General features: G+C 40.0%; 2 protein-coding genes and 1 long non-coding RNA gene across 7 annotated transcripts; all 3 read left to right on the plus strand.

The window, feature by feature from the left end:
- The first annotated feature begins 34661 nt into the window (after window positions 1-34661).
- Window positions 34662-88389, plus strand: PTPDC1 (protein tyrosine phosphatase domain containing 1). Of its 5 annotated transcripts, none has more exons than XM_087709080.1 (10): window positions 34662-34790; window positions 68999-69082; window positions 73943-74114; window positions 74889-74969; window positions 75171-75289; window positions 76097-76234; window positions 77745-78886; window positions 79949-80134; window positions 82424-82534; window positions 86973-88269. In XM_087709080.1, the coding sequence occupies exons 2-10, from the start codon at window positions 69007-69009 to the stop codon at window positions 87090-87092; spliced, it is 2145 nt and encodes a 714-aa protein (XP_087565206.1). In that variant the 5' UTR covers window positions 34662-34790; window positions 68999-69006; the 3' UTR covers window positions 87093-88269. The 5 variants fall into 5 exon arrangements, with proteins under 5 accessions (XP_087565206.1, XP_013912473.2, XP_087565207.1 ...); XM_014056998.2 differs by lacking the exon at window positions 34662-34790 and adding an exon at window positions 69334-69365 and having other exon boundaries at window positions 69017-69082; window positions 86973-88268; XM_014056994.2 differs by lacking the exons at window positions 34662-34790; window positions 68999-69082 and adding an exon at window positions 71941-73598 and having other exon boundaries at window positions 86973-88389.
- Window positions 88390-90089: 1700 nt separating this feature from the next.
- LOC106541268 (tripartite motif-containing protein 54) lies at window positions 90090-96881 on the plus strand. The gene is made up of 4 exons (XM_014056652.2): window positions 90090-90289; window positions 91729-91887; window positions 93646-93816; window positions 96201-96881. The coding sequence occupies exons 1-4, from the start codon at window positions 90116-90118 to the stop codon at window positions 96825-96827; spliced, it is 1131 nt and encodes a 376-aa protein (XP_013912127.2). The 5' UTR covers window positions 90090-90115; the 3' UTR covers window positions 96828-96881.
- A 9160-nt stretch (window positions 96882-106041) lies between these two features.
- Window positions 106042-111100, plus strand: LOC148047993 (uncharacterized). The gene is made up of 2 exons (XR_015695899.1): window positions 106042-106154; window positions 109449-111100. It is a non-coding gene; the product is annotated as an uncharacterized LOC148047993 (long non-coding RNA).
- Window positions 111101-113920: the final 2820 nt, after the last annotated feature.

Genomic DNA, 113920 nt, shown 5'->3' on the forward strand with positions numbered 1-113920 from the left:
CAGTGGTGGGATTCAAATTTTTTTACTACTGGTTCTGTGGGCATGGCTTGATGGACATGGCAGAGGAAGGATACTGCAAAATCCCCATTTCCTCCCAATCAGGGAAGTCGAGAGGCAGAGAATAGATGGGGGCGGGGCCAGTCAGAAGTGGTATTTACCAGTTCTCCAAACTACTCAAAATTTTCACTACCGGTTTTCCAGAACTGGTCAGAACCTGCTGAATACCACCTCTGACAGAGACATCTTCAGACAGTGCTGGCTCTTCGGCTTTCAAATGGAGATGAGCACTGCTCCCTAGAGTCGGGAATATGTGTAAGGGAAACCTTTATCTTTACCTTTTTATGAGCCACTAGGTAGGACAGTCAGGCAGAAGACTAGCAGAATACATCCACGAACACTAATAGGCAGTCAGAAGACATGACGAAAACTCTTAATCTCATCACACAGGAAACATGACCAGATGAGCTAATTCTACTTCATTGTAATTTTACATTAACAGATTCTTGCAAGTCTGAAAGTTTAAATCTCCTGCCCTCTCCCCTTATAGCCTTATCAATTAAGGGTGGGTTCTTCCCAAGTTTCTTTCTCTCTTAAGCAACAGAGTCTCCTGCCTCTCTTGTCTGATCATTCACTGGGTACATTTTTTCACTCATCCCTAAGTTCATTCCCACATACCATTACACACAGATGGCTGACGGCACTGATGATGTTACCTAGTCAGATGATGAAAATGTCTGCAAGCAAACCATCAAGCTCAGAAAGCACCAGGGACTCTACTCTTCTTCTTCTGCTATTGCTACATTGTACCGAGAAAGGGAAACTCAATCACTCATCTCCAGTTGACTCCCTGTTTATGGCTCTCATTTAGGGAAATCACCAAATGTCATGGAACATGTGATATTACCGTCTAGGTTGCACAAAGCATCTGCATTCCTGAAGGCATAATTCAGAGTTGAGTAATATGTTTTAACTTCACGGTTGAGCAAAATTTAATCAGCACTTGAACATGTATCACTTTTTCTCCCCTAAAATGATTTTTCTTCAAGCATCTGGCCCTAGCAGACATTTGGAATATGCTGTGATTTTTAAAAACGTGCTATGAGATCACATACTTGGCATCCACATAAGCTACATCATGCTGTTCTGAACATTTTCTCACCTTTACACCACCATCATTTTTCCAGAACCTTTAATGAGAGGTGTTTCCAAATATTTCCTTCTAAGTGGTATAAACAAAAGAGGTACAAAACTACCCATGTCTGCAAGATTTAATGCTGGATACTGATATGTATGTATGTATGTATGTATGTATGTATGTATGTATGTATGTATGTATGTATCCGGATATCTGGATACTGAAATATACATACATACATACATACATACATACATACATACATACATACATACATTTCAGTATCCAGAATTAAATATATACATACATATATATAATGAATGCCATCTAGCTGTGATGACTTTATATCATCTTTTATTATCATCTGCCTTCTGCTTTCACACCAGGCTCCTGCCTTAATAAAGCACTATGATCGCTCAAGAATTAAGAAGAAGACAAGGCAGGAAACAAGCCCTTGTTCTTGATTGTTGGAGTGGCCATATCTGTTGCTAAGGCTATATTGCTTGTGGATCCAAATTCAGTTCTAATAATCTGGTTACCGTCAGAGTTCCACATGAAATGTCCAGCTGAGGACAAATTAATGCCATAAAATTCACTATAAGGTTTCTTATATTGATATAAGATTCACCTGTTTTGATTTTAATTGGTGCAAGAAATTATTTGTTTTCTGAGTTTAAAAAGTATATGATATATGATATGTAAAAACTAACATAATAATCTAAACAAAGAAAATAATAACCATATAAGGAACATAAAACATATTATGTGACATTATAGCATTCGAGACCCACAAAGTAATGGTCTGAATATCTTTACCATTGACCAGAAGCAAATTGTTCATTGTACATGATCCATCAAGATTGTGGCATATCAATAAACGTTCTGGATTTGAAAACATTTCCGAATGCAATAAATTTCCAATGAGAAATTAGAATCCAAACATTCTGAAGGGAAGTCCTCCAAAAATCTTCGTAGCAAGACAGAGCCACCAACAAATTTGCCATAGTAGCAGATTTTCCAGACAGAATAATCACTTCATCTTCCAACCACGATTTGGTGGTGGTGGTGAATTTCTCCATTATAATCTCAGGATCATCAGATACCAGCATTTCAATGAAGGCATTCCCCACATTTGCAGTTTCTATCTCCTGCAATATAGCCCCATGTCTTTTTCATGCATCATGACACCCATTGTCAATGTATTCAAAGTTTTCTATGTTTCCTATGGGAGATGGTACCCAGGGATAGGTTCTTCCATAAAGAACTATTAACAGTAGTATGGAGAATGAAACACTCTGTTTTCTCTATCCTGCAATGGACTTTGATTCTAGAATTCCTGAACCAGCCTGGTCAAGAGTGAATCCCGACAGCTGAAATTCATGGATCTGAAAGGAAAGTTGTCTTTCTTCTAGTTAAAATCACTGTTACTGAGGTTATGGTTGAAGAAGTACAGGTAGTGCTCTAGTTACAACCACAATTGAGATCAACGTTTCTGGTGCTAAGTGAAACATTTGTTAAGTGAGTTTTATGACCTTTCTTGCTACAGTTATTAAGTGAATCACTGCAGTTATTAAGTTAGCAACATGGCTGTTAAGCGAATCTGGCTTCCCCATTGACTTGGCTTGTCAGAAATTCACAAAAGCCTATCACATGATTATGGGATACTGCAATTATCATAAATGTGAACCAGTTGCCATGCTAAATTTTAATCTTTTTAAAAAATATTTTAAATATACATTTATATTATCTTTGCAACACTTCTACATCTTTTAAATATCCATTATTTTTCTTTTATCTATACATATATACTTTATACATCTATATCCATATCTATATAAAATATAAAGATATTTTACATATCTAAATATAAAGATATTTTACATATCTTATCTCTATTGGTTCCATACAATGCATCTTATATACACATTTGATTCTCTTAAATTTCTCATTTCGTATTATTTTTATATACAATCTACCTTATATTTTCCTCCTCTTGTTATATATTTATTTTCTAGTCTCTTGATCTTTTTTCCTCCCTTTATTGCTTTCCTATATTTTTTACCTTTTTCCTCTAGCCATTTGTACCATAGATTCCACTCCAAGTAGTACTTGGATTCCTCTTTGTCTTTTAGTTCTTTTGTGAGTCTTTCCATTTCAGAACACTCCAGTATTTTTTAAATCATGTTTTCTTCTGTTGGTGTATATTTGTTTTTCCAGTTCTGTGCATATGTGATTCTTGCTGCTGTGATTATATGTAGTATTAGGTATTTGGTTTTTTCTCATAGTTCCCTATAATTACTCCAAATAAGAATAGTTCCAGTTTTAATTCTATTAGTTGTGTAAAATCCCTTCGAGCCAGTTTTTGTATTTTTGTCCAGTATTTTTTTTGCAGATGCAGACGTCCACCACTTGTGATAAAAAGTTCCGTGTGCTTGGTTACATTTCCAGCACACTGGTGAACATTCTGGAAACATTCTTGCTATTCTTGCTGGTGGTAGGTGCCATTTGTAGAACATTTTGTATAAGTTTTCCCTGTATGTCATTGCCATTTCCATGCTAAATTTTAATCATGTGACCATGGAGATGCTGTAAATGGGAAAAATGATCATGTCATTTTTTTTCAATGCTGTTGTAACTTTGGTCACTAAATGAACTATTGTGATTCGAGGACTACCTATTATTGTCAAATATCTCTTTCACCCATTTAACATGGCATATTGTATTCCAAAGATGTTATCCTTCAAAAGCCAGTGTATTCTGCCAACATCAATTCCTTAACATTGTTTCCATATACAAAATATATTTCCACTCCAATATGTTAATTTGCTATTGTTAATGTCTTGTGCCAATCAGAAGTCATGTGTGATGTTTATATCAATGTATGAATTTCTACTGGGAACTACGCAAAACCCTTCATGATATTAATATGTTATCCGCAAATGAATGAGACTCAAACTGAAAAACAAACATATGAGAAAATAATGAATTGATCAAGAGGAAAAAAATAAGTTTTGGTTGAAAGTAACTGATGACTTCCTCAGAAAAAGAGGGGCAAGAAATGTAAAGATCGAAATGCTCCGTATGAATAAACCTGGTGGGAGAAATGAAGGTTTCTAAGGAAAGGGTACTTGGCATATATTAGACTTACGGTAACTATACATTTTAATTGTCATATTTCATTTCTTTTACTTACCATTTCTTACTCCCTTTCTACACTTTGCATAATGACATTGTTTAAAACCAAAATGAATAGCCTGATGAGCAAGTAATATATGCCAACAGATCAATTAGTAAGATTGTCTCAAGATACACAGTATCTATTTATTTAATTTATCCCATTTACGTAGCTGCTCATCTCACACAAGCTAACACCGGGCAGTGTGTAATTTATTTATTGATTTGATTTTTACAGCTGTCTATCTCCACAAGTGACTATGAAACATACCGTCTCAAAACAGATTACTAACAAGATCTGTTAGGGACAGAAAGCACCAGGGAGGTAAAGAATATAAAATGTTCCTCTCCGTGATGGCTCTAATTACAAATGACAGGAGAGACCTTTCTCCTGAACTCAGAGAGTCATTTGTAATCCAGAAGCAGCAACCACATTGGCTTTGAGTGACTGATTGAACTGGAATACAGGGGAGTTCCTGTGTTTTGTCACTATTATTTTATTTATTATTGTTGGTTTCTTCAATGGTCTCTTGTTTTCCTTATTGACATCATTTCTGAACTTGTTTTAGGACAATGAAACATTTCTCTTTACGATCCTGTAATCCCTTAATTTGGGATAAAATTGGGGTGACTGGATGAACCTGAGTGTTTACTTAACTCATTTATTTAATAACAGTTTAAACCAGACTAGAAAATGATAACAATAATAACATGGAAGTATTATATATGTTCTAATCAGCCTAAAGGCCTTGGTAATCTAGTATTCAGCTGCTGCTAAGGCTAAAAGTATTGTTATTTCGTCCTACAACTAGTATTTTAAATCTGGATTTGAATCTCTCTTTGTAGTAGTGATGTTTGCTAATGAGGATCATTAGACATGCACACAATCTGGAAACTAAAATATCAAGGTGCTAAATGAGCACTTTCTACTTAGTTTAACACCATAGAACCAAACCTAGCTGGCATCAGGAAAGTACAATATTACATTTCTGTTCAGTTGAGAGATTTTGCTAGGCTCTATCCAAACTAATCTTCATAGCTTTTATAATGTACAGATCACGAACGATAACAAGATGGAGGATTTCTAAATATCTAATAATCACATAATTATTTGTATACATTGAAAATGCATACACAACCATGAAGGGGCTAATGGGATGGTGAAGCAAAGAAAAGCATTGCAGAACAAATAAAATAAAATAAGAAAATTGCTTTTCTGTTCTGTTGTTTGCAAGCAGACTTCTAGGGAAAACTTTTACAGGACTCCAAACTATGAGCACTCCTACAAAACTACAGACATATAGCCTGCCTGATTTCTCTTCATAGACAAGATCACCCTCTGCTGGGTTTGGGACGTAACTACGCCAGAGTCATTGAAGGAATGCTACTTACACCACGAAATTTGTGAATAGCATTTTGCAGATTTTCTCCAGAACATTTACTTTTTTTACGCAGCATTAAAGATGCCCAAGTATACTGATTTATATTTAAAATACACTGTTAAATTTCACTTCTGAAATGGCTTAAACAGAACACAATCCAGCCAATGGAGCAAATGGAGATTGGACAATAACTTGTCTGAAATGCCATAGGGTTTGTGCTTGAGCAGGAGGTTGGACTAGAAGACCTCTAAGAGCCCTTACAACTTCTTAGTCTGCTAAATGTCTTAAATATATTCCCTGTGGTAAATGTATGAGCTTAACTCTGGCAGCGTTTTTGTATTCTATTGTTATTTATAGTGGTTGTATGAAGTCTAGAGTATGTGCATGTGCTACTCCATCTCTGCTTCCAGAGCAGTTTTATTTACAATGTCATTCTTTATAAAGTATGATTTACCTTAATTCATGAAATAAAAGCACCAGAGGAAAAGCAAGTGAGGGGGAAACTAAGGAGATGTAACTTCAAGAGGTGTAACATAAAATTCTTTGAAAATTAGTGAAAGGATAGAACGGTATATGAAAAACTGTCTTAGACTACAGTCTCCTAGGAAATTTTGTCGCCATTAAAATTTCATTAAACCTCTTTAAATAAATGATACTCCAAGGAAATGGTGCAGAGACATCTATTGGAAGCAGCAGGAATTTTACCTCAGTAACATGAAAATAATGTTTTAAAACTTTAAAACAAAACAAAATTATGCTAAAGATTCTCAATTTTATATATAATCCAAATATTCTTGCAAATAAGTTATATTCACATTAACAGCACTTTTTAATTATCTGTACCAAATAATGTTTAGCTGGAATTGTTCAAAACATATTTCCAGAATGATCGTAGTTTAGGAATTTTAAATGCTGCTTTTGCACTTGGACCAAACTTTGAAATCAAGAGGTATTTAAACTGAATATAGTGCCAATCTGCAATTTTAGGCAATGCACACTCCTCTTTCAATAATTTATAATTTAATTTTTTAATAAGCTGATTTAATACATTAACACTGTACTAACTTATGACTTCCAACCCCACTCCTGCAATTTTTAATTTGAGTTATCCTGAAGTGTAAGAATATCATAAAAATAAAAGTCAAAATTATAGTTCAGCTCCAGCATTTCAAGGTATCTCTTGCAGCCATTAATAATGACAGTATTTTAATAAAAATGGAACCAACATCTTGACATCATATCAATGAGAATAATGGGGTGTGAAAATAACCTTGGGAGCAGGAGGGAGGAGGAGCCACAGCCCAGACAATGGCCCCAGACAAGGGATAGCTCAGCCCACTGAAGCCTGGGTAAAGTACCTACTAGTTCCTGGGAAGTAAAGACAGATAAGGAGTGATGCACTTTCAAGAGTTTAAATACCTCTTGATTTCAAAGTTTGGTCCAGGTGCATAAGCAGCATTTTCAATTACTATACCTTATAATAAAGTTAATGTTAACATTCATACCTTGGGTTTTCTTATCTGGACTACCTCAAAGGAATGGTATTGGGGACCACTGTTCCCTCTAAGGTGCGCGCTTGCGCGGCCACGCACATGGCTGCAATATGCCACGCAGTAGTTTCTAATTGCCGCGCAGAGTCACGTTACATATCTGGACACGAACTACAGAGCGGCTACAGAATCGCAATCAAAACCTCCTCCAGCTAAACCTTTCCTACTGTAGTACATTGCTGCCCGACTTCAGGATTCTCTAATCAGTGTGGGTCGAAAAGAAAAAAGGGAAAGGGGAGCTTAAAGGTTCAAAACAGTGGAGCAAATGCTTCAGAGGCAACAGTTTTCATGGGGAATTAGAACAGAGAGCCCTGGAGTTTTGCTGCCCCCCCCCGTCAAACTTCGCTTTTCGCGCGTACTGTGTGATCGGCTAATTTGCTACTGCCTGGGCTGGCTCCCCGGTTAGATTTTTGCTGGGAGGGGAAGCTCCTTGGTCTCCATCTCTTTTTCTCCCTCCTCAGCCCCGCCCGACTTCAGGATTCTCCCTAATCAGTGTGGGTGAAGATGGCAGGCAAGAGCAGAGTTGAAATCCTCTGTGAAACAGCTGGAAAAGGTGTGGGTCGGAGGGAGGGGGAGGAATTCAAACTTCATCCTCTTGTATGTGTGTGTGTGTGTGTGTGTGTGTGTGTGTGTGTTTGAGAGAGGCGGGAGGGAGCATATTGAGACAGTTCTTTAGTTTATGCACTATGTAACATTCTAATACTATGCCTTTGGGTCTTCTGAAATTTTAATTATCCAATGATAAGCAAAAACAATGTTCTCAATAGAATGAATTTCCACTTCTACTTACACCTGCCAGCCAAAATGCTGCTAGTGGTATTGCTAACATGGGCTGAGGAGGAAAACCTAAACTTTCTGAATCCTGGTGCAACTTTGTGTGTGTGTGTGTTTGTGTGTGTGTGTGTTTGAGAGAGGGGGGAGGGAGGGAGAGAGGGAGGAAGGAGGGGAAGGGAGAAGAAAAAGAAAGAAAGAAGGAAACTTATTTAGCAAATAAGTTTAGAAAAACAAATGCTGTTGCTTTAAATTGGAACTGAGCATGCCTGGCTGTGGAATTCTGGGAGTTGAAGTCCACAAGTCTAAAAAAAATGCTGCCTCACCAGCCATAAACCTCACCGCATGTCACTGAGGTGGTTGGAATCCAGTCTGGCACCCAGCTTTGAACAATTGCCAAATTTAACAACAAAAGGTTTCACTCACCCACACAAAAGAATTTCATGGGTACTCGCCAACCACGGAATGACTTGCAACTGTTTTGCTCAAGAACTAAATTCCTCTTACTACCTTCCAGGTCAAGTCACCCAAAAGTCCTGACCTTCTGGGCAAATGGCCCAATGCATGGCTCTTTTGGGACTAAGCCCTCCCGGCATGTTCTCATGACTCCTGGCTGCCTCACCAAATTTTTGGAGAATTGATACCTTACCCAGTTTGCCCTCAGCCGTGTTGATAAAAAAACCACCAGACTCAGAACCAATGGAGCTTCTGGAACAGAAAGCCTCTCAAATAGCCTCCCAAAACTCCAAAAGCTCCATTTGCAAAGGAGCTTCTCTTTGCAAAGGCACCCTCTCAAGTGGAGCTTTTGGAGGTTATCTGGGAGGCTTTCGGCTTGAGAGGCTGCCTCCAAAAGCTCCGTTGAGAGGACATGAGGAGGCCGAAGGGTGGGGCCAGTGGGTGGGCAGGGGTTGAAATCAACAACACTGATATCGTTGTTGTCTTGGGTGACATCTGTGAAAACAATTCAGGTGCTCAGGCATGAAAATGTGCCGCTCAAACACTATACTTTTCCGCCCACACTGAAAAAAAGATAGAGGGAACATTGTTGGGGACGGGTGTCACATAAACATTTTCTAATTCAAATAGGGGCTTTTGGATTTGATAACTTACATTCCACAGAGAATCTGAAGATACTGAAGTATATCCAGCAATAAAGCTCAAAGTCAGAAGAATTAATCCCCTCCCCCTCGATTTCACATGTTGGTCATAATTTGAATAAAGAAAATCCCATTGTTTAACCTTAATTGATTAAAATATCTGTAAGGTATTTGCATGGAAATGTCTCTAAATATATACATTTCGGTCCTGACGTAAATAATATCTTTTCCTCAAATTAATTAGAATTTCTAACTGCCAGAAGTGAAGACTGACTCAAAGGCTCAAAAACTAAAATAACAGCCCTTCGCCTCCCCCCTCCAAAAATAAACTCCACAAAGAAATCCCGAGATACAGTTTGATTAACATCCATAAAGAATGTTTCTTCGGAATAATTCTGAGACATTAAAGGAACCTGAACAAATAAAGGCCCAAGGCTCCAAGTGTTACATATTTCTAAAGATTAATTATAGCCTATAGGAATTATATGAGATTTATCCAATTAATATAGTAATCTGTTCTACTATAATAATAATTTTGACATAAAAGAGCATTAATAACCATCACCAAGATGTTAAGATATCATCATAGAATAACTATTGGTGTTTGATTGCAGCTACCTTTACACCCATAATATCTTTGGTTGCCTAATGAGGTAGGCCAACAGTTCCTGTATCAAATTAAACATAAGAAGAGATATTCATTTTTATATAACAAAAGTATATGATATCATCAAGAGTAAAATCAAGAGCCTTGAAGAACTGGCTCGCCCGTCAGGCCTGGGGATAAGGATTGCTACCCCGCCCGAATGTTGTATGCATGTTGCTCATTATTTTATTATGTGTTGTTGTCTCAACGTTGTATCCCCCCTTCCCTGGTTTTCTGTGCGCCGCCCTGAGTCCCCTCAGGGAAAAGGGCGGCCTACAAATGCAAATAAACCTCTATAAACCAACCTCTAAAAAAAAAAAGAAATAAAAATGGGCCGGTCTCATAGCAAGAAGAACTGATGGCAGGTGGACCAAGGCAGCCATAGAATGGATCCCACTTGATAAAAAGCATCCACGAAAGAGACCTAAGAGAAGGTGTATCAACATCGGCAAGCATTGCAGGCCCAATTGGCAAAAGAAAGCTCAGGACCATATTGGTTGGAAACATGCAGAAGAGGCCTTCATCTAGCAGTCGATAGACAATGACTGGAATGATAATGATGATGATGATGATGATTATTATTATTATTATTATTTACATTATAATGTATGTATGTATGCATGCATAATCTGTCTTCAGGATAGACTACTTCAATTTTTATCCACAACAACTCTGTCATGTTAGAACAACTAATTTCATTTCTAATAAACTTGGCAGAAGGATTAGAATACAACATGTTATTTCAATTAATTAAAAAATGGTATACATATTTGACTAAAACTTATTCCCAAAATTTCCACTGTATCATATCAAAGGCTTTTTGCATCCAGTGAGACCGTCACTGCCAATTTCAGTTAATGTAATTTAATTTAATTATGTGGATACTAGTTATGTATGAAATTAATACTTACTGCGTACATGCATCTTTTAAAGATAAAATGGTTATTTGCAAGCATGATATTTTATACTCTTCCTGCCTTTTAATATTATCTGAATTAAATGAAAAGAGCATAGCTGATTTACAGCAATTATTAAATATAAACTGCAGGGGATATGTTGTTCAGAAATATTACCAAGAGATAAGATGGTATTCATCGTAAAACTCTATATGTACATTGCACTTGATGAGATGCTTTCATGTATAAAAGAAATGCCCAAAATATTATTTTTCTATTTACATTGCTTTTCGCAAATACAATAAAACTTTTTATGATTTCTGACATTATGACTGCTCTTCATTATTTCAGAAAAAACAAGGCATGTTACATAAAGATGTCTATGTTATTTCAAACAGTAATACATAAGGAGAAATTTTCTGACAGTGAGATCAACCAATGGAACAGCTTGCCTTCAGAAGTTTTAGGCGCTTCATCACTGGAAGCTTTCAAGAAGAGACTTGCCTGCCATTTGTCAGAAATGGGTAGGGTCTCCTGCTTGAACAGGGGTTGACTAGATGACCTATAAGGCCCCTTCCAACTCTGTTATTCTATTATATTCATTTGTTTTTCAAGCTATCAGAAAAATAAAAATTGTGACCAGGAGAGGGCTATAGAATCTATAGAATAGCAATGCAAATGGTGTTTCTCCTGCTATACTGTTGAAATGATAAAACATTACTGTACATTTAAACTACTTCTACAACAGATACAAATGTTACTTTATTGCATGTTTATACCTCATATCTCTCCATGAAGCTCAGGAAATATACAGACACTAGTAAACAACAACAGCAACAACTCCTCTTGAAAATATTCCAGTCGTCTTGTGATAAGGAGAACTGGAATTTAAATGTATACATCACTAAGTCAGTGTTTTTCAACCACTGTGCCGCGGCACACTAGTGTGCCGTGACATAGTGTAAGGTGTGCCGTGGGAAAATTACTTTATATATAGTCAATATAGGCACAGAGTTAAAAATTTTTAACATTTTCTAATGGTGGTGTGCTTCGTGATTTTTTTCATGAAAAAAGTGTGCCTTTGCACAAAAAAGGTTGAAAAACACTGCACTAAGTATCCAGGTCTACAATCTACAACATCAATCATGATATGTTTGCTATACCAATATTAATAATGAAACACTAGAAATACCAGCTATCTCCGTCCAAAAATTCCTAAGCGTTTCCTGAATAAGATCTAGTCATTTTTATCAGCTGGTCAGTCAGTCAATGATTCTATTTGTGGGCTTCCCAAACAAAACTACTTACTTATTATGAAAGAAAATGCTAGATAAGGCTAATCTGATCTAGAATGACTCTTCCTGAGTTAGCTGGATTGGCCAGAAGTAATAGGGATTGTAATTCAATAATACCTGTGCAGCCATAATCTCCCTATTCCTGAACTTCAAGCACTATTAATCTGGCTCCGATATCTCTCTACACCTTTACTCAGGGCAATCAATAGATTACAGGTAGTTTTTGACTTAAAAACACTACCTGGACAAGAATTTCTGTTGTTAAGCAAGACAGATGCTAAGTGGGATCAATACTGAATCCACTTTCCCTTACTGACATTGCTTGCAAGAATCTGACTGGGGAAGTTACAAATGGAAATCCCGTGACCCCAGAATGCTGCAACTGTCATAAATATATGCCAAGTCCCCAAATCTTGACCATGTAAGTGTGGATGATGATTACTACTGCTTTGATTTTGGCTTTGACTTTTCCATAAACTAGAGAAGATATCGGTTATGTTTCCAGCTTCACTTTCACTCATGCGACATATAGCACTACCTACTATTGATAAGGATGGCACTAGACAATTCTCCATGCATTTGGCAATACAGGTAGTCCTCGACTTACAACAGTTCATTTGGTGACCGTTCAAACTAACAACTGCACTGAAAAGGCGACTTATGACCATTTTTCACACTTATGACCTTGGCAACATCCCCATGGTCATGTGATTTATATTTGGATTTTTGAAAACCGACTCACTTTTATGATGGTTGCAGTGTCATGCGACCCCCTTTTGCGACCTTCTGACAAGCAAAGTCAATAAGGAAGGAACATTCACTTAACAATCATGTTCCTAATTTAACAACTGCAGTGATTCAGTTAACAAATGTATAAAGAAAAGCCATAAAATGGTGCAAAATTAACCCAACAAATTTCTCACTTAGCAATATCACTTTTGGACTCCATTGTGGTTTGGAAGTGAAAGACTACCTGTACACTACAAATGAAAGCAAATGGAAGCAAATATCAGTTTTATCTGAAGTATCATCATGCTAGTATTTGCAACCTAGGCTCTCTAACCTAAAGTTTAGTTTAGTTTATTAGATTTATATGCCACCCTTCTCCCAAGGACTCAGGGCAGCGTACAACATTAAAAGAAACACATAATACTAAAGTTTAAAAAAATTAAATAGAATATCCCAAACAAACCCAATTAGAATTGACAATAACATTTTTTAAAAAAAAATTCGAATTAAAATTAACAATGACCAATAATTTATTTTGTTTTGTTCAGGCCAGGGTGGCTTGCTGGAAAAGCCAACTTTTTAGGGCGCGTTGGAAGGACCGGAGATCGGGGATTATACGAAGCTCCAGGGGCAGCTCATTCCAGAGGGAAGGCGCTCCCACAGAGAAGGCTCTCCCCCTAGGGGTCGCTAGCTGACACTGTTTGGCCGACAGCACCCTGAGGAAGCCAACTCTGTGGGATCTCACTGGACGGTGGGAGGCTACTGGTGGCAGTAGGTGGTCTCGCAGGTACCCTGGGCCTAAGCCATGGAGCACTTTAAAGGTCATAATTAGTACCTTGAATTGCACCCGGAAGACAACCGGCAATCAGTGCAGGCCGCCTAAAAGGGGTGTAACATGGGAGCACCTAGGTGCCTCCATGATAACCCGCGCAGCCGCATTCTGGACCAGTTGAAACCTCCGGGTGCTCTTCAAGGGCAGCCCTGTGTAGAGAGCGTAATAGTAGTCCAGGCGAGAAAGGACGAGGGCATGAGTGACTGTGCATAGAGCATCCCGATCCAGGAAGGGGCGCAACTGATGTACCAGGCGAACCTGGTAAAAGGCCCCCCTGGTCACGGCTGTCAGATGTTCTTCTAGACTAAGCCACGTATCCAGAAGGATGCCCAGATTGCGGGCCCTCCCTGAGGGGGGTAAAATTTCTCCCCCTATCATCAAAGATGGAACATGATGCACAAATTGGGATGACGGAAACCACAGCCACTCAGTCTTGGAGGGATTGAGCTTGAGCCTGTTCCTCCCCATCCAGATCTGCACAGCCTCCAGGCATCGGGGCATCATGTTGAGGGCATCGTTTGGGTGGTTTGGGGTAGAGATGAAAAGTTGGGTATCACCAGCATTTTGATGATACCCAAAACCACGGATGATCTCACCCAGTGGTTTCATATATATGTTGAACAGGAGGGGTGAGAGAACTGACCCCTGGGGCACCCCACAAGTGATGCGCCACGGGGTCGATTCCTGCCCTCCAGTCAACACAAACTGTGACCAATTCGACAGGTAGGAGGAGAACCACCGTAAAACAGTGCCCCCCCACTCCCAACCCCCCAAGTCATCACAGTAGGATACCATGGTCAATGGTATCGAAAGCCGCTGAGAGGTCTAATAGGACGAGGACAGAGGAGCAGCCCCTGTCCTGGGCCCGCCAGAGATCATTGACCAACGCGACCAATGCCATCTCGTTGCTGTATCCGGGCCTGAAACCCGACTGAAACTGATCCAGGTAGACAGCTTCATCCAGGGACTGGGGAAGCTGACGTGCTACCGCACTATCAACAACCTTTGCTACAAAGCGAAGGTTGGAGACCGGACGATAGTTGGCTAAAGAAGCTGGGTCCAGGGAAGGCTTTTTAAGGAGAGGCCTCACCACCGCCTCCTTCAAGGTGGTGGGAAAGAACCCCTCTCTCAACAAAGCATTGGTAATCGCCTGGAGCCAGCCTCGTGTCACTTCCCGGGAAGCCGAGACTAACCAAGAGGGACACGGGTCCAGCACACAAGTGGCAGCACTGAGTCTCCCCATAATCCTGTCCATGCCCTCGGGGATCACAGGATCAAATTCATCCCAGATTGTCTTCACAAGATTCATCCCCGTCGACTCGCCCAAATCTACCCAGTCAGAGTCCAAGCCTGTCCGGATCTGAGCGATTTTATCCTGCAGATACTGAACAAATTCTTCAGCCCTACCCTGCTGGTGAAACGCCCGGAAGCCTGGTGGGCATAATTCACTAAGGGGAACACCCTCCTCACGGCCCAACCAGGTCTCCGTAATGCACACCAGGTCCGCTCTACTCTCTTGTATGAGGTCATAAATGAGGGGAGCCTTATGTATCACGGACCTGACATTAAGCGACAACAGCCGGAGATCAGGGTCCTGTAATCCTGAGCACCCAGGGGTGTGAGAAGGGTGATGAGGGTCGCAATGCGCGATTGCTCTTAAACAGTGGACCCGAGTCCCCCGAACATATTTTGGCCCTCAGCCCCCACCATATCTGCCTCTCCCACAAACAGTAGAGATGGTGAACCCCCCCAATGGAATGGCTTAATGTCTCCCCGGGAATCCCAACCCTTCCCAGCACTCCCGACCCGCGCCCATTAGTTAGCTCTGTCCTGTGTCCTGGCAGACTCCCCCACAAGCCTTTCTGAGCAATCCGTATCAACCCCCCCGTGCCCCCATTAATATTTGATTAAAAAAAACCTGTAATAAACCCCTAAGAATTTAGGATTTAGGATTTTATTGGGGATTTATATGCCGCCCTTTTCCCTGAGGGGACTCAGGGCGGCTTACAACAATGAAGGGAAGGGAGTGCAAGACAAGACTTAAAAAGAAAAGAATCGTGATTAAAAGAAAATTAACCATAAAAACACAACATTCACTCAACATTCGGGCGGGGTGAGAGTAATCCTATCCCCAGGCCTGACGGGATAGCCAGATCTTAAGGGCTGTGCGGAAGGCCTGGACTGTGGTGAGGGTACGGATCTCCACGGGGAGGTTGTTCCATAATGTCGGAGCTGCAACTGAGAAGGCTCTCCTCCGCGTAGTCGCCAGTCGGCACTGACTGGCGGATGGAATTCGGAGGAGGCCTACTCTGTGCGATCTGATGGGACGCAGGGAGGTAATTGGCAGGAGGCGGTCTCTCAAATAGTCAGATCCACTACCATGGAGCGCTTTATAGGTGGTAAGTAAGACCTTGAAGTGCACCCGACGATCAACAGGTAGCCAGCGCAGCTCACGGAGGATTGGTGTTATATGGGCGAACCGTGGTGCGCCCATGATCACTCGCGCGGCCGCGTTCTGGACTAGCTGAAGTCGCCGAATACTCTTCAAGGGCAGCCCCATGTAGAGCACATTGCAGTATTCCAGCCTAGAGATCACAAGGGCTCGAGTGACTGTTGTGAGAGCCTCCCGGTTCAGGTAGGGCCGCAACTGGCGCACCAGGCGAACCTGGGCAAATGCCCCCCTGGTCACAGCCGACAAGTGGTGGTCAAAACTCAGCTGTGGATCCAGGAGGACTCCCAAGTTGCGGACCCTATCTGAGGGGAATAAATTTTGCCCCCCCAGCCTGATTGATGGAACGTTAGCCAAATTTTTTTTTTTTTTTAAATATATTTTATTCAATTTTCACATTCCATTTGCAATCATTTATATACAGGGTATTCACTATAAGAAAAGAAAAAAAAGAAAAGAAAAAGGGAATAAAACGAACAGATAAAAAGGAAACACAACTCATCATTCACAACCCCACCTAACCCTTCCATCCTCCATACACCCCATCTACCCCCTCCAACTTTCCTTTCTCCCTCTAACACTCCCCTCCTACTTCCCTTTCCCCTCAAACCTTCCTTCTCCCCTTACTCCCCAGACACCCTCCTTACATTCCCCTTACTCCTTACATTCCCCTTACTCCTTCCTTACTCCTCCCTCTTCCTTCCCTCTACCTCCCTCCTTGGTGTATGCCTTTATTCGAGTGTTGTTTGATCTGATAAAGGTAAAATGAACCAAGGAAAAAAAAAGGAAAAAAAAAAAAAAAAGAACCACCGTATATAAATACATTCTTGTTCTTATTAAGGCTATGTTAACACCCCCCCACCCCACCCCCCCAGAAATCCCCATCCCTAATCCTCCCAACTTCCCAGGGCCCACACCTGGCGCGAACGTTAGCCAAATTTTTGGGAGGAAAACACAACAGCCATTCGGTCTTTTCCGGGTTGAGTACCAGTTTGTTAGCTCTCATCCAGTCTTTAACAGCCTCAAGGCCCCGGTTCATCACGTCCACCGCTTCATTGAGTTGGCACGGGGCGGACAGATACAACTGCGTATCGTCCGCATATTGATGGTACTTAATCCCGTGCCTCCGAATGATCTCGCCCAGCGGTTTCATGTATATGTTAAATAGCAGGGGGGACAGAACCGAACCCTGCGGCACCCCATAGGTTAGAGGCCTCGGGGACGATCTCTCCCTCCCCACCAACACCGACTGCGACCTGTCCGAGAGGTAGGAGGAGAACCACTGTAAAACAGTGCCGCCCACCCCCACCTCCCGCAGTCGTCGCAGAAGGATACCATGGTCGATGGTATCGAAAGCCGCTGAGAGGTCGAGGAGAACCAGGATGGACGCGTAGCCTCCATCTCTGGCTCTCCAGAGATCATCGGTCAATGCGACCAAAGCGGTTTCAGTGCTGTAACCGGGCCTGAAGCCAGACTGGAAGGGGTCAAGGTACTCAACATACCCGTTTAAAATTGCGCAACACAGAATTTAAAATTATGAGTTCCAGAAGAGCCAGAAGAGCCAGCCTCCCTTCCTCCAGTTCCAGAGAAATCCGAGGCCAAAGTCCAAGGTCCGTATTCTATAAATAGTTGTAGATGGAGGGGGGGCAAAGCACAGGCCCCAGGTATCAGCCAGCACCAGCTTTGCAGTCTTGCACCCTCCAAATCCAGATAAAGCGTGGAATAGTAAACAACTTTAATAGTAAAGAAGTCTCTTCTTCGCATGCCACCTCTCGGGATCCCAAGATCCATCATTAAGGAAGTGTCTTGATAGGCAAGAAGGCCATCCCCGGGAAAGGGGGAGTTCCCGAATAAAGTTCTGTCGCAGTATAGCATAGAGGAGAGTGTGGCATCAACCAAACGGGATGACATCACGGGGAGATCCCCTTTTGTTGCTTAAATCCCATCAGCTAGGAGATACATGCAATAAATTGACGCATACAGGGGAGTTATCCAAATAAATCCAAAAAAAGTTTATAATTATCCAATTAATTATATATTAATTTAATTACCTGTCATATTGCGTACAAATTGCATCCCCAGAAGGAAATCCAAACAATAAGTAAAATTAATAGTAGAAGTATAAATAGTAAAATTGACTAATCCCAAATCATTTGCCTGTAAACATGCAGCTGAAAGGTAGGGATGCTAGCTACCTGAGTCTCAGAGAGCTTTACTTGAGCTAGTTGTGTGTGGCTGAAACTAAACAGGGAATCATTAGTAGCATGTTTATGTCATTTTAGGATGAATATTCAGCACATGTTTTTTCTCCAAAGCTAATCTCTTCTCCCACGAGAAATTACTTATTGACAATGGATGCTGGTATAGTATTTTTCTAAGGTTCTGGAAGAATGGTGAAGTCTGGAGTATTCGTTGCAGGTGTTCAGCAATGTTATGAACTGTTGAGGGAAATGTCATGTACATATTAATAAATTAAAGGGTGACTATAATTGCTTTGTTTCAAAACACTTATGTGCATTCAGAACATTCAAATAGCAGTTCTGGGAAATATAAATTCTGCTTTAGAATGAGTATACTGGTATGGTAAGAACTACAAGATGAAGCTATTTAGAAGGTTCATATACTTAAAATGTAGAACATGAGTTTTACTGCATTTATAACACACCTCTGTATTTTCTTTGTTTAAGAATAATTTAGAATGACATTTAAGTGAATGTGCAAGTAAGTTATATAGAGACAATGGCTTCATGCAGCTACCCACGTCTGTAAAGCTGCTGAGTGAAAACATAATTAGCTGTTGACCATGTTGCCTTGCAACATGAAATAGAAATTAAATGTAGCAGCTTGAGTCTCACACTGGTAGATTGTTTGGCATTTACCTTTGATGGAGCAAATTAGAACAAATGATTTGTTTTTAGATAAAAGCAGCAGTTTTTCATTCCCCATGTTTGCAGATCAATATCTAAATTCAATGTTTTTAACCCAATCAGTTAAAAAACAACCCCCTCCAAGCTGGCACCTCCCAAATGCATTGGAGCACACTTCCCAATATAACCTTTGCCCTTGTTGGCTGAAAATCCCAGAAGTTACAATGGCGACACACCTGAAAGGCTGTTTTAGAGCTTTATTTATATCCTACCTTTATTATTTTTATAAATAACTCAAGGGGGCAAACATTATTAATACTCTTTCCTCCTCCTATTTTCCTCACAATAACCAGTCTGTGAGGTGAGTTAGGCTGACAGAGAGTGACTGGTCCAAAGTGGCCTAGTGGCTTTCATGCCTAAGGCCTGATTAGAACTCACGGTCTCCTGGTTTTTAGGCCAACACTTTAAACCAGGAGGCTAAACTGATTTCCAAAGCTAGTTATACATTTATAGGTTATGAAGATATGCTTACCTATCTGGTAGTTTATTCCAAAAAATGTTCCTATTTCAATATTAACATGCCAAGTATTTCCCATGTGTTGATTATATTATAAGATCCAGTCTGGTGTGTAGTGGTTAAGGTGTGGCCTAGTAACTACTAGGGGGCAGTAATTAGGGGGCAGTGATTTTAGGCCTTCCTCGGGCATGAAAGCCAGTTGACTGGTTTTGGGGCAGTTTTTCAGCCCAGCCCACCTCACAGGGTGGTTGTCGTGGGGGGGGGGGGAAGGAAGCAGGAATATTAGGCATTTTTGCCACCTACAATTACACATAAAAAAGTGGGATAAAAGAATCTAATAAATAATAAATATACACAACATTATATAGAAATCCTCTGCACAGGTTGCTTTTAGAACAGTGCTGTTTTGAGGAATGCTGGGAGTTGAAGTCCATACATCTCTTAATGTTGAGAAACACTGTCCCAATGTTATTTCCGTTATTTCCTCTACTTCCTTACTTTTTAGAATATGCACACTTTTTTTCAACCACTCTTCAAAAGAAAAATAATAGCATGCGCATGCACATGAGCTTGCTTACACACACAGAGCTTTCTCAGCATAGAAGAAGAGAACAAGTGCCGTATCTGCTGACGAGCCTCCTCTTTGTCCCATTGTCACAGTCAATTGTATAATGTGTTCTGTGTAAACAGGGCAAGAAACAAAGCTGCATCTGGGAATTTCCGACTGTGTTCCATTAGCCAAAGAACAAAGGTAAAACAACTTCCCATAATAGGCACAACTGAAAGAGGGAACGATGAAACATGTGACTTTTTTTCCTTACTAGAACTAGGATGAAGGAGTTTATGGTTCTGTAGAGAGAGACAGGTAGCCCTCACTTAACAAACAGTCACTTGGAGGAATCAAAAATAGGTTTTTATGACCCGGATTTGAAGTTCTCAGGGCCCACCAATGGAGACGGAATCCTCGAATCAGGTAGGGGGAATAGCTGCGCCGGATTGAGGAGGTGTTAGGCCAGGCTGCCAGGAGGTGATGGCCAGGCAGGAGAGGCCTGATTGGGAGAAGGCCTCAGTGGGTAGGCAGTGCCTTAGTTGATCCACGTGGCGCCGCCACTCGCTGCCATTGGGAAGGCCGACCCTGTAAGAACAGGGACCGGTTACTTTGGTGATGGTGGGAGGCACCCACCTTGGAACCCCTGAGAAACCCCTGGCAAAGACCAGGTCCCCCTCCCCAAAATTGTGTGGAGAAACCCCCAGGTTGTGAGGCTGCAAGGCGTTATAAAGTGGGTGCAGTTATAGAGTGGTTCGTAGGCAGCGGCCCATCAGCAGCTCTGCAGGGCTTTTGTTAGACGGGACACAGAGTGGAATGTTGGTCGAGGAGATAAGCCGCCACCTTGTCCGGTCAATCTCCACGGTCCATTTGCCCTAACGTCTCTTTGGCCGAGCGGACAGCACATTCAGCTCGGCCTTTGCTAGCAGGGTGGTAGGGGGCTGTTGGGGCGTGGTGGATCCCTTGCCCGGTCAGAAAGTCCTGGAAAGCCGTGGTGGTGAATCGAGGGCCGTTGTCGGTCACGACTGTGTCTGGCGACCCATGAATCGCGAACAGATGTCGCAACTCCCGAATGGTGGACTCCACAGTGGTAGATGCCATGAGCAGGAGTTCCACCCAATGGGAGTATGCGTCCACAACCACCAGAAAATTCTGACCCTGGAAGGGGCCCATGAAGTCCAAATGGACCCTTGACCAGGGTCCTCTAGGAAGCTCCCAGTCCCTAATGGGAACTGTTGGAGTTGCGGGGCGGGACTGTTGGCAGGGCCTGCAGTGGCTGACCCAATTAGCTATCCATTTTGGGCCACCAAACATAACTGTGAGCCAAAGCTTTCATGCGAGCTATGCCTGGGTGGCCCTGATGGAAGCAGTCTAGCACCTGGTGGCGCAAGGAGGGAGGAATAATTACCCTGTCACCCCAACGCAAGCACCCACTGTGAAGGGAGAGCTCCAGCTGGCAGGTCTTGAAAGGGCGGAAGTGGTTGGCAACCCTGCCCAAAGGCCACCCCTTCTGTACCCAAGTGAATAACTGGGGCAGTACAGGATCAGCAAGAGAGTGGGCCACCACGTCTGATGAAGACTGGGGTAGATCCAAAGCAGCAATGGACAGGATAGAGGAAGATGGAATGGTGCAGGGTTGGTGACATGAAACGGGCAGCAGCTGAGGGCATCAGCATGCCCCATATGCTTGCCCGGACAGTACTGCAGCATATATGAATACGCTGCAAGGAACTCCATCTAGCGAGACATGCAGGGAGAGAGGATGGGTGGGGTCAGACGGTCACCGGCCAGCAGCCCAAGGAGAGGCTTGTGGTCTGTGAACAAGGTGAAATGCCATCTGTAAAGATAGTTGTGGAACTTTTAAATCCCGGACACAGCAGCCAGAGCTTCCTTGTCGATCTGGCTGTAATTCCTCTCGGCAGTGGAGAGTATCAGGGAATAAAAATCTATGGGGGCTTCGGAACCATTTGGGAGGACATGGCTCAGAACCACCCCCACACCGAAAGGGGCACCATCACATGCTAACGTCAGCGGTACCTTGCCACTATATTGGACTAAGACAGCCACTGACGTAAGCATGGCTTTGACAGCTGCGAACATGTGCTTCGTGGCTGCCCCAGCACCAGACTACTGAGCGGTTGAGCAACTGATGAAGCAGCTTGGCTAGTGATGCCTTGTGAGGCAAAAATGGCACATAGAAATTCAGGAGATCGAGGAACACCTGCCGCTCTGCCTTGGAGGTAGGAATGGGGGCGTTCCTCATGGCTTCCAGTTTGGAGAGGGTGGGATGGATGCCCTGGGCGTCCAGAAGGAAGCCCAGGAATTCCACTTGTGGCAATAGCAAAGGAGCATTTGCTGTGCTTTAATTTTAAGCCCACACCCCTAAAACAGTTGAGGACCTTCCAAAGAACTTCGATGAGCGTTGATCGACTGCGGGCAGCGATCAGGATGTCATGGAGCAAACGCTCCATGAGGCTCTGGAACAACGGAGACGCCAAATTGTAAATGACAGCAGCGGAAAGCGCCCCGATGGGTGACGATGGTCTCGGCAGCGGCGACCTTATCTTCCACTGGGAGCTGCTGATAGGCTTGGCCCATATCCAGTTTCGCAAATATGCAGCCCTGCCCCAAAGAGTGGAGAGGTGCTGCACAACCAGAACTGGTTTGTAGGTTTGTAGGTTTTATTGACATTTGTAGGCCGCCCTTTTCCCTGAGGGGACTCAGGGCGGCTCACAGAAAACCAAGGGAGGGGGAATACAACATTAAGACGACAACATATAATAAAATCAACACCATGCATTCAATATTCGGGCGGGGTAACGGTCCTTATCCCCAGGCCTGACGGGCGAGCCAGTTCTTCAAGGCTGTGCGGAAGGCTTGGACGGTGGAGAGGGTACGAATCTCCACGGGGAGCTCGTTCCAAAGGGTCGGGGCGACTGCTGAAAAGGCCCTCCTCCTTGTAGTTGCCAGCCGACACTGGCTGGCCGATGGAATGCGGAGGAGGCCCAGTCTATGCGATCTTATAGGTCGTAGGGAGGTAATCGGCAGAAGGCGGTCTCTCAAGTATCCAGATCCACTGCCATGTAGGGCTTTATGGGTGAGTAAAAGCACCTTGAAGCGCATCCGGAGATCGACAGGTAGCCAGCGCAGCTCGCGGAGGATAGGTGTTATGCGGGTGAATCGGGGTGCACCCGCGATCACTCGCGCGGCCGCGTTCTGCACTAACTGAAGTCGCCGGATGCTCCTCAAGGGCAGCCCCATGTAGAGCACATTGCAGTATTCCAGCCTAGAGAGCACAAGGGCCCGAGTGACTGTTGTGAGTGCCTCCCGGTTCAGGTAGGGTCGCAACTGGCGCACCAGGCGTACCTGGGCGAATGCCCCCCTGGTCACAGCCGTTAAATGGTGGTCGAATGACAGCTGTGGATCCAGGAGGACTCCCAAGTTGCGGACCCTCTCTGAGGGGTGTAAAATTTGACCCCCCAGCCTGAGTGTTGGAATATTGGCCAAATCTTTGGGAGGGAAACACAACAGCCACTCGGTCTTTTCTGGGTTGAGCACAAGCTTGTTAACCCTCATCCAGTCCATAACGGCTTCAAGACCCCGGCCCATCACGTCAACCGCTTCATTGATTTGGCACGGGGCGGACAGATACAGTTGAGTATCGTCCGCATATTGATGGTATCTAATCCCGTGCCTGCGGATGATCTCTCCCAGCGGTTTCATGTAGATGTTAAATAGTAGGGGGGATAAGACCGAGCCCTGCGGCACCCCATAATTTAGGGGCCTTGGGGACGATCTCTCCCCACCCACTAACACCGACTGCGACCTGTCCGAGAGGTAGGAGGAGAACCACCGTAGCACGGTGCCTCCCACTCCCACCTCCCGCAGTCGTCGCAGAAGGATACCATGGTCGATGGTATCGAAAGCCGCTGAGAGGTCAAGAAGGACCAGGATGGAGGAATGTCCTTCATCTCTGGCTCTCCAAAGATCATCCATCAATGCGACCAAAGCGGTTTCTGTGCTGTAACCGGGTCTGAAGCCTGACTGGAAGGGGTCTAGATAGTTTGCTTCCTCCAAGGACCGTTGGAGCTGGAAGGCCACCACCTTCTCAACAACCTTCCCCAGAAAGGGAAGGTTGGAGACCGGACGATAACTGTTGAGGACAGCTGGATCCAAGGATGGTTTCTTCAGGAGGGGTCTCACCACCGCCGCTTTCAGTGCGGCGGGGAAGTTCCCCTCCCGAAGGGAGGCGGTTACAACCGCCTGGATCCAGCCTCGTGTCACCTCACTGCAGTTAACAACCAGCCATGAGGGACACGGATCCAGAACACAGGTGGAGGAGCTTACAGCTCTCATGGCCTTGTCCACATCCCTGGGGGTAACGTCCTGAAACTCAACCCAGAGCTGTTCTCCTTGATCCCCCTGTGCCTCGGCTGGAACTGCAGGTGTGGAGTCCAAGTCCGACCGAAACCGAGCAATTTTGTCCGCTAAGAATTGGGCATATTCTTCAGCTCTGCCCTGCAGGGGTTCCCCCGTCTCCCTTTTGTTCAGTAGGGAGCGGGTTATCCTGAACAGGGCGGCTGGGCGGGACTCAGCGGATGCGACCAGGGTGGCTATGTGCGATCTTTTTGCAGCCCTAAGTGCCCTAGTATATTCCCTGGTGCAGGTGGTTACCATTGCTCGGTTCGATTCGGACTTATCGGACCTCCAACGGTGCTCTAGGCATCTCCTCCGGCGCTTCATCTCCCGGAGCTCCTCGGTAAACCAAGGAGGTCTCCGGGATCCGCCGCCTCGGAGGAGCCGCAGTGGCGCAATCCGGTCGAGGGCCTCTGACGCTGCCAAGTGCCACGCAGCAGCCAGAGTCTCCACCGGACTGTGGGCGAAAGTGTCAGGAATAACCCCAAGCTCTGTCTGGAACCTTGATGGCTCCATAAGACGCCTGGGGCGGAACCACCTGGTCGGTTCCTCCTCCCTACAGTGGGGGTTTGGCCTCCGGAAGTCGAGCCTCAGTAGGCAATGGTCTGACCACGACAGGGGTATGATGTCGCTCCCCCTCAGACCAAGATCATAAATCCACTGCTCCGAGAGAAATACAAGGTCAAGCATGTGTCCCGCTGAGTGGGTTGGGCCTCGAATTACTTGGGTCAAGCCCATGGCTGTCATGGAAGCCATGAACTCCTGCGCCCCATCAGAGTTTTCACCGAGCGATGGCAAGTTAAAGTCCCCCAGGACCATCAGCCTAGGGAATTCAACTGCCAGCTCGGCTACCGACTCGAGGAGCGAGGGGAGGGCTGCTGCAACGCTGTTGGGAGGCAGGTACGTTAGCAGCAACCCCACTTGACCCTTGAGGTCCAACTTTAACAGCAAAGACTCACACCCGACAATCTCCGGAGCAGGGACCCTACGAGGAACTAGCGACTCCCGGATAACGGCGGCCACACCTCCACCCCTTCCCTGGGCTCTCGGCTGATGCAGCACCTGAAATCCTTCTGGGCACAGCTCTACAAGGGGGACTCCTCCCTCTGGGCCCAGCCAGGTTTCAGTAATACATGCCAGGTCTGCCCTCTCGTCTAAAATTAAGTCCCGGACGAGAGGAGCTTTATGGACAACAGACCTGGCATTTAGCAACAACAGCCTGAGACCAGGGTCCTGACTACTTACGCCATCTGGTCTCGGAGTGGGACTCCCAGGGCCGGAAGGAGGGATCTCTGTAATGTAGCGAACCCTCCTTCCCCGGTAATGGCCTGCCCTGAAGTCCCCGCCGTATCTGCCCCTCCCTGTTACGACTGCAATACCCCGACCCTCTCCCGTGTCTCTGGTCCCCTCAACCACCCCCATAGCCCCCGCAGCTCCCGGCAGGTCCTCCGAATCACACATACTCATACACTCCCCCGAACAAACCCCACGTAATAGTTAAAACACAAAAATTTACAACAATATAATCATAAAAGTGGGACATTCATTCATCTCATACGTACCACATGCATAGCCCATACAAAGAAAGAAGAAAAAGATGAGAGCAAAGAGAGAGTGGGAATTAAAATAGTTGCGCAATTGATTAAAAATTTTTTAAGTGCGAGTTCAGTTTGTTGCCATCGACTATCCATCCACAGCCCAGACCAAAGTTTCCTTCTGGGGATAGGCACCAGTAGTAATGATGGTAATAGTCAGGGCTAAGGCAGGCAGGCACATAGGGCCTAGGTCTATAGGTGAGGGAAATCTGGTAAGCAGAGTCCGAGGCGGCAGGGAACCAATGTTGGTAAAAAGGCAGCGTTGATGGAAAGAGCAGCGTCAAAAAGATAAGGCAGCGTTGGTAAAGGGAGCAATGCTGGAACAAGGGGTTATATTGCTGGAAAGAGTAGTAACAGTACCAGTAACAGCATTGGTAGAAGGGACAGTATTGGTAAGGGGAGCAATGTTGTTGAAAGCAATGGTGTCGCTGTAAGGCTGAGATCAGTATGGGGGAGAGGGGGAGGCATCCGGAAAAGGCTCCAGCTGCGGCACACCCAATCAGCCGCCCGCTTCGCCAAGGCCGGACCAGGCCTCCGTTTGAATTCCCCAACTCTAAACAACGATGATAAATAGTCAGCCCAGTCAAAATCACCATAAATTCCCCAAACTCTCCAAACTGTCCGCCAAGCTGTTCGTCAGGCTTCAGAGCTTGTAAAAAAGGGGCCGAAAAGCCCCACCGTTGCTGAAGCCGCCGCGAAACACCTTCAACTGTCTCCGCTCCCTGTGCCACCGTGAGACCGCTGTACTCGCCGCCAAGGGTGCCCAGCCGCTGCCGAGGCCGCCGAAGCCGCCGCGGGACGCCCTCCGTCGCCTCCGCTTCCACCATGTCCATGTGGCCGCTGCCGCTACGGCCGCTGCGCTCACCGGCAAGGTCTAAAGGATGGGGGGGGAGGAGGAGTGCCCAGGCCTCTTTTCTCTTCAGATCAAACGTAGAATAATAATAGAACCACTCAAGGCTCCGTTTTCCATCCTCCATTCAATCCCCAGCCGAACAAATAGCGTCCCAGAGGATCGCAGGACCACAGGATAAGCAGGCAGCTGGCAGTAGAACAACAGCGTAGGACGGACAGAGTAGGACGGGGGGGGGGAAGTCCGAAGGGGGGGGGGCTACAGCGGTGGCAAATACAGCCAGCCGCCCATCCCACAGCTCCCAACGATTTCCGGCAGTTCTAAAAACCCCCGCTGTTCAGATGACAGAGAACTGAGCCCCCCGAGCTCACCACACCACTCCGAGTCCGTCAAAGCCGGCGGAGAGAAAGAGAGAGCGGCGAGAAATTACAAAGTTGCAAAACGCTGAGATCGGCAGCGCGGCGCCGCCATCTTCTTCTCACGCCGTAAATCGCTGATCCGAGCCGCCGTGGTTCCGCTGCTCCAAGGGACAGCCACAGGCAGCTGCCGACGAAATGCTGGCCCTTACAGAATTCCTGGGACCAAGCCCTTCCAGGGGGCTTTGCTGATATTGTTGGTGGACTCCGGAGGCTCTGGAAATCTTTAAAATTTAGCACCGGCTTCTATGGAACGAGAAGCCAGGCAGCCATCCGGGTCTCGCACATGCGCATCATGTCTGGATATGGATTTGCCTGGAGGGCAAGGTTGATGGTCGACTTAAAGTTGGCGCAGATCCTGATAGAGCCATTGGCCTTAATGGGGACCACTATGGAGATCTCCCATTTGGAATGGTCGACTGGCAGGACCCCTTGCGCCAACAATTTGTCGAGCTTCGCATCAATCTTGTCCTTCAAGGCAAAGGGCACTCTGCAAGCATTTAGCCATATGGGGGCAACCTGGGGGTCTAAGTTCAGGGAGATTGGGGAACCCCTATATTCACCTAACTTCCCATCGAAGACGTCAGCGAACTCGGAGATGACATCCTAAACAGTAGGTGCCATGGCGGATGTTTGATACACCCCCAAGAGTGGCAGGCCAAGCGAAGAGGACCAGTCCAGACCCAACAGGGCCGGCAGGGGCTTCTCAACCATTAGGATGGGGAGTTTCTCATGAAGTCCTCATAGTCCACTCAAACCTCATAACTGTCCAGAGTTGGAATTTGAGTCCCCTGGTAGTCCTTAAGGGTTGTATCAGCAGGTGTCAGTTGGTTCCGAGAGCACAACTCCAGGAGAGGACGGAATGGGAGGACCCCGAGTCCACCTCCATGATGCAGGGAGTCCCATTGACCATCAAGGAGACGGTGATCTTTTTTGCATCAGCCAAAGCCTTGCTGACCGATGCGGCAGGGCCATCTGGCTGCTTCTTGTATAACAGTCATCTCTCTGGGACTGCTGCCCGCGTTGCTGGTGGGCAGGCAGTGGTAGGTAGTTGGGTTGAGGCGCCGGGGGCAAAACAGCACAGCAGACATGGGTGAGATGGCCCTTCTTATTGCAGCGGTGGCAGGTGGTCTCTTTAAAGGGACAAGCAGCTGTGTGGGCGTGATTGCCGCTGGAACCCATGCAGCCGGATGCCGGGGAACTGGCAGCAGCAGGTGGTTGTAGTCTTCTCGGTTGTGCCTGGAGGCGGTCGAACTGGTCCTCATCGAGATCATTTAAGGGAGCCAATTCATTAGTTAGAAAGGTTCTTTGAGGGGGTGTGATCAACTGCTGGCACTGTTTGATCTCGGCCGTAGAACTATCTGACAGTTTGGCGGCTCTGGCTTGATCCAATACCTGCTGTAAGGTAATATCGGCTCGGGCTAGCAATCTCCACTTGAGGCAGACATCGCGGACCCCACAAACAAATTGTTCAACCAGGGAGTCATCCAATTCGATGAACTCGCACTGGACGGCTGCCGTTCGGAGAGGATGTATATAGTCTCAGAGTCTTTTTTAACACACTGATGGAAAGCATAGCAGCGGGCTATGCAAGAGGGCGTTGGAGCATAGTGGTTTTTAAGCTTGGCAATCAATGTGTCCCAATTCAATTCGTGGACTGGCAGGGGTGAGGCTAGAGCCCTAGCAGTGTTAAACATCTCAGGTCCACACGAACTGAGGAAAAAACTGCATTTTCAGTCATCAGGTAGTTGATGGTTATTATTAGCAATAAGGAAACACTGGAATCGTTCGAGGAAACCGGCCCACGATTCATGTGGCGAGCCAAAAGACGAAATTGAGGAAGTGAAGCCATAGCAATCAGTAGTGCTGACGTAAAAAAAAAATTCCTTGAAGAGAAGAGGAATTAATTGTTTCCCTCCTCCTTTAGACATTCTAGTGGGGAACCTTCAGCATCCCACCTTCGTCGCCAGTATTGAAGACTGAGCTGATAGAAGAGACGTGGAACGGCTGAGGTAAGTAGAACAGCTTTTATTTAACAGAACCAGCTAACAGGTAACTATATAGAGAGTTCAGCACCTCACCCTGGTTGACAGCTATTTATACACAAGATGTCAAGCAGGGCGACTAATAGGAACGGTGGAAACAGCCTGCGCTTAGCGAGCCGCGCCTTAGCCTATCAGGTGTGGCTCAGCAGGATCCGGCTGTCATTCGTAAATCAAGGACTTGCGGCCGGTCGTAAGTCAAGGACTTAGGACCGATCGCAAGTTGAGGACTTACACTAGGACTTAACAGACATGAACACAGGAAATGGGTACGAATAAATGGAGACAAAAGGAAAGGGACGGTAGGCACACTGGTGCGCTTATGCACGCCCTTTACAGACCTCTTAGGAATGAAGTGAGGTTCACGGTATACAGTTTAAGGTTAAAGTTATGGGGGTTTGAGGATGTAACAACAGAGTCAGATAGTGCATTCCAGACATTGACTACTCTGTTGCTGAAGTCATATTTTCTGCAATCAGGTTTGGAACAGTTTACCTTGAGTTTGTATCTATTGTTTGCCTGTGTATTATTACTGAAGTAGTCATTGACAGGTAGGATGTTGTAGCAGATAATTTTGTGTACTACACTTAGGTCATACAACATACTCAATAGTTAGTATTGGAGTTTGTCCAAATAGCAGCAAAAATCCCTCTCCTGCATGAAGGAAACCATGTTTCCCAATCTGATGAAGTTACAACACCGAGATAATGATATGAGTCACATTCATAAAATGGCTGCCGTAGTTTAATCTTCAGCATCTTTGCAACCAAAAGTTTTCTATTATCCTACATCCAGGAGAACACTACTCAAATGACTGGAGCTTATATACTCTTTCCATAAAGGTTTATTCCTTAACTTGGGGCCTAAGTAAATTATAGACGTGATATATGTAAAACATGAAATAGTGGGATGTTTTGTTTTGTTGTTTTTTGAAAAAAACATTATCGTAAGGCAACATCAGTTTTGGAATTGATAAATAAAGGTTTGGAACCACCAATCCGCTCTTTTTGCTTATCTCACAATCCACAGCATTTCCTGAGTCATTCAAACCAGCATTTCCAAATAGTCATTCAATTTTAGATACTTTAGAGCCTTAGAGCCTTCAGGGCAAATTGTACCCTTAAGGAGAATTTATATTCAGGTGTCAACAAAGAATGAATTAAGCAGCCCCAGCTTCTATTGCAGTGGGTGCCCAGCCAAGCTCCCCTGGTCTCAAAAAGGACTTGCTTAGTGCTTGGTGTCAAGCTTCACACCAGGAGTCTGCAGTAAATCAGAATTCTCCAGGCTCTTAACCTTCTATTCAGATTTGGCCCAAGACTCTAAGAAAATAACTCAGCTTGATTATGATCTTAATTGTAGAATGAAACCTTAAACACAAGAGTTAATTGCCCATTTGCAGCACAAAGGAGCCAGAGCTTTACATATATCTAGGATATAGAGATTAAACCATAGGCTTTTTCGTTCTGGTGATGTGAGTCTCCTGTTGACCTAGGAAGGCAGTTTGTTTAGGTAGTGCTTTCCTCTCTAGTTTTGCCTCACCAACCTGAGCCCTTAGACATAGGGGAAACTATGAAGAAATCCCCAAATTGTAGATTAACTGTGAAGTTGAGAAAGCATAATGGAAGAAGGCAATGGCAAACTTCCATATTATTGCTAAGAGAACTATGTGGATATGTCCATATAATCACCTGATATTGATATCAGCCTAAAAAAACCCATTTCAATAGTTGTACATTTCAGCAATAGCTGAAGTGTTTTAATTCTTAGCTTAGGTTATTTTATGTTTTAAATTTTAAGTAATGCACACTAGATCTTTTCTACCAAACCTTTTTTGTTGGTGTTCAGTCTTATGGACATTTTTAAAATAAAACTTATCAATTATTTTGTAATTATGTGATCAGCCCTAATAAATTGTCTGATAATTTTTAAAAATATTGTAATAGATAAACCGAGTTACAAATATTAGATAAAATGCTAAACTTTATAAGGTAACAGTAGCCGAAACCACACATTTCATGATTTGTGAAGCCAGTTAAAGTAGCTAGATGACTTAAATTGTTCTGGTCCTACAACAATGTTCTTGCAGCATTTGATGAATGCTAGGATGCTGAAACTGTTCAGTTACTAATAATGTCTAAAAAAATATCTGCAGACCTTCCTGGGGAAGGATAACTATAAATTGATTTGCAGCTTTTAAACTTTTTAATTTCTTTTACAAAAATTCATTTCACAAAGATGTGTTTTTTTCAGAAATCAACACCTGCTCTGTTGACATAACTGTGTGGTGCATATGAAATAGATTTTTATCACCTGTATCTTTGGTGCCTGTAAATCCTACCTACAACATTTATTCTCATTTATTTAGTCTCCTAGATTAAAGGTTCTGTTTATAATGTTAACTTGACATCCATAATATAAAATCTCTGGGGTTTGAAGTTCTTGAATTATATAACAAACATCATGTCAAAGAATACGATGGCTAGACACCCTCTAAGCTGACACCATCATCATCAACAATGACAAAAGGTAACCAGGTATAGTTTATTTAAGTTTTTTAAAATATTTTTAATCAGCCTTTATTTACTATTTTTATAAATAACTCAAGGTAGCAAACATACTTAATACTTCTCCCTTCTATTTTTATTATATTATATAAAATCATATATTAGCTGTGCAATATATATCCTGTCCTATACTGAATTAATGTGCACTAAAATTGGTTTATATAGGTATTATCAAACACACTCTAGCCACAGATTTTCCTCTTTACAAATGGGCTGCAATTTGGGTCATCCTTCTCAACCTAGATTTTTCAATAAAATGCATTCTTCCTTATCATCCATGCTTGGGTCTTATTAGAATACTATATAATATTTTGTTAGTATATGTGGCTAGGCCCAGAATTGTTGGTATTCAGAAACACTTGCAAGTGATAAAGAAAGCACTGTTCTATTCTGATGTCTTCTGCAGATTAGCATTGCACTGCAACAATGGAGTAATTCAGAATTCTACATTTTCTGTTGAACTCAGAAATCCAGAAAGACTAGTATAATGATGAATGGATCATGCATCCACTCTTTTGTCCTAATTGTTTTTCTACCATGAACAAAAATAGAGGCCTCCTGGAATGGAAAACGGGGGAAAATGTTTCCCTTGCTTTAGTCTGTTGAAAATATTGAATGCTTTTCTGCGTGGTCTTAAATAGTGCTTTTATCAGTACAAAGAACTTGCAGAAAATGCAAGAAATTCATTGTTAAATGTTTTAACTTACATTTTTATTGAAATATTTTCCAAGGCAACTTAAAACAATCCAAAACTTTGATCTTGGGTTTATAATCCACGAAGAGAAAATAACAGATTAAAAGTGTCATAAAGAAAAGATGGACTGAACATAGTTTTAAGAGGCCTTTTCTTTGTTTTTGTTTTTATTTGGGTGGAAAGAATGCATCCAACCTCCAGTAGATGTTTGCTTCTGGCCATGGTGGGAAGAAACTGTTTATGCCTCATTCCTACGATCTGTGGAGCACCAGCAGTTCCTTTTCTGCTCTTGGCTGGACCCAGCTTATTTTCTTGTGCAATGCAAATGCAACTTACTAATGTTCTTAACCAGACTTGCTAGAGCAAACTGTTTCTCACAGTCTTCAACAATATGTTTTCAGCAAATTCAAATGACACTGAAGGATAGCAGCTCTTACCTGCACCCAACACTCAAAATACATCACTCATTGATTACTGGGATTTAATCTGTGTGAAAAGATTACCATCTCTCTCATGCAAATCTCTAGAGACCATGGTTTCTCAGTGTGTGAATTTCAACTTCCATGTTGCATGGTGGCAAGTCCACACATATCCAGATTGTCAAGTTTGAAAAACACTGGAGATATAGAACCCAGATGACACACTATTAAATGAAAAAGGGGGGGGGGAATAGAAAAAAATCAATATATAAGTATATGTTCAAGAATGAGACATAGATAAAAAACTAGGTAGGATATGATAGTGAAGAAAAGAGAACGGGATATGATTAGTATAAAATTATATCCGGGCTTGCGGGAGTATCATCCCGAAAATACACCAATTGAGAGATAAAAAGAGATACCACAACAACAGAAAAGGAAAAGAAGAGAGAAGAGAGGAAAGGAAAGAAAGAGGAAAGGAGAGGAAGACTGGAAGGGATAGAAAGAGGAGGGAGAGGAGGGAAGGGAAGAAGAGAGGAGTAGGGGAGAGGCAAGAGAAGAATGGAAGAGAAAGGAGAGGAGGAAGGAAGAAAATAGAGAAGGGAGGGACAGAGAAAAGAAAGGAAAAGCAGGGTGGTGATAACACAAAATAGGTGTATGGGATGGTAAACAAAGCAACCCAGAAAGTATATTTTAACTTTCTATATGGAAAAACAAATATGCAAAAGTGATAAACATAAATAAGAATTATAACTATGTGAATGTATACCTGTAACGGTATGTGAGATTAAAAATAAAAATAACTTTTCTAAAAGTTTGAGAAACACTGTTTCACCACTTTGAAAACCGCTTCACTCTTTCCACACGTTTCCCCAGGTCTGTCCTCTTGCTTCTATTATTGTACTGTTTGAAATCACTAGATTTCCTTCCATAGCAATGAAATCACTAGATTTCCTTCCATAGCAATAGGTGTCAAAGTCTAACTGGATTTATATCTTTGAGTGATATTGGAATAGGAATGAATTTATCTCCTTCATGGACTGGGAATGAAATGAAGACACCATTAGAGAGTCATGGCAGAGCAAAAAAAATGCTCCTATGGTACATTTATGATGTGCTAGAAAGGGGCAACTAGTAAAATAGCAATGCATGATCTGCATCTTCTGGTTGTGATGACATCTCTCAATCCTCTTAAGACAGTCAGCTTAGTACAGTGATTAAGGCACCAGGCTAGAAACCAGGAGATTGTGAGTTCAGGTTCCATTTTAGGCACAAGTTGCCTAAGGTGACCTTGGGCCAGCTATTCTTTCTCAACCTAGGAAGACCGTAAAAGCAAACTACTTCTGAAATTTTGCTAAGATAACTTCAGGGACTTGTCCAGGTGGTTGAAAGAAGTCAGCACTGACTGGAAGGCATCCTCCTTCCCCAAAGTCCTAGTAGCTGGTGGTCTTCAGAAGGGCTGGTTATCAGGTAATAAGGCAATGAGGGCAAAAGGGGCAGTGCGGATGAGGGAGGACAAATATTTAGATGCTAAGTCCTAGCCTTCAACTGGAAATTTTTCACTGCAAAGGTTGAATATAAAGGAGCGTTCAGTCTACTCTACACCCAAAACGGAAAGGCTAACAGCCGTGACTTCGTGCAGCATAAGACAGTCCAGGTCCTTGGAAGAGCATCTCAGTGAAGGTTTTCGCATTTCCCGCCACAAGACCAGGCCCGCAAAGGCGGCCTCCCGCGCCACGCAGGCGCGCTGGCAGCTCCTTCCCTTCCCCAGCCGCCGGTGCCTTTCCTTCGCCGCGGCTGCCCATCTCCTCCCCTCCTGCGGGCCTTCTCCAATGCCGGCCTGGGCCGGCGCCGGGAGGAGGTGCAGGAGCGCCGGATGGGGTTCTCCGGGCGCCGGCCCTGATCAGGTGGGTTCGCCGGTGAGTTCGGTATCGCGTGTCTGGCTTCCTCGGCGGCGGCTCGCATCTCGCAGCTGGTTTTCAACCGAGGCTCAGCCCCCTCGGTGCTGGGGTTTGCTAGGGCCCTGTGGCTTCTCTTCACCCCCCGCCCCCCGATATTCCATAGTAGGCCCTGCCTCTGGGCCAGCTCTCGAATTGGTCCTCCTCCTCCTCATTGTTTTTTTTTTTTTACAAGATGTCTTAAGTGCTCATCTTCTCAACACTTGAGCATTCTATATTGTCTTCTTCATTTCCTGCTACTCCAATAGAAGCAAACAGGTGTGTGTGTGTGTGTGTGTGTGTGTGTGTAAATATAAACATATTATATACATATAAATATATACATAATATATACATATAAATAAAGATACCCCTCAGTGCTTAATAGCTATTAGCTTCATTTGAACTGCTGGAAATCTGTGTTCAGATGTTTTTTACTCATTTCAAAGCATTTAATACTAAACATCCCAATTGTACAGTTTTTTTTTTTTTACAATTTGCTTTTGGCTGTTTCCAGACAGTAATATTATATTTCCTCTTGCAGAAATACCATAACTTTGGTATTTATTTTTCCAACATTAAGTATTCTAAAGTCCCATTATTGACTTTTATGTGAGATAAACATCCATTTTATATTCACATTGGTAAGTTAAAAAATAATGGTGCTGAACCAATCACATGTTATTTTTTGAAAATTTCATTTATATATTAATTTTTTTAAAAAAAATCTAAGAGGCCAGAACTGACCAGAATGTTCACGGAACTTTTTTCCAAATTTTTCCTGTGCAATATAAGATTTAATTTCTCCCTTTCATTTAGTGGCTCAGAAAATCTGACCGTGTAAGAAAATAAATAGTAATGAAACTATTCTTAAGTTTTTTACTGCCTAAAATAAAAAGATTGATCCATCCTTTTTTTAATACTACATTTTACTTCGAGTAATTTACTTCCTTATGCCCCTGTTCTACCTCATTAAAAAAAGCCTTGAGTGCAAATATCGAAATTCATCTAATTCATTTGGTACTTGCATAATCCCATTGGTGGAATTAAGCAGTATTAAAATATTGTAAAATTCAAGGAATTATATTTGTCTTGAGATAGGAGTGTATTTCTTCAATGATGTGGTTTGTCATTATTTCATAATAAAATGTTTCATCCTTACTTTGCACTTAAGTATCTGATCTATTTTATACATAAATATTTTTATTTGTGAGGTTTGGTGAATTTGGGATGGCATTATTGTTTATATTACCAATTTTTTGGAGTTTATTAAAACTGATTCAAATTACAGGGTGTATGTATACTACATTTATAAAAACTGCCCTTGAATTCTTCATTTTTAATATTATTTTACACATATTACCATTTTCTGCATTAACTAATAATAAAAGGTGATAGACTAGATAGCATACTGATGACAGAAAAAAATTTTTTTTCTTTTGTGCTGTTGATGCTTAGTTTATTAGAGAGAACATTTGTTTTAGCAGCTTTGCATTGTTGCCTATAAAAACTGGGTGCCAAACCTGTGGGGTAATTGGTCTCAGGATAGTATATACAATTAAACCAAGCATTTTCAATTGCTTTTGAAGCAATATTTTCATCTTATTTTTCTCAACGGTAACTCTCTTGTGGTAATTGTATGTGTTAGATAACAAGAGAATATATAAACAAATGAGGCAATATTTAAGTATTCCTGCTTTACTATTATCTGTAAAGAATGCACAACTTAATTCAGAAGCACATTATAAACAAAGTGGCCAGAATTGCAGCTTATTTCTCTATGTAGTTAATTTTCCCATGTTGGCATCTAGCCTGTGTTATTTAAAAATTATTACTGTTCTGTTCCGTTATGGTTAATACAAAACACATTGATTATTCAGGCAATATTATACATAAGCATCTTTTTTTCAGTTACCATAAGTTTCAGAGTTAGACATGTTAAAAATGATTAAAACAATACATTTCAGCATTAAAAGTAGCAGAAAAATGTAATGTGCAAAAGTAAATAGTGCAGTGCTTAATCTCCAAAAATCTAAAACTGATCTAAAATAAGCATAATAAGGTGCCGGTGGGGGAGACTAAATAGAATTTTAAAATCCTTATCGGATATCAGAATCCAGCAAATTAAGAACTGTCAAAAACTTTCTATGAATGACATTGCATTTTTCGAGGATGGTACTATGCCCACTTTGAGCAGTCATTTGCCAAATGTGAGTATGTAATAACACTGCAAAAATTGTAGTTCCATGAATGCTTTATTCTTAAAAATAGCACTTTCAATTGACGGCGGAAGCAAATCAGAAATTAGTAAAGATAGCAGAGTAGCAGCACCATATGCTTGGACATTTTCAGTTAATACCAAGTGTTGACTGCTTCTGATTCAAAAGAAGAAAGCTGCTTCAGAATACACAGAGACATTCATGCAACTTCAATCTGCTTCCTTTTAAAGCAAGTTCATTTTTTCTGATATTGTCCTGCTGTGGATGACCATGTGATCCTGTGAATAGATGCAGCTGCTTTAAGGAACTGCAGAAAGGTAGTATGTTTGCACACCTGTCTGTTCTGAAGCACTTCGTTATATTTGTGTCTGAAATGCTGAGCTCCAGTTAGTATTGCAGGTAACAACCACTTGTTCAGCATCTGGTTGAATTACAATGGTGCTCAGTGAGTTTTACTTATTTACTTATTATTATTGAAATAATGGCTGTCACAGCATTCCTCTAGTCATGTGATTGTTATTTGAACACTTTGTAACCGTGACCCGTCAAAAGCGCGGAGGACAAAATCGCGCTCGACGAAAGCGCGCATGTGACGTCATCACAGCGCGACGAAAAAAATTAAAAATTGAAATAAAATTAAAATTAAAGCAAGCCGATTCACATAAAGGTAAGGGTTAGGTTAAGGGTTAGGGTTAGGTTAAGGGTTAGGGTCAGGTTTAGAGCGCTAGCGTTAGGTTTAGCGTTAGGTTAAGGGTTAGCGTTAGGTTTTTCGTTACGTTAACGGTTAGGTTTAGGGTTAGATTTAGGGTTAGGTTAAGGGTTAGGGTTAGGTTTAGGGTTAGGTTTAGGGTTAGGTTTGGGGGGGTTAGGGGAAGGTTTTAGCTTTATTTTTACATTTTTCGATCACAGCGCGATGTTTTCGTCGCGCTGTGATGACGTCAAATGCGCGCTTTCGTCGAGCGCGATTTTGTCCTCCGCGATTTTGTGGTGGAACCTTTGTAACTGGTTTGCATTTATGACAATTGCATTGTTCCATAGTAGGTATTCACTGTTTGTGAACTTTCCTGCTAGCTTCCCACAACTCTGGTAAGTTTCCAACACTTGGCAGTGCCATCCCAAGCCCTATCACACTGATGCCACTGATCAATGGCTCCTTGTGCACCATTCACCACCTGGGAGCAGCCACTTACCTGCCCACTTACCAGTCATCTGGGACTTGCAATTTCCTGCTAACTTCTCCACTGACTTTTATTGTTGAAAACCAGAAGGAGTTGGGAGGACAGTCTCACTTAGCAACCCTTGTTTAAAAACAGCAATGGAAACTGCTGCTATTGTCACTAAGCAATGTACTCAGGTGATATCTGGCTTTGCAACCATATTGCTTTGCAATGGAAATGCTGGCCCCAGTTACCATAGTTAACCGAAGAGTATCTGTATTGTCCCGGCGTTTTGTACTAACAGAAGTATCTGGACTGTCTTCAAGAGCAACAACTCATAAGTCACTTTTTAAATAACTTATTTGCATGATATTGTTCCAAATCAGTAAAATGGGATGTTTTTGCAATACTTTGCATGCTTTGTGGCTGAATTCATGGATATTTTCTCCCTTGTGGTAGAGTACCTATTAATATTTACTTATTTCCAGAACAATAGAATCATAGGACTAGAAGCAACCTTGGATACCTTCTAATTTGTCAGGGATGGAATAAGGACTCCTGCTTTGCCCTAGGCATGAGTCCTTATTCCATCCCTGACAAATGGTTGTTCAATCTTTTCTTGAGAACCTCCACTGATGTCTTATGATATCTTTTAAACATGCCTATTCATACATTAAAAAGAAAGATACAGTGTTTGGATATCGGAATAGTAATTAAAGCCCATTTTTTAGTGTACATCAAGTAATAATGTGCTAATTGTTACTAATAATTATTTGATTTTGCCTTGTGTGAATGGCATTCCCCCCTTACTGGTCCTTGAATCCCTGAGAGACAAGCCATCTTCTGCTGCAGATCATGCAGTGATGATCTGAGATATCGATACACATTCAATCTACTTGAGAATGAATAAAAACCTGAATGAATAGAAACTGAATGAATAGAAAATGACATTTTATTTTAAGTGAAGATAAGATTGTACTGTATCTCTTCCTTACCCAATTCATACTTACATAGAGTGTCTGTGAATAGAACCAGCTATTGCATTCGTATTGTTCTTATGCAAAAATATCTATTGAAGAGGTAAAAAAGATAATCCCGCAATTCAAGCTCAGATCCTGAAATATAGAGAGAGTCATCCACGCTGTTTCCTTGGCAACAATATTGAAGTGGTTTGACATTACTGTACTACTATTACTACTACCTTTTATCCTGTTAATTATTCTGCTCTGGTATTAGTAACAAAGAAAATGACACTAAAATAAAAGCAAGGGTTGGAAACCTTTTAGTGGCCAAAGGCCACATTTAACTTTTTTTGACAGGTCAAAAGTAACAGTGAGAAAGATAATGAAGAATGGATGGAGAGATGTTCATATATGTGATCAGAGCCAAGATTTTATGCTTTTTCTGTTTTACATTTTTTAAATGTAGTTTAGGAAAAGTAGAAGGATGTTTTGCACTTTTAAATGTGCTCACTACAATGAGCCAAAGCCATACCTTTATTAGAAACTCAAGAGTTTTTGCCTAATAGTCAGAGACAAATTGTTAGTTGATAGAATATTTTTAGACTTAATTAGATTGCAGAATTAGGCCCCATACATGCAATAGCTGCCTCTAGAAACTTAATGTTTGCATAATTAGAATAGATACTTCTCTCTAAATTTTTGTGAATTTAAATTACCATACTCTAGTGGAATTATATCATAATGAATACAGTGACTCATACATTGTCAGTAATGTAAAAAGAACAATCATTAGAACAAGCACATTTGTTGCTAAAATATAATTTCATTTTAGCTTATAGACTGCTCTACATGCAATTTACAGGGGGAGGGGTTGAGTTATGATACAGTGTCCAAAATTACTGTATTTTTCATAGTTTAAAACGCATCTTCCCCCCCTCTCCAAAAGAAGGTGAAAATCTGGGTTATACACTGAATATAGCATTTTTAGCCTCCTGAAACCCTGCCCTGAGCATTCCGTTTTTCGCAAAAATGGATATGCAGAGGGTTTGGGTGGCCTGCAAAGTGCTCCTGGGGGCCAGGGAGGGAAAATGATTGAAAACAGGCCCATTTTTCACAAAAACGGGGGTGTTTTTGCCTTCCTCAGCCCCCAGGAGCACTCTGCTGGCCTTCCAAACTCTTTGCACACCCCGTTTTTTGCAAGAAATGGGACTGTTTTTGCAAAAAAAAAACAGGCCATTTTTTGCTTGTTTTTTCACTCCCCAGCCCCCAGGAATACTCTACAAGCCTCCCAAAGCCTCTGCACATCCCCCCCTTTTTTTTTTTTGCAAAAAACGGTCCTGTTTTTGCCCCCCCAGCCCCCAGGAGCACTTTGCAGGCCTCTCAAACTCTGTATGTCCCATTTTTCATAAAACAACTGGGCATGCAGAGGGTTTGGGAGATCTTCAGAGTGCTCCCTGGGGGCTGGGGAGGGCATACACCCCCCCCTTTAAAAAAAACCTGTTTAAAATGTTGGTGCATCTTATAGTCCGAAAAATATGGTATTTATCAGGTTTTGGCAGCTGCATTTATTTTATCCTTTTATTCATTTCAGTTACTATATTTACTATAACTAGATTAAGATATTTAGGTTATATTTTGTCAGACAAGAAAAGAGTATGTTGGAGTTACTACTTTCATGCTCCCTTACATTTGTTTTTTCTTTCTAAATAATGAACATTTCAGAAAGAATGTTAATATAGCAGAAATAAATTGAATGCACTTTCATTCAGTCTATTGAACTGAATAGAAACAGTGGATTGTATTGTAAATCTGGATCTAGATAGGCAGTCATAAAGTCATACAAAATATAAGTTAAAAATGAATGATATTTTTATAAATTATATTAGAAATGAATATATACGTACTTGAATAATATTTACATTATATAAATACAGACATACACATACACACACACACACACACACACACAGGATGGTAACTGTTAATGGCTATGACACTTTATATTTTTCTCCTTTTTGTTGCATTTTTTAAGTTTGAAAGCAGTTTTTATGCATAGTTTTATGTGTATTTGCATTATAGTTAACTTTGTGATTAATTTTTTCATTTTCTGTTGTTTAAAGCAATAAAATTATTTTTTTATAAAGGTATTCTTATTATATATTTATAATTAATATAATCTTATTAACCCCGACAATTTAAAATCAATTGGATTTCAAAATAGTAAAAATGTTGCATTATGACTTTTCTTTAAAAGTGATATTAATATAAGAATCTTGGGTTATTCTCTTTTTATTTGTTAGCTATGTTTTTCTTTTATCTCAAAACTTGACATTTTCAAGGTTTAATGTATAATGAACAGAATACATGCAAAATAACATGTAATACAATAAAATGAGAAGAAACAGAAGAACAGAAAATAAAATTGAATGCAGTTTCAATCTAGATAAATATTAGTATTGTATTTTTTACTTACTATGCAGCACAGCACAAGAAACTAAGCTGTTAATGACTCTTCCAAGATTACCTTTATAAATCCAATTAAGCACAGCAAAAACTGCACTGCTCCTTTAGTAACCTTATGGTGCAAGCAGATCCTCTATCATGGTTTAGTTTTTATGATTAAGCAGAACTGAGAGTAATGGAAGAGTCCACCATTACTAGTTCTTTTTCCTGGGTTACAGGTAAGTGAGGCAACGTGAAATTATTGTGCACTGCTTCTTAAAATTCATTTGAAGTAAGGATAGAGTGCAAAATTCTGTGTAAAATTAGGATTTATGAAAAGTTCAGATATAAAAGAACTACTCAATTTGTTGAAAAATAGGCAAGTTATAAAAGAAAATATAGGTGTAGTTATTGAATCCATATACAAACTGGTAATTCTAATAAAATTGAAAAAAGTGAAATTTTTATTTTGTGAAGCAATTTTTATGTACAATTCATTAATATTCCATTATGGTTTTTAATGTTCATTTTTAGATTAAAATGTGTTCAGCTTACTGCAAAATTTCTGAACATTGTTATGCTACGGCAGGGGTGTCCAAACTTTTTGCAAGGAGGGCCAGATTTGGTGAGGTGAAAATTTGTGGGGCCGACCATTCAGCCTGACATTCTTTGAATCATTAACATTAATGTGTGGTTAATCAGCCAGCGGGGATAAGTGACAGGCTGAGCTGGTAGGGAGAAGAGGCTGCGGGCCACTCGAAATTTGAAAACAGGCTGCAATTGGCCTTCGGGCCGGACATTAGACATGCCTGTGCTAGGATATGATAGTATTCTGGCAATTTGATTATATATTGCTAATTAATATTTTTGTTTTTAATTGTAAGCCATTTCCAAATGCTGAATAATACAACTTTATACTTTTTGATATATTGTAAGCCATGATGACAGTGTATCATAAAGTTTAATGAATAAGTAAAATCTATGATTAAAACAGATAAAGAATGCCTTTTAGTAAGGAAAGGGTCTTGGATGTTGGAATACTTTATACTTATGTTATTTTAAAATATTGTTCTGGGTTCATCTGGCATCTTAGAAGAAAGAATTGTTATTTTTCCAAAGATACGTACTTTCCATATACCAACATGCATAGTGTAAATCTGTGGACTTTAATGCATACATTAGAGTACTGGATGCTGTAGTTTTCTCTGCTACTTCTCTATATCAAAATTTCTGCCTGGAATACAGTGACTCAGGTTTGAAGTAATGGCGGTTACCAACACTTCAAGTTCAAATGCCACTTTATACCAGTGGGGGGTTTCAAATTTTTTGGGAACCTCTTCTGTAGGTGTGGCCTGCTTTGTGGGAGTGGCTTGCCATCCATGTGGCTGGGTGGGAGTGGCTTGCCGGCCATGTGACTGGGTGGGAGTGGCTTGCTGGCCATGTGACCAGATGGGTGTGGCTTGGCAGTCATGTGACTGGGTGGGAGTGACCAAGATGATGTCACTGAATTCTTTGCCCCAAGGGATGATTTACAAAAAGATATAAAAAAGGAAATGTATTATTTTGTGTACTTACTACTTAAATAAGATTAAAATAAATACACAAAACAATAAAAGAGCTACTTACAGAAGGAAGATGACTGTCCTTGCCAGTCTTCAATATCACTGACTCCAGTGAATGGCCTGCACAAAGAAGAGACACAGAAATGAATTCTTTCATTGCATGCACATTAGGATGAAACCAGCACACAAAATAATAGAAAAGGAAGATTACTGTCCTTTTGTGTGTTGAAGTCACCCACTGACCACCTTGCTCCAATGAATGGCTTGCACAAAGAGATACAGAAAGGAAGACTTTAATTGCTTGCACTACTATATTAAGGATGAAACAAGCACACAAAGCAATAAAACAGCTACTTACATAGGAAAGATGACAGTCATACTCTGTTGTCTCTTAAGCCTGTTAAATAATACGAACTACAGAAGAAATAAAACAATATTGGACTTGATTGTGGTTGTAAGCTGAGGACTACATTAAAGGTAACAGAAGGGACCTCTGTTTTCACCCAACAATGTACAGTCTTTTCAGGAAGGATGTTCCCCAACAAACAGGAAATATATAGTTTTTCATCTAAGAAGTTAGATCAAGAACTAATATCATAGGTAGATTCACAGAGCAATACAGATTTCTTTTTCTGAAATTTATTTCTCAGTTCAAAAAACAGGAATATATGAACTAGGTTAAGTATTTAGGACAGACCAAGTAGCTATTCAAGAGTTAGTGGTGTCGTGGTTAGAAGCAATAGTAAAGCAAGATATGGATTTAAAACCAGTAATATTTAGTTGGGCATTTCAAAGGGAATACAATACATATTTAATTTTACACATGTTAACAGCTGCTGGAATCATGTTTGCACAACAGCGGAATAACAAAGATATGAAAATGAATAAATATTACAATGTGCAGGAATGAATAAATTGACAATTAAAATCAAGAAGGCTTTGAATACTTTTTCACGTGAGATTTGTTTTATCAATTTTATCAACTAACAGAAACAGAAATTAGAAATCTAAAAGTATGAAAGAAAACACCAATTATGTAAGGGAAGGTCACTAAGATGTATAAGGAAATATTATTAGTACTTGATCATTATTAATGTGTAGATAACTGCGGGACATTACACACCCACACACACAAACTACGACAGTGCCAGGAAACACCAAAAAATAACAATTTTCCCCCAAAAGACTGCAGATGAAACCAGTTTTTTCCCTAACCCTAAGGACAGGAAAGACAAAGCCACTGGAATAAAAACTATCAAGGCATTGTGTGAAATTATAAAGGACAGTGCTAGGAAGCTCACAGAACCAGGAACCACAATTACCTAAACAACCAGGTATCACACAGAAACACACAAAATCTGGCAAAGCTGCCTTGCACCAACCTGGCCTGCCCATAGAAAAGCACCCACCTTGAGACACATAAACTATGCACCAAGTCGGTGTTGGTGGGGGGGGCAGAGATCGTCCCTGAGGCCCCTAACTTATGGGGTGCCGCAGGGGTCGGTCCTATCCCCCCTACTATTTAACATTTACATGAAACCGCTGGGCGAGATCATCCGAAGGCACGGGATAAAATATCACCAATATGCGGACGATACACAGTTGTATCTGTCCGCCCCGTGCCAACTCAATGAAGCGGTAGACGTGATGAACCGGGGTCTCGAGGCCGTTAAAGACTGGATGAGAGCAAACAAGCTGATACTCAACCCAGACAAGACCGAGTGGCTGTTGTGTTTTCCTCCCAAAAATTTGACCAACATACCATCACTCAGGCTGGGGGGACAAAACTTACACCCCTCAGGAAGGGCCCGCAACTTGGGAGTCCTTCTGGACCCACAGCTGACTTTTGACCACCATCTCTCAGCTGTGACCAGGGGGGCATTTGCCCAGGTTCGCCTGGTGCGCCAGTTGCGGCCCTACCTGAATCGGGAGGCCCTCACAACAGTCACTCGAGCCCTTGTGATCTCCAGGCTGGAATACTGTAATGTGCTCTACATGGGGCTGCCCTTGAAGAGCATCCGGAGACTTCAGCTAGTCCAGAATGCGGCCGCGCGAGTGATCGTGGGCGCACCACGGTTCGCCCACATAACACCGATCCTCCGCGAGCTGCACTGGCTACCTGTCGATCTCCGGGTGCACTTCAAGGTCCTACTCACCACCTATAAAGCGCTCCATGGTAGTGGATCTGGCTATTTGAGAGACCGCCTTCTGCCAATTACCTCCCTGCGTCCCATCAGATCACATAGAGTTGGCCTCCTCCGTATTCCATCCGCCAGTCAGTGCCGACTGGCGACTACCCGGAGGAGAGCCTTCTCTGTTGCGGCTCCGACACTATGGAACAATCTCCCCGTGGAGATTCGTACCCTCACCACCGTCCAGGCCTTCTGCACAGCCCTCAAGAACTGGCTAGCCCGTCAGGTCTGGGGCTAAGCCTATTTTCGCCCCTCCCGAATGTTGAGTGAATGTTGAGTTTTATTGTTTAATTTATTTTTGTTCACATTTCTTTTTGCACTGTCCTACACTCCCTTTCCTTTGTGATTGTAAGCCGCCCTGAGTCCCCTCAGGGAAAAGGGCGGCCTATAAATGTTCAATAAAAACCTGCACACTTAAAAGCAACATATTGCATCACAAATAAAACATTTGCAAAAAGGAATAACATTTCTTGTAATAAACATATTCTATCAACAATAGATAAATAAAAATTCCCTAAAAATATTTTTAAAGATATTCTATAAATAATAAAAAAATCCTTAAAAACCATTTAAAAATATTCCATACACAATAATTTAAAATAAATCCATTTTAAAGTATTCCACACGCAATAATTTAAAATAAATCCATTTTAAAATATTCCACACACAATAATTTAAAATAAAACCAGTTAAAAGTATTTCACACACAATAATTGAAGGCCTTCCTTCTCGAAAGCTGTGAACTGACATACGCCAGCCTCCCACCACCACCACTCCCCCTCGCACTTAGTTGCTTACCTGAGGGAAGCAGCAAGCTTCTGGAAGGCGAAGCAAAGGGAGAACCCGATCAGCAAGCGTGATGCGCCAGCTGCTTGGGATGTTGGCTGTTGGTGCAGCGCTATCAAACGGGTGTTAGAGGGGGTCAACTCCAGCCCGCTCTCTGATTGGCTGGACAGTGAGTGGAGGGCTGGGCTAGTTTAGTATGGACGGGTGGTGGAGCGAGCCAGCTGCAACGGAATGGGTGGGGCGAGTGAGCAACAGGGCCGGGCAGGCGTTACTTCTGGGTGGAATTTTTTCTAACCGGTACGGTAGATTGACAAACCTCTTCTACCGAACCAGTTAGAACCAGCAGGAACCCATCTCTGCTTTATACCATTATTTTTTTAATGAATATTTTTATTTCCATTTTCATTTTCGTAACACACACTCACATGTATACTATGCATAGCCCGTATCATATGGTATTAAATAATAATTACATCAGTTCCTCTTGTCAACAATGCTCAGAAAAATAGAAACCCATTATAGCTCTTCTGCTCTCCATATACCTCTTTCTTCTACCACCGTCCAACTTTCTATCTTCCCTCCATCATCCTTTTCTACTCTACTTCCCCTCCCTTTCTACTACTACTCTCTCTACAATCCACTCCTCCTTATCCTTCTCATCTTCCCCCCTTACCCTCTCTCCTATCCTTCTCTTCCTATCTTTCTTCTCCCTTCTGTTTCCCACTCCTCCTCTCCTTGGTGTATTTCCGCTACATGTCAATATGCTTAAGATATCCTAGTTTTGAAAAAGAAAAAGAAAAAAATAGTAATAATAATAGCAATGAAAATATAAGAAAAAAAAACAGTATACATGTGGGGTCAAATTACATTAAAATCTAACGCGTCTCATCAAACCTAATATATATCCCTCCCCCCCAACCTCCCCCCCAACCTCCCCACCCCCCTGGTTTCCCAGAACCCATACACGGTATAGATTTTTAACAAACAGTCTAAAATATATTGGAAAAAAGAATAAGAAATTAATAACATCTTTACATTGAACTTAGCTCCTCCTTGCTAAGCTAACTTTAAACAATTTAAATCATTCCTGATCTTAAGCATAAGCTATCTGGAATTTCTTAGTCCCGTATTTATTTTGTATATAATCAATACATTTTTTCCAGTCTCGTTTATATCTCTCATTTGAGTGGTCCTTAAGATATGCAGATATTTTAGCCATCTCGGCTAAATTTGTGACTTTCAATGTCCATTCTTGAATTGTAGGCAAGTCTTCCTTCTTCCAGTATTGCGCCACCAACAGTCTTGCTGCCATTATTAAGTGCAGAATCAAGTTAATCTCTACCGCTGTACAGTCAGTAATTATACCTAACAAAAATAACAGGAGGAGTAAACTTTATCCTTTTTTTAAGAACATTTTGCATAATCCACCATATTTTTATCCAAAATGCCTTAACCTTTTGGCAAGTCCACCATATGTGAAAATATGTAGCATCGAGAAAACCACATCTCCAACATTTGGGTTGTAAATTCGGATACATAGAAGCCAACTTTTTAGGATCTAAATGCCATCTATAGAACATCATGTAAAAATTTTCTCTCAGGTTTTGGGCTTGTGTAAATTTTACATTTCTTACCCAAATTCTTTCCCATGTATCCAACATTATTGGTTCTTCAATATTTTGAGCCCACTTTATCATACAATCTTTAACTAGTTCTGTTTCAGAATCCATCTGTACTAAAACATTGTATATCCTCTTTATATGCATTAAACTTTGATCTCTTATTTGTTTAAATAAATTATCCTCGACTTGCATGAAACCAGTTTTTTTGATCTGTTTTCCACCTGGCCTGTAGCTGTCCATACTGGAACCAAGTTTGAATTACCTTTTCCTCTTTTAATACATCTAAGGATTTTAGTTGTAATACACCCCTTTCTAGGATAAGAAGCTGTAAGTAATTATATCCTGTTTTTGTGCTATGTTCATATTTTCTATTGCATGTCTAGGAATTGCCCACATGGGTATCTTGTCATTTAATTTGTATTGATATTTTTTCCAAACCCGCAGCAAAGCATTCCTTAAAATATGACTTTTAAAGTTTTTATCCACTTTTTTGTTGTATAACAGATAAGCATGCCAGCCATATACCAAATCATGTCCCTCGATATTAAGTATCCTATCATTAGTTAAGTCAATCCAATCACTAATTACAGATAATACTACTGCATCATAATATAATTTTAGGTTGGGTAATTTCAAACCTCCCCTCTCATGCACATCTTGCATTATTTTTAGCTTTACTCTCGGCTTCTTTCCTGCCCATACAAATTTATTAATACCCTTCTGCCATTCTAGCAGGTTCGCATCTTTTTTAAGTAGAGGTAGCATTTGGAAAAGAAATAAAAATTTAGGTAAGATATTCATTTTCACTGTTGCTATTCTTCCCAACAAAGATAACTGCAACTTATCCCATTTTTTCATCTCTGTCTGTATACTATGCCAAAATGGTTCATAATTATACTTATATAATTTCCCATTTGAGGTTGAAATATTAACTCCCAAGTATTTGACCTTCTTAACTGTTTCACATCCTATCATTCCTCCTAGTTCTTCCTTTTGTTTAGTATTCATATTTATAGCTAGTATTTTTGTTTTCCCTAGATTTACTTTAAAGCCAGACACTTGACCATATTGGTTAATCGTATTCATTAAGATCATACTAGATTCCTGCAGTTGATCTAATATAACCAAGTCATCCGCAAAAGCACGTACCCTGTACTCTTGCTGCCTAATCCTAATTCCCTTTAGACCCTCCAAGCCTCGTATTTTGTTCAGCAGTATTTCCAAAGTTATAATAAACAGTAATGGAGACAAGGGACAACCCTGTCTTGTACCTTTTCCAATTTGAAAACAGTCTGTTAAACTTCCATTGACTATAATTTGAGCCGTTTGCTGTTGATATATTGCTTTGATTGATTGTAAGAAACTTTCTCCTATTTGCATTTTTTGCAGTGTTTTCAACAGGAATTGCCAATTAACTCGATCAAAGGCTTTCTCAGCATCCAGAAATATGAACGCGGCAGGAATTTGATTGTTCTTTCCCAAATATTCTAGTGCATTAATAATTAATCTTACGTTACTTCTCATTTGTCTCCCTTGAATAAAGCCTGTTTGATCACTGTGGATCAATTGTTGAATAACCAACATTAACCTATTTGCTAGTATTTTAGTAAAGATTTTATAATCTACATTAAGTAATGAGATAGGTCTATAATTTTTGGGTTGAGTAATATCTTGGTCTTCTTTAGGTATCAGGGATATAAAAACTGTCTTCCAAGATGGGGGTACCTTACCTTCCGTTTGAATCTTATTAAATAATTCCTTAAGAGGTTGCTTTATACCATTATTCAATGACCTTTGGTGCAGCATTAAGTAGTGACGGTTCTAAATTCATTTCAAGAACTAATTGGAGTACTGTATAATTTCCCACTTGTTATATATTAGATGCTACTATTGTAGATTTATCATCACCTGTTTTTTCTATGGATCACAACTTAAGGATTCATTCTGTGAATGTCCTTGGAAGTACTATATATTTTGTTAGACTGTGATGCTTTTCAAGTGACTGTCAGATACCTAAATGCAAAATATTTTCTGAAAAGGTCCATCCATAGAAAATCTTCCCAGAGCAACATAAAATCATCTATCCAAAAAGAAAAAACAGCTTTATTTATTTTAGGTATTTTATTAGATTTAGATACTTGTCATCTCTAAAGCAACTGAGTGGCACGCAATATAAAACAATATAAAAATACACAATAATGCACAAATAAAAAATACACCAATAATGTAAAATCTTGCTTCCTTTTTTTAATAATTATATGGCTATGAACTGCCGTAGTTCCTTTTATTTTCTTTGGTTGGGAAGTTGAAGTTGGCTATGTTTTCATTCCTTGATGAACTCAGATAAGATTGTGGAATAATTTTGCTGTATTATTGATTCATTTAATATGGTATACTGAGCAATATATTACTCTTTATGTAACATATTTTTACACTTTAAAATATTTATTCCATTTAAATCTGTATTGAATATCTAGTGCTTTTTTTCTTCTGATAACGTCCTTTCCCAAAATCAAGTTGGGAACAAAGTTGTGAGCATTCCTGAGAAGAGATATATCATTCCTGTTATAAAGTTAACATAGGTGACAGCTAATTCAATTCAGGATCAGATTTTAACTTGATTTCAGTAGGAGAAAGCACAAGCATTTATTTAAAAGTTAAAATTGAAAGCTTTTGAGTTTTACCATGGATGTAAAAAATGTCTTGAGAGTTGAACTAGCAAAATCAAAGCATTTCTGAATGGCTAATCTTCCCTCTCTAATTGACTATTGTTAATTATCCCCCATTACCATTGACAAAAATTCATGACAACCCCATTGATTATTCACTGTTTTTAATCTGCACCCTCAGTTATTACTTGTATTCAGTATGTAACTGAATCATGTTCCTTTTCTCTTTGTTCCTTTAAAATTCAAGCCTTGACATTAGGTGGCATGCAGAATTTAAAGAGAGAAAAAAAACCTGTCATAGAACTACCTCTGTAATTCCTTTGTAGTTTCTTAATTATCCATTCTTCATTTTGTGGGTGCATGCAGAAAGAGAGAGAGAGAGAGAGAGAGAGAGAGAGAGAGAGAGGGAGGGAGAGAGAGAGATTCAAAACCAATATACTGCTTAAAAATATATTGTTAAAAAAGCACAGTAATTTTTTCCCTATACTTAACATTCCTTATGTCCTATTTTGAATGTTACAATTATTTGTAAGTACTTTTTTTAATGTTAGCCACATGTCAAGCTTCAGTATTAAAACCATAAGGGTTTATATGTTGACACCATAATAAAATGTAATGTAATCCTCTTTTATAAGTATCATATAAGCTCTTAATAAGCACCTGTTAATCCTGAAATCTTTTTTTTCTTTCTTGTATTATTTTGGATTTTTAGTATACATATACACACTGACTCTCTTTCCTTATGCCAGAGAAGTAATACCATTGATTATTAAAAGGAAGCTTCAGCTACTGCATCCTACTGAATTGATCTGCAGTAAAACTTTCTTGATTATATCTTTGTTTTTGCAATCTGGACTAAGCCAGTCTGGAAAAGTGTGAGATCTTTCATGACCGGTTCAGTATCAGGTATCAATGGGTATCTGCCAAGAGCCACTTATTATAGTGAAGCAGGAGTGTTCTGTACTTGTTCTTTGTTGTTACTATTTGGTTACCTGCCCTTATTGACCTTGTAAACAATGATAAACAATGAAAAATACACACACTCTTCATTTGCATAGGTCAGTGGTGGGTTGCAGGCAATACGCCCTGGTACAAGAGTAGCGGAGCCAGCCCGGAGCACTGGATACCATTCTGGTACAGTGCTCCGGAGGGCCCACCCCCCCGTCCGAGGTCCTTACTGGTGTTTTAAGGCTTCTGCGCTTCCGTGCATGGCGCATACAGCACCTGTGCAATGCTCCACTGGGCAACGAGCGTTGCGGAGGCGCTAAGACACATGCGCGTGCTGCGCGCATCCATGTGGATGGCACCGGGCCCGTTTCAACTGTACCGGTTGGAATGGGATCCTGAACCCACCACTGGGATATCTTGCAATATTCTAAGTCTAGGAAAGGGATGAAGAGAACGCGGCCTGTTTATTCTATGTGGTCCACCAACATCTTTGAACATTTGAACTAGGTTTTTACACTAAGTTCTGTTGAATTAGGATATGTAAGCCTATTTCAGTTAATGCATAATTCTGATTCATAGTGGACCCAGTATTTTATCTTGATTTTTAAAAAGCTTGTCAATTGCTTATGACTGGAGCAATTCATAAACAGCTACTGAACCATTCTGAGTTATGTCATATTTGTAATTCACTTTGTTAAAAAGAATAGAACTGATTTTTCTTAAATAGATGAGGATAAAAAAGGAAGTATGTTTAACAAAGAACTGAAATTAAAATTCTTGATGATTTAGGCTCTGCAAGAATCCCCCCCCCCCAAACCTCCTAAATACTATTGGAGAACTGTACATTTACTTAGGTATGTTAAATCTGTTAATGATTGTCTGGCCAATAAAGCCAAACCTAGTGTTTAGAAAAATCAAAATAACAAATGAAAGAATAATGCAAGGAATATAGTACTGGATACTGAAAATAAGTAAAAAAAAATCTGTTAAAGTGATGCCCATAATATTAACATCATAGGTTTTTTTGAGACAAAACAAAACAGTTATTACAAACAAATTATACCACTGAATATATCCCATTATTCAGTCTTACTAAAGATAGAAGCATTATAATAAAATATCTATAGAATAGTACAGTAGGTGGATAGCAAGCTATAATTTGCAAATCTTTTTATACATTAATACTATGATTCTAAATATAATCCTTTACAGGAGAAGAATTCATATAAGTCTATAGAATAGGTACTGGGATTAACTGGGATTAAATTAATTAAATGATGGAGTAACAATATTCCTGTACTTTTTTCATAATACTATGTTTATTATTAATTAATAATATTTGATGTATGGTGAAATCTTTAATGGACTACTGGGGTTGTTGATTTCTTCCAACTGCCCATTAAAGTACATCATTGCAGAGAATTACCTCAAATTTTGGTGACATCATTTATCACCACTTCTGTTTTAAAATGAGCTTAAATTTGACAGCATGGACTACTTTGATTGTGTGAGATGTATTCATTATGTTGGTGAGATGTCCACCAGAAATCTGCTCCGGAATATAAAAGTTTATTAAGTGTTAACCTGTCAAATCAAGGTTTTGTTGTTCTGCCTTCGCAGAAATATATAGTCAAAGCAATATACAACAAATTAAATACATGTAAAACAATAACTATTAAAGATATTAAAGCTGTGAAACACTTGAAATAGTTAGTTAGAATACTTTAAACTACTTTATTGGCCAAATGGGATTGTACACACAAGGAATTTGTCTCCAGTGCATAAACAACAGAGTAATATAATCAGTGTGCATACAAACTATGTACATAGAAACAAGTGTTCATACAAACAAGGTAATATAACATATCAATAGGGGAAGGAAGTAGAAAAGATGAGAAGAATAATGGTTATACATCCATACCAGTGGTGGGTTCCAGATCCCGTTGCTACCGGTATGCTGCGATGGGGCCGCGATGCTCCAGCTGCTCGGCGTGGCATGCCACAGGCACCGTACGCTGCATGCGCAAATGGCCCGGTTGGGTCAAATACAGATAAGGAACACAGGCTGGCGGTGCTCCCAGCAGGCATTGGTACGCCCGTACCGGGACGTACTGGTCAGAACCCAACACTGATCCATACTACATAGATAACTATTCTTAGACATGAGACAATACTAAGATGTTCATCAGAGTGATGGCATGAGGGAAAAAACTATCTTTGTGTCTAGTTGTTCTGGCATGCTATGCCATATAGCAGTGTCCCCGGGTGAGAGGTTGAAACAGTTTATATCCAAGATGTGAGGGGCCTGTAGATATTTTCTCAGCCTTCTTTTGGCTCATTCAATATAAAACTACTCAATGGAAGGCAGGCTGGTTACACTTTTTTTTCTGCAGTCCTAACTATCCATTGAAAGACTTAGTTGTGCTGAAACAGTGGACAATATTCTGTTACAGTATAAAAGTCTATATGTATTGCAATTCCTTTTAAAAATGTTGACAGGAGCACTCTGTCTCTGAAGGAGTGTTTCATACTAACAAGAGGTACAAGGAAAAAAAACCTTCCCTGCTTGTCTGAGAGGTAGGCTTCTGTGAATGGGAATGCCTTAAAAACAGATGTCTTCTGCTGGCCTTAATGATCACATTTAACACAAGATAGATGATCTCCTTAGATGGGAAGACTTTAAACTACTAAACTAGGGTTGAAAGTAGAGATCAGCATCTTGAACATAGCTAGAGAAACTACTTGTCAAAAAAAACCCCAACAACAATGAGGAAAGTTCAGATAGTTCTCAAATTATAGCCATAATTGAGCATGGTGGTCACAAGTCATGATGGTCTCAATCTTAAAATATTTTCCATGGCAGTCATTAAGTGAATAACTTAGCAACAACAAACCATACATTGTTTGTTATGGACTAATTTTGGTTGGAAACCGAAAGTAAACCATCATAATTCATGGTGACTGTGGGGCACTGCAAACCCTAATTGAGTGATAAGTTGAAGACTGTATTCTTGATCAGCTTTTTTGTATTTTTAAAGTCAGATGAAGCTTCTGCAGATTCTTTATGGTTAGTCTCATGTCTAATGTGGTGTAGCTAGTATTGTGCTCTAAATACATTGAAATGATACACATTTAAATAATAAAGGCATGCATACGTACGTATATTTAAATCATGAAAGCAAAGTTAATTTTCTAGATCAGAATGACTCGGGAAGTATCATAATTGGAACAGTGAAGTATCATAGTTGGGCATATCCTTCCTGCTGCTAGAACATTGAGTAATAAAGTTGGATCTTTCAGCTCAAAACTGGCTCTTTTAGGTGGTCATGATTCCTTCTAGAGTATATCAAATCCTCCTCTAAAAGATAAGTCCTTTTACTGGCTTAAAGAACTTAAATAGCAACAGCCTTTCTGGATTCATTTTGTCATATTCACTTTTATCCACAAAGTTGACTCCAGTGTTAAAGATTCTGTTTCTTGAAATTAGGTGAAGATATCATTATTGCTGAACTTAATCTGCATATTAGAAGCATTGCTGTCCCAAATAGATTATCTTACTGAGCATCTCCTTTCATCCTTTAAGTAACAGGGAATAAAATTATGAACTAGCAACCCTGGAGCTGAACACTTGTTGCCCAGATTCACCTTCTGGACGAGACCTGACAGAAAGAACAGAACCAGATGCGCTATCCTGACCACAAAGCCCTATATTGTAAGGGGTTTTAGAAGGAAACAATGATTCACAACAAGTAATTTCTCCATAGTGAGGGGGGAGGAGTATCCAGGATGGGTGTTGACTTTGTCCTCTCATGATTGGATGAGTCAGATAAGCTCTTTGGGTAACGCCCCCTGGCCAGCAGGACTACCCATTCTTCTGACTCATCTCCTCAAGGAAAAGTTGCACTACTCAGTAACTCCAGTAATTTACAAAGGAGTAAGGAAAATAAACTTGGATCCGGCGAATCCTGCCTCCCTTCATCGAACACAGCCTCCTCCTGCAAGGACTGGACTGCCACAAGTCCCCTGGGGCGGCACGCTGCCCTGGCCACTGAGTGAGACGGAGTCACTCAGGGAGGACAATTGCCGGGCAGGCAGGAGGAGAGGGCAATATGCTTCCTAGAAGCAGCCCTTGATGCAGAGGCTAATCAGGAGCAGAAGCGCTCCTCTGCTCCCCTCGGGTTGAGCCACGAAGCTGGCTAAAATACCCTGGAACACCTGTGCTGGCAGCCGACAAGGTGAGAGCCGGAAAGGCTTAGGAAGAGCTGCCTGGGAGGCAGGGGAGAGAGCTGCAGCCATGGCAAGCCTGCAAAGGCAAAAGCCATTTCCATGCGCTCCAGCAAGGAGGAGCCGTTTGAATTTGGAGCCGGGGCCATCTTGAAACCACATGGTCCAAGATGGCTGCCCCCAGCAGCTCAGAGGAGGCAGGCAGAGGCACCTCCCTCTGTTTATGCAGCCAAAAACTGTGTTGGGTTTTCTGGCAGCTATGGCACACCGCTGGCTCATATTAAAGGGTGGTCCACCAGGACTCCAAGATCCCCTTCACAGTTACTACTGTGGAGCAAGGTATTCTGTACCTGTGCACTTCACCTTCGTTGCCTAAAGGTAGAACCTTACCTCTTTGAATCCCATTTCCCTAGGTAGTGCCCAATGTTCAAGGGTACCAAGATCCTTCTGTATCTTTAGCCTGTATTCTGAAGTGTTGGCTATTCCTGCCAGCTTGGGGTCACCTGCTAACCTGATGACCCCCCCCATCAGCATTTAACAAACAGAGAGCTAACAGTCATTCTGGCTCCTTCTCATGACCGCTTGAGATAACAGCAGTTCTTAAAGAAACAGTACTACTATCATGGCATTTATTTTGCTATCCCAAATGTTAGCTTACACACCTAACACCCTCATTCAAATCACTGATGAAGATGTTGAAGAGTACTGGGCTCAACACTGAGCCTTGGGGGACTCACTGCACTCTTCCCTCCATGAAGAGGCAGTCCCATTGAGGAGTACAGGTGTGTGCACCAGTTACCAAGGCACCTGGTGTGACTAGGTCTAATCCTCAGTCTTCTACTTTATCTAGTAGTAGGTTATGGTCTACCTTATCAGGACTTGCTGAAGTCCAAGTTAACTATATCAATGGCATTCCTATGGTCCACTAGGGTTGTCACCGTAATCTAAGAAGATTTGTAGATTTAGATTTATTGAACATTTATAGGCCGCCCTTTTCCCTGAGGGGACTCAGGGCGGCTTACAACAATGGGGGAAGGGAGTGCAAAACAAGACATAAAAGAAACGTGAATAAAAAATTAACTATAAAACACAACATTCATTATGGCTAGTCTAGTATGATCTGTTTTTGACAAACCCATGTTGGCTTTGGGCTCTCGAGCCGGTTTTCTCACTTTCTGAAGGGGGGGAATCACATCAGCAATTCTATAGTGGTTCTCCGGTACTCCAGGAGCTCTGACAGATATAGTTTCAGTTGTTTGGAGATCTCATCCGCCAGCTCCTTCAGATCCCTGGGGTGTAACCCGGTCCTGGGAATTGGACCTTGCCTAAGATAGACAGGCTACCATTTCTTCCCTATCTCATCTTGGGTCCCTAATCTGAATTTGGGGTGCTGTTTTTGATAGGTTGGATAGTTTATCCCTGCTGCTAAAGACAGATGCCAAGCACGAGTTAAATAGTTCGGCTCTACCCCTGCTGCCTGTCACCTTCGGGCCACTTTCTCCCAGCAAGGGACCAATTGTTTCCTTAATCTTTCTTGGTTTTATCAGGCGGGAAGATGCCCCCCTTTTTGTATTTTATTTTATTATTATTATTGTTGTTGTGATTCTTGTTATTATTATTATTTTACCTTTGTGGCAGGCCTTTATTGTGAGCCTTAGCTTCCCTCTCTTCATCGTTACACACACTCTAGTGGCCGCCCATTAAACTCCATCGGTGTTTACATTCAGAATATCTCTGCGCTAATCCTAGCCATAGAATCATAGCACCCTTATGGCCGGGGGAAAAAAAGGGTCAGATAGGCTGGTCCCCATGCCAGAACCCACCACAAACTCAGAATGGGATGCCCGACTATGAGAGATCGCAGAAGCACCTCAGATAGCCTATGAATTTAGACAACTTTCGCTGAGGGCAGAACATATAGCAGGGGTGGGATACATCAGAGCCGACTGGCTCAGCCGGACCAAGGGGACAGTTTGGAGCGGAAGTTGCAGCCAGCAATCTTCAAGGAAATGGCAGAGTGCTTCGGACACCCGGAGATCGACTTATCCGCCACGCCCTCAACGCTCAGCTCCTGAGGGTCATCTCCAGGTACCAGACATGGGGGGGGCAGAAGGGGCGGACGATCTGCGAAGCCCCTGGACCAGGGGTTGTCGGTATGCCTTCCGCCCTTACCCCTGATCCCCAGGGTCATATGGGAAACCCTTCGGGAGGGGGCAGAAGGGGTTCTCTTGGCGCCTCTCTGGCCCCGGAGACTGTGGTTGCAGAGCTCCAGTCGCCTTCAACGGAGAGGCCATGGAGATTCCCCCTGGAGGGAATATCCCTTAACCAGGGGTCGCTGGAGCACCCAGACCGTCAATGGCTCCAGCTGACCGCTTAGCTCTTGGAACGGAGCATCCTGGGGAAAGACCCTCCCCCCCCCTCCAGGGTGATGCAGACTATCCAGACTGCCCGCACACCTTCCACAGAGCGTATATATGGCTCCATGTGGCAGGCCTCTGCCTCATGGTGTAATTCCCTGGGGCACAATCCTAGCCAGGCCTCAGTGCCTCAGATTCTGGACCTCTTCCAGGCAGGCCGGGACAGAGGGTTAGCTTCTAACACAATTAGGAGACAGGTCCCAGACTTCTCGCCAGTTGTCCTGCGTGGCAGGAACCAGAGCTTGACTCACCTTCCTGTGGTCAGACAATTCCTCAAGGGGGCTTCCAACCCCAAACCGCACGCAGCGTTCAAGTACCATTCCCGGGACTTACACAGGGTAGGGGACGCTCCAATAGGTGCTCCATCTGAGCCTTTACGAACAGCTTCCCTTAAGTTACTGATTCTCACGGTGGCCTTTCTGGTGGCCATCCCCCCCGCCAGGCAGATATATGAACTGCAAGCTCTCCACCGGGGAGGGTCTCTGCTTCCCCCACTAAGACAGAGTGGGGTTACGCCCTTCATCCCAAGGTGGGCTTCTGCTTCCATCAAACCCAGGAACTGATTTGCCCAACTTCTGTCCAGACGGGGGGGAAAGAAGGGGCTCACTCTGGGCATAAGGAGGGCCCTGAGGATTATCTCAGGAGAACCAGGCCAGTCAGGAAATCCGAAGCTCTGTTTGTTTCCTTCCAAATAGGGGCCTGGGTAACAGGGTGACTTCCACCACAATAGGTAGGTGGTTGCAAACCTGCGTTGCCACTGCATACCAATCACAGGGCTTACAGACACCAATCATATCACAGCTCACTCCACGCGGAGCGCAGCCACATCCAGGGCCTGGGCCACGCAGACAGCCCTGGCCGGAATCTGCAGGGCAGCCACGTGGGCTTCCCCCTCTCCCTTTGCTAGGAACCATAAACTGGACTCTTTTACCCCGCAGGGCAAAAGCCTCTTGGACGCAGGGCCTCTTGGACGCAGGGCGTTGCAGGTGGTTCACAGGGCGGAGCCCACGCCTCAACTGGCACAAGCGGGGGACATGGGGCCTCTGGGGTCTCCCTCCCTAGGGACGTGCAGGCTTTGGTACGTCCCATCCTGGATACTCCTCCCCCCTCACTATGGAGAAAGGGCGTTGGTACTTACCTGATACGCCTCTTCTCATAGTGGGGGGAGGAGTATCCAGTCCCTCCCTGACTATGTTTGTACGACTAAGTTTTATGTTCACAGTTTTATGAAGTTATATAAATATTGATGTTGAAGACGATAAAAGCTAAGAACTGAATTAAGAGTCTGGAGTGAATGGTGCAACGAGTCGGATGGAGCTCTTCGTCAAAAGAATGGGTAGTCCTGCTGGCCAGGGGGCGTTACCCAAAGAGCTTATCTGACTCATCCAATCATGAGAGGACAAAGTCAACACCCATCCTGGATACTCCTCCCCCCACTATGAGAAGAGGCGTATCAGGTAAGTACCAACGCCCTTTCTCTTCACCTTTAAAGGGGTGAAGAAAAACAGACAGCCTTCTCCCCCTATAGGTATCTCGTAGCTGGTACTGACCAGAAAACTAGTACAGTAGTCTCAGATCCTGACAAAAAGCTCAATTGACTTGGACCCTGCCAATTAGTAGCTTTCAGATATGATCTTCTTAGGAAATGACTTTAATCAGCATAAGGGGAAGAAAAATTTCCATTTCATCCATGCTTCTAAGATTACAGATCATTTTTGTAGAAAACCAGGGTGACAATATTGAGGGAAAGAGGCAAGAACTGTTATATAAATAAAGAGTGATGAAATATTCCTTAAGTTGTGTAAACAAGATAGTGTCCGGAAAAATCAGACAAGCTTCTCCCTGAGTTTCTTATCTGTGAGAGCAGTTAGAGGTGCATGGTGCCTAGATAAATGTAATTGATCTGATTAGCCAGCAGCTAATGATTCAAAGACAAATGGCGTCATTATCTCTGCAGGCGAATTAGGAGCATAACCTGAAATAACATGCCACATGTCTTGAGTAAAAACAATCTGAAAAAAATTAACCAATTGTTGACATGAACATCTTCCTAATAAGTATTGTTTAGAATTTACAATACAGTTTAAGCAGTTGCTTTTTTGCTCTGTTCAGGAAAAGAAATGTTTTTAATTATGATAAAGAAAACATCCTAGGAATCAAATTATTCATTAATATACATGTGTAACATTTTTCACATTCTGTAAGCATAAAGGACTTCTCTGTACTCTGGAAAATTAAGTGGGAATTGGATTGGTATACAGTATTCCATAGAAGGTAGGAAACTGACTAAATTATGAATGGCATGGTTATCTTAGTTAAGAATGCATGCAGCTCACTCTGGCCAAAAACTATGAGTGGGTTCCTCACCAACAAAAGAGAAGTAAAAACTATCATGTAACTCTTAAATACCCTACTTTGCATCGTTGAATGCAACCCTCTTCAAATAGAAATATTACCAATCTCTAATTAATTTGTTTATAATTCATATTTAAGGCTATCTAGAATATTCCATTATTTTGGAATTTTAATAATGTTCAGTAGAACGTTTTGCCCCGTGCTTGGTCTTTTTTATGAATGTAGAACTCAAACTTGAAAACTACAAGTAGTCCTTGTTTAGCAACTACTAGTATTATGACAGTGATAAAAAAGTAACTTTATGACTAGTCCTCATATTCTCCATGATGGGGAGCGGGAGATACTACCATTGGGCTAGCATCAATCTTGATTGGTCCATAGACTGAGTAAGTGTTGCAACCATGCCTCTACTCCTTTTGCCCAGTTCCTCTCAGTCTATGGTCCAATTAGGCTGATACCTCATTTTCTCTAGTTCCAATTATTGGAAACTCTCTTTTATATCAAATTCGGTTACTAAATTCTACAATTGGTTTCTACTATTCAAAAATTTCAATTCAACCAAATTAGCACGAGGAGGAGGAAGGGCCGTTTACCTTATTTTCCCCTGAGGGGTGCTGGATCGCCAGTTTGGAAAGCGGATCTGGTAGCCACAATGGAGAGAATTGGCTTGAAGGTCAGTGCAGCTGGCTGGACTTAAAACTAAACTAAATGCTCGCACTGCCGCAGTCCTGTGCTGAGGAAGGCCGTTATGAAGCAGAGACTTGGGGGGGAGAGTCAGCCAGCCACTGCTCTGCATCGTGCAGATTGCCTAGCTGCAATTAGCACTGAGGGGGTTTTCAGACATTGGCCACCATTGCTGGGCGCTCTGAGGAAGAGTTAACAAAGGCAATTGAGCGTAAGTGACTGGCGCCATTCTTCAAGGCCGTTCCTGGCCGGTGTTCTGTGATTTGGGTGACCAATTTGGGAGCATTCTGTGGCAGTAAGGATCTACTTAAAACAAGGCTTGCCGCCAATTTATTTATTTGCCAGAATGCCGAGTGGCCATTTTGGGGATGACTATGCAGAGGTCATTTTCTTTGCAGTGAGGCTGACAAATTTAAACGGACCCTCTTTTTTACTGCAGACTCGCAACTCACATTGCCATCCCCCTTTCTGTGAACTATGTTATTGAAGTGGTGCAGGAGTAAACCTGGGGGAGATATGGCAGCGGCTAAGGGGGCACCATTGGATGTAGCCACTAATAGGCTGCAGGTTGAGCCTCAGGAGACAATGAGGCCTACTACCAGGGCCACCTCTACCATCACCCCAGCTGCTCAGCACCAATCCAGAGCAGCATTAAGAGATGAGCAGTGCAGTGCAGAGAAGCGAGTGGCCCGGGCTGAACGTCAACTAGCAGCCCAAAGGGAAAGCAGATTTGACAAATGCAAGGACTTATCCCAGACAATGTTTGCTAAAATGGCCATGAACAAAGAAGAGGTTCCTGCTTCTCCTATATTCCTAGAGATAGTAAACAACCAGTGGACTCACCTTGGAAATTTTCCAAACCCGGGAGGGAGTGACAGCCGCTATTACAACCTAGATCAAGGGTTTTCCCAAGCACTTCAGGTTCCCTTGGTTGATACCCTAGTTGCAGCCCTGTCTTCTTCTGCCACAGTGGCCTCTTTAGACATTGCAGACAAGCTGAAGCCTGAGGATAAAAAATCTGAACTCTTCTTACGGAAGGGGTTCCAGCTTCAGCATGGGCCATTAAATCAGCAGCGGCTGCCTCTTTCTTTAATAGAACTACGTTTTTATGGTTGCAGCAATTGCAGGAGCGCATATCACCTGAAGACGCTCATGCACTGAAAGATCTTAATAAGATTATCGCTGCAACACAATTCTCTGCAGATGCTACCCTTGATGCTGTCAAGTTCGCTTCTTGAGCGTTGTCTGCTTCCGTGGCTTCCAGGCACCTCTTCTGGTTCAGGAACTGGCAAGCAGATAGCAAATCTAAGTTCCATCTAGCGTCTGCGCCTTATGCGGGAGGATCTCTTTTTGGCAACTTCTTGGAGCCCATTTTGATTGAAAACAAGGAGAAAAAGAAAGTGCTCCCCATTCCGAACAAGCGACAGGAGAACTGGCCGGCTCCCTACCACAGACGATCCTCCTTCCGTCCCAGTCAGCCTTATTACCAATAGAACAGGTACTATAACTCTGGGGTGGATCGATTCCAGAATAGAAATTATTTCCCTGACAGGAACAGAAACCAGGGCCAATCCAAATGGCCTTTTCGTGGGGGAGGTGGTGATCCCTTCTGCAGAGAATAATCCCACACTTCCTATAGGCGGCCGCCTGTATCACTTTGCATCACAATGGGGACGCATAACGACTGACGCTTGGGTCCTTTCAACTGTACAACAGGGACTCAGATTAGAATCTCTGTCCTCCGCTCCAAATTTCTTTAGGTCCTTCTCTTCTTCTCGGAACCCTGTAAGGTGCAATCTTATATGGCTTGCAATTTGACACTTACTGGAAATTCGGGCAATAGAGCCGGTTCTATTGAAAGAGCAAGGGTTGGGTTTTTATTCCAACCTTTTTATAGTTCCTAAGAGTTCAGGAGTGGGACAGCGTGATCCTGGATCTGAAATGTCTCAACAGATATATCATCTACAGACATTTTAAAATGGCCTCATTGAGGTCTATATTATAAGGAATCAGGCAACGAGACTATATGGCCTCTATAGACTTCACTGAAGCATATCTGCACATCCCGGTTTTGCCTTCCCACCATAGGTACCTCAGCCAGTTACGAATCCATCTGGTGGTGATGCTGTCCAACCCACATTCTTCTACTTTATCTAGTAGTAGGTTATGGTCTACCTTATCAGTTGCCTTACTGAAGTCCAAGTAAACTATATCAACGACATTTCTCTGGTCCACTAATTTTGTCACTTTATCAAAGAATGCAATAAGATCCTTCCTAAAATTAATACTCCCTTTCATAGGACGCAGGAGGTAGTATTACCCAACTTCTGTCCGGCTCCTTCCACACAAGGGAGCATCTCTGGCATAGGCTGGATGTCTGTAGGGCTCTGCACATTTACCTCAGATGAACGGTCTCATTTTGAAGGTCAGAGGAGTTGCTGGTGGCCTTTCAACCAACCACGCAAGGTGCTAGAGTATCCCCGAACACAATAGGAAGATGGTTGAGGAAGGCTATCTCCTTGGCTTATGGAGCCAAGGGCAAGGTTCCACCTCACGGTATTACTTACTTACTTACTTACTTATTTATTTATTTAATCGATTTATAGCCCGCCCAATCCCGGAGGACTCCGGGCGGCTTACATCGAAGAAAGAATAATAATAATAAAATGACAATAAAAACATGTTACTGGACATTTTACTCACAATGCAGCCACCACGGCGGCATGGGCGACTAGAGCGCCTTTTAAAGATATCTGTAGGACTGCATCTTGGACATCCCTACTTCTTTTATACGACAGTACAGACTAAACGCTTATGCATCAGCTGAAGTGTCCTTTGGACATAGAGTGGTGCAGCAGATAATGGCTCCTACAGCTGCTATAGATTCATAACTTCTTCCCCACCCTATGGACATTAGCTTGGGTACATCCCTATGGTAGCACCTCCCGCTCTCCATCATGAAGAATGAACATTGGTACTTACCTGAGCGTCGATTCTAATGATGGGGACTGGAGGTGCTACCTCCCACCCTATTAGTCATAGCGGCCTGTCCTGGGAGGGGGTACCCTTGTGAAGTCTATTACAGATCATTACTCCATGCGACCTCAAGGAACTGGGCAAAAGGAGTAGAGGCGTGGCTGCAACACTTTCTCTCAGTTTATGGACCAATCAGGATTGATGATAGCCTGATGGTAGCACCTCTTGTCCCCATCATTAGAATCGATGTTCAGGTAAGTACCAACGTTCGTTTACAAGCTTTTCAGTTTGTAAAGTAAATGTACTTAGCAATCTATTTGCTTAACAACCTCCTCCCAATTTGGTCACTAAATGAGGACTATCTGCATGAAATAGAACATACAAAATGCTATTTAACTGTAGCAGCCTTTTAATACCAAATATTGTCTTGTTATATTTTGGAATAAATGCTATCCGGATGCATAGATAGATGGATAGATGGAATATATTACAGTAAAGAAGTCATGATCATAAGTTCATAAGAACCTCAAGCTCCTTTGGCTTAGACAAATAGTTTTATTAAGAATTATATCTATATGAATTAATAGCTCCCGCTTCAGTTAAAAGCTAACATAACAATGAAGAATATTACAGCACTCTTAATATTACAATGAACTCAATGAAACAGTGCTCTAGGTAGAAAAATGGAGCAGAAAAATCTTTCCTCAAATGATGAAATGTACTAATTAAAGAAACAAACCAAATAGCTATAAATTCAAGCCAAACAAAACTGTCTAGTTTTTACTTAACGTATAATTTAGTTTATAGAATTTGCCAAATAAAGTGTGATACATTTAAAATTGGATTAAATACATCCAGAGGAAATGAGACCTATTGTTAACTAGTATTCATGACAACATAAAACCTAGGAAGTAAAAAATAAGCTGGTGGTACCTATATAGTGAAAGGAGTTTTTAGTATTTAGACACATTTTGAAATGAAATATTTTTAATTAAAAGACAGATTGAAACAGTCCAATGTGGACCTTTACTCTTCGAAACTAAATTAATCTTGTAGGCACTTATTATTTAAGTTAGAGCTTCCAGGTTCATATAGGATGCCAAAAAATATTTACAGCTAACTTCGTGTTTGAGAAAATCAAATGGATACTAAAATCTTGGATTTATTTATTATGTTCTATAATCCAAGGAAGAAATTATTTTAAAGAAACAGATAAATTCTGTAAATATATTTAAATAAGGCTGGAACTGTATTTTTAGACTAAGGTGCAGATGTAATTCTTGACTGCTACAGTTGCTGAAAAGTACAATTAATATTATTGCTCTTTGTGCATTTAATGTTTTTCATTCTGTCACATTAAACACTGCAATGTGTCAGTGACTTTGGTGAGATTATAGGTGTCGCATCTAAATCTGGAAGCAAGTAAAGAATTTAGCACAGTTACATCTATTATTGAAAGCAGTTGAGACATCTCAGGGTTTTTTCTTCTTCTCCCCTACCTTGCTCTGAAGGAAAATGAAAGTATATGAAAAATACTATCCTTCTTCCTCGTATTATTCACTATAACATTATTAACTATATTTCTCCATGCCTCTCACTGTTTCCATATCCATACACTGCTTCATATATTGCCTTTATTCTTTAAAATGCTCACTACTCTGAAAGTATCTTCAATTTGGTTCTTTCATGATTTCTTCTGATTCACTCACTTTTCTTTCATATATTTGTTTTACAATTCAAATCTCTTTTATTCACTAATGACACTGTATCTGTGTGTAAGTTTTGATTATTAAAGTAATGCCGAATGCAAACTAAAAGAAGAAAGAAAAAAGGAGAATGAATAAAAAGTGAAAGAAAAATTATATATATATAAACGCAAAAACACTCATGCAGGAATCATGAAATCTTCAGAACTGTAAAGCCTACAAACTTGAAATTTGGCACGTATGTTCCTCTTGGTTTCTAGGTGCTCAGTAACAAAGGATTTTTTGAAATGACCATCAGAGCATTTAGTATTTCATATATTATTATTAACTTTCTCTGATGCTCATGAATTAGACGTTCTACTCCCCCTTCCCAAACTGAAAACCTGGAAGTGGCAGTGGCCAGTGCTTGACTCATCCAGCCTGCTGCCTGGGAGTTTGGAGAGAAGCCTGAGGAAGAGAAGGTAGTAGAGGATTCTATGGGGCAGGCCTGAAGGAGAGAAGGGGATAGGATAGGGGAGCTTTCTGTGGGGAAAATCCTTCCCAAGACCTCACTTGTCCTGGCAGCACCCAAGTGATAGCAGCTGAGCGAGGGAAGGAGGAATTCTGGGAGTTGAAGTCCACAAGTCTTAAAGCTGTCAAGTCTGAAGACCCCTGGGATTTTTTTTCTAAAGGGTTAGGGGTGCAAGGGTCTTGTAACTTGACAGCTTTAAGTCCTGCATACTTCAAATGCCAGAGTTCCTGAGCCAACATGACTGGAGGAGGAATTCTGGGAGTTGAAGTCCACAAGTCTTAAAGCTGTCAAGTTTGAACACCCCTGGGTTTTTTTTCTAAAGGGTTAGGAGTGCAAGGGTCTTGTAATTTGACAGCTTTAAGACTTGTGTGCCGGAGTTCCTGAGCCAACATTTTGGTTGCTAAGCAAGAGCGTTGTTAAGTGAGTGTCACCACATTTTACAAGTTGGCCACGCCCACCTGGTCACATGATTGCCAAACCACTCTCACCGAGTCCCATGACCGCCAAGCCATTCTCACCCAGTAACACGACTGCCGAGCCACTCCCACAAAACAGGCCACACCTACAGAATAGGTTCTAAAATTTTTTTGAAACCCACCACTGCTCTCCACCCCCTTAAATGTTACAATTATTTTTTTATTCCATATTTCATCTCTGATATAAACAAATACCTAGAGCCGAGGTGGCGCAGTGGTTAGAGCCGAGGTGGCGCAGTGGTTAGAGTGCAGTACTGCAGCCACTTCAGCTGACTGTTAGCTGCAGTTTGGCGGTTCAAATGTCACCGGCTCAAGGTTGACTCAGCCTTCCATCCTTCCGAGGTGGGTAAAATGAGGACCCAGACTGTGGGGGCAATTTGCTGACTCTGTAAACCGCTTAGAGAGGGCTGAAAGCCCTATGAAGCGGTATATAAGTCTAACTGCTATTGCTAGACCTGTGATGGCGAACCTATGGCACACGTGCCATAGGTGGCACATGGAGCCATTTCTGAGGGCACACGAGGCGTTGCCCTGTCAGCTCCAGCACGCATGCGCGCACTGGCCAGCTGATTTTCAATCTTGATTTTTCGCCCTCCAGAGGCTTTAGGGAAGCTTCCTGAAGCTTCCAGAGGGAGAAAAAGGGCCCAACGGGCAATCAGAAGTCTGCTCCCAAATTTCCGGTTTGAGTGTTGGGCTGTTTTTCACCCTCTCCAGGCTCCTAGAAAGCCTCTGGAGCCTGGGGAGGGGAAAGAACAGACCTATTGGGCTCACCGGAAGTTGGAAGTTGGGATATTTGTGGCCTCCGAAGGGCCTCTGGGAGGGGCTGGGGAGGCTGTTTTTACCCTCCCCAGGCTCCAAGAAAGCCATGTGTGCATGAGCAGGGCAGCGGGGGAGGGGGGTCTCACACACACACATGCGCTGGCGGCACGGCATGGGGGGCTTTAAATTATGGGGGTGGGCACACAAGCGCGTATGCAAGCTTTGTGCACCCGATGCGAAAAAGGTTCGCCATCACTGACCTAGAACGTATTTTCTGCCCTTGTATCAGCGGAAAGTCTATAAAGGGTTGCCTAAAGTAGCAATAGTTAGTTTGGTCTATTAAGACACCAGGCTAAAAATTAGGAGCCTTAGGCATGAAAGGCATCTGTATGTCTTTGGGCTTCTCAGGACAACTCTCCTCACTAGATTGTTGTGGGGAAAATGAGGAGGAAAGTGTATTATGTGTATTTGCTGCTTTGAATTATTTATAAAAATAAGAGTTATAAAAATAACAAAGTTGAGATAAAAATAAGTAATTTGTTGTTCAAGACTGAATGCAAACTCACCCAGCATTTTCAAACTTATTGTTCTGAAAGTTTCTAATAGCGTTGAAGTTCAGATAGTCATCAGTTAATGCTGCTTTTTCAGTAAACATTCAAAGTTATGACAGTGCTGAACAAGTGGTGGTTACAACTAGTTTAGGAAGTTTCAGCTAGCATACCCATGATCATGTGATTGCCTTTTGGGCGCCAACTGGCTTGCCCGTACAATGGTTGCTGAACCCATAGTCACATAGCCTTCCCAGAGCACTGGGTACCGTTCCGGTATGGTGCTCTGGAGGGCTCCCCCGCCAGTGCTCCTTACCTGTCCTTTAAACTTAGCCTTCGGCGCTTACACACATGGCACATACAGCACCTGCGCAACGCTCCGCCGAGCAGCTGGAGCATCGCGGAGGCTTGCGGAGGCGTCACTGGAAGGTAAGACACATGCGCACACTGTGCATTCATGTGGAGGACGCCGGGTCCCATTGCAACCGTACCTGTTGCAATAGGATCTGGAACCCACCACTGATTTGCTGATTATAAATGTAACTCACTGAATTCTTCCCTTCATTTTTTCAAACTTTAATTTTAGTCTTTCATTTCCTGGCATATATGTCCATCAACACCATTCCACAAGATAAGACTTCCTTCAATTGGATCTATTATTTCTCTTTACAGATATACAACAATTCTGTTTATTTTATTTTATTTGTTAATCTTGTTTACCATTTATTTCTCTTACATCCCATTGGTCAAGCAAGGCTTTCATGTTGTTTAATAATATAAGTAGTGTAACATTTTAAACACTAAACTCTAAAGTAAAGGCATGTCAGCAGTTAAAATACTTACAAGCTGCTTAAATATATTCAACTAAAAATCCAGATCAGTTGAATCTGATTTGTAGGGCTGACACACACATGCACATACATAGAGAAACACATGCTTACTGTTAAAATTTTGTTCCTACAGGTACTGCAATGGCTGCTGTAGTCTTATTGCAAAATGAGTCACCTTATTGTTCTCTGATAACCAGCAGCACAACCATGAATACAGGTAATTACTTTTTTAGTAAATGAAATTTAGCAGATAGAGCCAGTTGCGGATAATAATAGGGATGAGATATTGAATTTATCTAAACTCTGAATGCAGATCTGAAGCAGATTGTTTCAAGTAGATTTTATAGTTCCATCAGTTGAAATAGGATTCAGGTAAAGAATCAAATAAAAGCCATAAACAGATTTTATGAATAATTTGTCACTACTAAACCGTGCCAATATTGCTACAACCTTTCACCTTTGTTTTAGGATTCATGGGAGGAAGGTAATGGAATCAAGTGGTAAGTCTATAGTGGAAGTATTATTTCTAAGCATATAACAGCCTTATGCAATACAACTCCTGTTGTTGTTTTATCTTCATAATTCAGTTTTCTATGAAGGTATTGCAAATCATAATTCCTATTTTTATTCTTCCTGAAGAAAAATATTCCCTACAAGATGAATAAACTGTTTCATCAAATGTAGTCTACCATTGTTCATGCCAAAGGAAGCCTGGTGCACTGGCTCTCTGCTTTGTCTTGCATGGATGAAACTGTTTATGTAGGAGAAGACATTGAGCTAAGTCTCATTAATTTGCCCTGCACGAAACTGGCTAAACTGCCTCATGTGTTCCTCCATTGGGTAAAGCAGGACAACTGAAGGCCACAGCTCTTGTAGCTGGTCCAAACTTGACAATGGAAATGGAGTTGTGAATGGCCATAATTTTAGAACTTTTTTACCCAATTTGAATGTTTTTGTTTGTAGTAATGCCATGCAGGGCAGGCTAGACCTACACAACTTAAGACGTGAAAGGTCCAGATTGATATATTAAAAATAATCATGGGGCACAAAGGAACAGATTGCATGCCAGTCAATCGTTTGGCAAATATCTCATGTACATATCTTTCACTTCTGCTGATATTATCTCTTAATTGCACTGTTTTCTGAGTATTAAAAAGTTATTATTTTAGTTGTATGTGAGAAGAAAAAAAACCCAATGTGTTAACATCACAGGTTTCCCAATATATTTCTTAGCTATTTAGCTTGTTTGGTTTTTTTGCTTCATATATTTTTAAACTTGATATCAGGTTGTAAAATGAGCAACTGCGTCAGAAGGAATAGTAAATTAATTCTATGTATTAAAAGGTTAATACTGACAATAGAGGAGAACAAATATTCATTGTTACAAATTGTAATTCTGATTCATCTTTGGCAGAAGCTTTTAAGATCATTGAAGATTTTTACAAATAATATAATCTCTTTGTATTCACACAGATTTCCTATGACAGCTAAAAAATAAATTGGAGAACTAAGGATAATCTATGCTTATACGTGTTCTCTTGTCTCAGGCTTAGTTTTACAAAATAATCATCATTTTAAAATTCATTTAAACCAAATTTGTTTCTTTGCTAGTCCAAATATAGTAGTAATTTCAGATTTATTATTTATTTCATGCAATACATTCTTTCTTTGCGTAATCAAGAATGATAAATTGAACATTATGCAAAGAAAAAATGTATTGCATGAACATATTCTTTAGATATCCAGGAAGATAATATCTAAATGCAACTTGTCTCAAAAAGGTTAATAAATTATTCTGCTTGTTTAGGTTTATTGCTTCATATTCTTTGCAGAAAATGACCAGTAATTGCCATCTCATTAAAGTTGTTATCTAACTCCCACATGGTAATTTTGTGGAATGTTATTGTATGCATGAAAACAATACCTTTTATTTTTGGTTATGAATTAAATTAATAGGTTGAATGCCAGCTAAAAGTCATATTGTATTCATTACAAATACTAAATGAAACAAAATGACATGGGAGTGAAGATGTGAATTTCTAAGTGATATTAATAACAACGTCATATGGCACTATAAAAATTGCCAGATTAGCATGGTGGTGCCATAGACTCAAAAGGGTTACAAGATTTATGACTTAGCTGATGCTGTTTGGTCCTTAACTCAATATTTTTAATAATTTTGATTCATACTAACATGAACTAATAGGTTCTGTAGCTTTTGAAGTGAACTGCTTATTTATGGAGCATTAGCTGTGGTACAAATGTCTTCATTTTATACATTACAAACATTATGTTAATATCTGATCCAAGACATTTTGTTGTCTGATGTAAAAACTCCAAAAAATGTCTGTCATGTTGAAGTGACAATCTTAATCCAGACTAGTCTATTTTTTTGAGGAATAAGAAATAATTAAGTTACAGTATGGTCTAATCCACTTATGTTGTTCTTTAAGCATTACTGCCTCTGATATTTATGTTTTCTGTACACCCTCAATAAATTGTGCTTTCATACAATTTGGAACCTCTTCATAGCAGAGTCCCTATAAATTAGGAGCAGACCATTCTGTGTCTGCCCCGAGTCTTCTATTTATAGTTTTCGATGAAAAGTCCTTTTAAGCTGCAGTCTACAATTAGAACAACTGTACAGTATATATTTATCTATTTTGCCACTGAATATTTTACATGACTGCTGAAACCCAAAATGTATTTTTTACATTTACTTTTTACTTTTTTAAAAATAAAATAAAGCCTGATTCTATTTATAATTTGAGAGATTGATTTGACTCCCAAAGGAGTAGGCTAATTTCCTTTGTCATATCTTTCAATAAATAAGGCTAGGAGGCAGTGCTATAGAATTTATTTTTCCTTTTTTCCTTTTGACTTCATTTTTGTCATTTACTTATATAGATGCTTTGTGAGTCCTATGTATCTTACACTGCAGGATTGGGGGAGGGGGAGGATGACAGGTAAAATCACTCACCCAGAAGATAGATAGTGGAGGTGAGAACTACCAAACTACTTCACTAAGTCAGGAGGGAGAAATAGAGCATGCAGAACCAAGAAGTCTTACAAAGGAAGCTTGGGGATTTTTACCCTATGAGTTCAACCCAATTTTGCCGTTACAATTGTGAATAATGCCATAATTCCTGTTCAACACAGGCATTTGTGAGCTAATATCTCAAAGATTCTGAACCTTTAAAATCCTTGTCTATAAAGATTAATCACAACTTTCCAGTCCTTAATACTTTGTACCTAAATGCATTAAATCTGCTTATTGAGTAGGCTCATTGCAATTGGTAGGTGGGGCAGTTGTAAAGATTGAATTTTGCAATATCCATTCTGATTCTTAATAGTTTGTTCCGCACTGATGTTCTGACAGGAGCACATTATTTGGGGTATTGTTTAACTTATGGATCAGGTTTTAGATAAAGAAAAAAATAAGCACTCAATTTCTAGTTGACAGCATGATTACATTTCTAGAAATAACTGATATAGTTTCACATTTTAAAACTTGGGTAGTATGTAATATTTGTCATTGAGGTATACTTAAAAGATCAGTTTCTTCAGAAGAGTGGCAGTAGTTTTTAAAGAATATAGGCAGAAATTGAAATGAAATCATAGGACTATTATTCCATGAAGTGTATAATTTTAAATAGCACATTTTAGTTGTAGGTCTTTTTGCATGGTGGTCTATGTAACCTAGAAACAATAGCTAGGAATTCTTTTTGGTATTAAGTGCTTCTGGATATTGACAGAACTACTTTGTTTACTTTGCTGCTCCATCAACCAGCAATAATTTATTCTATTACGTATTTCACAAGACAGCAGAAATACTGCTTGTGTATTGCATTTTGTTACTGCTGATTAAATATATGTGAATGATTGACTGGATAGTCTTTCAAACCCTACTCTGTCTTTGTAAACCCTTAATGGTAGTGCTAAAAGCAAGAAGTATGATAATTGCTTTGCTTACAAAATAAGCTCATGACACAATTTGGGGAGGAGAAAAGTTTATTCAGTTATAAATGTTTCTGCTTTCATTTTACAGTCATAACTAAGTTGCTTTTGTCTATATTTACTTCTTTATTAACTTGAGATTACTTGAAGGATGCAAAGTTCTAAGAGGTCTTCTGAAGAATAGGCTGTACCTTGTGATGCTAAATTCAGTTCTTCAAATTCCAGGATTCATTTCTGTTCATAGAAAATATTTTCAGAATTCCTGGTCCAGTTCAGAATTACCTGCTTTGAGTGATTCTAATTCTCATCAGTAGTAGAACAATTTGTTCTGCAAAAAAAGAAAAAAGAAAAATAAATGTATATAGAATTTAGTTGCCAAAAGGCGTAGCTGCCATCAGTGAGTTCATTGTTCGTTTCTATGGAGACAGCAGCCTATTCTGAATGGCTGTTAGATCTTACAGAAAGATGCATGACTCTGTATAAGTTCAGTACTGAGCAAGTGAGCTTTCTCATTCAGCTTCATCCTCTGGCATATCTTAAGTGCAGCAAATAGAGGGTAACCATGCAAGGATCACCCAGGAGGCGTTTGGCAGTGAATCTTTTTAGCAAGTTTTTTCAGGGCCGGAGACATTCTTCTTCTGATCCTCTCTTCCAAGTGCTTCAGAGGCGACGGAGCTCAGTTGTAGAGGTCCTCTCGACTTCTACACATAGGGTTATGGTGGCTATTTCCTCTGTAAGCCCTGAAGAGCTGAATGCTGCTTTCCATGAAAGAAGAAGTAAAGTATTGGCATTTTTATCATTCTAATCTTAATTCTGATCTTTTTTTATAACTAATCATTTTAAGTTGATCACATCACTTAATTAATAAAATACTACTGTATCACTTTTAATCTTACTGTTTGTTTATAATATGAACAAAGATAACAGCTGTTATTAAATGTTTCTAGCTCATGAGATGATCCTTCCTGTATTAAGGAAATACTACATAAACAGACATCAAGAAAGAAAAGTCTTATTTCTTTATAAATGTTATTTTTGGATTTAGTTTACCTTTTTATGTTTGTTTTTCAGAATTGATTTTTGTTGGAAACTTTTATTTTGTCTTGTCATTGGGTTACAGGAAGATCTAGACGTCCAACTGCAAAATATACAAAAGTTGGAGAACGCCTTCGTCATGTTATTCCTGGTCATATGCAGTGTTCTATGGCATGTGGTGGCCGTGCTTGCAAATATGAAAACCCAGCTCGGTGGAGTGAACAAGAACAGGCTGTTAAAGGATTATATTCCTCCTGGTAATATACAGTATTCATTCATGATACATTTTTAAAAATGTTAACTTTTAAATATCGTATGAAGCAGTTCGTAACTCTGTTGAACTAATTTGCAAAAAAATATGCTTAGTATTAAATTATACAGTCAGTGAAAGAAAACAGCTTGATAAAGATCAAGAAGTGTTTCAGAAATGCTGGACAGTTTATATATAATATCTGTGTGTCCATTAGCTTAATGCTTGAAACATTTATATGCTAAAACTGTTGGCTAGATTCAAACAAAGGTCAATTGTTTTCATCTAGGCATTAATCATACTGAATGCATTCTACTGATGTCAACAGAAACTAAATTCAACCTAATCCAATATGTTTTAAGATGAAACATGGATTTCATTATGGATATCTTTATTATAGACTTAAATGTAACTAAGATTCAAATGTATTGATCAGGTAATTGAACTGAAATGTCAAATTAAAAAACCCAACTGAATATAATGAAAGCATTGTCAAGATGTGTGGGATCATTTTATAAACTTTTTAAAAGATTACTGAAGAAAAAAATGTTTTATACATAGATAAAAAACTAGAGTGGTGTTAGCTCTGTTTTTATATCTTGTCATCTTAATAGCATTCTGTTATGTAAGTATTTATTAAACAAAGATCAAAAGCATTTCATGGTTTGAAAGCACAGCATATAAAATGTTATCATTAATTTGCTAAAACAATTAAACATGAGAAATACCTGAGACATATTTTTACTCCTATTTTTTATGTCTTCTTCCATCATCTCTTCAGGGTAACAGATAACATACTGGCTATGTCTCGACCCTCCACAGATCTTATTGGAAGATATAATATTATTGAACAGTTCCAAAGGTAAAAGAAATTGGTAACAAATTACTAAACTTCTTAGAGAATGAAGCTCATCTCCCCCCCTTCCCTGCATTGCTCAGATCATTTGTAGCATTTTATTCTGAAATAAGAATAATAACATGGGATGCGGGTGGAAAAGACTCTGAAAGGAGTCATTGAAAGGACGCATTGTTCAATAATGCATCATCTTTTTCTTTGCCTAAGATGTGACATAAAAACAGTAATTAACCTTCAGCGTCCCGGGGAACATGCTAGCTGTGGGAATCCACTGGAACAAGAAAGTGGTTTCACCTATCTTCCTGAAGCCTTCATGGAGGCGGGAAGTAAGTTTGCTCCTGCTGCTGCTGTTCCTGGTTAATTATAAAGTGTGTTGCTTGCAGGCTGTTTCTGCCACCTACTTCTAAAGTTAAAAGCAGCGAGTTGAGGAATGTTTATTGATGAAAAAATAACATACAGTAACATACAACTAATGAAGATGTAGAAAAAGAGAGGGCGGCTATCACAAATGACTTGACATGGAATTGACAGCTAAATTATGAAAGTTGCACCTGGTAATATCTGTAACATTACTAGCAATTATTCACCAAAAAATTACACAGATTACACAGGACAATAGGCATATATTCACTGGCAGTAATTCCGTGTGTGTGTGTGTGTGTGTGTGTGTGTGTGTGTGTGTGTATGAGAGAGAGAGAGAGAGAGAGAGAGAGAGAGAGAGAGAGAGAGAGAGAGAGAGATTGTGTTACAGATGCATACATATCTATCTACTTAATTAGCATCTCTTTCACAAAAAGAGTTTTCCACACTGTCCAAACAAATAATTGTGTTTGATTATTTTGAAAAGGATGTAATTAATTGAAGAATACTGAGTGTGTATTTTTATATACTATCTAAATGCATGTACACCTACATAGAGAGAGACATTCCTCCTTCATTGTAGGTTTTATGTTTCTAAAGGAAAAATCCTGCTGAATTTAGACTGTAAGATTGGAAAAATTTAAATTTAAATGAACATTCCACAATGTGGGAAGATAATTCATTCTCTTCTACTGCTGATCTTAGGAATGTCATTAGGATATATCTGTGGGTGCACGGTTTTCTAATTATAATGTTCTAAATTTTTTTTCTAGTTTATTTTTATAACTTTGGATGGAAGGACTATGGTGTAGCATCTCTCACTACTATCCTCGATATGGTAAAAGTGATGACTTTTGCCTTACAGGAAGGGCGAGTAGCTATTCATTGTCATGCGGGACTTGGCAGAACAGGTACAAATATGCAACAACTAGTTTAATTAAAATGTATTTTTCTAAAATTCAATATTGAACTTTATGCATTGTACGGGATGCATTGCAAAGTCTGCACAAATTGCAGATACTCCTCAACTTACAACCATGTACCCTCCTTCCCTGAAATAAGACCTCCCTGGATAATAAGCCCAATTGGGCTTTTGAGCGCGTGTGCTAAAATAAGCCCTCCCCCAAAAATAAACCCTCCCCGAAAATATTGCAACACAGCAGCAGACATGAGGTGACCACACTCGCCACCTCCTGCACCTCAAAAATAATAAGATCTCCCTGAAAATAAGGCCAAGCGCTTATTTCAAATGTCAAAAGAAAATAAGATCCTGTCTTATTTTCGGGGAAACACGGTATTTAGTGACTGTTCAAAGTTATGATGCCACTGAAAAAAGTGGCTTATGACCATTTTTCACATGACCGTTGCAGCAACCCCATGGTCCTGTGATCAAAATTCAGATGCTTGGCAGCTAGCATGTGTTTATGATGGTTACAGTGTCCCGGGGTCATATGGTCACCTTTGCTGACCTTCTGACAAGCACAGGGGGAACCAGATTCACTTAACAACCATGTTATAATTTAACAATTGCAAATATTCATTTAACAACCGTAGCAAGAAAGGTCATAAAATGTGGCAAAACTCCCCATTTAAGTAACTCTCTTGCTTAGCAATGAAAATTTTGTGCTCAATCCTGGTTGTAGGTCAAGGGCTGCCTGTATTTGATTGCTGGCATTTCTTGGATTTTTTTCTTTGAAAGTGGTCCATGCCTCTAAACTGCTTTTTGAGTTCAAAGAAGAAATTGAGAATTAAGCATGAGAGAATCTATAAACATTTAAGACAAATCTTAGTTTTCAACTGTATTTCCTTTGACATTATTTCAAAAGAAAACAGAACTTTGGAGTAGAGAATTTAGCTACTTTAAAAATATTATTCAAAGGAATAGGAATTATTTAATGCCCTTAAATAGAAATGCAAACTATGAATGCCTTCTCTCTCTCTCTCTCTGGATACCTACCATTTGGAAATACTTGTTTGGCTATTTTCTCACTTCCACTTCTGAAGCAGAGAAAACATTTGCAGGAAAGCTTAACATAGCCTTCTTTGACCTTATTTTCTCAGCAAATAAAATGTTACGCTTCAAAACTCTTTTCCCATCTGATTTTGTGTGCAATTTATTCATAAAATCAGCTGGTTTAATGTACAAGTTTCAATATATAATGTTTGTTTATATAATGTTCATGTTTAATTTTTTAAATACTTTAAGTAGTGTGTGTGTATAGAAGTATAAACACACACATATCTAGAGAGAGAGAAAGTATGTAATCTTAAGTCTTACAGTTGATGATAATTTATATACTGATAGATAACAGTTTGCTGTGATGTAAACAGCATCTAGGTTGTTTTCTGAGTTTATCATTGTTTTGTTTTTGACTTTACCTGAACTTGGAGAGTAATCTATTTTTATGTATCACTTTCTAGGTGTCTTAATAGCTTGTTACTTAGTTTTTGCAACAAGAATGACTGCAGACCAAGCAATCCTTTTTGTAAGAGCAAAAAGGCCTAATTCTATTCAGACTAGAGGACAGTTGTTGTGTGTAAGGGAGTTTTCACAGTTCTTAATTCCGCTCAGAAATGTTTTTGCCACCTGCGAGCCGAAAGCACATGCAGTGACTCTTTCCCAGTACTTGATCAGGCAGCGGCATTTGTTGCATGGATATGAAAGCAGACATCTCAAATATGTGCCAAAACTTATCCATCTTGTTTGCAAATTGCTCTTGGATTTGGTTGAAAACCGACAGGTGATAGAGGAAGAATTAATAGATATGCCAGACCTGTCAGCTGAAATTGAGGAGACCGTTTCTCAGTTAGCTTCTACGGAGCTTGATAAGGAGTTAAGAAGACAAGACAGTAGTACTTCGGAGCCATTCTCTCTCTCAGGATCAAATCCTCTTCATCCCAGGGAACACGATTGTGATCCTCTTTGCAAATCGAGGACTGCTGATCACTTTTTGTCTCTTAGCCGTTCCAAAAGGCGCCTTAGCTATAGTGAAACAGATTTAAGAAAATTTGCATTTATCGCTGAGCAAGGAGAAACACTATGGTCAGTGCCTGTACAAGCGCCACTCTGCAACAAATCTAACCCACCAAGCAAGGTGAACGACTGCCAGCCTCTTCATATTGAGCTAAACCAAGAAGTCTTAATTCGTAACACGTTTACTTTCTCAACTCAGGGAAAATTTAATCCAGGAAAAAATGAAGACGACTCTTCTGCCTGCCATAGATCTAGACATACAAAAAGAGTACTGCGTAGTAAAACCTTTTCTTCAGGCCTTTCATATCATCAGAAAGAAAAAGAGGAGGATGAGGAAGAAGAAGAAGAGGAGCTAAAAGCACTGAACTATAATTTTGTGAGAAAGGATATTTATGGTAGACGAATATCATCTGAAGATTCAGAAAGTGGGACTTATGATATCAGAGATCTTTCGGACGCAATCCCCCATATCATTGTGCAATCAGAATTAACTCAAGAGGCACGAAGAATTTTGGCAGCCAAAGCTCTGGCAAGTCTGAATGAATTTATGGAAGCAGAAGAAGTGAAGTCTAAAGTAGAAATGTGGCAGGTATTTCATTTTCTAATATTTTCAGTAATATTGTCAGAGATGTGTACATTAGATAAACATGGAAAGAATGTTCCTGGTTAGGAGTAGTTGAGATCTTCTATTTCCTAAGCTTCAGGGATGAGAAGTGAACAGCCAGCCATCTTGTGTGTGTGTGTGTGTGTTTTCCTTTCAAATAGGAACTAGGGAGTGCAGCCTAAAATTAAAACATACACGAAGGAACCAAATATTATGTACTCTCTCCTCCAACTTTTTAAATAAATGCAATGTAAATTAAAGGTAAAACTGAACTTTGTGATGCAAACAGTTTTTCCTTAAATGCCAGTGTGGGGACAATGTATGTATATGGGAAAGAGTTGGGAAAATGTTCTGCATTACCCTTCTTTGTCTCCTGATTGTCTTGTATAAAAGCCTGGAGAATAGAGAGATTAGGATATAGACTTGGCACTAGAGCATGAACAATTTTACGGGGACACTAACTGTGCATTCTTGAAAGACTCCCACTGGCACTTTTACTGTCTAAAGAAAACAAAAAGAAACTATTTTGCTTGGAGTGATTTACTTTCTGGTGAAGCAATTGCTATATGATACTAAGATATTTGCTCTATATTAAGAAAGGGTTAAGCATTGATTCTCTGACAGAAAACAAAAACTCCCTCTTTCTATAGTCTCATTTTCTTGGCACACAGATTGGGAATATATAAGCCATACTTCAGGTGTTGGTTTATGATCTTAATCACCTGAAGGAAGGCAAGAGACTGTCTGAAGCAAGAAGCCTGTACTGTATAGGGTTTCTAATATATTAGAACAAACATGGAGAAGAATTAGGCATACAACAGATGTTGTCTCCAGAATGCCTTTTTTCGGGAATACAATTGTCTGAATAGTGAGAGATTGGGCAGGTGAAAAACTAGTAAATATTAACCTACTCTCTTCTTTGTCATAGTTATGATGTTATAGAAGAAAGTGCTTCCCGCAGTTGTTTTTGCCAAGAAATAATGCAGTTCTGTCTTAAAATATGCAATTAATAGAACATTTATTTAAATGTTTTTTTTCTTTTGTTAGAAAGAACTGAATAGTCAAAATGGAGCCTGGGATAAAATATGTGCTGAGAGGGATCCTTTTATTCTCAGTAATTTGATGTGGTCTTGGATAGAGCAACTTAAAGAACCTCTTCTAACCAAAAATGATGTTGATGTGTTAGCAAAAAATAACACAGATTTTCAAGAAGCATTCAAATTACTAGAAAAGGTAAATAACATATGTATCTGTTCACATTTCTTGATCAACAAAAGATTCTTGCTGCTTTCATGAGAACAATGAAAGCAACTGCACCATTCCAACATATCCTGTTAACCTGGAAGTTCTTCTTCTTTTGCACGTGTGATGAGTGTTGTGACTTATGCAAAAAGTGGCAGGTTTGCATTGTGATGTTATGATGTTGCTTTTGTCAGCCCAGATGAAGCAGCTTTCATATTTTCCCTGCTTCTTTACAGTATGTGAAAAATGAGTGATTTATTCATGTGTTTGTATCTATTTATCAGCCCAGCTTTCAGTAGCAGAAATGAGCTGCATTGAATAAAAGTACAATATATACTTGCTTTAGCTAACATTTAAAACCAATTGAAATATAGCAGCAATTGAATGCCCTGTTGCAGAATGAATGGGAAGTAATTTATTCTGCTGATTAAATTTTTAATAGATCTATAGTGAGGTCTTCTATTTTAGATAACTGGTATTTGTTTCTAAGTTGTATCTTTCTCATTATGTTAGTGACACCTCTGGCTAATTATATCATTTTTTATCATATATTTCTTCAAAGGTAGTTTTGACATCTCTTTCAAGCATTTTTGTGCAGAAAAATTGAAAATAGATTTGTTCTTAATTTTGTATGAATGATGATCAAGCATTTATATTTGTTTCTTTGACTTAATGTTTTCTCTGACCTTTATTTCCTGGTAGAATTCTTCTTCTCTTTTAGTAAAATATAATGATAGATTGAGAGGTAGTTGGTCTAGTGGTTATGGCCCTGGAGTAGGAACGGGAAAATCTAAATTAAATCCTGATTTATGCACAGAAGCCAGCAATATGACTTTGGGCCTGTCCTCTGTCAACTCTAGGAAGAAGACATGGTATACCACTTACAAAACTTTATAGACTTTCCATTTGATTGCCAGGAGTCAAATCTGATTTGAAGGCAAAGTAGAGGGTGGAGAAGGGACATGGAATCCATCTAGATGATCTTGGCTAGTCACAATCTCTTTCTATGATGGATGGATGGATGGAGTAGGACAGGACAGGATAGATATAGCTATATTGATATGAATGTAGGAAGTCCTCATGTAATGATTGCCTTGTATTCACAGTTCAATGGTGATTAAAAATTACAGTGGTAATTTTTATAATTGGTTTTTATAATTGGTTTTTATAATTGGTTATAAAAAATTACCATTGTAATTTTTTATAACCAATTTGTAAAATTTAAAAATTTGTAAAAAATTTGTAAAATTTTTTTGAATAAAAACCCAACCAGTTTTTTTACAACCAATTTTCACATTTCCGACCATCACAGCAAAATGATAATTGAAGTAAGATCATAGTCATAGTTTCACTTAGAGATTTAATGAACAAATTGCTGGTCCCAATTATTGTTGCTAAAGGTTTACCTGTATGAGACATATTCAGAGAACTCATTACTGCATATTCTATGTCTACTATACGTCTTTTTGTTTGTACTGTTAGCTAAAATTGTAGGAGGTATGGGCTGGAAGAACTGAATAATTCTTTCTAATTTATTAGGTGGCAATACTATTGGGGCGCTTTTAGAAGAAATGTTACTTTTTGCTTATTGCAAGATTTTTCTGTGATCAGATATATTTTTAAATATTGAGGGATTGCCCACTTAACAGAGATTTTCAATAGTAGTGTTTTGGATAAAGCTCATAGTAACAGTAACATATAAAAAGGGCGCCTCTTTGTATGCTCCCAAATGGTTGCTTTCTGTTCCTTCAGCAAAGGAGTTAAAAAGCATTTCTTTAAATGTTCATTTTAAGCTTCTAGTAATAGATTATCAGTGTCCTTTAATTATAATCTTACTGATTTTAAATCCTAATATCTTGATGACATTTGTGGAAAGGAGTTATATACATTTTAACAAATTTAAGTAAATACATTTCCTGCTAGTGACAATTAAATATCAGGTATGCTTAAATGAACAGAATTACGTTCTCCAAACTTGCTAACTTTTTGTGAATGGAAGGGCTCTTGTGAATCAAGATCAGAAGGAAGAGGTGATATGATTCTTTCTCTTCAAACCTTCTCTCCTGGTCGACTCTCTTCCCTCACATTTTCAAATGGTAATTGGAGTCAGGAGTTCTCCCCTTACATTTTTCATCCAATGATAACTGTAAATCACAGCTTGCATCCAAAGGGTCATCTCCAAAGGACTTCCATCTTGCTTAACTTGGGTTGAATTGTATCCTATTTGTTTTCAGAGTTGCTCTCTAATAATACCTAACAGCCTGATTTATGCTTCCTCAGGGAAAATATCACACCATATTGTGTATCTTAAACTGTGTGGTGAATTTGCAGACAATACCAACAGATGTGGAAGAGCTGCTTCTTAATCGTGCCATTAAAGCATTCACCAAGGCAAGTAGCATATGATTGTGGCCTTTTGTTATAAATACATCAGCGGCTGCTGATCAGCCTACAGTGCTTTCCATAATCCTGATAATAAAGTATTCCAACAGATATTTCTTTCCAGGAACTTGAATTGTCTCCTTGTACTGAGACCAATTTATAAGTGGTTCCTTGTCTATTCAAGTCCATGGAATAATGAGAATGCAGCTTCCTATGGAGTTTACCTTATAGCTTATTAATTATAGCAATTTATGTAAAACTTTGAGTAACGGAGTTATTGAATCTTGGATCATTTTCAGTCTGAGGACAGGTTTATGAGAAGAGGAAAGAACTCTATGATTTGATCTTCCACACTGGGGCCATTGTCTTAATATCTGAAACATTTGTAAACAGTGTACAAAGTATAGACAAACATTTCTGGACACATTGCATTTGGGGTCTTGCATTTACCTCAACAAAACATATCAGTGGCTATAGTTCAACACAATCCTGTATAACCATTCTTTCTAATACACCGGATTGTCAATTTCATTTTTTCCTTATTTTTATTTATCATCTGTTACAATATGTTGAATTTTGTTTGCAAAGTTATTTTTGCAACCAATTTCCATGCATTTTTGTAAATTTCTACATATTTTAAAATATTTCCTTCTACAATTTTTAGGCAGATTTGTATACACATGACAAGTGTCTTGCAAAATTTGGAAAGATGCAGATATTGAAAGATTAAATTCCAGTTTGGGTATTAATTCAGAAATACAAGCAAAACATACTTTACCTCTATTTCGGACAGATGCACCTATAATCTCTCTCACATCTACAGTCATGATTTATTTAGAGAGAAGAGGTGGCCATCTGTTTTCTGTCAGTAAACCTGGGACTGGGCTAAAGCTTGAAGAGACAGATTGGTGCAGTGGTTAAGGTGCTGGCCTAGAAATAAGGAAACTGTGAGTTCTAGTCCCACCTTAGACATGAAAGTCATACGGATGACCTTGGGCCAGTCCATCTCTTAGCCTGATCCACCAAAGGGCTTTTGTTGAGGGAGAAATAGGAATAATGAGTATTAGGTATGTTCATTCCTTGGGGTATTTATAAAGTAATAAGCATAAGTATAATCTTTATTGTCATTGTACTTAAATACAATGAAATTGGTTTTAACCTCACTGGTGCAAAATTATAACAGAAACGAAAAAAGAAAGAAAAAGAAAAAAAACTAGTGTGTGCATGGAGTGATTGTGGTTGTATTTAAAAGTCTCACAGCCCAAGGATAGAAACTATCTTTAAACCTGTTTGCTTGGCTGGCTATACTTTGATGTCTTCTGCCTGATGGTAGAAGTACAAAGAGACACTGACCAGGATGTGAATCATCTCTGAGTATCTTCCTTACTCTGCTAAAGCAGCGAGATCTAGCGATGTCATCCAGTGGTGTCAGGCCAATCAATGGTTTCTTGTTCTGAATTGATCACTCTCTGTAGTGCCTTCCTGTCCACAGCTGTTAAACCAGCATACCATATTGTAATACAATATGTGAGGACACTTTCTAAGGTGGACTGATAGAAAGAGGTCATCAGCCGTTGTTCCACCTGACTTTTTCGCAGGACTCTAAGGAAATGAAGTCTCTGTTGGGCCTTTCCAATCACCAGAGACATATTGATTTTCCAGGTGAGATCTTGACTAATAAGCACTCCCAAGAATTTAAAAGAGGAAAGCCTCTCCACACAGTTTCCCTCGATATACAGTGGGGCAGGTTCCTCTCCGTGCTTCCGGAAATCTAGCACCATCTCTTTTGTCTTACTAGTAATTTAGATGTAAGTTGTTTCTTGAGCATCATGCGGATACCTTCTGGACTTCTTCCCTGTATGCTGATTCCAGTTATGAGACCCAGCACTGTTGTGTCGTCTGCAAACTTTATTATGATGTTGGATGGATCAGAGGATATGTAATCATATGTATACAGCAAGTACAGGTATGGGCTGAGCACACAGTCCTGAGGGAAGCCTGTGCTGAGCTTTAATATGGAAGATGTAAAGGACTCAACCCTTACTGTTTGTGGACGATCTGTCAGGAAGTCTTTGACCCATTCACAAGTGAGGGGAGGGAAATTCAGATCAACTTTTCAATGAGAATTCCTGGTAAGATGGTGTTAAAGGCCGAGCTTATAGTCTAAAAAGCATTTCGACATAATTCCCAAATTTCTCAAGGTGGCTCAGTGCAATATGTAGAGCAGTGGTGATGGCATCCCCTGTCGACCTGTTCAATAAACAAACTGGTATTGATCAAAATTTGGTGGAAGACAGGATCTGAGGTGTTGTAGGACCAGTCTCTCAAAGCACTTCATCACTATAGACGTCAGTGCAATGGGTCTCTAGTCATTCAAGCTTTTTATGGCTGCTTTCTTCGGAACTGGGATAATTGTGGCTGTTTCAAGCATGATGGGACTCTAGCCTGTTGCAGGGAGAGGTTAAAAATCCTTGTCAGGACACCGGTTAATTGGTCAGCACAGGTTTTTACCACTTTCCCCAACAGTCTGTCTGGACCTGCAGCTTTGTTGGGATTTACAGCCTTCAGCTCAGCTCTCACTTGATGTTCATCCTGGGTGAATGGCTAGAGGTCAGAGGCCTTTGGGCTAGAGCCACAGAGACTGATATTTTGACTTCAAAGTGGGTAAAGAAGCTGTTTAGCTCCTCTACTAGCAGGGCATTAGCATTGGCTATTTTTTTTGTATTGCCCTTATAGTTGGTTAGGTGTTGTAGCCCCTGCCACACCTGTCTTAAATTATTATCTTCCAGATACGTCTCTACCTTTTGTTTGTATTTCTGTTTAGCCGCCTTAATGCCTCTTCTCAAGTTTGCCCTGGCTTCATTGTATTTGTCTTCGTTTCCTGCCTTGAAGGTGGAGTTTCGGGCTCTCAGAAGTGATTGTACCTCTGCTGACATCCAGGGTTTATGATTACTGTAAACTCTGATGTGTTTATTCGTTGTTACATTGTCTGTGCATGTTTTCATGTATGATAGTACAGTGTCAGTGAATTCTTGCAGCTCCAAATGTTCAAATATACTCCACTCAGTAGTCTCAAAGCAGTCCTGCAACTGGTAAAGTGCTACCTCCGGCTAGATTTTGACAGTTTTCAAGACTGGGCGTATCCTTTTCCTAAGGGGGATATACTTTGGGCACAGTAGCAGAGAAATGTGGTCAGACGTACCCAGATGGCAGAGGGGGGTTGCTCTATATGCCTGTCTTAAGTTTGAATACATATAGTCTAGAGTATTATTACCTCTGGTGGTACACTGCACATACTATGCAAACTTAGGGAGAACAGACTTTAGACTTGCTTCATTAAAATCCCCAGCCACGATAAAAAGCGCCCTCAGGGTAAGTTTGCTGCTGCCTCTCGATGGCGTCATGTAATTTAGAGAGCGCTGCGCTAACATTTGCATCAGGTGGAATACAGAAAGCAGTGATAACAAAACAGAAATCTCTCTAGGTAGGTAAAATGGCCGACAAATGACAGTTAAGAATTTCACATCTGCAGAACAGTGAGTATAAGCAACTCTACTGTTAGTACACCAGTTATTATAATAAAGGCGACATTCAAATAAATAAATAATACAATAAAAAGTTTCATCTTTCTCAGCAGTATGTTTCACTTCTGGGGAAAATTATTAACAGTGGCTATAAGTTGTTTGTATAGAGTCCAAAGTTTCAGTGAGCTGAAAGAATTTATATTATCTCACTCTATCACATCCAGGTTGTCTTTCTACAAATGGAATCTAAGGAAAGAATAGCGCTGGAAGCAAATTCATATGTGTACTTCAGTCATCATTACTTTTTATTTTGATATAACACAGATTTTTTTTTTCATTATTTTTTTCACATATGACAAGAGTCAGAATAGATTTATTAAAAATATACAAAATTGTAGAACTAACACATTTTCCCTTGTGTACAGAAACCAATTGCTCCTGCTTAGTTGTAAGAAAAATAAAATAAAGCGCAGTATATGTCTCATTAACATTTGCTTTGATAAAGCGTAGAATAGCTGAAAGAAAACAGTAACCTACTAGAACTTTGAATAATTAATTCAGAAATATTTGTAGCTGAGATTGCAGATTTAGGCAGAGTGTTTGTCCTCTGAGCTTGGTGTTGGCTCCTGGATGTTTCATTACCAAACTAGGTAACATCTTTAGTGGGGTTTTGGATAAAGTGTCTTGTCCTGGGTTCAGGACAAGAAGACTGATTGAGTCACAAGACTGATTGAATCACAGTGTATAAACACAAGACCTATATAAGCAAACAAGACACTTCACCCAAAACCCGCTGAAGATGTTACCTAGTTTGGTAATGAAACTTCCGGGAGCCAAGCAGCCAGCAAGCTCAGAGGACAAACCTCTGCATAAAACCCTGATGTTTCTTATGTTTTGTAAGATAACTTTATGTTTGTTTTCAGCAGATGAACTATGATTCTGAAAGTGGATCAGAGGTTTACAGCATTTTAAAGAATGTTTTCAAACAGATACTGGAACACCAAAGACAATATGCCAATGAAGAAACGGGGAAGCTTTTATGAAGTTTACATTTCTACGCTACAATTTTTTGTAGTGTTGAAAAATTACCTTTCTTTCGTATCCCTTGTTTTGCGTGAATAAAATTTCTGTTAATGTTGTTTATTAAATATCAGAAGGTTGCTTTCCTATATATGTATGTACATTGTTACTTAATAACTTGCCATTTTTTGTGATTGTAATGTGGCATTTTGGTTTTGAAGATTACATTAAAATGCTATACAGTTTTTCAGTGATAAGTTATTGGTTGGATCAAGGAGAAAAATCCCTTTGTTCCAGAGTAGACAAAGTGATCCTCGCTAATTCCTCCTCTCCCATATGTCACCAAGAATATGTTCAGGAGGGTTAGGGACAGAAGAATGGAGCTCCATGACCAGTAGTGTTGGCAACTGTTGTTGGATGGGGAATCAGCCTAGATTGCTTTTCCTTCACCTTTTCCCCCAAGCAGGGATGATCTCAGCAGCACTTTGTTAGGCTCTGTTCCCATTGGCTGAAGAAAGCTACATTCAACCCGCTATTTTTCACATTGAATTGTTGCCATAATTCACTGCCATAATCTGCTTGTTTATTTAGTTAAATATTTGTGTATTAAAACTTTTAAGCCTAAATGCTGTTTACATTAGTGGTATTATGTTTTATTTTGTGATTAGTAAACATTGATACAAATGACTGTTGTACAGCTAAATGACTTTTTCTTGGTAGCCATAAAAGAATTGATTTTAATGCCAAAATAAATTTGTAGCAAAAAAATATAAAGATGACTTAAAATATGAAGGTAGACTACTGCCAGCTCATAAATGGTTTTGAGAAAGTTGAAACTTTCTATTTTTTTAAAATAAAATACTGTAAATCTGAAAAATGAGATGTGTATTACAGGAGCTCATTTAAAAAAAACAAATAAAGGAAATATTTACAGTAAAAAATGTTCCTGGCTGTTGATAAATCAGGGTTTCTTCATGGTTATTGACATTCTTGATTTAGCTTTTCATTCTAGTTTTATCTTAACCCAGATAACTAAATGAGTTTAAATACATTCAAAAATATCTAAGGTGTCTCTTTGTTACTTATACAGTATCAGTACAAAAGAGACCAGAAGGGGATTTTATTTTGACCATGAGATAGATTTACCAAAAATAGAAGATCATTTGCTATCTAAAAATGCTTGGCCAGTATTTTGCATGGCACTAATATAAAATATCCTGTTAGAAGCAGGATTGATAACAAGATCCTTGATAAAAAAAAATACAATGGGAAGCTTCCTGTGTAGATATCCCTTCAAGAACATCTTTGCTTCTGTCATTAGTATCAACTCTTAATACAGTTATTGAGTTTAGAAATCTGAAAGGGACATGGAATTATTTTTGCAGACTGGAATGCAGAACCTCTGCAGGCAACTAGAAAAAGTAGAAGATAAACTCTCATATTATTATTATTTTTGCCTTTCCCACAAATCCTGCTTCTGTTCGCATAAGAATTGGTCTCTTCCAACCCCTCCTGTTAATAGCGCTGATATATAACTGCACCTCTGGATGTGGAATGTAAGTCCATTGACTATTTAAAAAAATACTTAACTGGATGTTAACAGTGAAAAGGGGATAAAAGCCATTTTTGTCAATCAGATATTACAGGCTTTATTAGACCCCTAGCAGCCATATTCACTTCTGTTGTAGTAGTATTAGTAAGAGTTGTATGTCATACATAAAAGATGAATCAGGCTGATTATCCATCTACTCAAGCATTCTGTGCTATTCGAAGAATAACTATGTCATCTGGATACTCCAAAGCAGGAAAGGCTGCAATAGTCCTTCATTGTTAATCTAGTAATTCTAAGACATGTCATTTATGATTATGTAACTAGCCATCAAACCTAGTAGCCATTGATAGCCCAACACTCCATCCATTTGTGTAGTCCCCTTTGAAAACAATTCAAATTGTTGCCCATCTCCACATTTCCATGCAGCAAATTCAGTTTTATTATCTTTTTACATAATCTTAATCTCACATTTAATTTAATGGTTACTTAAGTTTTAATTTATGACAGGGAAAAACTATCCTTATTTATGTTTTTCATTTCATGCGAATGAATTTTAAATACTTTCTCTTGTTCCAAACTAAAAGCCTCAGACACTGCAGTCCATTCTTGCATAACAGCTACATCTATTGCCTCATCAATTTGATTGCTCTGCTTTTGTACTTTCTTCAAGTACAGAAGGATAGCCAGAAATTACATAATACTTCAAGCACTTACTGTAACCACTCAGTGAAATCTATTCATCTGCAATTAAAGGAAATAGTTTTTCTGATGTAAGTAGCACAGTTCCTTTGATGTGCAATCGTCACATTGGGAAGCATGCTAGACATCAGCTTTAAATGTAGGATAAAGCCACTTTAAACAATACATGTGATATGCAGATTTTGAAAGGGGAAAGGCACTCACATTCAGATGCTGAATATAAGCTAACATCCTTCAACACTGATTGTGCTCTCTGGAATTGTGAGCAATTATAGTTCAGCAATATCTGGAGGGAGCAAGTTCTGCATTAATTAATTAATCCATCAACCCATTGCTTAGTTGAACTACTTACTATTTGCTCTTTCTTACAGGAAATTTCAAATTCTCCTGTAAGGCAGAACAATGGGTTATATCCTCCAGAATTAGCAATCCTTACAATGGAACAATGGATGTTAAATTAATGATGGTTACAGTAATACAAGTCCCATTGAGTTCAGTGGTTCACTGAAGAAAAATCTAGCTCCAAGTCATTGTACAACCTTCAGTTATGTAACTCTTATTATACAATTTATCTAATATACAAATTTAAATCATATTTCCATGATATAAAAATGAATATTTTAAATTCAGAATTCATTAGATGTTCTATAAAAACTGAGGTGTTACTGTTGGCTTATGTTGCTATGGAGTTACTGTGAGAAATGAGTCATAGAGTGACATTCTAGAATGTAACTGTAAATGTAGCTAGAAAAGAACATTACAGTTGGTCTTTATCTGTTTCATTTCAGGAATATTATGGAGGCTTTGGTGCAGGTGCTGTCCTGTCCAGTGTGCTTAGAACTGTTCACTCCCCCAGTGCTTGTCCTCTCTTGTGCACATAATTTCTGCAAAAAATGCCTGGAAAAGATTCTCACCCTCCAAAATTGTAGCCATGTCAATGGGCATTTCTGTTGTCCTATGTGCAGAAAAGTAAGTAGTATCTCATACTGCTCTTACTATGTCTTGTTACTTTTCCAAACAAACTTGGATATTAATGAATAAACTCCAAGAAATATATGCTTTGTCCAAGAGAACAACCAATTACCAAGAAAACTATCTGTGGAAAAAGAAACTTGAGGCCACAGATCATGGGAAAATTATTGACCAAAAACCAGTTAGAATCCAATATCCTAACTAGTGGAAATGAAGAAAAGTCCTCATTATGAAACTATACTTTGATATGGTGAAATGAAAAAAAAAAGTACTTTCCATTGTGATAAAGCCAATTATGGAAAATCTGGATAGAACAAAATTATGCCCTATGGAGTGAAAATGATGCAATAATTCACTATAATTTTAAGTTGGAGAGCACATCTTTAGGAAAATATCATAAAGTGCCTTTTTATGAGCCACACTTATTCATGCAGGTAGTCCTCAACTTATGATCATAATAGAGTGTGCCTGTTATATTGTTAATTGAGGTGTTTCCCACCCTGCTGAGTCACCATAGGCCTTGGAGTTGCTTCCTTTCTCTCTGGATTGCACCCCCTCAACCACTCCCCAATCTTTGCTTGGCAAACTTACCTTTTTTGTAGATCACCTTTGAGAAAAAGCAGCCGATCTGTCTTATGGCCTTCGTACTCAAAGGCTACATGGTGCCACACTGGAATCGGGCACCATTTTGGAAATGGGACAGTTTTTGTGATCTGAGAATTGCAGCCGTTCCCCAAATGTCCACTTTTAGGACAGCACCACATGGCCTTCCTATATATGGAGACTGCAGGCCAGCCTGTTCTCTTCCTGAAGTTGCTTTAGCAGATCATCTTTGGGAGTAACTGATTTGCCCTAGGGCCTTCCTATACAGTACAGTGGGAAGGGAAGCAGGGCAGGAAGCAAGCTCAAACGGTACAGAAGCAGGTCGAAGGCCTGCAGGGACCCTGCAGAACAGGATGGTGTGGAGGAGAAATAGATGGAGGGGGCAGTGCAGCATATATGTGGCTAAATGTAAGGGTGGGTAGATCAGTGTTTTTCAACCTTGGCAACTTGAAGATGTCTGGACTTCAACTCCCAGAATTCCCCAGCCAGCATTCGCTGGCTGGGGAATTCTGGGAGTTGAAGTCCAGACATCTTCAAGTTGCCAAGGTTGAAAAACACTGGGGTAGATGACCAAGAACCTGAATTTTGTTCATGATTGTGGGGGCACTGCAACAATTGTAACTTCAGGTAAAGGTCGTAAGTCCCTTTGTTCAGGACTGCCGTAATTTTGAATGAGCAGTTGTAACACAAAGACTATCTATAGTTTAGAATGCATGGCTGCAAACAGGCATTCCACAGAAGACAAGCTGGGTTGAAAGATTCGTTTGCTAAAAGAATTTGAGCATAAAGCAGGTACTAAAAAAAAGTCTGTTTATACAATGGCTTTGTTTCAGATTGTGTACTTGAGAGGAGGAGGACTCACTGGCTTGCCAAGGAATATCCTAGCGGAGAATGTTGTTGAAAAATTTAAGTATGAGCTTGAACTTTTTCATGCCAGAGAACAAGACCGTTTGTCTCAAATATGTGAAGAGCATGGAGAAAAAATGACTTTGGTATAAAACAATATTTCTGTCACTAACATAATTTATACCAACATACATACATACATTGTTTCTTGGAGGAATGTTCATTTTAAAGTCTACAGTTCACACATGCCCTCCTGACTTCTTCCAAATATAACTCAATGTAATGGAATTTTATAGCCATTCGGACTCATCTTGAGATGAGAGATGGGTGACAAATATATTTAATAATAACCTCACAAATTATCTAAAGGTAAAGGTTTCCCCTATCCAGTCATTAGGGGTGATGATGCTCATCTTTATTTCTTAGCCAAGGGAGCCAACCTTGTCTAAAGGTATTTTTGCAGTTATGCATCCAGCATAACATCACACTACAGTGCACAGTATGCAGTGAAACACTGAACATTGTTACCTTCCTAACAAATAGTACCTGTTTTTCTACTTGCATTTTCATGCTTTTGAACTGCTAGGTGGACAGGAGCTGGGAAAAGAACAGGATCTCCCACCATTGTGCAGAGCTCAGGTGTCAAACATGAACTGTCAGCTTTCCAGCTGCCAAACTCAGATTCTTAATCACTGAACTTCCCACACAGACATACACACACCTATACATTACCTAGTCTGATTAAAATTCTAAGGGATGAATAAAGGGTATTTTCAACACATGCCATGAAGTGCTTCATGTGATTACTGAATTTCTGCAGTTAATGTAATTACTGATTTCTAAAGAAATGTCTCATTTTAACCAATCTTAATAGAATATTTGATAAGCCGTGATCTGCTGCATCATCTTTTCAGATATCCTTATTAAACAGAAAAATAGAATAGCCATAGGCAGACAAAAATTAGAGAGAGCAGGAGCAGCTTCCAACATCCTGTTGGTTTCCCCACTGATGTTCCTTGACGGGAGCTGGCACTGAGAATTAGAAACCTTCCTCTCTCCCTTCCCCCTTCCTTCCAAAAGCGGGCAGCCCAGGTTTGAGACCCAAAGCCACACAATGTGATGAACCCCACATCCTTCAAATGGGAGTAGATAAATAGGTACCACTTTGGTGGGAAGGTAACTGCTCCATGATGGCATGCTGACCACATGACCATGGAGATGTCTTCGGACAGCGCTGGCTCAATGTCCTTGAGCTCCCTGTAGTCAGCAATAACTAGAGGAATAAAATCCGCTGGGATTCCTCTTTTTTTTAAACTGCTTGTTATGTTTCCAGTGACAAATAGTACTTTCACTTTATAGCAAGGAAGTGTGACAAACTTGTGGCCCTGCCGATTTTGCTGAATTAAGTACACGTCTCACTATTGAACAGAGTTGACTGAGGTCTGGATAGGAATTGTATTTCAGATTGGCTCTACTCTACTTTAGAAGCTCCAGATTTCTTACAGTACCATAACTAAAATAAGCTTTTCATTCACCCTGAGAGCACCCTGTAAACAACAAAGAGATTTGAAAACCTGAAATCATTTGTAGTTATTTGAAGTTTTAGAGTTAGGGATGGTAGCAGAGGTGGGTTGCTGCCAGTTCAGTCCGGATTGGGCGAACTAGTAATGGTGGCGGCAGGAGGCTCCACCTACCTGCCCAGATGCTTATGTGCATACACAGAAGTATCATGTCCGAGGGATCACACGCACATGAGCAAACTGATAGTAAAACAAATTGCAACCCACCACTGGATGGTAGCCCTAATCTAGCCCTGGATGAAAAAACACCAACAGCAGCAAATATTGTATTGCACTCTAAGACTATGCCACCAGGAAATAACTTAACAATGTCTTTTCATCCAGGTATGTCTCACTGACGATAAACCAATATGTGCCATTTGCAAGCTCTTTGGAGACCATGAATCCCATACTGTAGCAAAAATTGCTGAAGTGTATGCAGAGAGGAAAAAGAGTTTCATGAAAGGTTTAGATTGGGTATGCCAACAGTCTGAATATGCTGAACAGGCAAGGAAGGTACAGTCCAAGAAACTTGATTCCTTCATTTTATGACATGAGAATTTTTATTTCAGTGCTTTTATTTCATGATTTCAAAAATCAGATTACATGACCAGACTTGATTATATGACCTTGCCTACCTTGGTTGCTATGTGAATCACATGATTGTTAAGCAAATCTGGCTTCCAACACACACTTTGCTTCATGAAGCCAAGTTTTGAAGGTTGCAAATCTTGATCACATGACTGCAGATCACTGCAACCATCCTGAATGTGATCTGATTGCCAAGTGCCCGAATCATGATTACTTGACCATGGTGGGTGGTGGGTGTGGTGCTGTAACAGTGTAACCTAAGGACAGATTATAAGTCACTTTGTTCAGCACCGTTATAACTCCAAACCATCATTAAGTCAAGGATTACATATAGGAACCAGAATAAAATGCATTTACAAAAAGTAAATTATATGGTTAGTTAAAATTTAGCACCTATCTAATTACATCCTACCAGGAGGAGAATCAAATACTATGGGCTGTGTATGTATGTGTGTGTGTATTCGGGTGGGAAAAAGGCATAGGGAGGTATCTTGAAAGTAGCAATCAAAAGACAAGTCACAGTGATAGGCAAAGAGGTGGCACAGTGTAAATCTTTAATTTTCCATCTAAACCTGCTGATTCCTCATTGGTGATAAGACGCCAGAATCAATGCTGTTGGATTTAAACACCCAGCAATTAAGAGAGAAGTAATGAAAAGAAACTAGAGATTGAAGCTGTCATAAGTATGATTCCATTAAATTAGTTCTTAAATATGTTTGGTTGTATTACTATATTAAATCCATTTCAATGTCACTTTTGGCATTGAAATAACCTTTGAGAAAATTAGTTGCATCACATTGCCATAGACTTCAAAATATCTCATATGAAACTAGAACTGATGAGCATTCAGAGCCTAGAAAAAAGTTGCTAGAGCAAAAAAAAAAAAAAAAAAAAGCAAAAGCCATAAAAGTGACAATTCGTTTTGGGATGGTTGAGGATTCCACTCTGGTGAGAGATTGGACTAGAAGGCCTCTAAGATCTTTTCCAGCCCAATGATTATGCTACAGTGCTATTTTATAGGTGTTGAATACTTGATTCTCCCTTCCCTCTTGGGCAACAAGCCAGGACCTTAGGTGATCTCATTTTCAGGGAGTTTATTAGTATAGAAGCATAAATAGCCTTGGTATAATGTGTTTTAACTTTTGTTCTGGTGATTTTTGTTGTTTTTAAGTAGATAGCCTCCGAGAGTTGCACACTTAGTTAGCAGCCGTGTAAATTAAATGAAAAGTACAATCTATCAACCAATGGACAACATTAAAGTTATTAGTTCAGTGTCTCCTATAAAAGAAAACGACAATATTTTAAGTGTAGAGAAGTGCAAAGTTTTCTAGGGTGAGACTTTTTTTTTGGAGCAAAGCCCAGATGAGCCAAGTCTCTTTTTACAGATAGTCCTCAACTCACAATCACAACTGAACCCAAAACTGGTTACTAAGCGAGATATTTGAAAGTAAATTTTACCCAATTTTATGAATTTTCTTGCCACAGTTGCTAATTGAATCACTGTAGTTGTTAATTTAGTAACATGGTTGTTAAGTGAATCTGACTTCTCCATTAATTTTACTTGTCAGAAGGTTGCAAAAGGGATCACATGACTAGGACACTACAACCATCATAAATATAGTTGTACAGTAGTACCAAGCATTTTAATTTTGATCATATGATCATGTCAAGGCTATAATAGTCATTAAGTGTGAAAAATGATCATAAGTCATTTTTTTAACTGCGTTATAACTTTGAACAGTCACTTAAACAAACTATTGTACGTTAAGGATTACCTGTAGTTTGGAGTTATGGAAAAATTATGAGCGTATATCCACCTCTGCTTCTACCAGTAGTCTCATAGTAGTTCAACTTCATATGTTTTTATCTTGGCTCATATGGTAAAGAATATTTCTCAATTTTTTTCTTACTATTATGGTCTTTGAAATAGGACATAATAACAGTATCACAAAATTTTGCCAGTATTAGTCAGCTTTGTATATTAGAATGGCAGTCACATTGTCATTCAATTATGTCACGTTCGAGGTGACTTCCAATACTTAAAATATATGAAGCCCTTAGTTGAAAGTTAGAATTCCTCTGACGTGGTGCGTTCATGATGTGTGATTTTATGCAGAAAACATCTTAACAAACTATCTACAATATCAGAGCGGCAATATCTTTGTAATTTTGCCACCAAAGGTATTTATCAATCATTGTTTTGATTACCCAAATTAAACAAGTATTCAGAATTCTCTTTCAAACATTTACATTGCTCTAAATAGTTTTTTTTTACTGTTTCTAAGCTCTTATGCATTATACTTTGACAGGAAATTGAAGTAAAGATCACCGAACTTGTGTATACCAATACTGGTATCAAGATTATGATTGAAGCTGTAGGGAACAGCCTAATCAAAGGTATCAGATGCAGAATGGCTGAGCTGAAAGGAGAGTTACACAAGGATTATTCTACAAAACTAGAAAAGCTGCAGCTCTTAGCAAATGACTTCCAAGTCCCCACACACCTTTATCATCAAATGAAAGCCTTTTTGGAAAAGCATACCACTTCAGTGTGTTTTCTTCAAGAAGACAAAATATTTAGAAGTAAGTTAGAGAAACTTACAGAAGGAAAGCCTGTGCAACAAGATACAAATGGCTGTAATATTTCTATTGGGCATTATTTCAAGAATTTGATCAAAGGCATCAGCATTAATAATTATATCTCCTGTAATTCTGATGAAACTCTTGCAAGTTCCAGTGAGCCCCCTGAAGCATTCAAGCTGGAATGTCCTGCATTTTCTTTCTCTGGTGGAATTTCTAATGAACATTTCTGCCAAGAAGTACTCGATTTTTTCCAGAAATCAAGTAAAATGAAGCAAGAGCCTAATCAACACATTTCCCACAGTGAAGGAAATAACACACCACGTAAAACCGACCTCCCACTAGAAGCAAAATGAGTATCAAGCAAAGTTATGATGTAATGTGCTTTAGAAAAGAATACTATATTTATATTCCACATTCAAATGAGTTAAAAACTAATAGCAAAATGTCAATGTACTGGCTGTTCAGTGTTAATTCCGAAGTAAAATATTTATAAATTCAACAATACAGTATGCTATTTGATATACTATACACCAGCCGGTGTTAATTATCACTTTCAGATTAGAAAGTCATTTGAAAGGCGGGGGGGGGGGAGAAATGCAAAATCTGACGATAGGAACAAATAAAGAGGATTCCTGATTGTTTAAAGAAGGGTTGTGGAACTATTGGCTTTTTGCAGGTTTTGTTATTTGAGTGCTCTGCTAAATATATGACTGAATTTCTAAAAATCTTAGTTCTCTGCAACTTTGGATTACAATGCTTTATATAATATAGGTGACAAATCTACTACCCAGATTCCTCATAGATCAGTTTAAGGAAAGTAAGAATTACTTTGCAACTCTACACAATGTTGAACTGAGTCTAAGATTCTCTCTAACCCTGAATATCTTAAGTGCTAAGTAGAAAATGAAAGTCTGCTTTGATCACTGTGCACTTTATATCCAATTTCATTATCATCATAGAACAATTAAAACCTCCTTATGCCATGAAGCACTTTTAGCAATTGTGGATCGCCAGTTCATAATTCCAAATAAGCCAGTTTTCCCTCAACTTTGCTTATCTCTAGTCAACATTAGCATTCTAGTTCTTAACAATTTGGAACATGGGAGGATCTGTATTGCTTAAATTAAAACACATTTCAGTGATGCAGATTAAAAGGCTGATAAAAGGGAGGTTAATTATTTGCAAGAGGTATAGGTTGATATGAACACCACTCTTCTGTAATGACTTTTCCACATGGCCTTTGTTACCCATAATTTATAGCACTGGAACCACAGAACTGTTTCTAAGCATGAAATAACGATTGGAAAATGGCTCTGTATTCTTATATTTCAAAACAGAGTTGGCAATACTCTTGTTGTGTCAGTACAACCTACATGCTACCTAGTTCACAGAATGGGGGCTTGTAAGGAAGATTCTTCTAGGTTATGGAGTCTAGCTTGCCTAGTACAGCATAAACACATGGCATAGTGGACAAACGTGTTGGTATTGATTCCTCTAATAAATCCTGGAAGAAAAATTAGGAATATTGTCTGTAGAGACAAAAATATGATTGTAAAGCTTGTAATTAAAGAGAGTAAGGAACGGTAAAGTTTAAGAGGCAGAGAAAATTCAAAACTATTTTGATGGAAGTAAATTAGTGAAGAGGACTGAGTAAGTCTCTGGGAGAATAAATAAATGGTATTAAAAGTGATGAAATGATTCAGGATGAAAATGAAGAGAAAGAAATGCTAGGAATATTAGAGATTTGTATGGGAATGGTATTGATACGTTAATCAGTGGAACTGAAAAAAATGCTACAAATGATCACTGATTACTGCCTTAGATTTTATCATTTCAAGTTGACATGCAGCACATGTCAATAACCAGAGCATTGGGATAATCTGTAAATTAGGATTTATTTTTAAAAATATTTTTTAATTACGACATGGGCAGAAAAGGACTCATTAGTGGTTATACAACCAGTAAAAATCTATATTAGTGGAGATTAGGAGAAATTAACAGAAAAAAAAAGAAGAGGAAACTACCTAAACAAAGAAAAATGTTTAATATTTTACCTGTATAGTATCGGTATAGAACTAATTCAATCCTTAAGCTAAAAAATTAAACCCAGACCATATGGAAACATACTGCTTCAAATCTTATTTTTAGAAGATAAATATTTTAAAGAAAGTTTTTATAAAGACTCTAGCACAGATAATGAATTCATGTTCTGAATTCATTCCTCGCTGTCAGGGGAATAAGTTTCTTTCCATTTACAATATGTAAAATTATCAGCTTTGCTGAACTCAATGCTTAGAGCCAAAACTCTTCATTAAATGACAAATTCATTTTGTTCATGATACATGCAAGTTTCTAAAGTTTCTAATGTCAACTTTGTGGAAAAAAAAGTCATTATTTTTCTCTTTCAATTCATTCATTTCTAAAATGGGAATCAAACCCTTACTTGAACTCTTAATCACGTAAGACATTTAATTTCAACAAAAATACTAAAAAATATTAATGAAGCATTTAACAGAATTGTGATTTGAATGAGAAAACTTTGGATCAAGGTTCATATTTCTTACTAAGATACATGTGGGACAAATTTTCTTTCTCAGTTTCAGATGCTGGTTGCCTATCTGAAAAATTATTAGAGAAATGATTGTCCATGACATTACTTATGAATTTACTTGATCTTTGAGTAAATGTGATACAATCTGCTTTTGTACCGCAATCAAATATTTGAAAAATGCAGTCTAAGTAATTTAAAAAAATTATTTATTTATTTTATCCTATTAATATTTCACTATATAAGATACAGAACAAGATAGTTATATACAATAAAAATAGAAATCTATTATTGGATAGTGATTAATTGTCATTTCCTCTTGAGTCAGCTTCCATCAATCAAAATGTCAGATTCAAACTAAGAGAGTCAAGAGAACAAAAGCGTTCCATTTTAAAATAGTTAACTATGGGATTTTTACAAGTAATTTCTTATCTTATTGTTGCAACAGGAAAATATTTATGCAGATTCTATAATTTCACAGCCCAAATATAAAATAGTTTAAGTAGAATTCTGCACATACTTTATTCATAATAATTATATAGCTGCTCAACTTATACCAAACGGCTTCCCATCAAGGCTTATGTCAACTCTGAATTGAACCTGGTTATCTTTTGCTGCTTCATAGTTGCCACGGACTCTAAGGTGGGGGAGAAGTAGGTGGACTGTCTCACAGACAAAACAACAAGCCTTCCCCTGGGAACCAAGGTCATCCCAGCAGGTGGCACTTGAAGGAGGAGAGGAGTGACCAGGGAACCCACCAACTGTTTTAATTGGACAATATGACTTGGAACACTCTTTTAAGTATGCTATTAACGTGGGAAACTTCAGAGTTGGTTTTCACTAGCCGTGCCCAAATGATGCATCCAATAAACATGTTTTTTGAGGGACCTGGCTTGGAGTTCTGATATCTTTGGGTGCGTTACTGGAAATGCATAAATACTTAAACAAGCATAAAACCATATTAAAACTATTAAAACAATAAACATTTACACATGGTTTCTGATCATACCTGGCACCTCATCCTATCCCAGTGCTTGACGGAAAAGTCAAGTCTTCAGTGCTTTTTAGAAAGCTAGAGGGTAGACACCTTTCAAACTTCAGGAGGAAGAGCGTTTCATAGGGCAGGAGCTGCCACCAGGGGTGGGTTTCAAAAATGTTTACTACCTATTTTGTGAGCGTGGCTCGGTGGTCATGTGACTGGTAGGTGTGGTCAACGATGTCACTCACAGGAAATGTCATGTATTGATTGGGTAAAATGTGGTGAAGCTCACTTAACAACATTTGCTTAGCAACCAAAATTTTGGGCTCAATTGTAGTCATAAGTCAAGGACTATCTCTGCCTTCCTCTGCAAGGCAGTCTTGTCCTAGTAAACTCTTTTTCCTATCTGGCAATTTTCCTCTCTGTTAGAGGCACCAAAATAATCCAGACAATGTAAAGTTTCCTGCTGCAGCAGAGAGTTAGACTAGATGACCTCTAAGTAGCCTTCTAGCCTTAAATTGTTGTGCTGTTTTCCTTCCTTCTTTCCCCGTGGGAAGCAACCCCCCACCCAAATAAAACATTACTCCCAGAAAGGCTCTCAGAAAAGGAAAAATCAAGCTGCTAACGAAGAAACCTGCCTGAGACTCATTCCACATAGAGATAATGAGCCTATAGAAAGTTTGGCTCCATTCACACAAGCAGGGAATCATCCAAACACAAAGGCCATATTGCACAAACCCCAAAACTTCAAAAACATAGAACCATATAAGAATCCTTCCTTTTATTCAGTTTGTTGTTCAGCTGACCCAGAAACCAACTGCTGAATGTCACTTTGCAAACCTCCTTCCGAGCAGCTTTTCAAGTTAAAGCAGGAATCTCCAAAGTCTGCAGCATTAAGACTTGTGGACTTCAACCCCCAGAATTCCACAGCCAGGCATGCTCAGTTCCAATTTAAAGCAACAGAATTTGTTTTTTTCCTTTGCTGAATCTCCCTGCTGGAAAGTGAGTTTCCTTCTTTCTTTTTTTCTTTCTTCCTCCCTCCCTCTCGCTTTTAGTTTTTAAAGCCTTTTTTCCCTTGCCTGAACCAGCAGAGAAAAAAGGCTTTTTTTAAAAAAAGCTTCTGACGAAGAGCTTCTGGGAGAACAGGTTTGGGGCCGTGGCCAGGCTACCATTACTATCAGTCCTGTCCAGTACATCAGATTTTCACTACCTATTCTGGCGTACTGTACAGGGAAGAACCCACTTCTGGCTGCCACCAAAAAGGCACACTTCCTTGATCCCTAAAAGTGGCAATGTTTCAGGGAAGGGACGAAGATAATGCTTTAGTTGAAAAGCAATCCCACATAACCTGGCTCTGTATTATATATGGATTTAAAGGCACCTTGACCAGCACCTTGAATTGCACCTGTAAGGAAGGAAACTGGAAGCCAGTGAACTTCTCACAACAGAGATGTTACATGGCTAAACCTGTTCTGACCTAGGCTTCTTTATAGAGTAAAAAGCACACGCTTAGTCCCCAAAACCCTCTTTTTATTTCAAAGGCTGTGAGTTATGTTTATTCACAGCCATAATGAGTCCCAAATAGTTGTAAAGAGTCCTACAGTGGGCTGCCAAAGTCCTTCGGGATAAGGCTGATAAGCACCCGCCTTTATTTTCCTTGAAATGCTGCCAAAGTCTTAATTGGCAATTATCTTGGCAAGGCCACACGGAGTCAAAACGGAACTTCAGAAGGTAAACTGACCAGCATGAAACAAATTGTTTCCTGCAAAAACTCACATGCCTTTGCTCCTTCTGTATGTCCTATGAGAGGGGCCAATTACCTCCAAGCCTTACTCCCGAGTTGTCCCTTCTGTCTTAACTGCTCTTGCCTTCTGACAGCTCTGTGCATGCGAGCACTGGGAACAGGGGGGGGGGCTGTTCCTCTGCCTCACTACTGTCCGATTCTGGTGGCTCTGAAGCAGCACATAACTCCCAGATGGCTCTGGCCTCTCTGCCTCTGATGCAAAGCTCTCATCTGAGCCTTCCCCAGATGCCAGGACTGGTCCATGTTCCTCCCCAACCTCCTCCCTGTCTGACTCTGATACATTGTCACTATGTATGCCTCTGCATTCTGGACTAGTTGAAGCTTCTGGGTGGTCTTTAATGGTAGTGCATTGCAGTAATGCAATCAGGAGATGACCAAGACATGAGTGACTATCAGCAAGGTCTCCCGGTCCAAGAAAGGACACCATTGGTTCACCCAAAAATATCTGTGAAAAGGCCTCCCTCATCAGAGCTGCCATTTGCTCCTTCAGCAAAAGTCACGAGTCCAGGAGGATTACCAAAGTGTGCATTGGTTCAATCTGGGAAAGTTCCACCCCATCCAAAAATAGAATATACCTGAGTCTTGGGAGTGGAGAGCAAAAACCAAAGAGCCGATCTGTCTTGCCAGGGTTGGGCCCAAGCTGGTTGCTTTCCATTCAGATCCTTACAGCCTGCAGGCATCTGACCAGCACCCTCACATTACTGTCTGGCTAGAGATAGAGATAATTGGGTATCATTAGGCTACTGATCATACCAGACCCCATACTGACATGATCTCCCCTAGTTTTCTCAGGTAGATGTTAAAAAGGAGCCGCAAAAGGCTCCTATTAACACCAACTGGAATCAGCTGCAGAGGAAGGCTAAGAACTAATATAACATAGTGCCTCCCAACCCCTGAAGCTGGTTGAAAAGGATACCATGGTTTACGGTACTGAAAGCCACTGAGAAATTCAGAAGGGGCAGAATGGTTGCATCACCCCATCCTGATCCCTTCAAAGGTCAATAACAAGCATGACTAAGGCTGTTTCAGTGCTGGGCCATGGCCTAACCCAGACTAAAATGAGTTCAGATAATCTGCTTCATCTACAGCCCTTGATAGCTTTGTGCTAACTACTTTCTCAACAATCTTTCCTGAAAAGGGAAAATTGGAGACTGGAAGAATGTTTTCTAATATTGTGGAGTTCAAGAATGGCTTCTTAAGAAGGGGGTATACCAATGCCTCCTTCAGGGCACTATTACCACCCCCTTCAACAAAGAGGCCTTTTTGTAACCAACTGATACACTTTCTACAGTATGTAAAGAAGGGATATTTTGTGTTGTGTTTGTTTTGAAAATAAAATTAAAAAAAACAAAACAAAACAAAGAGGCATTAATCACCGCCTGGACCTTTACTGGGAGTACAATGAAAATAAGACTTGGTTCCAAGTTGCTATACCATACAAATAATTATGAAATTGATATTACAATGCAAAAAGTCTAGTACTTCAACTGAAATGGATGATCAGTATTTAAACAATGTAAGGCTAAAGTGTTATTCATTCTTATTTCCTGTGACTGTTAAAAATGACTGTGCCCAACATTAGAAGTAAAAAATTTTTTGAAGAGATTTGTAAGAATTCATTCTCATATATACAGTATATGAAAGTGGAATGCAGGCTCCCTCTTGTGATAAAAAATAGAACTGAAATTTCATGATCTTTTAGAAACCATTTAGAGAAAATGTTTGATTCATTTCTATGTAACAATATATGAGCAAATGATAAAATCCCATCTCCTCAGCCAACACAATTATTTATACATTTATACCAATCTCAACAGCAATTCTATTTTCCCTGAAATAGGAAAATCATTAGAGAAACACCATTGACTGAGTGAAAAAAAGGGATAGGAACAAGAGGATATCACCTTAAATTATTTCATGAACTAGCATGATTACTTTCAGTAAACAGTTCCAACCATGGTATTGCTCAATGTTTAGCTTATTAAAACAATTCCTGGAAGGTAAATTTAATGACCAAGTGATACGGGTCACTGAGCCCTCATAAGAGTTTTATCTCTTCTTCTTGCTTTACTTATTTATTTATTGATTGTCTTTGTTATTTTTATACCAAGTACCTTCTCTCCATTTTCACCACAACAATCTTATGAAGTGAGTTGGACTGAGAAAGTGGCCCAATGTCATCCAATCAACTTTCATGCCTAAAGCGGAATTAGAACTTAGTCTCCTGCTTTCTATAAAATGTTAATATTACCTTTTTCAGATTGGCTACTGTGTTTATCTGAAAAATGCAGATATTTTCTGCATATTTATAGGACATGCAATGATAGGCTCTTTTAATAATTCTCCGTTTGTACACATTTTTATGACATAGTCTGTTTTGTCCAGTCCTGGAGCCTTTTTGAATTCTGTTCCTAATATGTTCTCTACTCCTGACCATGTATTAATAACAGAGTTGGAAGATTCTTAGACTACAATATCTCCTGTAGATTGCCTTATAGAAATTATCAACCAAACCGCTTAATGTCATCTCAATATCCCAATAAACAATTAGACTCCCCCCCCCAATATATATATTCAAAGAGAGAAGCTGAAGACTAAGAGAGAAACCGAGGACAAAAAAAGAGGAAGAACACATAATGAGGATGGTGCTCCCTTTACAAAGAAGTTTAAAGTAGGGAAGTAAAACTAACAGCTTCTATTCCCCCATGTGAACTTCTGCTTTTTTTTTAAAAAAAAATCTTTTGAAGAATGACTGCTTTCTTGGGATCTCACATAAGGAAGAGGCAATCGTTGCAGATAAAATATCACATGCTTTGCATAAGTAAACTTGTAACAGAAAGAAGCATGTATCATTTCAGTGTTTCTCTGTTGAAAAGAAGCAATGGAACTGTTTAAGCTTTAAAGTCATGTGCTTTGAACATTTTTTTTTACAACCAACAGTGAGCCCACAAATACAGAACATAAGGCATTGCACATACTGTGTCTATTAGGAAACAGCCCTTGTGCAGCCTAAAGTTCCCTGAATCTGCTATACAGAAATTAATTATTGTGTGGGTGTAAATTATGCAGTATAATTTTTGAAGATTAAATTTAAATTAGCACTTCAGTAAAGAGAAAATGACTTCTACGGTAAATCTGCTCCCACAAGATACTTATATGCAAATTGCACAGTTATAGCAGTAAGAAAGCTGCAATCATAGATGAAGCACCATCAAGATTTCTTCTCTTTTGTGTAGTCATAGATGACTTTAAGGCACCCAATCCATCCAAAAATCCATCCTAGACATCTACACCGCAAAGCGATTTTTCCAGATTGCCCTCCAAGTGTATCACCAGTACCATATTGGCCTTTTATTACGCCCCTTTAAAAGAAAACTGTCAGTTTGCTCGCAAAAGCGTCTGACCCAATTCCAAACGCGCTTCCATCAAATTCCACAGAACTCAGATGTCTTGGAAGGTTCCATTTTCCTAGTTTCCATTTTCCGCATGCCCGAGAGGTTGCCATGCCGTGTTATCATGCTGCAGCAAAAGTAATGGGAGCTGCAGTCCTATACACATTTACCTGAGAGCAAGCCTAACTGAACTCTGAGAATTACCTGAACAATCAGAATATTATCTGAACTTGTACGCTTGTATTTTACTACCTAATTATTGAATTCGTTTTCTGCCGTAGTGGCTTTCCGATCAGGAAGGCGACCCGAAAATCATTTTTTACAGGGGATCTCAATGCGATTTGTAAGTAGGATCGTGAAGAGCGGCTCCTAATTTAGGGTTTTTTTTGGCGGGGGGGCTGGATGGAAGAGCACAGATGTTATTTCCGCGAATGCTGGCATCGAACCTCGCAGGATTCACTTCTGACTCATCTTCAAGCAAGGATGAGGTGATTATATTACGGCGAGATTGATGCTCAGCCTCCCCGCCCCCGCCCCGTCAATGGGAAGACATTCTCCCGCCTTGGAAAAAAAGAGAGAGATGAATCGAGGTCCGCAGCATTCAAGCCCCAACCAGGTAAGGAAGCCAGCTGCTGCCACAGGAGCGTTCATCTTGTCCAATCAGAACTCGCGATCTATCAAAAGGGCGGGGCTATCCCGACTCTACGCCAATGGTCACATCCAAACGCGGTAACGGACGGATGGCTTGCCCGCTTTCCTAACTCGCCACACGGCCGGAAGGCGGAGCTTTCTTAGGCGCTTTGGGGAGGGGGTGGGAACGTCATCCGTTTTTTTTCCCGTGATCCAACGCTGTGAAAGGCGGTAGCACTGCTGCAGTAGCGCCGCCGCCGCCGCTACCGAAGACGACTCCATCCGGGTCCTGGATGGTGCTGTGGAGACGGAATCACTGTATTACAGGTAACGGTCGTGTGATCGCGAGCAAGGAAGGGGAGAGGCGGGATCAGCGAAATAAGATGTTGGCCTGTTCGCACGGGAGCGGGATTGTTTCGCTTGCGCGGGAGAATGGCCTTAGGCCTTCAGGCGATCTTTCTGTTACTTCTGAAGCGATGGAAAGGAGGGAGAAAAAGGGCGAAGTTTCCCCGCTCCCTTCCTCCCGCCCTTTCTTCCTGCCCGCTCTCGCCCTGCATCCTTTCTTCCCCTTCGCCCCCCCTCCCTCTCCTTGCCGCGCCTTCCCTGACAAACCTGAAGGTCTGAGAAGCGCCGCCCACTAGGCGGCGACCGATTGGCCTCCGGGCTGTAGTAGTCCTCGCGATTGGCCGGAGATGCCTCTCTTAGGTGGGCGCGTCACTTCCGGTAGCAAGTTCGAGATGGGCAAGGGAGACCTTGGCTGCCGGGGAGGGATGAGGAGGGAAAGGGGGTGGGGCGCGAGATGATGCTGCGGCGGGGACTCCCAAGCACGATGGGCAAGCCCCGCCCCGTCTCTCGAGACGCCCGCTTCCCGCCTATTGCCGGCCGAGCGCTGTCGCAGCTTCCTTCTCGCCGCGCGCCTTCGAGCCCCCCTCCCCCCCCTGGCTCGAGCACCGGACCACGAGAGCACCGGGGAGGGGGCGCGGGAGAGGGAGAGATGAGGGAGGAGAAGGCCTGCTGCTGGACGGCGGGGACTCCCGATGGCCCGACGCCTCTCGGGGCGGACCGGGGCCAAAAAGAAAAAGAAAGAGGTGGGGGCTGCTGCTTCTTGGCAAGCGGCTTTGCTACCACGAGGCGCGCCGCCCTCTCCTTCCCGCGCGGTCTTTCTCTTCTGATGGGAGAATAATTATCCTGTCCAGGCTGGCTTGGAGTGACCGTTTCCTTTCGTTAGAGAGAGGCTTGCTTTTTTTTTCTTTTTTTGAGGAGGAGGGGGGGCAGTTGGAGGTTCGGGATCTCCCGAGGGATCTGGCAATCAAATCTTTAGCGCCTTTTTAGCTGATTTGTTCATCCCGTCCCGTTGGAACCACTTAAGTGGTTTGAATTTGAAGCGGTGTGGTAACTTCGTCAGAGACAGGGGGAGGATTTTTCACCCCCTTTTCATTTTGTGGCGCTCCTTATTTAAGCCACCCGCTATTTTAATCGGCCGATCGTGTTGGGACTCGTTGGGAGATACGAGTCAGAATGGATTTTGAGTGTCGGGTGTTTTTTCCCTTGCTAATTTAGTAATTATTCTTTTTGGATATGGTTTCACCGCCAATTCAAACATTGAGCCATTATACTCCGGGAGTAGTGTTTTCTGAATGGGATGCTGGTTATCCTTTTCAGCTGCCCTTTCTGTATCTTCCTTTGGGTTGGAAGTAAAAGTTGCAAAACAAAAATATTCTCTACCTAGTGAAATTTCATTACGTGGGATGACCATGGTATTACCTACTTGAAAGCTGAGGAAATCTACAGCTGGGAAAGGAAGAGCATTGTCCTTGGATGGGATTGACTATCTCTGAAAGGAAAATGCTTCAAAACTATGTATTTTTTGCCACTTTGGATTTTGGTCCTGTCAAGTTAAACTTAACTTTTCAAACTGACAGTATAGTGTCTTAATTTGAAATGATGAGGAAATATAGATTTTTTTTCCTTTTTCCAGGCATAAACCTAAGATGAGGTATTTAAGAAATTTTCCTGCATATGTGTCTTGAAATTAATTAAATTAGTAATTGGTTCAAAAAGCAACTCTTAACAGTCTTTGAAAACTGTTATAACAGATATTAAAATAGAAATATATTGGTAATATAGATTAGTTTCATATAAAATGTTATAGCAATAAAATTTTGTACTGCTAAAATAAAGTAACAAACCATGGAATAGACTGATTTGCTTTTACCTTACGCTAAGCCAGTCAGACTTCCAAAAAGATTCCTTATTATAAGGAGGGTAGAACTGTTGACAGCTTTATTTCTCAGAACTTTCAAAAGTTTGAATATGTGAGAAATATGTTAATGGTAGTCTGAGATTCATGGAATATAGAATCATTCAGTTGACATAGCAATTTTCAATGCAAACTTTTGGCTCTTTAAATTTTAAAATACGCATTTCTGAGTAAGGATTTACTAAACAGCAGTTTGAAAGAGATTTGGTTTCATTTTACTTAGAGTAAATTAGTATATATGTGAAGCTTAGTTCAGGCAACTGTCAAATATGGGTGCTGTTTTTGGTGTGTTTGATCTTTTCCTAAACTTATAAAAGATTAAAGCACTTTTGAAATAACCAAATGGTGGATGTTTTTTCATTGTTTGCTACAAATGCTGAGTGATTGCTGCTGCCACTAAACCTCAAGTGCAGGTGTTGGTGGTGAGAATTAACATTTTGTCTTGAAAGGGAAACTAGCAGTGATGGTTTAGTGCTTCATTGAAATTTATTAATTTCAAGTAACTTGATGGATTAACTCAAATAATGACATGAAATCTGATTTACAAATTTATTAAATCAAATTATTGAATACAAATAGTTATTTTGGGGAATAAATTGTCATTTGTTCCTCTTCAGTTTTATATTCTCAGAAGAAGCAATTGATCAAATATTTTATAAGCTTCTCAGGAGCTGTTAACTTTGAAAAATAACTATATGTACTTTTTTTAAATTATATGCATCACAGACAAAGCAAATGTATTACAAAGCATATGTAATACATTCAATAATTCCCAATGTACTAAAACATAAGCTGTACTTTTAAATGTATTAAATCTTTAGATAAATTTACCAGAATATTGCAAGGGCAACGTCACATGGATTTTAATACCTACTTACAGGAGTGTAAGCTTTATTCAACTGTTTTGATTATCCCACTCAAATATAGAAAAGTTTAGATTTATTATAGGGTCCTATGGTTTTAAACAATGGATATGTCATAGTTATCAGTAATATGTGGGATTCAAGTTTGACCCCTATATTTACCGTCATGTTAATTTATTCTCACCTAATTTGTGCCTGTCTTTATTTCTTACTTAGTTTGGATCAATTATCTGTTAGAGATAGAGAAAAAAGACCCTACAATTCATTCAAAATTTCCAAAATTTGAATGTTCATATCTACCAGAGCAATTTTCATATAACAAATGCACCAAAACATTCTTTATTTACAACCTGCATTTTATTTCAATATAAAGAATAGTATTTGGTTTCCTGCCCCATTAATGTATTATAACATCTGGCATTTCTTACTGCTGAAATTACAGTTGCATGCTTCTATTTATTTAGGATGGTTTTCATTAACTTTCCTTCCTTCTTTTAGGTTTGAAAGTGGAATAGAATGAGGAACACTATATAATAGTTGCTTTGCATCAGTATTTGAACGCAACTTAATTTCTTCATCCAGAGAAGTTCCACAGACTGAATTATTTGGATACTGAACTAGAAAGAACGGCTTTGAAATACCGTAGATAATTAAACAACCGGAGAGATGTTTTAGCATCCTTTTAAAAAAGACATTGACATCTATTAAATGAAGATACTGCTCTGTGGGATGAGGTAGTAGGTTGTATAGTTTTAGGGTCATACCCACCACTGGGAGATAACTATACAGTCTACTGTCTTTCCTAAGGAAGCAGATAGTCATCAGCAACATTAGTCTGATTTTATTCTGAAGCGGCTTGCAGTTGTAGATAATGTACATAATTGAACATTATTTCAAGGAAGCAAGAAAGTAAGCAACAGGGAACTTGCACTGGTGCCATATTAATAGCATTTAAAGTTGGCTAATGGTATGGGAGACTTGAAAGTGAAATAATTCATGCAAAATCCAAAAAATATTTTGTGTTCAAGTTATTTTTGACCAGTTTTGGCACTATTTCCCTATTCCTAGTACCTGTTTTCCATAATTCAAAGGGCCTTGAAGGGGCGACATGTGAACCCAAAAGTTTCCTGCTACATTTTTAGAATCAAATTCAAAGGAATATTCTGTGAACAAATTTACTTTCTAAATATGTTTCTCTTATCAGGTTGAGGTAGTAGATTGTATAGTTGTAGGGTAGTTATTTTGCCCTCTTCAGGAGATAACTATACAATCTATTGCCTTCCCTGAGGAGTAAAAATTCTACAGTATACTTAATGGATTATTTGCAGCTTGGTTTAAAATAAATTACAATTTTTGTTTTTACTGGCAAACTGTACATGAGGTTATAAAAATCATTTTGCTTTTATCTACTGAAAGAGATACTTGTTGAGGATGGAGTATATTATGTTTGCATATTAGCTCATGGCCTTACAATGTCTTATTTCAAAAATACATTCTAGTGAAAATAAACTGTACTTTAAGAAAGTAACCATTGTTTTGTTGCAAATGGACTGGGGATATGCTTATTTATATACTAATCATTTGATAGGATGTCAAAATATTTAACACTTAAGGATGTTTCCTGTTCACCACAAATGAAGAATGGTAATGAACCTGCATGTGTTTTATACTGCATAATCTTTAAAGATGTGCATAACTTTTCACAACTTTTTAGAAGAATGAAGAAATGGTGGGGTTCCTAGGAAGAGGTAGTAGGTTGCATAGTTTTAGGGCAGTGGTTTTGCCTATAAGGAGTTAACTATACAACCTGCTGCCTTTCTTAGGGCTTTAATATCACAACAGGATCATAGTTGGTCGAATTACATGTTCCTAATGTAAGTTATTCTATAATATAAATTTGCAAGATTAACCATTACTTTTTTGTTCCTTGAATAAAATAAACCAAGTAATGCAGAGGTTCCTTAAACTACCTTGATGAATCATTCTTTCCCCTTTGCCAGAAGAATTTAAGAACAATCCCCCTCCCCCCTTGCACATTGGGGAGAAGTGTGGTTGTGATTTCAAACTCATTTTAAGTCTAGTACTACTCTTGTATGTATGCATGCATCAATCAATCAATCAATAAAAATGTAATGTTCATTTGTTCAAAATCTCAAATCTCTGAAAGTTCTTCACTGATTGCTTTGAATTTTTGACACAACGTTGCATTCGAATACGTGCATGTTTTTATATATCTATATTATATAGATGTCACACCTATGACAGGTTAAAACATGCTTTTTTGAAAACCAGCGCCATCTGGTGGACATTAAAAAACACATGCTATACTAAATATTTTACGATTCCATTTCAATGTTTCCAATTGCATTGTTATATTGATCGTTCATAGATTTCCATTAATTTAATTATTTCATGTGACATTGGGTTGGAATTCAGCTGTGTCATTTACCATGTTTTTCCTTTGTTCTTTATTTCGTGTTTTTGCTTTTTAAATGTTTTGCAATTTTATATTTTTTTGTTATAACTTTCTTTTTCAGTGCAATCGTTCTGCTGTACTTCATCCAAATAATGCCTTGCAGAAAATCAAACTTAGGTCGTCGTACTCGCGGTGCGGAAGCAGTGCAGCGAGTAATTGCAAATCAAACTGAGGAAGAACGGGCATCAGCGAACGAGCAAAACAGACAAAGAATGGCTCAAATACGTGCCAAGGAAGCACCCGAGCAACGTGCAACCAGACTTGAGAATGCACGGTTGCGAGCACGCCGATCATGTTCTGCAACTTCAGATCTCTTTCATTCTCAACAGAATGAATGCGACAGGCTGAGAGTGGCTGAAAGACGTCAACGAGAAACAGCAGATCAGCATCAAACACGACTCTGTGCTCAGAAATCACACAATTACAATTGCCTTGCATTCCAGTACAACCCAGCTGATGATTATAGTTTGAGTCGGCATGTTCTCATCGGCACTATGACTGAAGTGTGTCCTCATTGCAAGGCTCTGAAATTTAATGGAAAAATGAAAAGGAATGTGTTGCGCTGCCGGAAAAATTAAACTGCCTCAACTTGGAGAACGGCCAGAGCCATTAAAAACTTTGCTTGCCGGATATACCGCCAAATCAAAGTATTTCCTGTTGTGGCCCAGCAGGAGCCGTTGGAGCTGCCACCAGACTCCGACAGTGAGGGGCCCTATGAGTCGGCTCTGGAGGATGTGGAGGACCCTGGACAGGGTTCCGACTCCGAGCAGGGTGCAGAGAGGCTGGTTGGCCACCAGGAGGTGCCTGAGCCTTGGACCAGTGGGGAGGAGACAAGGGAGTGTGATTCGGACTTCAGAGGTGAGTTGTTCCTGGATGCCCGGCACCGAAGAGCTGATAGGCGTAAGGAACAGTTGCGCAGTTATAGGAGATAATTGCACTCAGCTGGTGGTAATTAGGCTCCTCTCAACACTATAAGAGGAATGTTTGTGCACACACCCTGTTGCAGGAGTCAACGCATTGACTAAAAGTTGGAGAACTTTTGTGGCTAGCTTGGCAGGCTGAATTGCTGCCAAGGCTTATCTGTGCTGGTTTGCTGTCAAGGATCTGTCTGTCTTTTAGTAAATTCCTTAAAGTATCTTTGGCTCAGTGTGTGTTGGTGTGGAACGAGCGGGGTCAGAACAATTTCCTATCTAACATCAGGAAATACAACTCATGCTTCCAAATGACGTTCGGTGCAGAAATCGTAACAGTTCCATTCATGCCAACTTTTAAAGTGAAAGGACAAATCTATCATAAAGCCAGCTCCCTGCTTCTATTCCCAGATGGTCAATATAAATTCCTACAAATGTATTTCATCGGTGATGGCAATGATGTATTGAATGCACGCTGCAGAATTTCTACTGGCATAAAAAGGTCCATTGTTTCCCAACTGCAAGAACAACTTCACGAAAAAAAGAATTTAGTGCGTTTGTTCAAAACAGCAATTGACATGATCCATCTGATATGCACAAGATTGTTATTCAGGCTGACAAAACGCCTGCTGGAGAACATGTGCGAAGATTCAATGCTCCAACTACAGATGAAGTGGCAATTGTAGTCGGAGATCAATTCCAACCTAGAGATATTGTTCTTCATCGCAGAAACGATCAATTGACAAAAGTTGCAGAAACTCATCGATGCTGCCCTGCTATATCCAGTGATTTTTTGGGATGGTGCCGATGGATATCACGTTAAGATAATAAATCCAGTCAGTGAGGAAGAAACAAATATGAAATGCAGCGCAATTATTATTCATACCGACTAATGATCTAGACATGGATTGTTTCTCACATGGACAATTATATGTTGCGTGTTCTAGAGTCAGCAAACCAGACAATCTATATCTGCACAGAAAATGGAACAACAAAAAATATTGTATACCCACAAGCATTGTGAAATTAAACATATTAGAAACTTACGCTTTCTCTTTTCTTTCTTTTCCATTTAACCAGACTGGGTCACAGCAACGCGTAGCTGGGTACAGCTATTTTTCATAATAAAATTGAAATTCAGTTTTGAGAAAGATTGTGTTTCTTATGTATTGTTGCATTCTAATTTCTTTTCTGGTTTTATCATCTAAGTATGTCTTCATATTTCAATAAAGCCTCTGTATAGTTTAGAATAGATTAATTGTTGGTATGCCTAAGCAACTATGTTCTATGTAAAGGAAATTGAGATTTTACCTACAAATCAGCAGAGTAACTCTCCTAAAATTGTACAGAACAGGACTATAATAGGTGTTGGGGACAAATCAGATTCTCCTACTGTAGGAGAAAAAGAATCCCAAATTTTGTTTCTCCTAATTTATTCGTCTGGGAAAGACAATTGGGACAGATATCTTGAAATGTCAACTGCTCCACTCTAAGCCTTCCTCTTCTGGTTCAGTCTGACTCATGATTCCCAGTGCAGAATATAAATATGCAAACAACACAAAATAACAGAAACACAAGAAAGC

This window comes from Thamnophis sirtalis, unplaced genomic scaffold (genome assembly GCF_051295495.1).
Source record: "Thamnophis sirtalis isolate CommonGarterSnake01/CBP01778 unplaced genomic scaffold, rThaSir2_p1.2 scaffold_3, whole genome shotgun sequence".
NCBI classification, from domain to species: Eukaryota; Metazoa; Chordata; class Lepidosauria; order Squamata; family Natricidae; genus Thamnophis; species Thamnophis sirtalis.

Coding starts and splice junctions, on each gene's coding strand:
- PTPDC1 (XM_014056994.2), top strand. CDS start 73,385: ATGCAAGGATCACCCAGGAGGCGTTTGGCAGTGAATCTTTTTAGCAAG. Junction 80,135..82,423: donor CATTCAAATTACTAGAAAAG/GTAAATAACATA, acceptor ATGCTTCCTCAG/GGAAAATATCACACCATATT. Junction 82,535..86,972: donor CCATTAAAGCATTCACCAAG/GCAAGTAGCATA, acceptor GTTTGTTTTCAG/CAGATGAACTATGATTCTGA.
- LOC106541268 (XM_014056652.2), top strand. CDS start 90,116: ATGGAGGCTTTGGTGCAGGTGCTGTCCTGTCCAGTGTGCTTAGAACTG. Junction 90,290..91,728: donor GTTGTCCTATGTGCAGAAAA/GTAAGTAGTATC, acceptor GCTTTGTTTCAG/ATTGTGTACTTGAGAGGAGG. Junction 91,888..93,645: donor ATGGAGAAAAAATGACTTTG/GTATAAAACAAT, acceptor CTTTTCATCCAG/GTATGTCTCACTGACGATAA.